Source organism: Physcomitrium patens, chromosome 24 (assembly GCF_059467195.1).
Source record: "Physcomitrium patens ecotype Gransden chromosome 24, ASM5946719v1, whole genome shotgun sequence".
NCBI classification, from domain to species: Eukaryota; Viridiplantae; Streptophyta; class Bryopsida; order Funariales; family Funariaceae; genus Physcomitrium; species Physcomitrium patens.
Window position 1 is genome coordinate 8,504,384 of NC_143433.1, and position 139,599 is coordinate 8,643,982.

A 139,599-nucleotide genomic window follows, 5' to 3' on the forward strand; every position below is an offset into this window, starting at 1 on the left:
ATAAGCTTAATACATCCAAATCCTTACTAATAAGTACAAGAGTTTTTATGCATGCGGCAAAAGAAAGGTCAACTTTTGCTATATATACCACATTCATTTTTTATGATAAAAAGAAGTTAAGTCATATTTCTAGCTAGTATCAAGATTTCTAAGTTGTTTTTTTTAAAAAAAATATAGATTATCTTTCAAAACATCGATCTTATGATTGTTCAATTAATCTACAAGAAAGAACTCAACCACCACTTGAACCAATCTAAAACTTATTATAAAATGAATTGGTTATATTAAAAGAGTACATTGATAAGAATTTGGCTAAGAACTTCATATGACATTCAAAATCTCTAGCAAGAGCTCTTATCTAATTTGTGAAGAAAAAAGATGGATCTCTGCATATATGCATAGACTATCAAGGACTTAACAAGATTATCATCAAGAATAGATGTCTTCTATTTCTGATTTTAGGACTTCTTGACCAATTTAATCAAGCAAAGATCTATAAAAAATAAATATACAAAGAGCATACAACCTAGTCCACATCAGACAAGGAGATGAGAGAAAGACTACTTTGTGAACTAGGTATGGACATTTTGAATATAATTTCATGCCTTTTGGACTCACAAATACACTTATTGCTTTTCAACATCTCATAAATGATGTCTTTTGTGAGTTTTTTTATGATTTTTTTACCTAGTATTAAAACAACATTCTCATCTATTCTAAAAATATATAAACTTATAAAAACTTAAAAATATAGGATAATATGCCAAAATAAAAAAGTATTTATTTTATACTACTTAAATTAATTTTTTAAAACACATCATTTCTAATAAATGATTAATAATAGATCTTAAGAAGGTCTAGACTATCATGGATTAGAAGGTTCTAAAAATAATCAAAGATGTGTAATATTTTTTGAAATTTGCTAATTATTATTGAATATTCATAAAAAAAAATCTTCAAGTTGTGGCTCTTTTTACACATCTAGTATATAAAGACAAATTTCAATGGAGTGAAAAAGCTAAAATATCTTTTGAAGCCTAAAAGATAACATTTATTTTTGTATTAATTTTATATTACATCAATTTTTTTAGAACATTCTTCATGGAAATAGATGCATCAAACTTTACTATAGGTGCTATTTTATCACAAATGGGAGCAAATAATAAGTTCCATTTAGTAGCTTTTCAATCCAAGAAATTTTCAACAACTGAGATTAATTACAAGATCCACAACAAAGATCTTCTTTTAATTATGGCTTTATTTCAAGAAAGGCATCATTATCTAAAAGGTACTTCTAATTCAATTATTGTGTATAAAAATTACAAGAACCTCAAATATTTTATGTCGGTGTCGTATTATAATTGTTTATAGTATGTAAAAATTAGTTAGGATATATAATATATTCATAAGTCTTGATGTATGTTAGAATGATAAATAGATTAATTTAAAGAAAGAAGATATAGAAAAAACTTTATTTTGAATTTTATCTATTTTGATTATAGCATTTAAAAAAATTATAGGGCTTAAATGTTTAATATGAAGCCTTGAGAAGAGATTAGAGCCTAAAGTAGAAACTTTTAACTAATTGGAAGCTTATTGGGAGGGATGAAAGTAAGACATGGTTGGATGAAGGCAAGGAATGGCAATCTTCATTCCTATTAGTCGAAGGTCATATCCAATGGACTTCAAGGAGGCTGCCTAAAGCCTTATTATGGATTAGGGTTTTTTTTTTTGAAGTCATTTGAGCTTTGGAGGCTAAGATCAGCAAGTTTAGATTTTTGGATATGGATTGGGTGCAAAATTTGTATGATTTGGAGTTTTTATGAAGGCGTTATTGGCACTCAAAGTTAAGGTGTCAATTTCATACCTACTGTCATTCTTTGGGGCATAACATACGTTTATAGAAAGCAACGAAAGATCGGTGATTAGAATTGGAGAGAGAACTTTTTTAACTAGACTTTTCATATACTATCTAATGAATTTGAAGTTTAAATGAAGAAGTTATAGACGGTTGAAGTCAGTGAATCCAAATCAAAGGCAGTAAGTAAGTGTTTTAGTTCATAGTAATAATTGGAGCCATATCTTGAGTTTTTGAAAGAATTTTTAGCTCAAATTTTTTGAAAAAAATAGATTATTGTGTAAAAAAACTATACATACAAACTTTATTGCATTTGGATGTTTATTTTGTGAGATATGAAGAAAATTTCACACAAGTGTATAAAAACTAGGATTTGAAGCTACTGTTAGGGTTTTGGTGATATCTTAAGATCCGCAATGAATTTGTAGTTGAAATTTTTTTTAAAATTAGATAAGAATACATTAGTACTTTATGTAAAATTTGAGTAATTTTGGACGGTCGGATCAAGAGATATGAATTATTAAAATTCAAGAAAATTTCCATTTAAGGATATATAAGGTTTTAGAAGATTTTATCATATTTTGGGTGTTGTTGGTTACTTGAGGCTTGTGTATTTGGAATAATTGCTTGAAAAAGAAAAATTTTATATATAAACTTAGGTCTTTTCTTATTTTGAAGCTTGATTGAGTAATTAGTGACAACTAGGAGCCTAATGCTTTCTTAAGGCAAATTCTCTCTATCTTGATACCAGCATGTATTTTAAATTATTTCCAAGCATGTTGGAATATGTCTTTATTAAGATTTGATTTCAAAATCACTTAAAGATCCAAAAAACAATAAGATTTATCAAATTCCTATTTTAGACGTTCTTACTTTTTACCAAAAGAAGAGATACAACCTTTAATCAATAAAGAACAATTTTCTTGAAGTTGGAACATTTTCATCTTTGAGTAATAAAATCAACATTATCTATTGATTCAACCTTTTATAAAAAATTCAATCAAATATGTCTTTTGATTCTCTTATTCTTAATATTAAAAATAATTCTTGTAAGTCTCATGATACTTTGAAGTTCAAGTTCAAGAATAATCTACTCTATTTCAAATGACAATTATACATTTTAGTAGGCAAAGTACAATTACATATTTTTTAAGCTTATCATGATTTTTCAACAATTAGATATTTTGGATATAATAAGACTTTGGAGCTAATATCTTTTTGATAGCCTCAAATATAGAAGGTAGTTAAAGACTTTGTATAATTATGTGATATTTGTTTAAGATCCAAAACTCCTTGTCATCAATCTTATGGATTTTTTCAGCTATTATCAATTCCGAAATAACCTTGATATTCTATTTCTATGGATTTTATCATGGATTTTCCAATCTTATATTTATATGATTCTATATTCATTATAGTAGATTATTTCATGAAGATGGCATATTTTGTATTGTATATAAAATCTATTATAGATGAAGAAATGACTAAATTTTTTCATGAGAATATCTATTCCTATCATGAATTTTCTAAGGATATTATATCAAATAGGGAGACTTAATTTATTTCAAGATTTTAAAGAATTCATTTCAAAATTTTGAAGGTGGATATAAAGCTCTCTTTGGCTTTTTATCCTCAAATTGATGGATAAACAAAATGGATGAATCAAGTTCTAAAACAATATTTTAAGTATAACATCATCACCAAAGTGATTGGAGATTTTTTTGCCTTTAGGAGAGTTTGCGTATAATAATTCAATATATTCTTCTACTCAATAAACTCCTTTCTTTGCCAATTATGGTTATTATCTATAACTTGATACTTTTAACTTTTTAAAAATTGATAATCCTGCATTAGAAGATTTGGCAAATTATTTATTAGAGCTATATGTAACAAAAAAGGTGTAGTTAAAGAGAGATAAAGAACGACAAAAGTTCAATACAAATACCTATCACAAGAGACAATAACAATTCAACATGGGTAACAAGGTATGATTACTTTGTTATAACATCAAGACTACTTGTTATAACATCAAGACTACTTGTTATAATAATAAGTTAGACTATTATAGACTTAGACCTTTTTTTATTCATGAATAAGAAAAAAAAATTACCTATCGATTACATCTATTGGGATCTATGAAGATTCATCTTATATTCTACATTTTTTTTGAGTCATGTAAAAAAGTGAATATCTTAAGAAGAAAATAATTTCCACTTCTTTTTATAAAAATTCAAATAATAAAAAATTTGAGATAAAAGAAGTCTTAGATTCAAATTAGTGCCAAGATAGGTTGAAATATCCTATTAATTGGTGCAGTGTCAAGAATAGAGAGAATTTGCTTTAAAAAAGTGTTGGACTTGTGATTGTTACTAATTGCTCAATCAAACCTTAAGAATAAAAAAATACCAAGTTTATGTATAAAACTATTCCAATAAGGGCAATCACATCAATATATAAGCCCTAAGTATGAAAGATCATAAAAAATTTGATAAAAATAATATAAATCTTTATATATCCTTAGGATGAATTTTTTTCAAACCTCAACAGTTATATCTCATAATTGGATTGTCCAAACAAATAAAAATTTATATAAAGTATTGATATACTTTTAACAACTATCACAACAAATTTCAAGTGCAAATTTATTATGGATCTTTGGATATTGTCAAAATCCTAATAGTGGCTTCAAACCCTTACTTACATATACATGAGTGCAATTTTCTTCATATCTCACACACTAAGTATTCAAATACCATAAATTTTTTATATATAGCTTTTTAATCTAATAATACATACTTTTAGAGATTTTGAGCCAAAAAATCATCCAAAAAATTAAGATATGGTTTCAACCATTACTATCAATAAATTGACTCACTTAGTGTTTTTATATTACATGTGTTATCTTCAACATTCTATAGTTTCTTAATATAAATTCTAAATATAAAAATTCTATAGCAAAAAATATAGAGCTTAAAATCACCCTTGTGGTTACAACTCCCAATCTCCAAAATCTATCATAAAACTCTTTATATTTTCAAAAGAGCAATGGTATGTCTTAAAAAGACATCTTAACTTCAAATAGCTATAACTTCATCATTTTCATTCCAAATCCTCTAAAATTTATATACAAATTTTAGACTAAATCCTCAACCTTGCAAACTTTGCTTTTGATTCTTAAATACTTTTCTGAAGTTGCAAAAATTCTTGTTACAATTATAGACAACCTGTTGAATACCTATTGGATATAGCCTTTGATCAATAGCAATGAAGATTTTTATCTTTTGCCTTCATCCATCCATACCTTACTTTCATTCATCTAAATAAGTTTCTTAGAGGTTTGAATCTTTAACTTTGAGTTCCAATCTTTTCCATAAATTTTTTACTAAATATCTAAATCCTATATAATTGAAATATTAGAATCAACATAAGTTGTAAGAAGATATAGATAAGATATTTATATTGTTGACATATAATGGTAGATAGTTTGATCCATGTTTGGAAAGTAATAGAAGTTTTTAGAATTGGAGCTAGGTTAGTAGACTATGTAGAAATCATTATAAAACATTCTAAAAAGAGATTAGGGTGATTATGTAGGTGAAACCTACCATAGAACTTTCTAGAAAGAATTTAGGATAATTATCTTAGTAGGATCTATTATCTAAAAATACATTAGAAAGTCCATGCTAATAGAATAAAATATAAATAAGATAAGCTAGAGCTATTTAAAGCATCAGGTCAGGTGTCACTTTAGATTTTTTTTTTTAATAAAATTTGATTTTTCATCTTCTTGTTTAATTTAATTCTATTATATTCTATTTTTATTTACTTAGTTTTGATCTTTTATATATTATTTTGTTTATTTTTGTTTAGTTTTGGTCTATTAAAGTCCTACTTATTTAATTCTGTTTTGTTTTATTTTGGTCCATTTTATCTTACTTTATGATGAGGTTTTATATTATTGTGAATTAAAAAGAACTTAAACTCTCAAAATAGACCAGTCTTATTTCAATGATATCAAAGCAAGTGTTAGATTGTTCTTGGATAGTGTATCAATAGTCATCATCTAATTCAAGGTCAATTGTTATCATCACATTAGATATTACATTAAGGCTACCACAAGTTATTCTTAAAAAGCCAACCAGGAGGTAAAAAAGCATTACAATAGTAGAATCTAGTAGAAAAATTATAACATAGGAGATATGGCAGAACAATCCCAAATAGAGGCTCAAATATAATACTTCTTAGACCAAATAGCTACTTAAGAAGGACAAATAAAAGCCTTTAGGACAAGACAATTGACATTTGTTAGGCTGAAATTAAGTAAGCCTAGTACATAATTTCAAACTTTAAGACAAGAAGAGGTATATCAATGGTTCTTAATATACAAAAATATCTCCAACTATTTGAAACAAATACCATAGAAAGAATTAAGTATGCATCCAACTATTTGAAAGATGCCGCAGCCATTTGGTGGTGACATCGAGTTCAAAGCTATGGAACTCGAAGTGAATTTTGTGATTGAAAGGAGTTCGGCTTTAAATTTAAGAATCAATTTTGGCCAATCAATGTTGAAAAGATAACATACAATCAATTGATAAATCTTACACAATCTAGATTGGTACAAGATTATGTATTCTAATTCAAGTTCTTATATTTCCAAATTGATAATATTTTAGAGGCAAAGATGATGGATCAATTCCTACAAGATTTGAAATCTAGGATCTATCGAGAGATAGAAGTAAGAGATCCACAAATATTTGAAAAAGAAATTAGGATTGTAAAGAATGTCAATACTATAGATTTTAGAAATTATAGAACACAACTTATAGCACAAAGTTTCATGTTGCTATCTAATATTATGGTATAATAATCAATTTCAATGGAGATTGATGTCCTATAAGGATCATTGACACTACAAGGATGAAAAATATTGGTGTAAAAGGAATTGTATTTCTATTATTAAAAGCGAGGCCATCAGATTGGAGGTTGTTCAAAACATCAAAATTCAAGCACCATTAAGAAAAGATAGGTTTTTAGTCTTAAAACTCACTAAGTCAATAATGAGATAGAGCAAAAAAAAATGGACTCTTTAGTAAAGGCATTCAGGACTAGTACTAGAGATAGCTATTATTTCTTACACACAAATGACATGGCTTTAGATAACTATAAAAAGAGTCAATTGGTGCATCTAATAGGACTACTAAGAAGACAATCTTATCGAGTGTTTATAAATTGTGGCTCTCTGGAAAATTGCATCTCAACTAAAATTGTCAACCATATTAGAATTTAAATCAAGGAAATCAAGGAAGGAAGTATATACCTTGCAGATGACGGAGAGAATATATTAAGTGAAACATGTAAAGAAGAAATTTTGAAGTTGACTGATACTTACATCTTAAGAAAGAAGTTCAAGGTGATAAAGCTAAGATGTGATATTATCTTTGATATTCCATGGATAGAGGTAGAAAATAAGTAAGTTGATTGGATAGCAAGGACGATCTCTTATAAAAATGGTAAATGTAAGATAAATATTTGGACCTTCATATCAAATGAAGATGAAAGACAATCTACAACTAAAGAATTATTCTTAAAAATAATCTTTATGAAGAAGAAAATATAGAATAAGTAATTAGTATATATGGTGGTTCTAAACCTTACATCAATGGTGGACAAGACAACTGAAGGAAAAAAATAGACAATTCAATTTATACATGAATATAGAGATGTCTTTCCAATCAATCTATCTAGTGGCATGCCTCTTGATTGAAGTGCCTCCTTTCAAATAGAACTATTATCTGGAGCCAAACCAATAAGTCGACCAATTTATTGCCTAGTACCAAAAGAACTTAAAGAGTAGTAGAAGACATTAGATGAACTCTTCGAGATAAGCTTCATTTGAAAAAGCACATCATCATAGAGAGCACTTATGCTTGTTGTATCCAAAAAGGATAGTAGACTTTGCCTTTGCATTTACTATCAAAGCCTCAATAAGCAAATTATTACGAATGCATATTCACTTTCACGCTGTTGGCATAGAGAGAGTTTACTTTAAGAAAGCGTTGGACTTTTGGCTGCCATTAAATAGTCAATCAAGTCTAAGATAAAAAATACCAAGTTTATATATATATGATATTTTTCCTATTTTGAACAATTACATCAATGCATAAGCCCAAGTATTAAAAAAAATATCCAAATATATGATAAAGTATCTTAAAACCTTACATATCCTTATGAAAAATGTTTTCTAAACTTCAATAGCTCATAACTCATGATCAAACCGTCCAAACAATCCTAAATTTCATATGAAGTATTGATATACTTTCAAACACTACCACAAAAAAATTCAACTACAAATTCATTATGGATCTTGAGATATCACCAAAACCCTAACAATAGCTTTAAACCCTAGCTTAAATACACCTGTATGCTATTTTCTTCATATTTCACAAAATAAGTATTTAAATACCATGAAACTTTGATCTATAACTTTTTAATCTAATAACGTATAATTACTAAAAATTTGAGCCAAAAATTTGTCCAAAACTCAAGATATGGCTCCAACTATTACTATCAACAAAATAACTCACTTATTGCCTTTGAATTACATGTATTGTCTTCAATGACCTATAACTTCTTTATCTAGACTTAGAATTTCTCAAATAATATATGTTAAGTGCAGTTAAGAAAGTGTTCTCCCAAATTCTAGTCATCGAACTTTCATTGCTCTTTGTACGCATATGTTATGCTTCAAAGAAATATAGTAGGTACATATTTGAATACTTATATCACCTTCATAAAAACTTGAAATTACACAAATTCTTCATCCAAATTATACCTAAAATATTGAAATTTCTAATCTTAGCCTCTAAAGCTCAAAAATCCCTCAATAAAAAATCCTAATCCCTAATAAAGCCTTGGGCAGCTTCCTTGAAGTCCATTGGGTATGGCTTTCAACCAATAGGAATAAAGATTGCCATTCTTTGCCTTCATCCAACCATGACCTTATTTACATCCCTCCCAATAAGCCTCTTATTAGTTAAGATTTTTATCTTTAGGCTCTAATCTCCTCTCAAGACTTCACACTAAATATTCACGTCCTATAATTTTTTTAAATGCTATAATCAAAATAGTTAAAACTTAAAATAAATCTTTTTATATCCACTCTCTTTAAATTAATCTATTAACTATTCTAACATATACCAAGACTTATGAACATATTATATGTTCTAACTAATTTTTACATATTATAAGCAATTAGAGTATGAGAACGCATAGATGATCTTCTTGACCAACTTTAAGATGCATCCATATTTAGTAAATTAGATCTTTTGAGTGGCTATTGGCAAATATCCATTCCAAGAAAAGATGAAGTAAAGACAACATTTCATACGTGCTATGGATATTTCAATTGGTTGGTTTTACTTTTTGGCCTCACCAATGCTTCAGCTTCTTTCATAAGTCATATGAATATAATGTTTCCGGATCTTTTGGATTAGCATGAAGTTGTCTTTATTAATAATATCCTTGCATATAGTGAATCCCTTGAGGAGCATGAGCAACACCTACAAGAAATACTTCATCGACTATAAGATAATTACTTCTATTGCAAACAATCAAAATGTGAACTTTAGAAGTTGGAAGTTATCTTTTGGAAGCATGTGATATCTTCTATAGACATGTGCATGGAGCAGAGTAAGGTGAAAGCACTAGAAGATTGATCAACCTCCAAGGATGCTTCTGAAGTTTCTTCATTTTTAGGCCTTAGTGAATATTCTCATTCTTTTATTCAGTAATTTTTTCACATTGTTGCCTAATTGACAAACCTATTGGAGAAAGATGCCTCATTTGAATGTAAATTGGAATAGCAAAGCACTTTGATAAGTTGACGAAGGCACTCGTTATTACTCCTATATAGCAACCATATGATCCTAACCTTCTTTGCATGCTTAACATGGATGCTTTCAACTTTGCTATTAGAGCTGTCTTTTAATAAGACTTAGGTAGGGGCCTTCAACTTATGGCATATGAATCACATTAGCTCAGAAAGATAGAATACAGTTACTTTGTATGTGGTCAAGAGCAATTAGCGATTGTATATGCCATAAAGATGTGGTGATACTATTTGTTGGAGAAGCCAATGGTTGTTCGAATTAACAATCAACCCTTGCTACACAATTTGTATTTAGAAAATATGAAATCATGACATCATCATTCAGAAGAATAGTTTTATCTTTTTGATAGCTAACTTGAGTATAAGCAAGTACAATAAAAAATTATACTAGACAGCTTATTATAGAGATTAGAATTGAAGGTCAAATTGGAATGACAAGGCTTAAGTTGCAACCATTAATAGTGTCATTTCAAACTTAATCAAAGAGAAAAAATGGAAAGAAGCTACTCATTAGTATATTTATTTTAATATGATTAGCTCAAGGTGGGAAATATACAATATTAAGATTACAATCTTAAAAATGGCTTATTTTATTTGAAGAAGCGGATTTATATATCTGACAATGCTATACTCTAGATGTGAATATTTCAAGAGAAACATGACATCTCAATATCTAGACATCTAAGGCAAGAAAAGACTCTAGAATAGATCTCAAAAATATAGTTTTAGATATATTTAGATTATAATGTTCAAGCTTTTTTGTGGTCTTGTAAGTCATGTCAATACAATAAAGCATGTAATACAACATTTCTTAGACTATTACAGCTAATTCTACTACCTATGGTATGTTAGGAGTAGGTGATTATTGATTTCATTATATATTTGCCACAGATGCTATCATAGCAAGAGTTTGCTTTGGATAGATATAGGGTCCCTCTTTACATTCAAGTTGGGTCCAATATGAATAAAAACTTCTTAAATTTCTTTTTAAATATTTACAAAACTATGTTTGTAATAAACAAACAAATTTGAAGCTTGAAAATTCATAATCCAAGATCTAGCCATTCAAATAAGTTTAAAATTTAGAAGTACAAAATTTATACCTCTGATCATTATCATACAAATTCTTGGCTGCAAATTTGTTACTAATCGTCTAATATCACCAAAACCTTAGAAGGAACTTTTGAAAGTCAAAACCAAACTGGAAACTTAAAAATTCATATCCTAAGATCTAACCATTCAAATAAGCTCAAAATTTGGAAGTACAAAACTTACCCCGTTGAACATCATTATACAAATTTTTAGCTACAAATTTATTACCGATCATCTAATATAACCAAAACTATAGCAGGTATCTTTAAAAGTCAAAATCCTTGATACTTGAGAATAAATTTCACTATTTCTCTCAAGTGAGAGTTTCAATTGATATGAGATTTTAGACACACATTCTTTATATTATAAGTGATATATATACTAAAAATGAGCTTCAAATTTGTTTTGAAGCTCAAGTTCTAGCTTAAAATCAAAACCCTCTATTTCTCTAATTTCTTCAAAATCCTAGTTTTAGTTTGCTAGATTTAACCAACCATATCTCACTCATTCTAGATTCAATTCTATTGATAATTGGACATAAAAAATTTAACTTAAAGTTTAGTTTTTAATCCAATTTCTTGATTTCTTGCTAGTATCTTAAAACTCCTAATATGCTTGGAAAAGTGATAGTAGATATCAAATTAATAGCCTAAGTTTAAACAAGCATAACTCTCTCATCCAAGCTCTAATTCATGTATTTTTTCTACCTAAACTCATACCAAGAAGCTTCTCTCTCTCAATACTTCTTCCCTACTTGTCAAAAAAGAACTCTTCCTTGCTTCCAAGCTCGCCAAAGAAGTCACAGCCAAGGTCTTCAAAGTCCAAGTTAAAATCTAATAGTTTAAAATTAAATAAATATGAAATTTAATCTTTCAAGTAAGGAATATTAATGGCAACCAAATAATTCTATTCAAACATCCATTTATCTTTAATAAAAATCTAAATACAATCTCAAAGTCAAAACATTTCTTCTATTTATAAATATAACTTTGAATCTATTAAAATCAAAGATTAGAAAGAAAGTAAAAAGAATAAAATAAAGTTTCAAGGCTAAACCAAAGATAAATTTAAGATTAAAAATAAAATAAAATTTAGTAAAATTTTCAGAAAAGAAAAAAAAAGAAAGTGGTAAAATTTCTGTAAAACTATAGAAAAACTAGATTGATAAGAAGAAAAAAGAATTTAATAAAAGTTCAAAGAAAGATAAGTCAAGCATTGTTTCTATACATGAATGTATTTATATTATAACAATGCCTCATAATCATATTATAAATGTTGTCTTTGTAGATCAACTTTTGAAGCAACTTCACTATGTCACGGTATGCTCGGATATTGATGCCTGAAATCTGATACAATTCTTCTTCAATACTCTCTTTTGTCATGATGGATTATCTTATATCATTTTTTTAAACATGATCCATGATTCATGAGAAGTTTTTGGCAATCTTTGTTCAAGCTACTAGGTACATAATTTATCATGTCTACAGTCTTTTATTCCTAAATAGATAGACAAATAGAGTGTATAAATTGGACCTTGGAAGATATGTTGTGGACATTTGTGGTAGTTCATCATAATGACTAGCATAAATATTTGACGTCCTTAGAGATTGCTTACAATGATAGTATTCAAGCAAGTACGAGTCATTCACCAATTTTTCTTAGTAGCAATCAATATTCAATTATGCCAACAACTCTCTATTGTTTTGTTGACACCAACAACTCAACAATAAAGAATTTATACAATGGCTTATAACGGCCTTACAAGAAGCATGGCATTATTTTTTTATTACACAAAATTGATAGAAGTAGTATGGAAATAACCATTGGCAACACAAGACCTTTCGAAAGAGTGATCAAGTATTATTCTCTAATTCCAACTTACTACTTATTACATCAATCCAAATCTATAAACTAATACCTTAATAGCTTGGACTTTTTTCCATTTTTACAATGATTTTTGATGTTGCATACCACCTCAAGCTTCTACCACATATTTAGGTCCATCATCTTTTTGATGTTATACAACTCAAGGAATTTCATACTAAGCCAAAGTGCTTATCGAATCAACACCAACCAATACTACCACTAGTTGTAATTGATAACCAATAGGAATATGAAATAGATAGCATTTTAGAGCATCGCTACTTTTGTCATGGCAGTTGATATGGTTGTATTATATGTCATTTTGTTTGAGAATACACTAGGCATTTGGCTGTACAAGGTAGAATTTTGTTTTATAAATATCCAAAAATCCTAATATGTTTCACTCTTATAAGAAGAATGTAATTTGAATTTTAATTAAAAAGTCTTAAATCTAATTCAAAGTACTCAAAAATACTCTTTTTAATAATCTCAACTATACATAAACTCCAATTTTCTTGTTACTTTAATAATTAGGCAATTTTGAATTTTCTTTACAAACCTTGATTCTAATTAGCAAGCTTTAGTGAATTGTAGCTCTTAATTTAATCATCTACTTAGACAAAAATTTTGTATATAAATGCCATTATAAGTCTTCTATATATTAAAAAAGAATTCATTCCAATCCAACTTACAAATCGTGAAAAAGTACCCAAAAACTACATTGATGTTACTTAGTTGCCAACTTGAAAGTTGATTCAAATGTTCCAATAATGATTTCTTCTTCTTCAACTATTAACTTCAACTCAAAATTGATTTATAGCTTAATCTTTAAGTCTTCTAATACCATGCCAAATTTCACCTTGATCCAAGTGATAAAACTTCAGATAGTATAGAAATTCTACCTCCTTCCTTCTAAACTGCCAACTTCCAATACCTTTTTGTATAAAAACCCAGATATTTGGCAATTATACTATTATATTTTTACAAATTTTCATACACACTAAGAATGTCTAATAAATTAAGCATTATCAAATTTTAAACTATAGATGTGACACAAATTTTATAAATTGGCTAAAAAAAGTAGCTCTAGTTGTATTTCATAAATCTCAAGTTGCCAATACAAACCTTGACTTTGAACAACAACTGTTAAGTCCAAACAAATCCTACAAAAACAAATATTACATCTCTAAAATAAGTTCCAAGCTAGATCTTGAATCCTAATATCCGATCTTTGAATTTAATCCTATTTTTTTCAAGATCATAGTTTTAGTGGATAGAGGTCTGATTTCAACTATGTTTCACAATCGATCGACCTCCGAGTATGAATCTAACCTATCCTAGGGATTTTTTAGCCCAATCTTATCCTCAAGTTATTAATAGTATCAATCATATTAATTATTAATCTCTTCTAACTTGATTTAATTTATGATCTTTTTAAGGCAATAAAAGAGTCCCTATAGTCTAGAAGATAAAATTATTAACCAACCTTTAACCTACTAACTATTAAAATAAGAAAATAAACTAAGAAGCTTTTATAAAAGCTATTTTTAAATATCTTGAATTATTATTGAATTAAGATAATTAGATATTAATTAGAAATTTATTTTTGATTATATTTTTACCATATAGTCATATTATATCACGACAACGTCCATAACTTCATTACAAAGTTCTTTGAAAAGGTTATTTCATCCATGATATAATGTGGAAACCTGCACAAAACCTCACTAGTTACCAAGAGTCAATTTAGAGATATATTTTGATATTGTATATTGTCTCAAGCTGTGGAAGAAGATTGAGGCAATATACAATATCAGAAATCACTATAGAAATGTACAAAGTTCCAAGCCACTAAGGTACTAGTTTATGGATTTAGGTTGATGTAGCAAGAAGTAAATTGGCGTTGGAAAGTAATACTTGATCACCCTCCCAAAAGGTCTTGTATTGCCGATGATTTTTTGCATATTGCTTCTATTGATTTTGTATAGAAAAGAGGTGGTGTCGTACTTCTTATAAGGCTGTTGTAAGTCATTGTATAAATTCTTCTATTGTCAGATTGTTGATGTCGATGGAACAATGAAGAGTTGCTGACAAAATTGGATACTAATCAATGTTAAAGAAGAATGGTGAATGATGGTTACTTGCTTGAATACTATCATTGTAAGTAAATTCTAAGGTTGTTAAATATTCATCCTACTCATTATGATGAATTACCACAAATGTCCCTAGCATATCTTTCAAGGTCTAATTTGCAAGCTCTGTTTGTCCATTTGTTTAGAGATGGAAGGCCATAAACATAGCAACTTATGTACTTAGTAGCTTGAATAAGGCTTGCCAAAAACTTCCTCTAAAGCATAGATCTTGATCTGAAATAGTGACATGAGGTAATCCATGGTGACAAAAGATGGTATCAAAGAAGACTCATGCAAGTATTGGAGCATCAATATTCGAGTGCATCATGACCAAGTGAAGTTGTTTCGAGAGTCGATCCACAAAGACGGCAACCATAATATGATAATGAAGCATCTACAAAAAATATGTATTGAAATCCAAAGTCACCTCCTTCCAATGTATCATAGGTAACGAAATTGGCTACAATAATTTAAGAGATGCTGCATTGTATACTTTATTATGTTGACATGACTTGTAAGAGCTTACAAAGGCTCAAACATCATAATCCAAACTTGCCCAAAATCATCTCTTTGAGATCTATTTTAAAATCTTTTTTCATTCTAGATGTCTAGATATCAAGATGTCATGTCTCTCTTAAAATACACGTATCTGTAATATAGCATTGTCAGATACATAAATTTTCTCCTTAAAATAGAAAAATCCATCATTAAGATTGTAATATTGATATTATATATTACTTATCTTCAGCCAATTACTAACTATCTTGAAATAAGCAGCAAGATGTATAGCTTCTATCCATTGTGCATCATTGGTTAGATTTGAAATGGCATTATTAATGGTAGCAACTACTACCTTGTCTCTTAATTCATCTTTCAAGTCTAGTTTCCATGATAAGTTGTCAAGTATAGTATATTGTCATCCTTGCTTGTACTGAAGTTAGATATAAAAAAATTGAAACTATTCTTGTGAATGATGATGCCATGATTTCATATTTTTCAAATACAAATTCTACAGCAACCATTGATTGTCAATCCGAACAACCACTGGCTTTCCCAATAAATAATATGGCCACATCTTTATAGCATATGCAATTGCTCATTGCTCTTGATTACATACAAAATAACTGTATTCTATCTTTCTGAGCTAGCGTGATTCATATGCCATAAGTTGAAGGCCCCTACCTAAGTCTTATTAAAAGACAGCTCTAATAGCAAAATTAGAAGCATCCATGTTAAGCATGCAAAGAAGGTTATGATCATAGGGTTGCTATATTGGAATAATAACGAGTGCCTTCATCAACTTATCAAAGCACTTTACTACTTCAATTTATATTCAAATGAGGCATCCTTCTCCAATAGGTTTGTCAATTAGGCAACAATGTGAAAAAATTACTGAATAAAATAATGAGAATATTCACTAAGGCCTAAAAATGAAGAAACTTCAGAAGCATCTTTGGGGGTTGACCAATCTTCTAATGCTTTTACCTTACTCTGCTCCATACACATGTCTGTAGAAGATATCACATGCCTCCAAAAGGTAACTTCCAACTTCTAAAGTTCATATTTTGATTGCTTGCAATTGAAGAGATTATCTTATAGTCGATAAAGTATTTCTTGTAGGTATTGTTTATGCTCTTCAAGGAATTCACTACATACAAGGATATTATCAATAAAAACAACTTTATACTAATTGAAAAGATTTTAAAATATTCTATTTATATAATCCATAAAAGAGGCTGAAGCATTAATGAGGCCAAAAAGTAAAACGAACCAATTGAAATATCCATTGTATATTTTTGTGTTGTGATTTGGCTACTATATAAAAATAATATAACTATGTACTTAATATATAATTTACTAAGTAACATAGTGAAAGCCATGTTAGTAGATTTTAGTTGGCTGTAGAATATAATTCAATTATTACCTTGAAAAGAGGTTGATTAAAAAGATTACTATAGAATTTGTATAACTTTAATTTCTTTTGATAGTGACATTTAAGATTGGTTTTGGTTGATAATAACTTCTAAATATTAAGAATTACCTTATTAGACATTGGTGACCTTTGAAAGAAGGGTTTTGGTAGCAAAAAGAGAATTTAGGACATCCATATAGATGAATGGAAATGGATGATGAAAATCTCTATTCCTATCGGTCAAAAATCATGACCAATGGGCTTCAAAGAGGTTGTCCGAGGCCATATTAGAGATTAGGATTAGATTTTTGTGACCATTCGAGCTTTAAAGTCTAATTTCAGCAAGTTTAGGTTTTTGGCTATGGTTTTGGTGCAAATCTTATATGATTTGGAGTTTATATAAAGGAGATATAGGTGCTCAAAATTAAGGTGTTGATTTGGGAGCTACAATCTTTAGTTTTGACATAACCCACGCACACAGAAGGCAATTGAGGATCGACGACTATAACTAAAGAGAGCACTTTTGTGGCTATACTTTATGCACATTGTTTGCTGGATTTCAAGTTGGAATAAAGGAGTTATTAGATTTTGAAGTCAGCACATGCAATCTAAAGGTAGTAAGTGACCCGATTTACTTGTGGTTATATCTTGAGCAATTTGACAAGGTTTTAGCTCAAAATTTCAAAGAATGCATATATTCATGTTAGTAAACTTTGTACATAATATTGATGAAATTTGAGTATTGGATTCTTGAAATATTAAGAAAATAGTGCTCAGATGCTTATAAATTAGGGTTTAGAATATCTGCTAGGATTTCTTAGATACTAGAAGATCGAGATTGAATCTGCAGTTGGTTTTATTTGTGATAAAATTTAAGGATAAATTCTACTTATCTTATAAATTTGAGACAAACTGAATAGTTAGATCAAGAGGTTTGAATTTTTAAAGTTTAGAAAGATAAAATCCTTTGCGGGAAAAATATGTTTTGAAGAGATTTTGCTATATTTTGAATTTTCTGTAAAATAAAGGAATTTTAGAACCTAAGATAAGATACATATAAAAGTTTAAGCTAAACTCTCTATAGCTAGATATCTAATGTATTCTCAAATAGCAAATCATGCTTTATGATAGCGTATGAAATTGTGTCTTTATTACATCTTTTTTTGCAATGGATGTTTGTCAGTAGCTACTCCAAAGATCTAATTTACTAAAGATGGTCGCACCTCAAAGTTGGTCAAGAAGATCATCCATACATGACAGTGAATATGCATTCTTAACAGTCTGCTTATTGAAGCCTTGATAGTGGATGCAAAAGCAAAGTCTACTATTGTTTTTGGATATAGAGAACACAAGTATTTTCTACGATGATGTGTTTTTTCAAATGAGGCTTATCTCCAAGACTTCATCCAATATCTTCTACAACTTTTTAAGTTCTTTTGGTGCTAGGCAATAAATTCGTTGACTTATTGATTTGGCTTCAGATAATAGTTCTATTTGAAAGCAAGTACTTCAATAAAGAGGCATGCGATTAGATAGATCAATTAGAAAGACATCTCCATATTCATATATGAGCTAATCTGTCTGTTTTGTTCTTTCAATTGTCTTGTCTACCATTGATGTAAGATTTGGAATCACCATATATACTAGTTTCTTATACTGTATTTGCTTCTTTATAAAGGTCATTCCTACAAATAAGTCTTTAGTTGCAGATTGTCTTTCTTCTTCACTTGATATGAAGGTAGAAAGATTTACCTTGCATCTACCATTTTTATAGGAGATTGTTCTTGCTACTCAATCAACTTGCTTATTTTCCACCTCTAGCCATGGCATACCAAAGATAATATCATATCTTAGCTTTGTCACCTTGAACCTCTTTCTTAAGATATTGTCATGATATAAAACGACTAATAAGTGAAAAAATGAAGAAAATATTATATTTTTGAAGATATTATTTCAAATATATTGTAACAAATTATCTTGGAAAAATAGATAATAGTCAAGGGATGGATAAATTAAAGGTGCTGATATTATTTTTTTACAAAATAGGCTTCTACTCGCTTTGTAGGACCACAAATAGAGTAAAATAAGATAGATTAGAAATATAAACAATATAAGTACCTTCCAAAAGAATTTAAGAGTAGTTTTTAGTAAAATTTATTTAAAAGAATTATATTTTAATACCCGAAGAGGACTAGTTATGAACCAAGGTCAAAATCAGATCCCAAGGCACAAAATCGAGCTTTGACAATGATTTTGGGATTCTTTGATAAATTAAAGAATAAGATTAGAGAGCAGACTTGATAGAGTATCAAAAGGCATTGATTTGAGGTGATTTAGATTTGTGTTGACTTTGTAAGAGCTTTGCAAAGTTAAGGTTTGTTTTTGGTAACCCTACATTTGTGAAATAAAAAAGAAATTACTTTTTGAAAAATTTTGTAAGTTTGGCAATAGATCCATAGATGAAATTTTGAAGGTTTGTGGATTTACATGTGTTCAATATATGCTATGAATTTGAGCTTGATTAAAGAATTGGATTGAAGAAAATTGAGGTTTAAATAGATCAGGGTTTTAAAAAGTAGAATTTTAGGTTGAGTGAGGATTTTTAAGATTTCTTGCAATCTATTAGTTTGATTGGAATAAAAATTATGTAAATAGATAGTAGACTTATTTTTCTATGTATTTGAGAAATTTGAAATCAATTAAATAATTCAATAAGGAGATATTGGTGCTGGAAATTTAACATTTAGATTGGAGAAAGAAGTGACTAATATCCCAGCAAATATTAGAATTTATCTTCTTTTTTGTGAGTTCGATCTTCTTCAAAAAAAAAATTATTTGTTATCAACTTAATTTTTAAGAGGTGTACAAATTTTGAGTTAAAATCAAAATTTCATTCATTAATAATTGAGGTTTAAATCCACTGCAGCAATTACTTGAGATTATTTAGAATTTGGTTAGGATATATTTAAGAATTGATTAGGATTTGGTTAAAATTTATTTAGGATTTGATTAGAATTTAGTTAATATGTGTTTAGAATTTGATTCAGATTTATTTAAGGTTTGGTTAGGATTTGTTTAGGATTTATTTAGTATTTGGTTAGGATTTTTTAGGATTTGGTTAGGATTTGTTTAGGATTTATTTAAGATTTAGTTAGGATATGTTCAGGGATCAATCAGGATTTGATTAAGGTTTGTTTAGGTTTTGTTTAGATTTTGTTTAGAATTTGGTTAGGATTCGGTTAGGATTTGACTAGAGTTTGGTTAAGGTTTATTTAGGGTTTGATTAGGATTTGACTAGAATTTGGTTAAGGTTTGTTCAAGATTTGATTAAGATTTGGTTAGGATTTTTTTAAGATATGGTTAAGGTTTTTTAAGGATTTGGTTAGGATTTGTTTAGGATTTAGTTAGGATTTATTTAAGATTTGTTAAAGAATTATTTAGGATTTGTTTGGAATTTGTTTAAGATTTTTTTAGGATTTGATTAGGATTTTTTTAGAGTTTGACTAAGATTTTGTTAAAATTTGTTTAGGATTTATTTAGTATTTAATAAAAATTTGATTAGGATTTGATTAGAATTTGATTAGATTTTGATTAGGATTTAATTGAGATTTCTATTTTAATATTTTATTAAGGTTTTTATTTTAATATATTTTTAAATTATTATATTATTTATTTATGATTATTTAAAAAATCTTTAGGAATACTTTGTATTTCTTATATAATTCCTTTAAAATTTTGATTAAATTTGATCAATATTTGATCATATTTGCTAATCTTTAATTATAATTTATTTAAGAATATCTTAAATTTGTTAGAACTTATTGTTGCAATTTTCTTTTAATCTTCCACACCTAGGTGCGCAGTGTATTTTTAAGCCAAATGCCATGTAATACGACAATGTAAGTATCAGCCAACTTCAAAATTTCTTCTTCACATGTCTCACTTAATACATTCTTTTGGTCATCTGCAAGGTATATAATTCCTCCCTTGATTGCTTTAATTTTAATTCCAATTTGATTGGCAATTTTAGTTGAGATGCAATTTTTCATAGAACTACAATCTATAAACACTCAACATAGTTGTTCTCTTAATAGTCTTGTTAGATGCACCAATTGACTCTTTTTATAGTTATCTGAAGCCATGTCATTTGTATCTCAAAGATAATAGCTATTCCCAATACTAGCCCTAAACGCCTTTACTAAGAAGTCCATTTTTTTTGTTCTATCTTATTATTGCCTTAGTGAGTTTCAAGACTAAAAACCTACCTTGTCTTAATGGTGCTTGAATTTTGATGTTTTGAACAACCTCCAATCTGATGGCTTGGCTCTCAATAATATAAATATAATTCTTTTTACATCAATATTTGTCATCCTTGTAGTGTCAATGATTCCTATAGGGCATCGATCTCCATTGAAATTGATTACTATGCCATAATATTAGATAGCAACATGAAACTTTGTGTTATAAGTTGTGCTCCACAATTTCTAAAATCTATAGTATTGACCTTCTTTACAATCCTAATTCCTTCTTCAAATGTTTGTGGATCTCTTATTTCTATCTCTTGCTAGATCCTAGATTTCAAACCTTATAGGAATTGATCCATCATCTTTGCCTCTAAAATATTATCAATTTGGAGATATAAGATCTTGAATTGGAAGACATAATCTAAATTTTGTGAGATTTACCAATTGATTGCATGCTATCTTTTTAACATTGATGGGCCAAAATTGATTCTTAAATTCAGAGCCAAACTCCTCTCAATCACAAAATTCACCTCGAGTTCCATAGCTTTGAATTCGATGTCACCACCAAATGGCTGCGGCATCTCTTAAATAGTTAGATGCATACTTAATTCTTTCCATGGTATTTGTTCCAAATAGTTGGAGATATTGTTGCATATTGAAGAGCTATTGACATACTTTTTCTTGCCTTAAAGTTTGAAAATATGTACTAAGCTTACTCAATTTCAGCCTAATAGATGTCAATTGTCTTGTCCTAGAGGCTTTTATTTGTCCTTCTTAAGTAGCTATTTGGCCTCAAAGGTATTGTAATTGAGCCTCCATTTGGAATTGTTCTACTATTTTTCTTATGTTGTAATTTCTCTGTTGGATTCTACTATTGTAATGCTTTCTTATCTCTTGAATGGCTTTTTAAAAATAACTTGTTGTAGCCTCACTAAAATGTCCCATGTGACCACAATAATTGACCTTGGATTAGATGATGACTATTCACACAGTACGAGAAGTAAATAGTCTAAGACTTACTTTGATAATAAATGAAATAAGACCAATCTATCTCCAGTGTCCAAGATGCTTCCAATCTATAGCAACATAAAACCTCAACACAAGGTAGGACAAATTGCACCAGAATAAAACTAAATATAATTAAAGAGAATAGAATATAGAAGATAAAACTAAGTAACTAGAATTAAGACTAAAAAAAATGAAATAAGAAGATAAAAAATCCAATTGTATTAAGAAAAAGAGTCTAAAGCTATACTTGACTAGATGCTCTAAAAGACCTTGGCTACTCCTATTTATACTTTATTCTACTACCCTTGATTTTCTAGAATGTTTTTAGATTGTAGATCCCATTTAGATAACCACCTTAAATTACTCTAGAAGGTTTTTTGATAGATCCTATTTAAATAACTATCCTAAATTCTTTCTAGAATGTTCTACAGTGGATTCTACTTGATCCACTAACTTGTCCTAATTCTAAAAACTTCTATAGTTCTAACTATCTATCCCTGCACAAATATCTTATCTATACCATGTTACATCTTCTGAACCTATACATCCTCCAATATGTGCTACATACTACTCCTTCTCATCTTCTTGATGTTTCTTTGAATGACTTATAGATTCTTCTGCTTCATAATCTTTATCCAAATATTAAAGTAAGAATTTTTTAAGATCTATTTTTAACCACCTATCTTTTAGATCCTCAAAGGAGTCTTCATGGTATTTAAATCCCAACTTTCTTTAATCAATTGAAATTGGTTATATCTAGAATATAAGTCTCCAATAAAACAAATAGCAAATCCATATTCAATAAGCATTTTTCAAAATATATTTTCTTCCATTGATATTAAGAAATCATCCCTTCCAATCTTCAACTTAAATAATGATTTTTGAATAAATTGATGTCCAATTCTATGCTTCTTTCTTAAACTTTTTTCATTCACTACTTGCTCAATATATTCTAATGTATCAATTTTTAAGTAACTAGCTACATGTTTTACCTTTCGTATCAGAATTTTATATTTAATTTAAACTTTCGCCTCATGTTTCAATCCATAACTTGTAGCAAATCCACCATTTTCTACCATCTCTTTTAACTCTACATAAGTCCTTCTTAAGTATATTTCTATTATAGCATCTCCATCCATGCTTAAAGCTAAATTATCCAAAAAAATTATCAAAACATTCTTTGAACCTACTTCTATTATTTCAATTATGGCTTCAATATTTGAAATTAAATCCAATATTTTTAGGTTTTTTTCTTATTTTGTAACTCTTTTTTTTGTTTATAGAATCTAAATCTTTAATCCTTTGAATATTCAAAAATCTATTATTAGTTACGTTTAAAAATCCAAAATTCATGTTATCTACATTGAAATTTGCAGATGATTCATTTGCATCCAGGTGTCCCTATCCTACAAGAGTGCTCTTTAAAAATCCACAAAATTATTTTTTGACTCAAAAGACATCCTTGTTAATTGTTCTTTGTATCTCTCATGGATAGGATTCACAGTAATAAATTGTATAGCTTTTCTTCTATCCCAACTACAAATCATGATATTATGTGATCCATCATCCAAGACTTTAATCTCCATTTTAGTAGCTATAATATAGGATTAACCAAGTATTACAAGATATATAGCAAAGTTTTGCACAAAAAAATTTTGTTCTACTTCCACATCTCCAATCTTTGTCTTTATAGTTAGAGAAGTTCTATATAAATCACTTTTTTGGTTATTTATAACTCTAATTATCCAACCATGGTTGATATCAATTAGTCATTTATTTTTTTCATATATTTGTCTTAACATGATATTGATTTCAGATCTATGATTAATTAAGGCCAAAATTGGGCCTTTAAAGTCTCTCAATCTTATATACATCTCTGTAGTAGTTCTTGCCTAATAAAGAACTAAATAGCTATTACTTCTTATTCTATCATTATCACATTTAAAGCAAGTGTTTACACATGCTTCTTATGCAATCTTCTTTATTTCTTTAAATTCCAATGATGTGCATTTCATTTGATGTTTTTTATAACCTCAACATATTAAATGAAGCCTTATCTCTAATATCATCTTTATTCCTAATTTTTCGCATTACAAACTATGTAAATACCTATCTTATTTCTTCTTCCTCATCTATAATTATCCATGTATTTAATACCTCTATTATAATAGCTTTAACTATCATTTATGTCTTTCTCTTTATCACATTGATAATTAACTCATGAAAATCTTTTTTGATTATATCAAGAACATCTCTTAAAATGAATTCAATTTTGGCATCTAAGATCTTTTTTTTTAAAATACTTTTCATATTTATAGATGTTTCAATGTCAGATTGAAGCTTGTAAGAAAGATTCTTATCTTTAAATAAGCTTGTGTCATCTTTATCCTCCTCTTTGTCCTTCTCCCACCACTCTTTTGGTAATGATGCACCACCACAATGAATAGAAGAAAGCATCTTCTTTGTTCCTTGGAAACCTCCTCTAATTTTTAGGTTCAACAACATCTTCCTAATAAATAGTTCTACTTCTTTTTTCTTCAACTATAGCATCATGTAAATCATCATCATATTTTTTTCTTCATAAAAATGCTTTAATTCTAATAACATCAATTAAATTATTTCATTCAGATATTTTTTTTTTTGATAGCTTCAGCTCCTCTGATCATAGCTTTTGTAGTTGGCAGGGAATTAGCCTTAGTTGCTTTATGCTCAATTGTAATAGAATAAGATTTAGATCTTTCTTCTTGTATAGTATTATTCTTTTGTGTTGGCTCTTCCACCAATTTTTTGATGTCATCTTTTTTCAAAATTAGTCTTTAAAGGCTCATTTGATCCTTCGAGTCTTATCCTACTTGTGAGCTCTCAATTATACTCTAAAATTTAAAATTTTGTTATTTTCCTATTTTATGATAATTAAACATGTTAGATTAGGATTTATATAAGTGGAATTTAGTTTTATAGAATTTTTAGGATTACAACCCTTGATGGTATAAATCATAGCCCAATTCCTTGAATTAGGTTAATTAGGACTTAAGAGATAAGAGTTAGAAAATTAGAATAGCAACTTAGTTAGTTTAATAATTTAGAGGTTGTTAGTCATTACTATAAGGGTTGACTGAAAGCCTATGAATGTATCTATTATTATTCACATGATTTAGGAGTTGGAATTATAATTCTCTAAAACATTTAGGAAAATTAGCAATGATAATTTTGGATTTTCCTCCAAATTCGACAAATTTAAGCGGCATGGTGGTTCTTCTACTTAATGGGAGTCATTTTAATGCAATGGTGGCACCGGATTGACCTCGTGGAGTGAAGAAAACAAGATCAGCAACCTCTCCTTCAAATTATAAGAGAAGCAATGAAATTCTCATTTTGAAGAATTTCACAAAAATTGCGAAGATCCTTGTAAGTAAAAACTTCTATGAAAATTATAATTGAGCATGGATTGAGGCATGTGAGTAGTCGATCTTAGCTTAAAAAGGTGTTTTGAACACAATTGTGAAGTTAAATTTATAAAAAAAATCTTTCTTGACCACTTACAAGAGCCATCAGCCTTGGTAACGAGATTGGCTCTTAGATGAATGAAGGCCATAGATCTAGATTAGGGATCTTAAAAATAAAAGGTGGAGATGTAGCCACCCTTCTACGAGCCTCCACTCAATTGTATTAGAGAGGCTTAGTTTTCCAAGCCCTCTCTCTCTTCTTTTGGATGAAGGGCGGAGCCATACCAAAATTTAGTCGAAACTCTAATCTTAATTTTATTTAGATTTTAATTCTCATTGTGAACCTTTTGATTGTGTATGTATGGATTTTGCATTGTGAAGGATGGTCATTAAGTTTTAAAATATGTTTCATTGAGATAGATATCTCCTCGGCCTTTCAAACATCCCAAGGGTTTCAAGGGCCTCAGATTTTCTTCAATAAGTCACTCAATTTATGTTTTTTTAATTTGATATTCTGAAAAGTTGTATATTTTTTTGTTGTTTTTCCAACAAGATAAGACTTGCATGATTTGGAGTAAGAAGGAATTTTTGGTGAATTTCTGAGTTTGAGAGAGTCGACTGCCTTTGCAGTTTGAATCAAACGAGTTTGGAAAGGCATTTCTCAGTGCCTAGTGATTGGATTTATTTAAAATTTTGAGAGCATCAAGCTTTATAAGCTAAGCTCTTGAAAGCACAAATTTTGTTGAATTTGAAGACAATCTGGATTTTTAGTGAATTTCTAAGTGAAGAGGGTTGGTCGCCATGGCAGTTTGGATCACTCACGATTTGATTATTAGATTGCAACAAGGATTGTTGGATCAAAAGCGCCTTTAAGTCAGCCTTGCAACAAGCTACGAATCATTCAAATTGAAGCTGGCTAAAAATTTTGGCAAATTTTGGAGTAGAAGGGGGTCGCTGCCTTCAATCCTGACGTGTTGTCAAGGTACCTTCGCTTTTATATCTCTCACTTTATTTTTACTATCGTCTTCACAGTGACTTGTAAGCTCCACATTTCACTTTTTGACTAATAAATTTTAAATTTTAAATTTTAATCTTTAACATTCTCACTTTTAACTTTTAACTTTAACTTATAATTTTAACTTATTTCTTAATCTTTAATTTTAACTTTTCACTTAATCTTTAATTTTAACTTTTAACTTTTAACTTAACCTTTTTTAACTTTAACTTTTAACTTAGCTTTTTAATCTTAATTTTTAACTTTTTTTAACTTAACTTTTAACTTTGCTTTTAATTCAAACTTAAGTTTTTATGCTTATGGTCAATTAATAGTAATAACTTAATTAATTATTTTTATTGTGGTTGCATAGTAAATTTTATTTAACATGTTAATTTAATGTTGGTAACCATTGCTTGGAAGGCCTAAAAATAATTGAATTTTTAATATAAAGATTTAAATTAATTTAAAAATTACACAATTGTGAGTTCTCCAATTCCACCTCTTGGACTTGTTATGTGGCATAGATTTCATCAAGTGGTGAAATTTGGCCTTATACTACTCTCGTTAAAAAATACAATTCCATCTTTGATTGCAACCTTATAACTTTTACACTTACCACATTTATAATTTAAATTGTCATTATCTCTGAGACTTCCTAAAAAATTTATTTTTTAAGAGTTCTTCAAATTTCTTCCATGATATAGCCTCAATATGCAACTCTTGCATCATCTCTCTGATTTTTGGTATCACTGCCAAATCAAAGGTGGTAATCATCTTGATTTTTGAAACTTGATGCACTTCCATTTCACTTATATAAATCTTTAGGAACTTAGTAATATTCTTTCCATCAAATCTTCCAATCTTATCCACTACTACTTGTAAAGCTTTGGTGGTGTTCCTATTCTTTTTATACACAACTTGTTTTTCTTCAATAAATTGAGCAAATACCTTAAATAAATCATGGGCATTAATTCCACCTGATAATGCAAATCCTAAAAATTGATCCCCTATCTTGACTTGTTGAGAAATTTATATCCTTAAGGCTCTCTCATTGGAAGCGTCAATATGTTGGGATAGAAAAAATTTGCTTTAAAAAAGTGCTAGGCTTTTGTTTCCACTAATTGCTTAACCAAGCCTCAAAATTAAAAAAAAAATACCAAGTTTACATATAAAATTGTTCCTAAAAAGAAAATCACATTAATGTATAAGTCCTAAGTATCAAAGATCACTAAAAATATAATAAAAATATTATAAATACTTGTATATCCTTAAAGTGAATTTTTTCCAAACTTCAACAGCTTATAGCTCACAATCAGACCATCCAAACAAACCAAAATTTTACATGAAGAATTGATGTACTTTTAACAACTACTACAAAAAATTTCAAGTATAAATTTATTATGAATCTTGAGATGTTGTCAAAACCCTAATAGTAGCTTCAAACCCTTGCTTATATATATTTGAGTATAATTTTCTTCATATCTCACAAACTAAGTATTCAAATACCATAAACTTTTGATACATAGCTTTTTAACCTAATAACACACACTTTTAGGAATTTTGAGCCAAAATTTCATCTAAAAATTCAAGATTTGGTATCAACTATTACTATCAACAAAAAAAACTCACGTATTCCTTTCATATTGCATGTGCTATCTTCAACACTCTATAACTTCTTCATACAAACTCTAAGTGTAAAAATTCTTTCATAAAAGATATAGAATTTAATATCACCCTCGTAATTGCAACACTCAATTTCCAAAATCTGTCATAAAATTATTTATATTTTCAATTTTATACTAAATATCAAAATTCTATATAATTTAAATACTATAATCAACATAAGTAAATTTTAAAATAAATTTTCTTATGTCAACTCTCTTTAAATTAATCTACTAATGACTCTAATACACATCAACACTCATAAATATATTATATGCTATAAAAAAAACAAGTTCCAAAGAAGATAGCATTCTACCTTCTACTCTTGTTTCTAACTTTTGTGTATTTGTGATCCTAAAAAGATAGAGAATCAACAACTAATAGATTTAACTCAAGAACTATCAATTGCTGATTTATTGGACAAGATATTATAATTGTCACAATCTTGAAGATGAAGATCCTTGAGAACAATATATCCTTCTTCAAATAGATGGCAAGATACAACATGTTTGGAATCTCGACTTTAGAAGAGATTTCCAATATTTGGTGATTTTATTAAAAATAGGAACAACTTCTGATGGTGCTCTAAATGTTTTATTTGAAAGAAGTTTTAAAGGTCTTAACAACAATCAAATAATAAGGTAGTCTTTCCACCCTGGTATAAGATACTATTGATAGTTGAAATGACCTATAATCCATTTTTAAAGAAAATAAAGATCAAAGTATGTAGCAAATATAATTTGTAGCATTTTTAATTTTTTTCAATATATGATGACCACTCTTGGTAGAACTTGTCTCTATAAGAAAGGATAATATCACACATATATATTTATTCTAATATTTACTTATATGATTAAGTAGAAGTAAATAAAAGTAGATTTATTTTGTAATATACTTTAGAAATGCTTCCTAAAAGCTTCATAGATCCTGCTTTGACTTTACATGTATTTGTAATTGATTAGAAGGTTAGAAGCTTAATCAACAAATTAATCATTTGTTGATATCTTGCAGAATTAGTTAATTATATGGCATACATATAGAAAACTTGTCTCGTAAGTTAAAATATGAGTCTTGCAAAGTCAACAAGTTTTAGAGGTCTTATATGATATGGCCATATAGTTTTTAGTAAAAATTATATATGGAAGCAAGGATAAAGCCTTCTTCACTCTTATCAACGCCTTTCTTGTTCTTAGTCTTATTTTAAGACTTCCTAGTCATCTTATTTTTAGCAATAGCCATTTTAATTCAATATAATACCCTCTTTAATAATTTTTTAGTCTTTTTGAGTGATACAAGAATGTATTGAGGATTTCTTTCTTTGAGACTCATATCCTTAACAACAAGTTTTGACTTTTGTATTTGAAAACATTTATGAAGTTTAAAAAATTCTCATCTGAAAAGCAAGTTGATGCTCCTAAATCTAATCAGGCATTTGTTTGAAGCCTTTCTAGGCCAAAAAATAAAGATGTAATAAAACTACAAGTAAGTTGGGCTAAAACAAAAGAACTTTAATAAATTTCAGGTGTTGAAATGTCTAACCACATGATTCCTATTATGGCAATTGTACTTCTAGTCATGGTTGTTTCTTTGAATAATTTTCAGATTTGTGACCTTCTTCACCACAATATAAATATAGGCTTCATTGAAATTGACATTTCTTCTCTTTTTTTGTAAAAGGTTTGAATCATATTATATCAATTTATATATCCTCAATTCTAAAATATAGAAGTAATATATTTGTTGAAGAAATAGAGAAGAAATTTCTAATGCATTGCTTTGTCAAAGTCTATAAGCATTAATATTAACAATATTGAAATAATTGATTATTGTACTTCACAGCATGGCTAATAGCTTCATTGAGTATTTCAGGATCATATCATGATAGTAATAGATCTTTCATATCATTTTTTAGTCTCCAATAGAATTTGCTCATAAGAACTTGTTCATTCTAGTTAATGTAACTAGACGATTGCCTAAAATTAGATGTAGAAACTCATGCAGAGCATTATCCTTGATGTAATAAGCAAATCTTTGTTGTTAACTATTAAGCCTTGTCATGTTCTCCAAATGCCTCAGCAAATACTTCTAAGAAAGCTTCAAAGTTGTTCAAGATTAGAAATTTCTTTTCAAATAATAGAACAAACTTAAATAAGACTTATCATATGAACAAGGTTCAAACTAATCTAACTCGTGGATCTTTTGTTAGATAGTGCTTAGTTTATAAAAAAATTATCAATTAAATTTGGTTATCAAACTCTTGGAACTTTGACCATGTACCATCAAACTTTTCTAAAAGACTTATCTAAGACTCTTTATATTATTGAATAGGTAAAATTTTTAATTGAAGTACAAGTGCCACCACCTCTTTGGATGTAAAAGCTTGAGAAAGTGGTTTTATGATAGGCTGATCTGCTCCAAGTCTTGCATCACCATAAAATCTTGCAAAACATTCTTCAATTTTAGTAGTTCTTTGAGCTAAAGCATTCAATATGTTCATATTAACATCTAACTTGGACTTGAGAGACTCAATTATATTAACATCTTCACTTCTAGCTATCTTCAAGAAAAAAAAATCTAAAACAATACCAATTTAGAAGAAGGTACTTTGCAACCTCTAAAGCGCCTAGATACTTTCAAGAAGAAGAGTAATCTACTCTTTATCAAGAAGCATCAAGCTTTAGTATTGATAAGAAGGTAGTCTTGACAAACTGTCATGGATACACTATATATGGAACCAAACAAGAAGTTGAACAAAAGAGTTTCAATAAAAAAGCTAACAAATATTTGATTAAACTAGATGAATATAAGATTAGCATCAAAAAAAGTAAGCTAAAACTCCAAAAGATATGTTGTCGAGACCGAGGATCTCCTAAACCTCAACTCCAATATATATAAGATATTGTGAAGCTTCTTAAGAAGTTTTCATATTACTTAAAGATGAAGCAATCTTAGGAAACTTCTTGAACAACTTCTTTAATCTTCTTAAAAATTTTTAGAACTTATTAAAATATTTTTAAAACTTTTAAGAATCTTCTAAAAAACTTTTAGAATCTTCTAGAACCTAATAGAATATTCTTAGAATCTTCTTGTTGGATGTTTGTAACACACATTTCCATTCACAAAATCTCATTTTATTTTTCGTAAGGAACTTCGACCACGAGACATGGACTCAAAACCGTGGAGTCAAGCCCGCGACAACGGAAACGGTGATAGGGGTCGAAGAAAGTTCGTCCCCGGTCTCCGTGGCTCTCGCGCTGCGGCAGAGCGAGACTGAACTACAGTGCGTGCGAGCTCACCGCGACCAGACCCGCCGCTCGGAATCAGCAGCCGCTCAATTGTGATGGAGTGACTCGCAATCTTCTGAGGCGGTGAAGGAATTTCAGTTCTTGGACGGTCAGCTGATCGTGCTCTTTCGTTTGCGTTTTCTATTTGCAGCCAAGTTGGATTTAACCAGGACCTAAAGTGCTTCAAATCCGTTTAATTTTGAGGTTATTGTTAGAATTCATGTTCAGGGATATGTTTTTGCGCTGCATAGTCCGGTGCAGTTGTTCCCCAGAGGTGAGCCTGGGGTATGCGATTGTAGCTTGGTGATATTTTCTCAGCTGTTTTCTCAGCGACAATTATTTACGCGCGCAGTCAGCGAAAGAGGGAGTTTCGGAAGAGTTTGTTTGCGGTTTTTGATTAGGTTTTAGGGCTTGAATACTGGGGGTCTTGTGTTTGTGGCAATTGAGGGGAGCTTGTTCGGCTGGTGAATCGGGATTGTGGATTGAAGTTTTCACTGTTTTTGAATTTTTGCTGTGGCAGTTTAATATAAGGCCATCATGCATTTTTTCATACGGAATTTCGCGGGGAGGACAGTTTGCGTGTCGTTGCCTGAAGGGGCTGCGACTGTGCAGCTTCTGAAGGAGTCGATTGAAGCGCGAGAGCGCATTCCTGCGCGTCATTTCGGTATTGCATTTTGTAACAAGCAGCTTATTGAGGATGATTCTCTGCTTGAAAGCTATGGAATTAGGGATGGTTGCACCCTGCACCTCACAGGAAAACTTCTGGGAGGAATGCAGGCGCCGGTTGCCCCCAAACCTCGTTTGGATTTTTTGAATTCCAGGCCACCAGCCAATTATGTTGCTGGATTGGGACGTGGTGCGACTGGGTTCACTACCAGGTCTGATATTGGGCCCGCAAGAGCAGCACCTGATTTGCCGGACAGGACCGCGACTACAATCGGAGGAGCTGCAGCAGCGCCAGCAGGTGCCGGGCGTGGGCGAGGTAAAGGAGGAAACGAGGAGGAGGAGGAGGAAGCAGAGGAGAAAGGGTATGATGAAAATCAGAAGTTTGATGAGTTTGAAGGAAATGATGTGGGATTATTTGCCTCTGGCGAATATGATGAAGATGACAAGGAGGCTGATGCCGTGTGGGAGGATATTGATAAGCGTATGGACTCTAGGCGGAAGGATCGCCGAGAAGCTCGTCTGAAGCAAGAAATCGAGAAGTATCGTGCTTCAAACCCCAAAATTACGGAACAATTTGCTGATTTGAAGCGGAAGTTGGTTACATTATCGGCTACGGAATGGGAAAGTATACCAGAAATTGGAGACTATTCGCTGAGGAACAAGAAGAAAAGGTTTGAAAGTTTTGTTCCCCCACCGGACACTCTTTTTGAACGTGCCAAGCAGGAGCATGAGCACGCAACTGCGCTTGACCCTCGGTCCAGAGCTGCGGGCGTGGAGACCCCGTATGGGCAGACTCCTGTTACAGATCTTACAGCCGTTGGAGAAGGAAGAGGCACAGTGTTGTCCCTAAAGCTGGATCGTCTTTCTGACTCTGTGAGTGGATTGACCGTCGTAGATCCGAAGGGTTACCTCACTGATCTAAAGAGCATGAAAATCAACAGTGATGCCGAGATTTCTGATATAAAAAAGGCAAGGTTGTTGCTTAAATCTGTTATTCAAACGAATCCAAAGCACGCCCCCGGTTGGATTGCAGCTGCTCGTTTGGAAGAAGTTGCTGGAAAAATTCAAGCAGCCAGGAATTTCATACAGCAGGGATGCGAGGAATGTCCCCAGAACGAGGATATTTGGCTTGAGGCCTGCCGATTAGCGACTCCCCAGAACGCGAAAGCTGTATTAGCTCAGGGTGTTAAAGCTATCCCTAATTCTGTGAAGTTGTGGATGCAAGCGTCGAAGCTTGAGAGCGATGACATCAGCAAGTCACGGGTATTGCGAAAAGCTCTTGAACATATACCAGACTCTGTGAGGATTTGGAAAGCCGTTGTTGAACTCGCCAAGGAAGATGATGCAAGAATCCTTCTCTCACGAGCTGTTGAATGCTGCCCTCTTCACGTGGAGCTTTGGTTGGCTTTGGCTCGTCTTGAGACTTACGATAACGCAAAGCGTGTTCTTAACAAAGCACGTGAAATGTTACCAACGGAGACAAGTATATGGATTACTGCAGCTAAGCTGGAAGAAGCTAACAGAAACACTGCTATGGTGGGGAAGATCATTGACAGAGCTATTCGTACGCTTCAACGTGACGGAGTTTCTATTGATCGGGAAGCGTGGATGAAGGAGGCAGAAGCAGCAGAGCGTGCCGGCTCAGTGGCAACTTGCCAAGCTATTATTACCTCAACTATCGGCATTGGAGTAGAAGAGGAAGATAGGAAGAGAACATGGGTGGCAGATGCTGATGAATGCAAGAAACGTGGCTCTGTGGAAACAGCTCGAGCAATCTATGCTCATGCATTGACTTTCTTTCCGGGCAAGAAGAGTGTTTGGTTGCGGGCTGCACAATTGGAGAAGAGTCACGGAACTCGGGAATCGCTTGACGCTATGTTGAAGAAGGCCGTAGGCTATTGTCCTCAGGCTGAAGTGTTGTGGCTCATGGGCGCGAAGGAGAAGTGGTTAGCAGGGGATGTTCCATCAGCGCGTGCCATTCTTCAAGAGGCTTATGCCGCTATTCCTAACTCTGAGGAGATTTGGTTAGCTGCCTTCAAGTTAGAGTTTGAGAATCATGAACCAGAGAGAGCTCGGATGCTGTTAGCCAAGGCCAGAGAGAGGGGAGGCACTGAGCGGGTCTGGATGAAGTCAGCGATAGTGGAGCGTGAGATTGGAAATGTGGACAAGGAGAGAGAATTGTTGGAAGAAAGTCTAGAGAGGTTTCCACAGTTCCACAAGCTTTGGCTCATGCTCGGGCAGCTCAAGGACCGTATTGGCCAGCCGGAAGCAGCGCGGGATACGTATGAGAGAGCATTGCGTAATTGTCCTCACAGTATTCCACTTTGGTTATCTGCAGCTGCTTTAGAAGAGAGGCTGGGCGGTTTGACTAAGGCAAGAGCGGTTCTCACGAAGGCTAGGCTCAAGAATACACACAACCCTGAGCTTTGGCTAGCTGCCATCCGCGTCGAGGCTCATGCTGGAAACAAGAAGGAAGCAGAATCGCTCATGGCCAAGGCACTTCAAGATTGTCCTTCCAGTGGACGTCTATGGGCAGAAGCTATCGATATGGCTCCACGACCTCAACGCAAGTCTAAGAGTGTCGATGCATTGAAACGCTGCGATCAGGACCCATATGTCATTGCAGCCGTTGCGAAGTTGTTTTGGCAGGATCGTAAGGTTGATAAGGCAAGAAGTTGGTTGAACCGAGCTGTGACTTTGGCTCCTGATATTGGGGACTTCTGGGCACAGCTGTACAAGTTTGAGCTGCAGCATTCAGGCGAGGATTTACAACAGGATGTAATTCAGAGATGTACAGCTGCCGAGCCTCGGCATGGTGAGAAGTGGACAAAATTTTCGAAGGCGGTTGAGAATGCGCATTTCTCAACAAAGGAGATTTTGAAGAAAATTGTTTTGGCAGCCAAGGACGAGGAAACGGTGTGAGACTGCCTGTAGATGCATGCATCATCTAAATCAGAAGTTCCCAATTTCACTTATGGTAATGCCTCTCACACAGTTTGTGAATTTGGCTTTTGGCATTAGGGACTTCTGGGATAGTGATGTAAATATCTATATTAAAAGAGATTCTTACAGGAATTGCACATTTCAATTACGGTTTGGAGGATCTAACGTCTCTTATGTAAAATTCTGGCGGAATTATCAAAGATTTAAGCCAGGATGTTTCACAATCCGAGGCTGAGCATTTGATTTTGTATAATAGGCCGGGTATGTTGCAGACCTTGATCTTGAAGTTTTGTGTTAGTTTGTGCTGGCTCTTGACATGTTGAAGCCCAATCTTAGCAGTTAAGTTCTTAAGCGTTTTAGGCCGGAGTACGTATCCGAAACGTTTTTGGTTACTCGTAAATATCTTACAAGATTTGTCTCGGAACCTTCTATTATATAGGTCAACAAATTGCAGGGCAATCCCTTATCACTTTTATCTTCTGGGTATATCTGTGTTTTTAATGCTTATAGGAGGTTGCATGTTGAGCTATGTTTTTGTTAGTTACATTAGTTGTAGTAAATTCTAGATGCATTCTATAAATTTAGATCAATTTATAGCTTTGTTGACATTTAGAATCGTTCATGAAGTGAGCTTGCCGGTGAACAAAATAGGAAAAAAAAAAGGTTAGGGTAGGTTAAAATAGAAACTTAGTTAGAATGAAGACTTAGATTTGTTAAAGGTGTATTTCTTAAAAGTAAAAATACAGAGGTAAAGCATTATTGTGTGTGTTAATGTTTGTGCAATTTGTTAGTTTTATAATTCGAGAATATTTGGATTCACATGTTTTTGTGGGTTTGTAATACAAAGAAGTGATTGTAATATTACTGTAGAGAAGAACAGATGTATGTTGAATTTTGATTCTAGTATTTGTTGTTCGATATAATTCAATGTGGACAGGATTGGAAAGAGTTCATAGGACAGGATATTACTTTTGAAGTTTAAATTTTTGTCATATTTAATTAGTAATTGGTTAAAAAATCTAAACATCTCTACCAATTAAACGTGTTTCATTTTTATTTTTAAATCATTTGAAGTTTAAAATGTAATTAGGTATAACTAAAATAACAAGAAATAATAATGAGGGATCTACTAAAGAGATATAAACTATTAATTAAATGAGATATATTATTATTATTATCATTACTATTATTATGTTAACAAGATCTTAGTCAATTATTAGAGCCTTTTGCACTCTAAGTCGCATCCCATATGTCATGAAATCTGAAGACCCCAATTAATCTCACAAGAAAAGCATAAACAGAAACTGTTCATTGTGTGGTTTTTGTAGTTGATTATTAATATTATTAATATATTATTTTTTCGACTTGTTCTTTTCGATCAATTTCGCAGAGTTAAAATTTAGCTCTGCGACCTCTAGATCACTGGGTGGATTGTAGTCACTGCCGGTTGTCTCTGTTTCTATGGAACATTGGGTTTGTAACCTGGTTAGCTTGGCTGTCGACGAGTTGGCAAATTTTGGCCGTCTCAGAGCAAAACAGTGGCCAGGTTTGTAAACAACTGGGGCGGGGGTTGGGAATGCGTGAATGAAGCTTCATGTCAAAGTATGATTTTGAGGGCATTGCATTGAATGGTGGTGTTTGTAGAAGTCGAGTTTGGCTCACTCAGCTTCAAGACGTCGGTTTCATGTCACACTGCATGTCTCCTTTATGTGCTTGATTTCGTTGTGCATTTCCAAGCGGGATCTTCGATTTTCTTCCAGAAGTTGGAGATGTACCTCGGGTTGTTTTATCAGGTCGGTGACCATTGATGCTTGACACATGCTTGTGGTTCTGCAGAATGATTCGACTGAATTGAACCTCCTGGTGACTTTAACAAAGCGTAACTATCTGTGCACGCTGGAGTTTGTCAATGCTTGATGTCCTTGTTGGTTTTTGACATTTTCTATTTTCTGTTTTTTTTCCCTTAGTCCCTTAAAATTTTTATCTGCTCTGAAGCCCTCAGTACGCACTGCTGCTCTTCTTATACTGCTAATCACGTGCCTCACGTTACCAAGATTGTCTAGTATTTTTCGCTTTTGGGGCTGACAGTTCTGAGTAAAAAAAATTTGGTACAGCATGAGGACGATTCTGCATACCTCGATTTGCACCGTAAGGAAAAGCAGTGCTTCAAGGGAGATGACTTCAAGCGGCGAGTACACCGCGGAAGGGATGGTCTGTGAAGCATTCTACGCTTCAAGGAGACTGGAATGCATGGATTCAACTGCGTCTTTAAGTTTTCACTTAGAAGTTGAACAAAAGAATTGCAACATCTGTTCATACAACTTTGTATGACCAGTGTTTCCTGTTTCCAAGCGCAACCAGAATAGGTAACACAGCACATACTGATGAAATGAATGTCAGTTATATAAACACAGGTTGTGGTTCAGTCATGAATGCATTAATTGCAGGTGGGACTGGATTATGAGAGAGAATAAAAGTGGAAAGACAAAGAGATAACCAACATACTGTTCCAAGAGTAAAACAGAATCAGTAAACCATCTCAGGTTAGCGAACATGCAACTCCACAAAGGGAAGTTTTTGCATCATATACTCAACAATGTCGAAAATTCCAACTCGCCCAGACATTGAAGTCGAACTATGACGTGGAATCATAAAATAAGAGATCAACTTCAAAAAATCTAGCCTATAACTGCTGCTACTGGTTTCCTGCTTTGTGTCACAACTACACTAAGATGTAATTATGCAGGAGTAGGAGTTGGATCCGCTGAACCATTCGCAGCAGGTAGAGGCCTAAGAGCTTTGAGAGGGTTGGAGATAACGGCATCAATTAGACCATATTCCTGAGCTTCCTTGGCACTCATAAAGAAATCGCGGTCTGTGTCTTGGACAATTTTCTCGTAAGGCTGTCCTGTGTGATATGCTAGATAACCGTTCAAGTTGGCCTTGTGGTGAAGAATCTCGTTAGCCTGCATGTGCAAATGAGAGTCCTTGATAAGGCAATATGTAGTATAGCGGAATTCATCAGATTGAAAAAACTAAGAACGTATCCAAAGTGAAGTTTGTATAAATACATCATCCGATAGTGATGGAACACATGTTGGTAATAGGTGTGAACAATGGAGGAAGACTTTTAATATGCACCTGAATTTCAATGTCAGTCTGTTGCCCTTGAGCACCTCCCAAAGGTTGATGAATCATTATTCGTGAATTAGGTAGACTGTACCTTTTACCTGTGAGAGAAAAGAACCAAAAGTGTTGAGGATTAAATAAGCATTGTAAATGATACACATCAGAACTAAGATCACTAGTATAACAGAATAAACAGGTAAGCGTGCGAACAAACCTTTAGTACCACCACTAAGAAGAAAAGCTCCCATGCTGCAGAACATCGACAAAGAACAGATAAATTTAGTACTCTACAATTCATGTTTCTCACGGTGGTTTCTTACCAAGCATAAAAAATACGCGTAGCATTTTCCACCTTTTCTACATTGATTGCCTCCAGCTAGCCATGGGGGAGCTGACCTAAAAGAAGATTAAAATCCTTATTTACCTCAAACCACCTTCTGTACAAGAATATTTCTCAGCTACGTCTTAGTAACATTAAACGCTTTAGGCTCCGAACTGATAATATAATAAATTATATGTAGCAGTGTGTCTTAGCAGGTTTTAGCAACAAGAGTACATAATATTGCATAGCGTAAAACTCAATGAAAAAGATTTATATAGAGCGATCACATCTGATTTGACATCAAGTGCTTGAATATGAAAAACGGAACCCTTACCTAGCAGCAAGTCCAACACAAACTGTGCTGACATCCGGCCGAATGTGTCTCATGGTGTCAAAAATAGCCATTCCTGTCAAAAATAATTACAATAAAGTATAAGATAAACACATGACATATTACAAAAAAGTGAAATAAAAGCCCATGTTGATCGCATCAATTACTGCAGTACACTCAGAACTAGCGCGGAGAAGAGAAAATAGGTTTTGACAAATTATACTCCACCTGCTGTCACAGAACCTCCAGGTGAGTTGACGTACATGACAATATCCTGCCAAAAACACAGAAACAAATAAAAAGAAATCCATGATTAATTAGCAACATAGGTCAAACCAGTCTCGCAAGAACTACTACCTTTCTCTAAAAACTACATAACTACAAATTTCCTCAGATAATAATGGAACCATAGCCAAATAGGAGCAGTCTCAAAATAAGAGATGTTGTGCCCAAAAATCTTATAACGGAACCCACAATGAACACTGAAGCAGTTTGAAGAAGAAAGTTTTTGGAAACATACTCTGTTCGGGTCAGCAGCATCCAGGTATAGCAGTTGAGCGACGATCAAGTTCGCCATATCATCGTCCACGGCACCTCCACATCGAATAATCCGCTGTTTTTCAATCGAAGAAAAACTCCTTTTTAATCAAAGCTACAGTTGGACCTCCGAGGCAACCATCTAAACCATCGACTAACTCAATACTTGTACTTGGTAGTTCGAGTGAAATTTATGATTTCCGTTCCTACAAGACCCCGCTAAGACAGGGTAGTAAGAATTCACAGTAAGGAAACTGAACCTGCTGAAAAAGCTGAGTTATGACGCTCTGAAATCTTTCGGCAAGCATGGGAGGGGGGCCCTGCCCACCCTGAGCTCTGGCACCCTCCCCAAGAAATCCTGAAGATGGTACCTCTAAATCATTCCTGCACAAGTAAAAACACAATTCCTTATTCAGGTTGTAAAACATAACTCACACGACAAATGTAAATGATAAACACCGCACAATCAACACAATCCCGGATGGACATTGACATGGTGCTGTAAAACCACATGATTTCCCAAAGCATCTTCTTCTGAGTCCTACATGAGAACCCACCAAGCTTTGTGTTCTGAAAAATACGTTAAGGTTGAAAAGCCCCACATTTACCTGATAGACCAGAAGTCGTAATTGGGAACAGAAGCCTCAGGCGTCCAGAAACCACTCGAGTTGATAGCTGCCCGCGCCACAAGTCCCTTGCTGCGGCGCACGAAATTCAAACACAGACCCTAGAAACAGTCACTTTCCCAATCCCATGAAATTCACTCTCCCAACCGTGCATAAACCTCGAGATTCCCAATACCAAAGTGTACCCAACACCGCCCTCTAAATCCAAATCCCAAAACCAGAAGCTCCAAAATCACCCAACAACAAACTTGGGCCCCTCAAAGCCCAACCACCGCAACCGCACCACCACTCTCAACCTCCAGCAAGAGACAAAACGATCGGCTCTTACACGGACGCCCTTCTCGCAGTGGCAGGCACAAAGAGGGTGCAACTGCTGCTGCTGCTGCTCTGCAGCTGGTGGTGCACGTTCAAAGCTCTGCACGGCATAGCGGCCGTCACAGTGGGCTTCACCAGCACCGCATTCGCCATCGCGCAGGCTATCTCAGTTTGCAAACCTGAAGTGCGACAAATTTCACGCTCCAATGCTGCCCCAACACACTCTGCAACCAACCCCAACACTGTGCACCCAAGTGCGGCTAAACCCCGTTGCGCTGCAATTGTAAGATGGGCAGAAGCAGCAACAACAACAATGTGAGTGAAGTGAGTGAAGGATGGGATTGCGAGCGAAGGAATTGGGAACAGTGAGTGAGTGGGGTTGTGGATTGGGTGACGCCGCATCCGCAGCACCAAAGGAAGAAGGGCCGCATCCACAGCGACGCCTTCTCTTTCCGCACATCGCTCCCTGCCTACGTGTCTGCCATGTCAGCTATGTTGGTTGTTTGCCTACGTGTCTGCCACGTGTGGTTTTTGCGAGAAACTTAATAAATAAAATATTTTTGTTATAAGTATTTAAAAACTATAGTATTCACATATATTGTAACATAAAATGTGGTTGTTAATTTGTGTTAAAAAAAAAGTATAAACCACATGGTCTATTAAATTAACGGTTGTTAATTTAGAAATAATTTGAATGGGATGTTGTGACGATGTTGTTAGAAACTCTTTCTGCAAGAATACAAATGTTCCAGACAAAAATTGAGGATTTTGAAAGACTTCCTGGCGGAAATCTTGATATTCAGACGTTTCCAGATGTTCTCCATTGGGTTTTAACATGTGGCAATTACACCCCAAGGATTACTGTCTGCATCAACAGTGTGGTAGTCATCGGGTTACAAATACCCCAGCAAATCACTTTGTTGGTCTAGAATTTGAGTACCACTAGAGCAGAGAAAAGCAAGCCTCACATAGGACGAGATCTCATAAACAAATATAATTAAAACCATCCAGAGAATATCTAGATTTCACTTGAGACAGTAAACGAGAATTACAGTCACTCCATTTTCCTTTCAAAAAAAACCTAAAAGCTATAACTACCAGTGTGCTTGTACAGGTGCACTGTTATACGATATTCCACTGCGTCTCTAGTGCGTTGCAAATACGTGCGATGGCCCACATCGCACTGAGAGGGTAAGCTGACACTGCGACAAGATCATCTATATAATCCACTTCAATCTTCCCATGAGACATTGCCCCCACCTACATTCACAGACAATTAAAATGTCAAAGGCAGCACCTACATTTGTACCCCAGAAAAGAAACACAGAAAGTGTACAGAAATGCATCTGATCAATGCATAACAAACAGGAAATTACAAAACTCGATCCCAAATCTGGTGGTGATAGGAGCGGAAACCCAAACTCACCACAAAGACGAGAGGAGTATCTTCTTTGGTAGTCAAAATGTAATCTTTCAATTGTACAACTTTAGGAGCACTGTATGACATTCCTGTTCCACGATCAATAAAAACCAATAAGTCAACTGCAATGTGCACGGAATCAATCTGCACAAAAGGAAACTTTCAAAAATGACGCATATCTTAAAGAGCTGTATGTAACATCCCAGTGAGATTGTTAACGAATTAAGTAGCATACCTATCCGCCGGGCACCAATGGGCAAATGTCGAGTTACAGGTTGCTTTACAACTTTCATCAACTTATCAGGCCCATTAGTAGCTCGGATAACAAGTTTTTGAAGCAGTTGCACTGTAATAAACAAGCAAAGAACTGTGGTTACGAAGGTCTTTGAAAAATCAAGTGATGCTGCACAAATCGTCATATAATACGAATGCCATAATATGTAAACTGCTCATTAGGCCCAGCAACTTCAACATGCACGAACTGGAACAATCAAGCTGCCTGCGGAGACTTCTGAAGACACCGTATTTGTAAAATAGAATGAAGAACTTGGCACTAACCCATCAGTCCGCAAAATCTCTTAAAAGTTCTTGGTATGCGAATGTGTGGATTGATCTGAATGAGCACATTCTTCTCTGTATGTACATAGAGTCCTTTCAACTTTCCAGCCTTGTTCATCGGACTATCAAGAATTGCCAGCAACGCCTATTCAAAAGCGATCAAGAGTCAAGACTAGTATCAAATGTGACCTATCTGGTCATAACGAAGGACAGCGCAAGAATTAAATGACACGTATTCTATAAGCTGAATGGAAAATGACGTAGCTGATACGGGGAAATCAAACATAACAATTGCAGCAAAAGAACCTGGTGTAAAATATCGGGGCGGTACTGTGCAGGATCTCGTTTATGTTTGCGCAAAAAATTAGCATGGTCGTCACAGTTAAGCAGCTGATAATTCTGCACATATGCATGCACAAGCGAGGCTAGATAAGCACAAATACCTCCAAGTTGAGCAAATTGTAGTAAACCAATAAACAATACATTAAATTTCTCTACTATTGCTATTTACCAGAGGTGAGTCTAATGTTGGTAAGCACGATTTGCGGAAACGGATAAACTACGTGCTCACACGAGCACCAGAAAATATTGACTTAATACTAAGCAGGTTCTGCATCACCTAGTTAGCAACCCTACAGTATGACCATAATATGAAGCAGAGCACTGTGACTGAAGACAAAGCCAGAAAAAACAAAAACTACTCGACACGACTCAGAAATCATGCTTCACACTCCACCACGCATAGTACACAACCCAACGAAACGATTGCACTTTCTTAAGTCGTCCTGAGTTGCATTCAGGTCAAGGTTTCAAAAATCACAGCTACACAACAAACTTAGCAATTCAAAACCGTCAACCTAAACCCTGAGGTCGCCGACCTGTTGCTTAGAGCCCTACAGTGATCATAAAACCCAAAACCCAGACAGCATACTCTTCATCGCACAAATCATCCCCCATGTTATTCCAACTCAATTGCAAGCAAACCCAAAATGACCCTCTCAGTGAGCTCTTCGATTCTGCTGCACCTTTCCCACTTTGGCGACCTCCAAAGACGCTTTCTCGAGCACAAACCAGACGCCGCCATCAGGCGCTGTAAGGCTCTTCACGGGAGCAGGATCAGCGCTCGCCTCTGCAATTTCCTCGTCGGAACTTTCTGCCATCTCTGGATCACGATCCTCCTCCTTCCCACCCATCGTTGCAGCGACGAGAGAAATCACGAGAGCTCGAGGTTTGGCAATTAGGGCTTAGGGGCTCCGGGGTTTAGTGCATTCCCACCGATGACCGGAAACCTGCGATTTCCAGTCGCTCCCGGTCGATGGCCACCCTCGTCAACGTTTCATCGTCACTTCCAACGTTTTTCGTCACAATCTGAACGAAAATTGACGAAAATTTGGTGAAATTCGTGAACAATCCAGTGCCAAGTGGCATCTGTTCTTCACAAATTTATTTTTAATTTCTTGAATTTTAACATATTATTTTTTTTGAAATTTTTTTTTTGATGAATTATGTATATATTTTTTAATCTGGTTTTTCCTTCAAAGGTTAAGATAAGTATCTTCTTCATAAAACTATAAATATTTTTTTACATGAATAAACTGTTAACAGATTTCTTCCTTAAAAAAAAATCCTTTTAGAGGGTTTCTTTTTATTAATTACTTGAATCATGACTAAAGCATTTAAGAACAAGCACTAACTATCCATGTAATTAATGTAAATGTACATACTGTTAATTAAATCATGCAAATTTTGTTGTTGAACCTATTATTATTTAAATGTTATTCTAATAAGAACCCATGGTACATATATATATATATATATATAAGCAAAAACCCATGTCATTGGGCATAACAAAATCATTTTAAAATAGTACATTGGAAGTCTTTGTGCAAGTTGTGCAAGGTTTTTTTGTAGGATAAAACTTTCTTTGATTTTTGCCAATGAGAAGGCTTCTTTGCTCTATGTAATAAAGTACACAGCAATGAAGCTTATACCTAAGCTTTCTAATTATATAGATTGTCATATAGATGAACCCATGCCATTGTCATGGAAATTATGCAAAAAAAATAATTAATTTTGTTCAAGGAACTACTCCTAAAGTTTAACCATAAGAAAGCAAAGATTGTGCTAAGTCATTTAATCATGTGTTTTATATAAAGTTTTGTATAGAGATGGTTGTTGCCCACAAATCAACACTTGCCTAAAAATCAACAAAGTGCAAGTTACAAAGCCATAAAGAGTCGGAGTAAGGAAAACATTATAATTAATATACACATTGTAAACAAAATCACCAAGAGAGAGAATGGAAAAAAGCTTCATTGCTGTGTACTTTATTACAAGACCCCCTCTCTAATAGCAACTAGTTTGCTGCATTGTGTACCTGCTTATTAGGGCTGCCAATCAAAGGGCTAATTTGTCTCCTTTGATTTATCTCATTGATTTAAATTATTGATATTGAAAAAAAATGAGATAAATTACTTTAATTTATATATATATATATATATATATACACACACAAATGAACTTTGACATATTACTAATTTTTCTATTAATTCAAAACGTTTGAGATATGAATATTTTTGACACAATTAAACTTCTTGAGTAACACTTCAACATGTGATAATGCATCACTTAAACAAATTCGCCAATTAATATTAGGAGCTACGAGTTTCAAAACACAGTGTTCATATTTTTCTAAATTTGTTCATTCCCGAAGGAATTTTAGAATAGAATTAAGGATTAGATATTATAAAACAATGCAAGAAGTTGGGATGGTATATACAAAGCTACTAGTCATCAAAGTAAGCAATAAAATAATAACAATAATAACTAAAAAAACCAATTCGAATTTGAATTAGTTAACATGTTTCAAGATTTTATTTAACATAATTAACGTTAGCCTTGGTTGGACATCATCGTTACCCTACGGAATGGAACACAATACAATTTATAAGTGGGAAATTATTCCAATTCAAAATTAGAAAAAGATCTAATCAGGGAAACGTGGGAACATAGTTGCGAACGTCCCCAATCCCATGGGAGCAGATACGAACAAGAATGGGAACAGTCATTAGAACCGCGCGGCGCCGGGAACGAAGTGGAAAGAAATAACGAGAACGCGGAAAGAAATAACTGGGTCGCGGAAAGGAAATGGCGGGGGGGAGAAAAAGACGGGGTGTGGAAAGAAATCCGGCCCTGGTCTTTATTCCCTCGGATGCGTCTTTTCAGGGAAGAGGGGCTTTTGCCCATTTATAACGGAATCCTGGAGCTCACTCACACTTGCACTACTACTTTTCCCGCAGTTGTTGTTGTTCGTTGTTGTTGCTCATGAGCATCTCGCCGCGCACGTCGTAAGTTCGTCTGTTAGGGGTTGCGCCACTTGTGCTGCAACACTGGTTACCGTTTCATGCTGCAGGGGAATCAATCTGTCGGCAATTGTAGTTGGGAGAGATTGGTGGTGGAGTTACACAGCGTAGACAGTAATTGTGGGGATTGCCTGGTGATTGTTTTTTCCTACTTGGGGTGGAGCATTTGTTGTTTTTCGAAGAATTATATCGATAGGTGTTGTTGTGGGTGTGATCCTGGTCGTACGTGGGTGGAATTGCTGGGATTTGACGGTGGAAGGAAGACGATACTTGGGTTTTAGGGTTAAGGGAGGAAGCGTTTGGATTTGGAGGTTTTGTTTCCTGTACGTGAGAGGACGCTGAATGTTGCGCTGTGGGGGTTTTAAGGTGGAAGAATGGGAGTAACTTTTTTTCGGAGGAGGTCATGTGTTTCCGTTGGGAGTGTATGAGTCTGGGAGAAGAGGGATACATGCTTCCCCAACAGGGGAAATCATGCGCTTTCGGTAGAGGGTTAAATTGCAATGGAGCAGCTCGTGGATATGGGATTTCCGCAGGACCTGGCAGCTAAAGTATGGCGTAAGCTGGCTGATCGGCCCAGTTTATATCCATTTTTTCAGTTGGTAGCACAGGTGAATGGCGTTTGGATTTCTTCATAGTGGCGACGCATGTTTGGATCCATAATCAAGCTCATCTCTCTTTGTTTGGGTATTGCCGTGCAGGCATTAGCAGCGACGGGAGGAAAATCTACTCTGACTGCAACAGAGTGGATCCTTGGTCAGATGGATTCTAGAAATTCTTCCATTCCGAAACATCAACTCCCACAGGTGTGGCTTCAGTTACACCTTTCAGATTCATTCATTGAGCGCTACTTTGAAACCATGCCTTACCTTCCTTCTTAGAAATGGTGGACAAAGTGAAGAATGTACACAGCAGCATAGCAGAGAGTGGATCGTTACAAGCTGTAACCCCACCTGGATATGCCAACTAGTTAAGTGGCTTTTATTTTGAACTGATTGAACATGATTAACTGAGAATAATTAACGTCTGCACGGGCATCTAATTCAGACTTGTCCCAAGCAGTAAAGGAACTTGAGACCACTATTGTATTTTGCGTCTTATAAGAGCTTGTATGTTGGAATTATGTAGATGCAGGGGCGTGTCGACCAGTATTTTGCATCTAGTTCCGGTAGGAGGGTGGTTCATCAGTTAGGGGCAGGTAGCTCTAATTTTATGTTCCAGTCAGAGGAAGAAAGCAATGTACATTGGAGAACTAGACCTTCGTCAAGTGTATCTCCATCCCCTGTCATTGAGAGTGCGGCTGACTTTGAGAAGAAGGGGTTTATGGCATCTCCCTCAACTGGGAAAACTCAAGAGGAAGATTTTCGTTTAAGCATGTTCCGAAATGGCATTCAAGCACTTGGGAATCAGGTAATTTATGGTGCATCCGTCGTTTGGATCTGGAGCCCTTCCATGCTTGGTTTTTTAAATCAGTGCTTGTGGGTAATTGTGGCTCTTCCGTGTTACTTTTGTGTCCCAGAGTGGCAGAGAACATTCTGGCTTTACTCCTCCTGCTACAAGTAAACCTCGGCCTGCAGACGGAAATGAAACTGTGGCTTCTACCACTCTGAAGTGTTCAGTCCATTCTCACCCACCAGTCCTGGAACCCTCTTTAAGCAAGAGGCAAAAACCGAATGAGCCTGTTGAGCAGCAAGATGACGCCCCTGTTTCAGTTTTTCCTCGGGTTCAGTCCACTCCTGCACCAATTTTTGGTACAAAGACTTCCGTTGGTAGTAGGAAAAGCTTGGCACCCCTCGCAGAGCGAATGCGGCCTGCTTCAGTGGATCTCGTAGTGGGCCAGGACCACTTACTAAGACCAGGTTGTATACTGCGCAGTTTGATTGATAACAATACTCTCTCGTCCATCATTTTCTGGGGACCTCCTGGTACTGGGAAAACTTCGCTTGTGCGAGCCATCGCACGCGCTGTATCGTACAGATTCATTGCCCTCTCAGCAGTATCCTGTGGGTTGAAGGAGGTGCGAGAGATTTTGGAAGAGGCCAAGAGGGTTCGGAAATTTGGGGAACGCACTCTCTTGTTTCTTGACGAGATACATAGGTTAGTTCAGATTTTCTGTGCATTTATTTTCTGCTCCCCCTCTCCCCCTTCGGATTTACATCTTCTCTTAATTAGTTTCAACTACGATGGTATGTTTTACCAAGTAGTTCTAATTTTGCTGAGTGTAATCTGTACCCAGGTTCAACAAATCTCAGCAGGATGCATTTCTTCCTTACGTGGAGGCTGGTCATATAGTGTTTATAGGAGCAACCACAGAAAACCCTTCCTTCGAGATCAATGCTGCGCTGTTGTCTCGATGCCGAGTACTAACTCTCAATAAGTTGCAGCCTGAGCATATACGAAGTCTGCTGGACAGAGCAATTTATGACAAAGAAAAGGGCCTTTTGTTGTCTTTAGTTGGATGTGCTCCCGAGGACGTTGTCAGGGTTGAGGAGGATGCTCTACAGTTTCTGACGGGAGCCGCCGATGGCGATGCTCGCGTTGCCTTGAACTCTTTAGAAATAGCCGGATTAGCTGCTTATCGAGTTTGGGAGAGCACTCCTCGAAAATCTAGTGCAGATGATAAGGCTGTTATTAGCGTGCGTGTTGATACTAATCTGAAAACTGACGTTGAAAAAGACGGACATGCAGAGCTTTCAAAACAAGAGTCAACATCAACTTTGATGTTGGTTCCTGCCACAAACCTGAAGCTGGACATATCTGGAACCAGTTTTGGAACAAAACGGATTGAAATACTTAAGGAAACTTTGAAGAAGGAAAATTCCCCTAATTCTCTCGACGATTACACGAAGCCATTTAAGAGGTTTGTAGGGGGCAAAGAGGTGGTGAAAGGGGTCAAAGAAGTGAAAGAACGTTCACCGAGTGTAGAGGCAGAACGGGATCCTGCGGGCCTGGAGAGGAATGGTAGTAATTCCTTCAGCTCCGAGAAAATAGAGAGGACAGGAGGCACCATGTACGACACCACTGGGGAGGTCGGTGGAAGTGTTGGAATAGGTGCTGAGATTAAAATAGAAAGGAGAAATATAGTGGTGACTCTTCAACAAGTAAGTGACGCTAGCCCTTCTTTCATCTAGTCTTCAATCCTGTTTATTTATACCCACATCTTTAAATTCACTGTTTTATTGGGATTGAATTAATAAGCACTCTTTACTCGCAAATCACTCAAACCATATTTTCTCCATCTGCGGAATAATCTCCAATAGTAAATTTCTTACAATTTGCCAGGTGCAAGAGGCCCTTCAACGGTCACATGTTCTGTACGATAAAACGGGTGAAGAACACTACAATATCATTAGTGCACTTCACAAGTCAATGAGAGGTGGAGATCCGGATGCAGCAATTTATTGGCTTGCACGGATGCTTGAAGGAGGAGAGGGCCCCTTGTACATAGCCCGCCGATTGATCCGTTTTGCCAGTGAGGACGTCGGCCTGGCGGACCCCCAGGCACTTGTTCAAGCCGTTGCTTGTTACCAAGCTTGTCATTTCACAGGCATGCCGGAATGCAACGTGAATTTGGCACAGTGCGTGGCTTATCTTGCACTCGCGCCAAAATCTGTTATGGTATACCATGCCATTGAGGCAGCGCAGCGGCTGGTGAAAGGAACCAAGCAAAATGAACCTGTTCCTATGCATTTGAGAAATGCTCCCACGCATCTTATGAAGGAGCTTGGGTATGGTCGCCAGCCAGCTGAGCCACCTGCTGATTTCCTTCCTCCGTCTCTTAGAGGGCATAAGTTCCTCAATGGTCTCACGCCAGGGTCCTGAATCAGAACGATTTTTCATTTTGAGAGAATCCAGGATATCCACGAAATTTAATGACCCGAGAACTAATTTGAGGATCAGCACAGCAGTGTACAGTGTTATCTTTGGAAGCCAGGACTTCTTTGAAACGAAGGCCGTTGGGCATTCGTCAGACTTTGATCGAATGTTGCAGAAGTAGATGGTTATGTAGAACAGTTTATGTCGTACACGCCTGTTTAGTTGTAAGAGCTGAACTAGATGGTAAGGTGGACGTGCTAAATCTCGTTCAATTACTGAAATTCAGAAGCTCTGCATGAGGTATGGATTTTGTTTACAAAATGACTCCTTTGTAAATATTCGGTGGTAATTTGTACATCTACGGGAATTGGCACCCCTACCCTAAACTTGGAGGTGACTCCTATTCATGCAAATTGTATCAGGATTGGGTAGAGGCAAGGATACGTATATGTGAGCCTCTCGGAATTGACGGTTTAGTTTAATACGCTCCTGGAGTGTTTAAAAACGTATTTTACGGATGCTCTTTCCATTCTCTACCAGAGATGGGTGATCAGGTCATCTTTTCGACAGCGATTGTTTTTGTGGATGATTTTTCTGAATCTCTGCTTTCGATAGTCTACCGGTTCAGGTATCAGCCTCACCTTTGTAGCGAGTGAATTAGGGACTCTCAAGGCTTCCATATTCCTCCCCCCGTTTTTTTTTTCACGGGCAATATATTATTGAAATTTCTATCGTCCAGACATCCGTCATCGAGCGTTGAATCTGGCAGGTTCCAAGTGGCAAGGCCTGAACCCGGACGCAAGAAATCGCACAAGCAACGATTGGCTTCTATTTCACTGGAACACCTCGAGCCAAGTTGAGGCCGCAATTTGCTGCATTCCCTGCACGACACATTCGCTCGGGGGATCCCGAATTCCTTTTAAGATCTTGGTTTCTATGGTCAGGATCGAAAGTGTCCAGGATGGTACTAGAGCAGTTCGACTGTGCGCCGTCGATATTGCCTTTGAAGAATTATAGTTGGATTTTCAGGAAAGTTCTGTACATCGCCAGCCCTCCATTTACCGATGGCTCTCCCATGACAGGCGTGTACATTCACCACTTAAAGCACTTGTGTGGTGGAGATGACGCAATGAATTTTTTGCGAACAATACGAGTCAGCTGGTGGCAAGTCTGTCTCTCGAACAATCACCCCACATCTCAAAACTCCTGCTGTGGAAATCCTAAGCTATCGGTGCTCAGAACTAATCACTCAGGTTGCTCGGGTCAGGCTTTCACTACTGCGCAAGCTGTTTGCAGGATTACTTGGTCACCGTTGTGGTTTCAAGAGCTTGAGTGGAGCACGCGGACTATTGGACTGGGAAGGATGGCAATCGCTAGGTTAGCCGTAGCGTCGATGCCTTCCGCAGAGCTTGTTCGAGTAAATTGGTCTTCTTCTGCTTTGAGTGGAGATGGCTCTAATAGGCAGCTGTATTATCCGGTGCACAGAGTATCATCTGCTAGCTTGCCGCGACCGGCACAGCCTAGGGCGATGGGGAACAAAAACGATGGCAAAGGGTTGTTTGCACCGATCGTAGTAATAGCGAGAAACGCCATAGGAAAGAAAGAGTTTAACCAACTTCGCGGCAAGGCTATTGCATTGCATTCGCAGGTATGTTTATGTTTACCTTCCTCAAGTTCTTGCACCGTGTCTTAAATGCCTTACGGATTGAGAATTTGATGCCTTACTTGATTTTGCTGCTGTGTTAGTGAGAGGGATATCTCTGGGTTTTGCATTCTAGAGCTCGTGTTTATATTTTGTGTGTGTTCTTTCATGACCTAGTTCTTCTTAGTCGTCCTCGGGGTTCACGATCTCGTGATACATGCCGAATGAGTTCGGGAAGAAGTTGTGCAAATTAATTGAAGGTCTTTGCTGTCTACTGCAGGTTATTGGAGAGTTTTGCAAGACCATAGGTGCAGATTCTAAGCAAAAGCAAGGACTGATCAGACTTGCGAAGAAGAACGGGGAGAAACTGGGATTTCTGGCCTAATTGGCACTGGGAAGATTCCACGACCACCCACTAGGATTAGGATAAGACGATTTTTTTAGAGGCTGTAAGCAATTGGCAGTGCACGTATCCCCAACTCTTTGTTTTTCCTCTTTCTCTAAGAAGGGTGTGTCTGGCCTGAGAAAAAAACTATCGTGTAGCAGTTCCATATTACGCAACTGTCAGCAGCCCCCCACCAAACTGAGGCAGGACGTATCTACGCTTATCTGCCCGTCGTCGGAGATGGGTACGATATGTATCTTTGGAGGAGAGGTTTACTTGTTTGCCCTTAGATTAGTTAACGCAGATATAATTCCCCCCCTGAAGACCCGACCATGGCTTCTCATTTTGTTAACCACTTAGCTGTAATCGAATTTGTATCAAATCAACCCGAAGCGTTTGTCCTCTTGATTTCACTCGAACTTGGTATTGGGGTCTTCGGCACTGCGAAATGGATAACCTTACTCAATTCTCGAAACTCACAAATTTCTGCGCTGCAAATTCATCCCCCATCAGCTTCCAATACTCCTCATATTAACTGTTTTCAGTCGTTACAGTCCTTACATGTTATGCACTTGAACCGGTACCTCTCATCTCGGAAGCATCTCTTTTTGATATATTTTTAATAATCATGTATGGGCCAAAAAGGGATGATACAGGAATGTTATCCTTTTGAATTCTCCCTTGAATTAAGAACCATGATTGAGATCGATATTTTAATGAGCGATAACAACTTCCAAATGCAATGTTGAAGTCGTCGGAGGTTGGGGAGCATTGTAGATTACAGTAAAGAGCTCGTCGTCCTGGTAGCAAATCAACTCAACACACACGACTTACAGAAGATATTACACAGAAATAATGGAATGGGATATCCGTCACAAAAATCATCATATACTGTTTCTGAATGCTCGTTTGGCATCCCCTTCGCCCCTACGCCTTGACCCATTAGCCCACTTCAAACTTGGCAATTCCACAACCTCAAGCTCAGATTTAGAACAAACTAAATTTAGGAGAAGATTTGGATTCTTGGGTACCTTTTTAAATGAGTCTCCACAGCTTTTCACTAGCAGGGTTTTACTTTTTTCAAGTCAGAAAATAGCCGGTAAGTGTCTTACCGAGAACTTCCATCGCTCACAAATAGAGAGGGTAAATGAATCTTCATCACCCACAATTCATCTCGCCATCGATAGCAGATACATTAGTCTAGATCCGTCGTTATGATCTGCCTAAGGGCGAAGCGAAGCAAATGACGCATATGCTTACAAGCGTAAAGCAGTCTTGCTGGTTGCACACCCAGAGCCTCCTCCTCATGTGGTGCATTTGATCGATAAGCCCCAGCCTCGGATGATGCGGTATTTTATCCCCCCTGCTCTCGCATTCTCGCATTTATTACGCTAAGTAATCGGAGGAAGGAACCTTGGGCCCAAAGTGTTACGCACAGATTTTGGAGGGATTTGAGGTCCTTGGGGGGTGTGATGTGAGGATTGCCAGGATCGCGAGAGGCTACGGCGTTGCTTTAGCCTTAGAATTGCAAGCATTTAGCTAGCGAGAGATAGCGAGAGAGAGAGAGAGAGAGAGCTTTCTTCATAGTTTGAAGGTTGAGATGTGCATGGGTGGTTGCTGCAGGCATCTGTGCAAGTGGCGAACACCAATCTGCCTCGTCCTGGAGTATGCGTATTCTCTCAACTGGGGTACCTAGTCCGGGGTGAGGCAGCCGAGGGTAAAGGTTTGCCTTGTTCGGGGTGTAGTTTTAGGGATTCTCCAGAGAAGCATGGTTTAGGGGAGTCGGAGGTGCGGAGTGGGCGCAGTGCATGGTGAGACTGATTTCAAGTAACGAGCTTGTTTCGGTTGCGGGGAGGCTTTGAAGGTGTTTGTTGGATAGCGAGAGAGAGAGGAAGAGAGAGAGTGAGGGCGAGAAAGAGTTATGGGGTCGCTGTGTTGCTGCCTTAGTCCAGATCACTTGGAGGACTATCTGCCCTACCAGAGCGCTACCATCATACGAGAATGCCCTTGCGTCCGTTGCTGCATGCGCTGGTTTTTCAGCACGGTACTCCGCCTCACCTCATCCTTTTTTTTTTTGTTTGTGGAAGCCTGATCGTGTCGTGGTCTTTCGGGTGTCCACTTTCCCTTGGTCTTTCAGCAGGGAGCTTCCAGCAGTACAGCTGAAGGTATTTCCATATCTTTTTACATAAGCATGCTTGCTGCAATCGTTTGCGTCAGGCATTGTTTGGACAAGCGGGACAATACCGTGCAATTGTCTGCTAGTCTTTGTAGAACTGCAGCTTCTAACAAGTTAAAATTGGTTTCTCTGTATCTAGCCGAAATTCCGTCCTTTGGAATTTTGGAATACAGACACATCAGCCAACAGTTAAAGCGAAGAAGTAGCAGAGAATTTTAGGTCTCGCTACAGTCCCATAGTTTTCCCCTTAGGGTATCATGATTCTGTATTCTAGCCTTCTTCGCTGGATCTGTTCTTTGAAGTCCTGGAATGTAACCACCACCTTCTCTGGTGGGATATCGTGTGTTTTGAAATGTTCGAATTATCATATTTCAGTTCGTAGACAGGCATGAACAGTCTCTAGGTTACGAGCTGGTGGTTATCATGTATTGATACATCTGTTTGTTAACGTAGAGGTCCACTTATCTTTTTATAATGTTTAGCTTCGGAGAAGCAGAAAGTATCACTCGTAGTATGAGCATTAATCTAAGCTTGGAGTCGCTGGAAGCATTGAAATCTCTGTTACAATCATTCCTCGAATTTCTAAAGCTTGTTGGCGGCGTTGATGACCCCCTCTGCAGCAGCATTACAGTACAAATTTTGATGAGTTAGACCACCAGGAGAACATATTCCCCAGTCAAGTGTCCTCAGCCAGCGGCGCAGGTTCCGTAGGTGGCAGCAGCAGCTTAGACACTTCCATACCCGAGGTCTTTCAGGCACCTCCAACGCCTCTGCCTTACGATTCCGATCCCCGGTACCTACGCTCCATTGGCCGTGATGGTCTCAATTACAGGCGAGACAAAAGTGGCATGAGCCAGATGAGTGGAGGGGAAGGGCAACCCTTGAGACACAGCAACTCGGATGGAGGCCTGGGTGGCACAGCTTTGCAAAGACGGTTTGGCAACAGCGGGGGGTTGGACCTTGAAGAGCAGACTCAAGGATTGAAACTAGAGAGGACTTCTCTCTCTTCAAAAGCCTTTCCTAGGGTTGAGTCTGCCCTTTCTATGCTAGACGATGAGGATGTCTGCCCCACTTGTCTTGATGGTACTGCTCTCACCCTCTTTTACGGTTATGCTTGGCTTTCGTAAGAGTGTTTCTTCAGTTGCTCATGTTGCAGCAGCTGCCGATGTGTGAGAATGGGCTTGGTTTGTTATTTTATTTTATTTACTTATTTATTTTTTCCTTAAGTCATTTTATTGCTTGTTTCATTTGCAGGGTACACTGTGGAGAATCCCAGGATAACCACTGAGTGTGGCCACTACTTCCACCTTTCTTGTATTTACGAGTGGATGGAGCGCAGCAATCACTGCCCTCTTTGCGACAAGGTATTCGCTTGAGCAATTTATCATGTGTGGTTTGATTCTTCGGGTGCAGAATGCTTCTGACGGCAAGGGGGTTGCCTAACATGATCATTTTAGCCACCACCTAATAGTCTTGTGCACCTCCTCTGTCCAGTACTGTAGCGACAGTTGTTGTTTATATATATATATATACATATATATATATTAGCTCTGGAAACTTGAAAGACGAGATGAGTCCAGGGATGTGTTTTGACTCTGCCCAGTGTACCGAACCATTGAGGAGTGGGGGGGTTGGTATAGGCTTAGTGCAGTATGAATCCGTGTGCTGAAGTCATAAGCGACGCTGCATCCACTCACCATACTGATGTGTGTTTGAACCAACCATACTGCAGGACATGGTTTTCGATGAGAACTTCTAGGTCGAAGTGGTGAGAATGAGGATTCTTCCCCTAAACCCAGGTCTAGTAATCAAATGAGGCAAGTGAGTTCCCCCTCAAACAAGTCCATTCCAAGTGTGCCCAATCGTCGGCACATTGTATTCGTTGCGAAGATGAGCAGGCAGCCAGGAAACCAGGACCAGTCTTGTGTGCATTCAATAATTGTATATATTCCCTGAATGTCTTTTGACCCTTTAATGCATACCAGAACAATTGTTCAGTGTACCTGAGAGCCCACCTTTCTGAATGCCGAGCTCTTTAGTCCTTGGTCTTGTTGTGTATATATATCCTCCTTGCACTGTCTCACTTCGACCCATGTTGTCTGATGCTGAATAGACTGTCTTCAGTTTTGAGCCTCTCTGAACTTGAATGCATGCTGAATTCACAATTGTTGTATATAATAACGGTTGTGCAAGTACTCAAGCTGTGTGATGTGTGTTGAAATACACTACATATATATATATATATACAGTTCATATCCGTCAGCAAAGACAAAATCTTGGAATGCATTGCCTTTGTGCCGCAGAACAACGTACTACAGAAACATTTCTATCAGCCTAAAAATTTATGAATGACTACGAGAATGGGAGAATGTGGACGAACGAATGAGGACAACTGTGGCCGGAGGATGAATGTAATTATAAACATAAAAATTAGGTCAGAAGGTGGTTTGAGGAGAAGTCATGGGATGGTGTGGGTGGATTTCAGCACGTAACGGAGCTTGCATTCTTCGACGCTTGGCTTGGAGATCCGAGACCCAGATGTTGCTGCAGCCTTTCTCATGTGAAGAGCTTCTTCATCTTCCTCGTCTCTTTTTCAGAAGTTTTTCTAACAGCCATGATAGGACTAGGCTAAGAATGGGCCCACACTGATTCTGTGAGGAGGAGTTGAAGGGGAGGGATCTGCAGTCTAAGGAACAAAGTCAAATCATCGACACCCCATGATACCATAGACGAGACCCTGTGGCTTTGATTTCATGAACTCCGCGTGAAGCATTTGAATCCCATATGGGTCCTCACCACTAACCTTGAAGCCCTAATTCCGTGATTTCGAAGCAAAAATACGATACGATCGGTGTGTGTGTGTTGGCCTTGGAACGCGTTCTGTGTGGTTTGGTGACTGCTATTCCCGAGCGTTGGGCACAAGCCAGACCCGAGGAATTTGGAGCAGGGTTGCGGAATTTGAGAGTCGCGAGGACGAGAGGGCTCTGGGTGGCGCAACATGGAAGGCGTGGGCGACGACGAAGGAGGGTTGGAGGAGTATATGTCGAAGCAGGATCGGGACATGCCAGGCACTTTCTTCGGCATGACGTCGATGGGCGACGATCAGTACCTGAAACACAATGCTCGGAAGCCAATCTCGAAAGAAGTGCATGAGTTTCCAGAGGAGAATTTCTGGAGGGCGTTCAACCAGATCGCAACCCTAAATGGGAACCCTGATTGCTGCAGGCGAGCCAATTTGCCGAAGATCTTCGCCCTTGCCATCGGGAGGGAGTTGGAAGAGTATGAGCTCCAGTTTGTTCTTCGGTAATTTTGCTTTTTTCTTCATCTTCCTCTTCGGCTTTTTTATTTTATTTTAATCTTTTCTTGGTAAAAAAAAAACATGGTGTGATTGATGCAGGTTTGTAGACTTTGGAAACCCTCACAGACCAGGGAGAATTGACATCAACGAGTTCACATGTGGAATAAAACACATGATCAGTAAGCCATTGCTATCACTGCTGCTTTTCAATAGCAATTTTTTCCCATACAGACAAATTAGTGTAAGTTTTATTATGTCTTTGTATCAATTTTTAGTATATATATATATATATATATATATATATATAGCAATTGATTGTAGTTGTCATTTTTCAAAGGTTTAACAAAATATGTTGCAATACGTAACATTACTCTTCTTATCACTCAAAGAGAAGAATTATGTTAATGCCAGGAATCTAAGTAAAAGTGTTATATGCTACAGATAAAATGCGAACAGAGTCTATCTAATTTCATTTTGTTATACAATGGTTCATTATATATACATATATATGCGTATTATGAAGAGTGAAACATACAGATTTTTTTTGTGCTTGATGTATTGATAACAAGTTAAACAAATAATTAAATTAGTGATCGTGAAAATTTGATTTGGGTAATTGTGTATATACAAACATATGACCTGAATTTGTAAATGTGATTTTTTTTTTGTTTGTAGACATGGCAAAGAATAACTGCGCAAAGCCTAACTCATCTTTTGTTGGAAACGGTACATTATGTTGCATTTCTTTCATTATAAAATATTAATACTTGTGTAAATATAAAAAAGGGGAGCAAATTATTTTATTTCGTAATTGTGTTCAGTTGCAATATTACATTTTTATGAGTTGTTGATACGCTACAGAGAACTTCGATAAGAATTTTAAAATAGACTCTTTGCATTTTTATCACTTTTTTGAATAAGTCAAGGTGATTGATTCAAAAAGGCACAATTGTGCATGGTATTAGATGTGAGGCTCTTATTGAAACGTCAAATATTGAACTTCAGCACATAATAATTTGATATAATAAATATGAGCACATACAAACATATTTTACAAGGATATGAGCTCCCTTGATGACATGAAAATTGCAGGAAAAGCACTGGCTCCATTACCACTTGAAAATTCTTTTGCAAATGTAATTTTTTTTTTTTGTTTTTTTGTTTTTATTTTTCTTAAACTAAAATTTTAAGATATTTGCAACTCATACTAATCTGAAATGGATTCTATGACATAATAATCTTTATTTTCAGTTTCTTCATTTAGTCTGTTTCACTATATTATAATTCAGCTGTTGAAATCCTCGTAACACATAATTTTTTTAATATAAAGCATCTAGTTGTGTAATTATAGTTATGCACAAATTAACTATAATTTATTTATTGACTTGTAGATGCAAAATAATTTAATAAAACATTCTCGCAAAGAAATGGGTCCCACTAAGGAATTTCAAAAACCTATGACTGAAAATCAAGAAATTGGATGGAAACAAGATTTGAATACTAAAGGAGCACAAATTAGATCAAAAGAATGGTTTGGTAGGAAACGAAGTGATGTCACATTTAATGAAGGAGTTTGTCTTGAGAATGCTTATGGAGTGATTTCGTGAAATTTAAAGCATTTAGAAGTTAAAATTTTCAATACATACTTAATAAATAAATACAATTGACAGTCTAATATCATTTATTAACATATGTAAATATTTAGTTATGTGTAACAATTTGAATTATGATTTTTATTATCTTTTATTTTGAATTTTCTGATTTATACATTCAAAATTGATATCATAAATCATGTAATTGAATTTATTTTATACAAGTAGAATTATCAAAACAAATCATTGAAATGTAAAATATCAAGTAGTTTGATTTGTATCATAACAAATAATGATAACAATTCTTTATCCAAAAACTAATCAAAAAGACTAGAATAATTAATCTATTTTTAGAAATATGAAAAGATTAATAGAAGGAGTCTTCTTGATTTTAATGTGATAAAGATATTGACCTTTGCATCAACAAAGAGATTAAAAAATGCATGCTTAAATTTTTTGCAAATTTCATCAACAATAAATATTTTCTTAAACATAAACATAGTTGAGAAAAACATACTTGCAAATAAACATGGCACAACTTAAATCAAAATGTAATCTGTTCAATAAGTTGTTCAAATAAACATGTTATTTATTTTAAATTCTTCAATTTAATATTGACCAAATTATATTCTGAAACAATATTTTTATCCACACCTTCATGCAAAATTAAAGATTAGTTTGTTATCTTATAATATAATAGTTTTTGTTGTAGTTTATCTTGGTAATTTTTAATATGTGAATTTTTATTCAATATTTTTTTTTGATCTTACAGTGTTTTCTTACAATGTATTTACCACAACCAAAATTTGTATGCATGTTTTATATATCTTTACTTTATTTATTTATTTATTTTGAAGTAATAGTTGTACATAAAGTTTATTTCTATCTTATATATATTTTTATTTACATTGATAGAGTTAATTGTACAGTTCATAAATTTTGAATCGTAATTCAAAGTACTGATTCATTTAATGACTAGTGAATATGTATTAAAGCTATTGTATATGACAGTAACATCTTAATAAACCACAAAGTTATGAATACCAATTTAAAACAAAGACTTCTTAATAATTTTTGTGCAGTGAAAAATAGAATTGTAATAATATTTATTATCATTCCTATTATTTTAACTTTATTTTTATAATGAAAACCCAAAAACTCAAGAAAAAAGTATAATATTTTGTAACAAACATGGTGTAACCACAATAGAAAGTTCGCATCTTCTTAAAAATTTGTGTCTCTCATTTGACACTATAATCAGCACTATTCCCATTATCATTCAAAAGGTGACATAACTAAATAATCAAATTAATTAATGAAGCTTATGGGAATTAATTTGGAACACAGGGGACTTCTTTAAAGTTTTAAAAGAATTAAACGAAGCCTAAAACCAGCCTTAAAGTGTGAAAAGCAAACTGGATTTACGTCCGGCGACGCTGTAGTAAAATTGCTTGTAAAGCTTCGAAGTTGGGATTGTGGGTCATCGAAGCCTTCGAATTAAGCCTTACTTAAAGAAAAAAAGATCTCACTTTTGTGAGCCTAACGAGATATTCTTCAGGAAATTCTGCAAGTTTGAAGACAGGCCACGATTTGTGCTGTGTGATGGAAACAGTCCTCGGTTATTACGCTCTTGGTTTGTTTGATTTTGTTGACAATGAGTTTTTGTAAAAGTTCGTTGCAGTTGTAGTTAGTCTTTCTGATGTGGTTGTGAATATATATATATATATATATATATATATATAGTTTTGTCATATTTACCTCCGTCCCTGTTGCGTTGCAACGGTTTTATAGTCCATCTCTTCACATATTTTATGTCCCAGAGTGATTTAGAAGGTTTTGGGTGATAATGAAGGGCAATACCGGGTTTCTGTTCTTGGTTCATTGGCGAAGGCTATTTTTTTTTTTTTTATTGGAGTTTAAAAGTTTAAATTGTGTTCGAAACAGGCAGACTTGGATGAGCAGCAAGAGCGTTATGAACTAATTTCGCAGCAGAATGTGGGTCGCACACAAGTAGAGCATCCCGCTACAGACAATGCTGTGTTTTTTTTTAAAAAAATTAATTAAATTTTATTGGCAACAGCATTGTCTGTAGCAAGTCTCCATGGTCTTTGCGGTATGCAAAACACTTCATGCGGAGTTCTCACTCTTCTTCCACTAAATGGATTTTCACGACCCATGTATCGGCATCTCTAACCAGTCGATCTTGTAGATGCCATTTGTGATTGGTGCCCTGGTTCCATTTCTGCTCCCCGCATGAGGGACAGGAAAGCTCTGCATAATGCTTGTTGTTATAATTTCTAGTTGTTGGTTGAGTCTTGCATTTAACTCTCGTGGCCCTCATTTTCTAACTGGTCTTTGTGCAAAAGAACCTTTGACACCATTTTCTGAAATCTGTTGACTGGCCTTGTTTTAGTATTAATAAAACCCTCACGGACAGGAATTAGGTCTCTCGACTAAACCAGATGATTCAGCTATGTTGGTTGCCGTCTATAAGGCGTGGGGAGTGCCGTGCTTAAGCAGGGTGCCTCACAGTGTGACCTACGCATGGGGACATATATATATATATATATATATGTATATGTTTGTGTGAAGCTTGCAACCTGTTTCTATATTTCTTAATATTTCGAAAAAACAATGGAGAATGGGTGGCATTAGAGTTAGTCTCATGTCGTGGTTTGTACTGTCCACCTCATACCTCCTAGGTTGCCATGTCTACCCCTCCTTTATTTGGCAGCTTCTGCAGCGATTAATTAACGGTTCTGAAGAAAAGATTTTCGGAATCATCGGGCATATTCTCAACAAATTACAACAATTTTCTTGATCTCGCATGGATAGGCCCAGATCAGAAAGAGAACGGAGGTACAAGGAAAAGCAGGATATGGAGGCTCCCAAGTGATTTAAGATTTTATCATCTGGTTGCAATAATTTTGGAGCATTCGGATGGTCCCATATCTGGCATATTGGCAGGGTTTGAAATTAGTTCTAACTAGGTGTCTGGATTTAAGCTGGAAGCGGGAATGCAGCTGGCATTCCAGGATTCGCACACTGTAATTGCAGATGTCCAGGCTTGCTTTTTTCTGCTTCAAAAGTCCCTACATCACGTGGCTCCAATCCTGAGGTAAAATCTGCATCACATTTTGCATCAACGTCTATTTGATCTCCGTCAACACCTGCACAAACTTTTGCATGCGAGTTTTGTCGTGTCGACCTGGGAGTTGATGTTGCTAGAGAGGGAACCACATAACTGTTGTCTTGAATTGGACTGCCACTCCTTCCGTGCATTAAACGTCAAGCTAGCTCAGTGATCTGGGTACAGGAGGTGCCTGAATCAGAAATATAGTCACAGGTTCATCATGGCAAGCGCCTTGATGACGGTTCCTGGCTGTGGGACTTGTAATACTTTAAGATTTTCTTCAGTTGTAGAAACATTGGTCGAGGATGGCGTTAAGGGTGAGAGTGGAGGTGGTGCACTAGGCTGCTGTAAGGTGTGCTTGGCTCCTACTGTTGTGGAAGTGGCCCAGCTGAGGATGAGGAGTGCAGGATGGCGCTTCTGGATCATCATAATTCCCTATTGATTTGGTCCGTCTTGACTGAGGCACACTATTCGTGTGTTGAGAAACGCATGGTTTGGTTATGGCAACCTCCTGCTGGAGTGAATCTGATCGCAACTAATGATTCTAATTAATTAGAGCACTCATTAACATCAGTTGCAATATCCATTACCACACCAAAGAGAACAACGTATCATCATCTGTAGCAGTTCGCCATCTGATGTGCACAGGACAATACAGCTTCGAACATGAAAGCCAATTCGGAGGCTGCTAGTTTTTGACAGCTTTGAGACTGCTTTGCAAGCCCACCAAAGATGGCTGGAATCTCAGACAGAAGGTTGCGTTGTTTGCAGCTGGAGAGGCTAATGGCGTTTGGCAGTTGCAAACTGTGTTTTTAGCAAGTAACCCAATTCTGCGATCTAAAAAGTCTCTGGACTTCCTCCAGGAATTCTCGCAGCATCTCCGATTATGTGGAGCTTTCTCAGAGCGGGGTTCAATTCCTGTCATCAGATTCACAGTTCTTATGCATGAACTTACTTCGACCCGATATCAGGATTTGGGGCGAAATATCTTTTGACGGCCTTGTTGCCTGTAATGTGAATTTCCAGGCTTAGACTGTGCGTGAGGTGGATTCTCTGCACCCTTTCTATCGCTATAATTGTGAGCGAATAAAGAATATACATGGTCAATTCCCAAAACTCCAGCGTAGTTTGTATGGCCCAGCACTACTGCGGGAGATGCCGATCCAAAGCAAGTACCGGATTGACAATGACTTTGTAGACGGCAATGGGGACAACAAATCAGAGCTGATCAACAAAGAGAGGCGGATCGAAGCACGAATGGGGTAACGTCAATGCTTGAATTAATTATGTGTATTTGAATTCCATGCTATACAATTGTCTGTTGCTCAAATCGAGTTTCAAATTTGAATAAACTGGCTTTCAAATGGTGACCTCCATCATCTGCAGATACCATTCCTCGACTTGGAGTATTTGGACTGTCTGGATGTAGTTCTCATGAGCTGTATTACATATCTTTCACTCAATCTGTGGTTGAGATTCTCAAACAAGCCTGATAAAACTTTCTTACTGTTGCTTCTTTCCTTCACGTCTTCATCGAACCCATTGATGAGGTAGGCAAAATGCGCCAATTATGTACCTGAATTTGATCCTGAGCTTATGTCTTTGAAGTACTTGTTGAATTTCACCATCTCGTGCGGCAGCAAGGTCACCAAGAGCAAAAGCCCACCATCTTCAGCAGGATCAGTCACAATTAGAACATATTCTGATGTGCCAGGGAAAGGCGGCCCGGAGTGAACGGGCTTTCCCCATCCATAGTCATGTTCGTAGAATGGGATTTTCCACCACGCCGAAACCAGACAATCTTTCGTGGTCCTAACAGCCGGCAAGCCTTTGTGGATCTGGAGCCAGTCAATCGCGGACCGCACGTAGCGTTCGTTAATTCTCGCAACAGCTTGTTGGATTTTATCAACGCAGAATGAAAGGGGCTCCTGCAGAATCTCACCGGCTGGGGCACTGACGTGAGCCGAGATAATGGAGTTGCCGCAGAAAGTTGGCGGGATGGGGGGCTGAATTCTGGTTCTAAAATCCACAGCAATTAGAATGTTGGATATCTCCTCGGGAGCGAAGTCGAGACAGCGAGTGCGGGATCGCCAGAAGTGAGCGATGACGGCCTCGAAGGAGGAGCATTTTGTGATATTCCCATCGGCCATTGTGATGGCCTTCAAGGTTTCGATCTCGATCTGGGACAAGGGGATGTGCTTGGTAGTGTACTCGGGGCCAAGTGCTGGCGTCTTGTGTGCAATCACACTCGGAAGCTCACTGAGTTTGAAGCACTCGGAGTGGGGGAATTCTGGCGTTGGGGGTTCTCGAGGGGCGAGAATCGTTCTGTCGGGGTCAGGGAATGTGGTGAGCGCTTCCCCGCGTGCTAACGCGCAGAATGAGCGAAAGAGTAGTGTCGTCGACACGCCGTCACACATCGCGTGGTTCATTCGGAATCCAACGGTGAAGCCTCCGCACCGGAACCTCGTCACCTGGACCCTGAGGAGGAATTCGTCATTCATGACACCTTGCACACCCTTCGGCGCCGGCATCAGTTTCCGAAAGTCAGGATTCATGACCCTTAAATCCCCGATGTCCGCCAGTGTCTGTGGCGAGCTTGCGGTGACGAATCCCGCTCCTGCCCGGTTGCACTTCAATTGCAACCGCCCCTCCTCACTCTCCTCAATCCTCCCCGCCATGAAGTGATACGGTACCAGGAGCTTCAGAAAGGCCTCCTCTAAAACCGCAAACAAGGATTCTGTGTCTCGCTCCTCGTTGGGCGCGTACACGAAGAAGGTGTCAATGGGCTGCACCAACAGGAGATCGATGTTGGACAGGTAGAGAGTGGCCTTCTCCGTGGGTTCGATGGGGTTCAACACCTTGACGTCGTGCACCTGCACTGTGAAAGGATTGTAGCAGTTGTCATTCTCGTTGTGTCTTTCGTCGACCTCGATTGCATCGGCGTAGGTCATGGTTCAATCTGCCTACCGTAGGTTGAAAGGAATTCTATCTCACTAGCCAAAAGTGATGATGGATTCGGATCAGTGTGCACATTTCCCCGATAAGGAACCAGCGCATGTGTGAGGGGTATTATAGAACCCAGCCCCGCTAGAGAGATATTCGCACAATCTTCTTCACCAGCTAATATTCTATATCCAGGCCATGCAAATGGTGCACACCAAGCCACCGGTTTGAGCCTCGGCGGTGGTTCGTCATCTGCACGAGCAGTCACTCACTGAAAGCATGAGTTTGGTGCTAATTACAGGTGCCTAATCATCGAACATTTTTCGTTAGTTTCACAGACCGAAGTGCATGTGAAGTTTAGCCATATACTTCGATTGTCAGATACAGACGTTTTAACCAACTCGTGAAAACTACTTCGTTCCTTACACAGCTCTCCCCACAAATTCAGTTTGTTGCCCTTCTGAATCCAGTTCTGGTTTGCTGTCAACGTTGACGTCGCGAAGTCGTCGCTCGGCAAGAGACGAGCCAAACGCGTGAGGGTAATCCTCGCCTGCCATGACCCACTCAACTGAAAGGCCTCAAGTCTGCAGAGACTGACAACCCTGTTGAGATTACTCTCACCATCGCTGGAGGTTGACTGCTCAGATACCCGATCTTCATCGATTCGGTAAAACCTCATCCTCATCGACACCGATCCAAAAAAAACCCATATACACTCCCGCACCGCAGATCGGGTCCACGGCAATTCACAACCACGAAACCGTAAGCCACCACCAGTCAGAGTTGCGAGCAGAGCGACCCATGAATTGTTTGTTGGAAGGGCGTGGACTCAGCCACAGCAGCAAATCCCTTGCGCATTGAAAACGCACCATCGACACAATCTCGACTTGTCTACGGCACACAGTGCACTAGGACCATCAAATTCACGAAGAAACAAGGAAAATCTTACCACGCTGGGAATAATTCCTTCTTCGTTTTTTTGGTGTTGCTCACAAGGATGGTGTTTGTGGGAGCAGCTGCGGCGTGAGAAGCGCAACAAATTGGGGGTTGGAAACTGGGTTATGTGCCTCACGATTCCGGTAACACCATGGGCTCGTTTCTATGATTCATTGTTTACTGTTTTTGCATCTGTTATTGTGCAAGTGTTGTTTTTCTGTGTTTTTGGATTCAATGTTGTTGCTATATGCATCCAGAGTTTTGTTGGTGTGGGTTCGAGCTTTTCATGGCTTGTGTGTTATGGAAATGTTTGTATTTGACAGCCTGAGACAGTATTTGTGTGGGTTTGCAGGAAGTATTGCATACTCTGACAAAGCTTTTGGTTTTCAACTTGTGTGTGTGTGTGTGTTTGTGAGTTTATTTGTTTTGATAGTCTTTTACAATTCTTTGAGTATTTCTTTTGAATGTACTACGTGGATAATTCCATGTAAGGATAACTTATATATAGTTTTTTTTTTTTTTTTTTTTTTTTTTTTTAAATTTCCTCCCCTCTTTCCCTTTATTAACAGCATAATTAATTCTGTTTGTTTGTGTGTTTTTTTGGTATAATTTTTTTAAAAATTTAACTTCTTTAGTTTATTAATAATTTTGGAGCCCACCCAGATTTAAATAAGTTATAGAAATATTTTTTTAAAAAAGTATTTAGTGAATCTCTTTTACAATGTAAGACACTTAAAAAATAGAGGGGTTATTTTAATTTATTATTATATATATATACGTGAAAAATTATCAATAGTATAAAATACATATATTATCAATCTCTTCAAATGAATAAAGTTAATGCTCAATAAGTAGTTTAAATTCAGTAAATAATAATCACTACGTGAATTGAAAATTTAATACTTTATTTTCTTGCCATTTGATATTTAATTTAATGACATCTTTATTTTTGAAGAGAATGATTAAATTTTAGCGTAATAATTTTATAATATTAATCCATAAACAGAATATAAAATTATTAACATTTTTTCACAAGATTTATATATATTATATTTTTGGTTCATTTGAAGATAAAAGAAAATTATTTATTTATATAAATTTGATACCTTTTAATGATTTATAAATACGATATTTTATTTTATATTCTTCAAAATAATATCAAATACAGTAATCACAGTAAAATTAATTTACTTATTCATTTAGAAAATTATTTGATTATTTATAGTTTGATATTTTTATGATGTATAATTACATAAATAAATAAATAAATGGTAATTTTAAAACCAATTATTTTTTTATAGCATAAATTGTATACAATAAAATTGCATTAGTCTTTGTTTTAACAAAAATTATAATCATACACCATCTTGATGTATACACCATACATATATACATCATTTTCGAATATATACATCATCTTGATTTATATATACATAAATTATAATCATACACCATCTAGGATTTAAAAAATAATATTTAAAAATAATTGTATATATAAAATGTATTAATTTTATTTTTTTTATCATTTTAAAAATATTAAAATTTAAATTATATAAATAAATTATGATTAAAAATATTTATTAAAATATATATATTTAAAATTATTAATAATTTCAAAAAATAAATATAAAAATAAAAAAATAAAAAGAAAATAAAATTGCATATGTTTTTGTCATTAAGAAAAATATAATAATTGTTCGTAAACTATAATATTTTTTGAAATATTTATAACCGCCGGATGAATTTTGGTAATAACTTGTCAATTTAACAAAACTATAACCGCTCCAATTCTTCCTTCTTCTCTTTGGTCCTTTTTTTTTAAACATTAGAAATTGTTTGCTTACATTCCTTAAAATATGCATCTTTTTTCTCTTGTCTTCTTATGCCTATAAATGTACTTTAATTAAATCTCTACTATACATAATTCACGTATACAAGCTATAAACTTCAACACAAAATCATTTTTTTAGGTTGAAAATACAATCAATTGACATACAATTCAATAGATATTTAAATCTATTCAAATCATCACATAAAATTTATAAATGTACAACAACTCATAAATTAGGTGAGCAATAGCTAAGCATCTCATTTAATATATTTAAAGCTTATGTGTAGTTATGCATAAATTGATTTACACATCAATTACATTTGTCAAATAACACAATTTGCAAATAGAGAAAAAAATCATTTTTTTTTTTTTTATTTTAAAGGAAATCCATTATTACAAATTCAACGAATGATTAAAAACGAAAATTCCAAACTAAAATCATCATTAGCAAATTTTGTGGATCACCAAATCACACATTTTCAAGTCCACACATCCAACAAAATTTCTCACAATTACCTCACAAAGAGTCAAAAACTGGGTATTGAAACAGCGATAATGGTGTTATCAATACAAAAACAGCACAAAAAACTTCATACATGCATCGAAAAAGAACGAACAAAAGAGTGAAAGCGGAGGAACATGCAAAGCAAAGTGGCTCAAAATGGCAAAAAAGAAAATGCAGAATGCTCAGATACATAAATAGAATAGGAAAAAAAAACACAGAAAAAAGAAAAAAACTGTAGAATAGAATACAAGGTCAGTTTGTGGCGGAATCGACCTCAGAGCTCACTTCGAAGCGCAGCTGAAGGCGGATTCGCCATCGCCAGATCCATCGAAGCTCTTCATGTTCTTGGTCGTATCCCTGCAGTGACGCTGCTGCCAATGCTGTGCTGCTACTGATCCTTGTTGTAATATCATCAGCATTGGCATCAGAAAGCAAGTTCAAGTGCAAGTGCAAGTCCTCTGCTTGTATTGTGTTGTGTGGTGTTGTGTTGAAGCATCACACTCACGGTGGCGATGTGAGATCGATGCCAGTTTCTGAGCAGCTCGGGAGCAGCTTTTTTTGTGTGTGTGTGGGTGTATGTTTTTATTTGTTGGCTTCGAGGCTGCACTGTTTTCTTGACGAAGAAGCCCCAGTTATTGTTATTAGCTCCGTGGTTGTTGCAGTATTGGTGTTGTGGAGAGGAGGGCCTTGCAACGACACCCATCTTGCTTCAACCCATGCAACGACGAATCCTGGCATTGTGTGTGATTAGCTTTTGGCTCTCTCTGAAGTGCTGTGTTTGTGTTTGTGTTTATTTTTCTGAGCGGAACCGTAATGTCGATCTCACGTCGCCACATGGGTTATTCTTCATGAGATTTTACATATATTGATGGAGCGAAATAATTACGATGCGATGCTGTTGTGTTAGGAATGATCTCAGCAGGCAGAGATCCACATTTTTGGTTTTGAGTTGAGCCAAGAAGATGACTGATTACCATGTTGAGAAACAGACGCTGTTGTTGAAAGACTCGTTTCAGTATTGGGCTCATAATTTGCACGTTGTATTTGCAGGTAACTGCAGTGTCATGAGATTGGCTTCTTGCAAATGAGATCGACAAAATTGAGTTCAATTTCTTGGAGCATTGCAGGCACTGGAGCACTTCGAGCAGGTTAGCCATCAATTACATGCACAAGTAATGTAATCTGAGGATCAGAGCAATGATGCAGCCAGAACAAAAAGAAATAGATACATAGAATAAAAGAAAATTAAATTTTCTGTGGCAACTGAAATTGTAACAAGATGGATGATGAACTGTGCTCTTTGCATTCGCATGAACATCTCACCGTTGATAACTGAAATGATGAAAAGAGAATCATTCATATGTGTGTGTGTGTGTGGATATATATATATATATATATATATATAGTCATACATACATCTGTGAGACCTGTTAATTTAATCATTTTACTTGGTTTCATATTATCATTTTCTTAATGGAATTAAGATCCAATTACTCTGATGCCGAGACGTAGAATGAACTAGCAGCAATTGCGCTGATCACGATATGCCAATGCAGCATTTTGGTGGGCCGAAGCTATACAAATTTTTTTAGGTTCATTTCCGTGGAAGAAGAGACTGGCAGGGAGCGGAGAAATGCAATTGGACTGCCAGAAGACGAGAACAATCTTCTTCACATTTTTATGAGGTCCAGTTCGCGACTGGCAGAGCACCGGATCGATGAGAACGATTCGAGACCAACAGCCGGGTGGGGAGCTGATTTCTTAGAATCAGCAATTCAATTGGTGGACAAGTGGCACATCCAGAGGTGGGGGAAGAGGGGGGGAGGGGCAGACAAAATGAGCGTAAAATCGGTCCAGAACGGAGACGAAGTGTTGAGGAAAGGCCCATGGATGCCGGAAGAAGACGAGATTTTGGTCGAGTATGTGAGACAGTTCGGAGCTCGAGACTGGAGTTCCATCAGAACCAAGGGATTGCTGCCCAGGACTGGAAAATCATGTCGATTGCGGTGGGTGAACAAGCTCAAACCCGATCTCAAACGGTAAACCCACCTGTCTGTTGCATTGAATCATTTGCCCTTGCAATGCCTTCCAATGACGTGGTAATACTCACGTCGTAGTTTAGGAGGTTGCTTCTCAGATCCTGTAGAGAGAATCTACACACAGGAGAGGAGAGTGCGAATGCATGCATGCACGGCTACTTCCTAACGTTTGAAAGGGAAGATGCTCTTTCTGAACTGTTTCTGAAAAGTAGTTGCAGAGGAGCCCTTACTGTGTCAGTAAATGTTGCATTTAGATGTAGGATGGCTTTGTTTTTTTATTTTATTTTGTTTTATATTAGACTTAATTGCACAGTTTCTTACCCTCAAGCGAAGAAAATTACCTCGGATGTGCATATCTGAGGGGTTGGGTTGATGGGTGTGATGGAGGCAATACTTAAATGAATTTCCTAAAACTCTTGCTCTATGGTTGAAGCTTGGCTCGATGATGTATACCTGCTGTAACATTAAACAAAAATAATCCAACAGAGCAAAAATATTAAGTCGGGGTGTAAGAAACACAGGAGTGGGTGCAAGTTTTCACCTGAAGAGGAGAAGCTGGTAGTGGAGATGCAAGCCAAGCTCGGCAACAAGTGGGCCAAGATTGCCAGTTGCTTACCTGGGCGCACCGACAATGATGTCAAGAACTTCTGGAGCACCAGGCAAAAACGGATCTTGAGAGCTCTGCAACGCCCCAAGATGGCCTCCGGCAGCACAGATGCTTCAGCGGACACGTCAGATCTGAGCAAGGAGCCGTCATTGACAGACTTCGGAGGATTTCAGGTTATTTCCTACCTTTCAAGTCGTTGAAGATAATCGTCAGGATGTTGGCCTTGGGAAACGCCCGGGTGTATTGAAGTAAGTCCTTGCAGAGCAGACAGAGTAGCAGCCTGAGCCTCTAATTCACGGCAGCACACAAGAATTTGGTCACACAAAGTAGAACAAACTGAATCACCTGGATACCACAGAATGAAAGAGGCGATGGGCAGTAGTTAAGAATACACGGCTTGTAGGACATCATATCTTCATGATTGTTTCATTACTAATCGCAGGTTCACAGCCCATCTGGAGCCGCCTCAGTAATTGGTAGCGGCATGGGTCACCAGTTCATCTTTGCGGAAGGTGACAGCGAATTCAGGGACTCCGCCATGGACACCAGCCGGTGCCACATGCGCCACCATCTCCACGCTTACAATGCCATGGAAGCTGATGATGTTTTAAGTAGCCATCACAAACTCTCCGAACCACTCCCTGCAGGCAAGTTCTCCCTCACCTTCACTCCATCCACACGCCAACAAAACTCCAACATAACCACATAGCCACAAACTCTATAACTCTGCAAAAATTCCCACCACAATAAGCACATCTTGTTTCAACGCCTCCATCCCTCCTTCAAAAAATCATCAAGATATTCGCAAGTTCTAAGGCTTAATTACCATAACAATGTGCACATTAACAGGGGAATTAGGGTTTCATGCCACCGAGAAGGACCTCACGACGAGCATGGCCAAGGAGCTGACCGATAGCAAATCCCAGACTTATCTCCACCAGCAGCTCTCAGTTGCCCTTCCCTGCGTCACAATTGCGTCCCGCACCACGCGCTCTATCAAACGGAGGCCGCGCTCGCGAAGGGACGCTCGCTCAACCATCCTGTCGTGTTTTGAGCAGCCGATCGTGGAGACCACCGATCTCTCCAACCCCCTGGCCATCTCCGAACTAGGTACCCCACCAAACATTAGCGACAACTTCCCCATCTCTCGACCATCGCACACCATCCCCACTCCCATTTCTCTCAACTCTCAGCTCTCTCTCACTGAATCCACCCTTCAGCCCAACAACCCCTCCAACACCACCAACAACTACCTGGAGTTTCTGCTGCAATCCGACGGCTCTTTGACACAGAACGTGCAGATCTTTTCAACGGAGTTCCCTCTGTTCCTCACTAACAGTCATCAATGGGAGAAGCTGCCGATGCTGTACAGCGAGAACTCGAATTTATACGGGGGGTGCAATACTAAAGACACCGATTCTTGTAGCCCTGATAGTGTGATCACCAACTTCACCGATGTGTTTGATTCCCTTGAGCCTTTGAACTCGACCCCATCAGAATGGTGGGTTGCGCAATAAGTTATAGGAATTAAGGTTACGGAGTTTAGGATGTAGAATTTGGGTGATTTGAGCCACTGTAATGCGCTCAGGAATGTGGGGCAAGGGATTCCAAGTTCGAGGTAGTCAGGAGAGCCGGAGTGGTGGGTGGAGAGTTGTGAGGCTTGATCATCAATCGACAGTGGAAACGGTAGACAAAAGAGGAGTAGATTTGTTTCAGACTGTGCCCGAGATGTGGAGCTTTGACCAACGAGAGTGTGTAAGTGTAGTTTGTATAACGGTATCTATTGTAATATATATATTTTTTTAATGTACTTTACTGATCCAGTATCACTGTATCTGTTCTGTTCAATTGAGGTATATACATATATATATATATATATATGTATCTGTGTGTACTTCATATGTAACATGATATTCACGAGCGTTGTATTCATGATGGTTATGAAGTAACTCCACCTTGTTTGAAAAGCTACAACCTTTTCAAACTGTCCCTCCGCTCGTGAAAGGTCGTCTATCTCTCCATCTTCCTAAGCAACCAAGAGAAAAAAAGATAATAATTAAAAAAAAGAAAGAAAAAAAAAAAACGGAACTCATCACTGTCTATTCACTGAGCATCAGAAAAGAATCGTTCGAGTTCTTCGATGCTACGTTGAAGTAACGTTGCAAAATCTTTTCCTCTTTCGTCTCATATGGTTCAGCTAGCTACGTGAACCACCGAAGGCGTGGCGAAAGACAAAAAAAAAAAGCAGTGAAGCCATCAGTGGAAGGCAAAAACCTCCTCCTGCGATGAGTGGCGAACTGAAAGGAAACACTGGAAGTAATCAAGTCGTAGAACGGAAACCCCTGCAGTGGGATCTACGCTCCAGCGTCGGAGACTGGGATCCTAAATGCACAAACGCAGGCCCATGTCGCGTCGCGAGCTATGGAACTCGGCAACCTCTATCCGCCCTCACGTTCGACCTCTCAATGCGCTTGGGTACATGGGACTCAGACCTTGGGAATCCTTGCCCACAGCTCGCGGGAGAGTGCGGCGGAACGTGGATAGCCTCGGGTCGGAAAGGAGGACCAGTTGGGCGAGGCCCAATCTTCACGTTGGATCTGGCGCCTTGCGATGATGCTGCTGCTGCTGCCCCCTCTCCTACATCTCCCACCCCGCCCAAGGTGAAGATCGTGCCGAGTGTGTCGAAGAAGCTTGTGTTAGCGTACCGCGACAAGGAGTCGCTCTCGGAGGAGATCATTGATCTGAAGCGGGCTGTGCAAGACCAGCAAAAGCATATCCGGCATCATAAGATACAAGCCTCTATTGTGGAGATGGAGAATAGGTCTCATTTCAGGGGGCCTTTCTTCGTCATATTTTGCAGCAGTGCCTATTGCTGCTTGCAACCTAGAAATCAGTTCACAGTACTAAAACTACCCGCTTGTGGCTCTTGTCTGCTTCAGAAAAATGCAACGAGACATTGAAGACATGGAGAAACCCAATTGTCAGTCCAGGTCTGCAAAACCACAAGGGACCGTGCGTCTACGGGCTAAAATACAAGGCAAGCTTCCACTACGAGAACTCCAGATTTTGAGTTGGTTAAATCTCATTCAGATTATACATACAAGTTGAAGGATGAAGTGAAAAGGAGACCCTCTACCGCAATCAGTAGACAACATCGTGGCTCCCGAACCTGTATTACGAAGTCAGCGGAGTGGAGAGAGACAATTGTTGTGGTTATCACAAAGTGAACCCAAAACATCTAATCTTCGTTGGCGGTGATGTAGCAGATTTGAAGCAAAAAATTGAAGGGTTGCAATCAAAGGCTGAAGCGCAAAGCGATGAGATTAATCGACTTCGAACGGACGCTCGCGTAACTCACACCAAGGTACATCTCCAGACCAGTCGTCTAGTATCAGAGCAGGTTTTGTTGTTCTTCTGAACAAAGCAGCAGCTCATGAAATTTCTGAGCTTATGCTCCGACAGATTCGTTTTGAGATGGGATCCTCAATGAAATGGGTACCTGGAACCGCAGGAAGTAGAGTTCGAACGAGATGTGTTCGCGGGAGAGATAGCAAGATTAACTTCGCTGGTGAATCGTCTGAAGCAACTATGCAACCATGCTGCAAGCTTGGAGAATAGGGACGACACTGACGCCATGAAAGAGAAAGCGAAGAAACTTGAGGATCAGAATAGGAAGCTGGAGGAGGAAGAGGAGGTACGTCGTCCCATCGTCAATCAATCAATCGGTCACAACAACATGCATTTGTGGTAGCATGTTTACTAGTTCGCTTGTGCTTTGACAGTTCCAGTGAGACAAGTGAGACTATGTTTGATAGAAACTGAGACAATTGTTGGCTAAAACGGAACACCTCCTGAGAGGGAGCCGTATCAAAGCTGGTGAGGATATGATGGCGGCTAGAAACGCAGAGAAGAAATGCAAAGATCTGGAGAATAAGAATATAAGGGTAGCAGCCGCGATTGAGAGGACCAAAAAGAGCAATGCACTTCTTGCAAAGAGATTGAAGAAGACCGAGAAGGCCTTCAGAAAAGCCAAGGGCAGCTTCTTTTGAAGCCTGTATGGGCCAGGTTTGTTGACATTTTGGGCCTGTACCAACTCTCCTGTAATTGTTTATACCACAACACAGTGGCATATTGGAAGTGGTTAATTAAACCGTGACCAGTGATTTGAACCCATCTGGGGTCCATCAACGTTGTGCGCTTCTCATTTACTTCAAAGACATGCCTTTACAACAACCCATTCGTCGCTATTTGCTACAATAAAATGAGCGTGTCAGTTTATTTGTGCATTTCTCCTGCTAAGTTGAGAAGACTTTTTTTTCATTCAGCTTGAGAGCTGATTTCCAACACCTCCTCAAGTACAAGAAAATTTCGTATTCCAGAAACTAGAATTGCCTTGGAATCACAAAGAAGCAGGTGGAATGCTCACTGTATAAGAACCCTGAAAAGGAGACTGAGATTGAGTTTTCCATGTTCAAAGATATAGCACCAAATCGGTGGCGTTTTAGAAAAAAATTCTGAACAAAGTAGTGTGACTGGATTTTTTTTTTTGGTTTTCTACAGAAGTGTTAGTGGGCAGCAGAGTGGGGGAAAAAGCAAAGAAGGATTTGAGATTAAAAGAAGGATGTGAGTGAATTTGTACATTAGCAACTGGGACGAGTTTGATGTAGTAGAAGGTTTAAGAAGGGTAGAGACCAGGCAGCTTTAGCAACTGGTTTTCTCATGTATGTTTTTCTGTATGCATTTTATTTATTTATTTTTGTCTTAGTTTTTTTGGTTTCTTTAGTGAATTGACAATTGTTCTTTCTCACCTTGTTGTCACTCTGCTATCCCTTGTTGAATGAAATTTTTTCAAAACCAAATTTATGTGATTTTGATTTTACTATGCAAATATTAATATTAAAAAAGAATAATGATGATGATTATTATTATTAATATTATTAACATATCAATACCATGTATAATGTTCAAATTTGATTTTGATGGTTTTATGATAATAAAACATAGCAAAAAATAATAACATTTTATTCTACAATTTATAGTTATAATAAATTATCTATTATACTTAAAATTGGAATCAAGTATATAATTATATTTTAATTTCTGAACTTACAATTTTAATAGTAGAAGTATATTGAAAAGAGACTTAGTTAAGATAAGAAAATGAAAAAGAGAAGATAGAATAAAAAAATATAAGTGGAAAGAAGTTGTGGTGCCATAGTTCAACAAAGGAGTTTTTGTAAAAGGTTAGGTCTACTATTGTTGTCTTATAAGAGTCCTTTAAGAGAAGAATTTCTTAAAGTGTAGCACCACATTACTAATAAGGTTCAATATTCATATGTAGGTCAAATAGCTTTGCAAGGTATCAAGCAAAGACTTAGGATCATTTTTTTAAATCTTAAAACCAACTAAAATGTACATATTTATGATTTAATATAAAGAGAATTTTTTCTAAATTCATAAAACTTTTTAATTTATTAATATATTAAATTAAAGTCTCATATGTAGTTATTTAAAAATTATATAAATCTTTATTTTTATCAATTAAAAAAAATATTAAAATTTTACAACCTATAATAAATAATCACAAGAAGAAAAAAGAAAAGAAGATAATTTGGTTTAATTATGTGACATCAAATTATATTAGTCAAAGATAGGAGTTGGTTGGCTGCCAAAATAATGGAACTAGTCTTTTTTGAGAAGACTAAATAACAACCATGTATCACAAATTTGAGCCAAATGTTTATTAAAGAGCATTATATCTTCTGAAGAGGATTTTAATATTATAAAAATAATAAAAGAAATATTTTTAACTACAAGTGGGAAAAAAAAATACATTGTACTAGTATTGGGGTTTTTTCTATCAACTTATAAAACAAGATAGTATTGAGTTTGATTTGGCTAAATAATCTTAGAAGCAACCAAAAATCAACATCTTTATGCAAAAAATAATCTATCTAATGGTATTAAGTTAAGGCAAAGATATTATAAATTAACAATAGTAATTAAATTAATGTTTAAATTCTATCCTTAATATTAAATATTTTTTATATAAATATAAATAATTAGATTCTAATACAAAATAGCAATACTATTATTTTACTTTGATGTGTCAAGTCTTTAATTACAAATTATAAATTTAAAAAATAAATAAAAAAAATCAAATATAATATAGAATTTAATATTATATATATTAAAATATGCCAAGGTATTCTTATTATACTTATCATATTTTTTCTTTTTAAAAATAAAATAAAAATGATATTGTACTTAAAAATATAAAGATTTTAGACACTGATATATTATAGATGTTAGAATTGAGAATTTTAACCCATATTTATAGAATCCAATTCTAATTTCAGTATAAAAACTTCTTAAGAAATCCATGTATTAACACTTTTATTTAGTAACTCTTGTTGAAAAATTGAATTTAGCTAATTTTTTTTAAAAAAAATCTACTAATCTAATTTATAAGTTTATTTTCCAACAACCAATGTAATTTCACTATGCACTTTGTGCACTATTTATGCCGGTTTTTAAAGCACTAATTTAATACATTTTAATTAATGAAAAAACCAAAAGATAATTTCACGTCTATAGCTTTTATCAAAGACCACTAATAATTAAGATATATTCAAATTGATGAATAAAATTAATAAGTACTTTGTCACTGCTTATAAGACTCAAAGATCAAAGTTTCTATGATACAATTGAAAAGATGATAATAATAATAATAATAATAATAATAAAATCCATAAAAAGTATCTTGTACTAATTAAATCAAGTTCAATGCTTATAATCAACATAATAAGTATTGTCTTGGATAAGAACTTTTTCTTGGATGAAAATATGGAAAAAAATTCTATAATCCAAAAATCTACAAACTATAAATAAAAAATCATTATTATTTTACATATATATATATATATATATATATATACATATTTTTGTAATATGACCTTTTTAAATATAAAACCCTCTTTTATAATAGATTTTTATATTCTTTATGTACTATAATAACTTCAAAAGAATGTTCATTGTACAAAATAAAAAAAAAACATATTAATTGCTATTGAAGTCATAGTATTGTTAGAGAATTTGGAGAGTTTTTCTTATTGAAATTGACTTTGTTTATATTTTGTACAATTATAGAAAAGTGAAGTAAGAAAAAAGTTTGCAAAGATTTGATATTTTTTATAGATTTATGCTTAATTGTATGATTTAGATTTTTCTAATTATTTAAAGATTTTTATTTATATTTTTTGTAATTTTCCTTGTAAACTCTTGAAAAAACTTGAAATTTTTTAACATGTTACAAAATGAAAATTGTCACATTTCTATATATTAGATAGCAAAAAAAATTTAATTGCAATGTTGAATAAAATACACCTCAACAACATTTTATAAATCACTACTTTGTGATGATGTGACACCAATCATTCATCCTATCAATGTCGCACAATGAGATGCAAACTAAAGTGTATATTTCTAAGCCACACTTATTGAACTAAAATTATTGATTTTTTATTTGGATCCATTCATCTTTTCAATGACTTGACAAATGATACTTAAACATAATATTTGACAATATTAAATAAGCTTATGACTTATATCTATAATCTCACTATGTAATACATGAGACAGATTTTAGTTATTACATACATCCTATTATCTTATTTTATCTATTTTGATTAGGAAATGCTAGAATAAGGAAAGAATTCATTTTCTATTCATATTTGCTACAAGTTCATCAAAAAATATAGGTTGCAGGTATAAATGTGCAAAAAATATACATGTTTGCCAAAAATAGACTCATGATATTGATGTTTTAGTGAAGGTATACAAATCTAGCAAACAAGTACAATACTATTGTTTATTTATTCTGAGATTGATAACTATGGAAGATACAAAGACTTCATTGGCAATAGTTGTAATGGATTTGAAAGTAATAAGAATGAGAAAGAAGGATCTAGTGAAAAAATAAACAAAAGAGATATAAATTATGGCAGACAATTCTCAAATAGTTCCATTCACCACCTTTATGTGATAAATTTGGTGTTAGTACAAGTGTATGCTCAACTCTCATATATTTGTCTAGAAGTTGATACCTTAATGAAAGTTAACACATTGTTTTTTTTTTTATTTTAATACATGTATTTAGATTAAGGTAGATTAAGACTTAACTTTGATGTGTATTATTTAGAATAGATATGTTGTCTTTATGAATAAAGAATTCTATTGCACTAATATTGTATCAGAGTAAAGAAGCGATAGATATCTACTACAGCAGATCTAGGAACAAGGCGATTGAGTGAGCAATATTCTTTAAGTTATTCACAAAGAGTCTATTATTGATTGAAGAACTTATAAACAATGAAAGAATAGTTGTTTTTGCAAAAATCAAGTATTGGCTAATATATAATTTGATGGATAGAAATATTATAGAAATAAAAAAAAATATAATTCAATTAATAGATTATATAAGTTTTTTTCACAATATGATGTAAGTAGTGTAGAGTTAAAAATAAATAAATAAATAAATAAATTGATTTCATCATCTATATTTTTGTAGCTTGTTACAGCTTTCTAGATTAGACAAAGTGATAGAATTTCCTCCTATATATTAATATAATGAAGTTTGTGAAAACTATTTAGTTAGAAAATAAACTAAAAAAGATTTATAAAAGAATTTGAGCTAATATATGATAATCTTATAGAACCACTACCATGTGCATCTTTAGGTGGCTCTAGCTATATCATGGTGTTAATAAAAAAAATATATTTAAAAAAAAATTGGCATTTTTTTTAAGATATGATTTGAAAGTCTTTTATAGTTTAAAATATTCAAGAAGACGGTATAATATGAAATAAGACAAAAGATCAAGGGTTTGAAAATAAATAGAGATGGAAGTTTTTTACCTAAATAATTCTCAAAATATCTCAAAATAAGTGGTATAAAGAGATATTTGACTTAAGTTAAAACACTACAATAGAACAATATGGCCGAGAGATAAAATAGATCTATTATTGAAAAAATAGTGAGGTTAACATACACTAGCAAAGTCTCAAGATATTTATAGATAAAGATAGAAAATATTATAATTTACTTAATTAAAAAATATTCAATGCATATAAATCAAAGAATCACATTTAAGTAAATATTTATAAGAAAGAAGTATGACATTATTCATCTAAGAATATGGAATTGCTTGACATATCTACACATTCTTAAAATAAATAATATATATATATATATATTAAAAGCTTATTTATAGGCTATGATTTAGAAACAAAGGTATAGTAAGTTTATCTGCAAAAGAGATGCAAGATTATTATCAATCAAGATATTACTTTTGATAAAAAAAAAAAAAAAAAAAAGATTATTACAAGTAGCTTTAAAGATATTACTTTTGATAAAAAAAAAAAAAAAAGAAGATTATTACAAGTAGCTTTAAAGATATTACTTTTGATAAAAAAAAAAAAAAAAAAAAGATTATTACAAGTAGCTTTAAAGAAATGTGATGATAGCATCTGGTTTGATTTTGAAAACTGGACTCATGGAATGAGTGAAGAGTCATTAGAGATGGATTTAAAAAACAACAAAGATAGGTACAAGCAAATTTAAGGTATATATGAATAAGAAGATTCTTAATCAAATGTATTTCAACTTGATGAAATATAAGAGTGACCTAGTGATATTTTATTTGAACAAAGGCTTGAGACTAGAAGAACGTCAAGAAGTCAAAAATAACTTAAATGAGGTCATAAAACTATTATTTATACTTTATAGAGAAAGAAAGTGGTGAGCCAAGTAATTATTTAGAAACAAGCTAATATAATAGGTGAATCAAAATAATGTCACTATAGATGAAATCCATCCAAAAGAATCATACTTAAGACTATGTTATTCCACCAAAACAAGAAGATATTATTACAGCCAAGTAGATTTATTGTACTAAAAAAGACTCTCTAAGAAATATATTAAAGACAAGAATTATAGCATAATGTTTTAAACAATTATGTGGTATAGATTTTTATCATAAGTTCACACCAACTCTTTACAAATCAATAATTATAACAATTTTGATACTATATACAAGCAAAAATTAGAGCATACAATAATTGGACGTTTAAATTGGCTTTTTGAATGGAATTTTAGACAAAAAAGTATACATAATTTTTTTTTCTAGATTCAAATTTTAAAAAATTAAATACAAAATTAAAAGTTAAAAAAATACTCTACAAATTAAACCCTGTACTAAAAGCATGATACTTGAGAATTGATGAAAATTGGAGAAAATTGTGGTTTATTAAAAAAAAAGGTAGATCCTAATATGTATCTATTTTTATATAAAAGAAAATATGTTATGCTATTGTTATATATTAATGATTTATTATTGATTGGAGATTGTTTGGAAAAAATTAATAGAATAATAATACAATTTATAAAAGAATTTAAAATAATCAACTTAGGTCTAACTCAACTTCATCTTAAAGCAAAGATTATGCAAAAAAATAAGGAACTATTGTTGCATCAACATCTTTAAATTTTGCAATTATTGAAGTATTTTGAAATAGAGGATTGTACAACAATTAAAATCCCTAAAAATTTAGGTTTAGTTCTATAAAAGAATACAAAAAATCCATATTGTGATGAAAACTTTACTAAAAAATGATAGGATATCATTTGCAAGCAACAAACACAAGATTTGACATTTCATTAATTGTTTGCAATATTACCTAATTCAATGCATAACTTCATAACATTCAACTTAAGCCAATCATACATGTTTTAAAATATTTGAAAAGAAATTTCATTCATGGTTTATATTTTTTTACAAAAAATAAGTTAAAAAAACCAAAATACTTAAACTATGTAATGTTGATTTTGCAAGAGATTTAGTTAGAAAGAAGTCCATATTTTGAATATTTTATAAGTTTGTAACTACCTTTATTATGTGATAATACAACTATATGATGAAAGAAGAAAGAAAAGATTATATTATAGAGGAGCTTAAATAAAAATACTTTAGAAAATTATTTTAGATATATAGATAATAGGTAAGGAGGTATTATAAATTAATAAATGCTATTATTTCTTTTTTGAAGAAAAAACTTCTATTAACTTTCTAAGGGCATAAATGAACCAAATAAAAGTAAATAAGATAAATAATTGATATAGGTATTTTTAAGAAGGAATTAAGAATAGGTTTTAGCAAAAAACACTTCGAAATATAAAGAATTGATGCCTCGAGAAGACCTATTATAAACCAAGGTAAAAATCAAACTCCAAGGCACAAAACCATGCACCTACGGTGACTCTGGGGTTCTATGGTTGATCAAAGAGTGAGTTTTGATAATAGACTTGTAAAAAGTTTTAAAAAAATTATTATATGATTTAAAAGCATATTGAGGTTTTGAAGGATTTTCAAAGTTAGAGATGTATTCAATGGATTTGGATTTTGAGAAATAAAAAGAAGTTCACAAATTTGAGGATTTTTTGAATTTCATAGAATATTTATATGCAAAATTTTTTTAGTCTATAATTATATTTTTCTTAAATGTTTTAAAAAATTTGATGTTAATTGAACAATTAGATTGATAGTTATGAGAATTTTTGTAGATAATGGACTTAGATAATTGAAATCTTAGATTTGTCGATTCTTGGTTTTTGTAATCTTTCAATATCCGCTAATTTGATTGAAACACAAATTTGTGAAAGCAATTTAGACTTAGAAATCTATACACCAGCGAATTTTTGAAGCAATTTAATAATTCAATAAGGAGAAAACACTATTGAAAGATCAACATTCAAATTGAAGAAGAAGGGCAGCCAATATTCAAGTGGATTTGGAAACTTTTCTTTCAATTGGTGAGTTTGATTGTCCTCAAATTTTATGTGCTTATTAATTGCTTGTAGATTGAAATATGAGTGAAATTTTAGTCAATATAAATAGATTGATTTTAACTTATTGATATTTTAAAATAACTTTAGGAAGTGATTAAGATTTATTTAGGATTTTTTTGGATTATTTAGAATTTGATTAGAATTTGGTCTAGGATTTAAATAGGATTTGGTTAGGACTTTATTAGGATTTATTTAAGATTATTAGAGTTTCATTAAAGTTTGATTAAGGCTACATCAAGATTTGGTTAGGATTTATATGGAATTTATTTATAATTTATATGTTTATTTATAGTTGTACAAGTAAGTAGAAGTTTTTTTATTTTTATTTTTATTTTTTATTTTAAAGATAGCATTAATACTATAAGTTTTTACTACCACCTTATCTTTTATTTATATTTTGCTATTATATTTTTTAATTAGACTCTTCTATGATAGGATCCATATTTTTATCTTTTATCATATAGTGGTATTACAATATAACAACAATGGATTAAATCCTAAGTCAAAAAACCCTGCACCTACAACAATTTATGGAATTATTTTTCACATTAGAGATTGAGATAACAGAGAAAATTTTATGAACTTTGTATAAATATTAATTTCAAGAGATTTGGATAGGTATTGAGTTTCTTAAGGCTTTTCAAAATAAGAGATTTTTTCAAAGATTTTGGATTTTGAGAAATAAAAAGATGCTTATATATTTAAGGAATGTGTGAGTATTAATTTAGGTATATGGATGAAATTTTTTGGATTTATAAATATGCTTTTTTCAAATATATCTAACAAATTTAGAATTAATTGAACAATTAGATTGAAGAATATAGAAATTTGATTGGATTAGAGTCTTAGATTTTAGAATTTTAGGATTAATGAGATTTTTTGTGATATTGAAAAATATGCTAGTTTGATTGAAGCAAAATTTTGTGAAACCATAGTAGACTTGGGTTTCTATATTCATGCCAATTTAGAGAGCAATTAAATATTTTACAAGAAATAATTGCGACTGAAAGATTAACATCTAGGTTGAAGAAAAAAGATGATAAACATCTAAGAGTATTGAAAGTTCTTTTTTTTCAATTGATAATTTTTAATTTTTAATTTTATTTTTTGTCCTTTCTTTTTGCTTAAAGATTGAAATATGAAAAATATTTTAGTTAAAATCAAAAATTCAATTATTAATTAGTAGAATTTTAAGACTACTTTAGGAATTTGATTAAGATTTATTTAAGATTAATTTAGGATTTATATAGGCTATTATTGGTATTTTATTAGAATTTATTTAATATTTAATTAGCATTTTCCTAAGACTATATTAAGATTTGATTAGGATTTATTTAAGATTTCTATTTTTGATAATTTTTAGGATTTTTTTAAATATTTTTAAAAATTATTTATGCTTTTTTAAAAATTCATTTAATTTCTTTTATAATTTCTTTATGATTCTTTTTTATAATTTCTTTTAGATTTATTTAATATTAATAAGATTTAATCAAGTTTTATTTAGGATTCTATTAGAATTATATGAATCTTTGTTGTTGTAATTTCTAATTTATGTTCCACATTAAAGTATGTGGTGCATTTTCATGTAAGATAACACGTAATATGACAATGACTAATAGGTGAAAGAGAAAAGAAAAGAAAATATTATATTATTAAAGATCTTGTTTTAAAATATAGTAAAAAATTACCTTAGAAATAAAGATAAAAGTTAATGAGGTAGTAAAACCAATCAGTGGTAATATTTCCTTATTGCAAAATGAATTTCTGATCGCTTTGTAGAGCCATAAACAAGACAAAAAAAAGATAGAATAGAAAAATTAGTATCATGGGCATCTTAAGATAAAAGATTCTAGAAAAACTTACCCCGAAAAAATAAATATTAATATTTTTAGAAGATTAGTTATGAGCCTAGGTCAAAATCAGATTCCAAGACACAAAATCATATCCTTGTGACAAATCTGGAGTTCTTTTGTTTATTGGAAAATGGAGTTTTAGAGTAGATAAGAAAGAGATTCTTTAGACATTGGTTTTGAGTGATTTAAGATTGTAATGATTTAGTAAGAGCTTTGCAAAATTAGGGTAGTTTTGGAATGACTCTAGTTTTTGTAAAACAAAAAAGATTTATATTTTAAAGCATTTCATGAGATTTGTATTGAATCTATGGATAAAAATTTGTAGATTTGTGATTATAATTGTGTTCAATATATGTTGTAAATTTGAGCTTAATCAAATAGTTAAAATAAAGTTAATTGAAATTGAAGTGGATTGGAATCTTGAAAATTGGAGTTTTAAGAGCTAGTGATGATTTCTAAGATTTATATCAATCCGCCAATTGGATTGAAGTAAAATTTGGGGCACAAGTAGTAAACTTGATTTCCAACAATTATGCATATTTTGATAGCAAATGAACAATGTGCAAATTTGAGTCAAGATCAATTGTTGCATTATTATTTATTGAAGTTTTGAATCTACTATAGGATTTGATTCAAGTTTTCTTATATTTTAATTAGAATTTAATTAAAATTCCTTTAGGATTTTATTAAGATTTCATTAGATTTCATTAGGATCTCTTTAGAATTTCATTAGGATTTGATTAGGATTCTTTTAGAATTTTATTAAGATTTGGTTAGGATTTGATTAGAATTTGATCAAGATTTGAATATGATATTATTAGGAATTAATAAGATTTAATTAGGATTTGATAAAAAATTGATTAAATTTTGTTGAGATTATTTTGGATTTATTTATAATTGATTAGAGTGTGATAAGATATAAGTTGGATTTTTCTAAGATTAATACAATGTATGTAGGATAATTGGAAACTTACTTAGGTTGTTTAAGGTTACCAAAGAGTGTTTCTAAATTCATTATGTATTATTTGGAGTTGTAAATCAAATTACAATGTAAAATCAAATCCTTCCACAATCAAATGCCTAGTGCATTCTTAGGATAGTTTTTACATAACACTATTGCATTCTTGACAATAGAGAATGAATATAGAATACTCAAAGGAGTTACAAAAGACATTATTTATCTTTGGCAACTAATGCAAGAGTCAAATATTTGTTCTACTAATCTAACACATATCTATAGCAATAATCAATTATGCCTTTGATTTGTTTACAACTTAGTATTACATGCTCAAACAAACCATATCATACTTCATTAATACTTTATTAGAAAAAGCAAAGAAATGAGCGCGTTGGATTAATCCGTCTGACTCGCATTCAATGCTCTCAGTAAGCATATTTCTTCGAAGAAATGGATCGTGTTTTTGAAGCAGACCATCCTGACCAAGTCCAAAAGACCTGGATCGGTAGCAACTCTCATCGATTCGTCGAGTCACCGCAGCATCATCTCAATTTTGAGAGGATTTGTCCATGTAGACCATGAGCTCCACAATTCCATGACTTCTAGGCTTCCTGGTCTCAGTTACGTACACTCTTTCGGGAGGTATTTGGGTCATGTATATCCCAATACGGCTGACTGAAATTCTTCACTCGTGCATTTGGAACAAGCGCGCATACTGGACGTATAATTGTTTGTTTTTTAGTTGTAGCACGTGGAAAAGTAACAAAGATTGAAAAATGAAGCTCGTCGGTGAAATACAGATTGTTGCGGATGTGTCGACACAGAAGGCAACCTAGTGCTGAAATACAATCTTTCGGGGCCAAACGGCTTAGATGAACTTCAGCGGTGTCACTCTACTTGTATCCTACATCTGGTTTCTAGGTCCATCTCCGGGTTGTGAGCTCTCGAACTGCTTGTGATGGAGGCTGTAGCTAGTTTAGAGGTTTTGAATAGAATAATCGCGTCCTTTATAGACCATATCAGGCTAAAAGTTTCAAATAAGGAAAGATTCCGATGGATAGTAATCCTGGCAGTGTATCAAGCAACTTTTACGTATAGTGTCGCTATTAACCAAGATTCCAATAACACAAATGACAGTTGGTTTTCAGTGAAGTAACAACTTCAAATCACTCCCTTTCTCCCAACGTTGAAACAAAATTGCATCGTCTACGAATTTAAGAATTCTGCTCAGATTGATCGTAAAGTTTTCATTCTTGACGAAGCCCTAAAACCTTGAAAGGTGTTCAGTAATGCCGAAGCATTGAGAACCTGTGCGTCAAGTGACCTGTGTTGTGGCGTGATAGACCGGACTACTGGTTTGCGTTGTGTACTTGTTGGCAAGGCTCACAATCAGGGTCGTGAAATCATCCACTCTTGCCCAGAAGTTGAAGTGACTTCCCTCAAGCTCTATTACCTCTTGAAAGGGCCCGTAATGGCTCACCATGTACTCTTGTGCTTGTGGAGGAAACGCGTTGTCTTGAGAGTACTTGATATATACAGCCGGCACCTGCCCATGCCTTTCTTGGGTGTATGTAATCGGCGTCGCCAACATTCGGTTCGGATACGGCCTCACCAGTTTTGAAGCCAACACAATATCCTGCAAGACGTCAGAATGTTGTGATTGTGTTCGCGGTTCTAAAAATTTCACGCATGGCGATATCGCTTTGCAGCGTCGCTGCGATAAATCCGTAGGAGATTGACGCCTTGTTCATCCGCTGAGACTACAATTTGAAGACTATCAAAGGCATTAGAAGCATGTGTCCAAATTCTGAGCTCAGTGCGCGCAGCAGAAAGTTGAAGGGAGTCCAAATTTACCTGTGAATCACAATCGCCATAAAATACATCTCTCAACTCAGAAGTTGGATAATAGAAAGACGTGGGAGCATTCTCGATTCCATTTTTGAAGTTAAACGTGATTCTTTTGCAAAACGGTGCAGGAGCCTTACTCATCTGCACGAGCATTCTTTTCCATTCAGGTAGAGAATGTTACTGCATCAAGAAGTTGTCTAAGTCTACAAGTTTTACGCCGCGTTCGTTGAATTGCATTCTCTCTTGAATTCTAATGAATTACAAAAATAAATCAATTAATTAATTAATTTTAAAAAAAATTGAACAAGACACACCAATTCCATAAGAATTGTATCTTCAGTCATCGGAACTCCGCTGGCCGCGGATCATTTGAACACTACGTCCACATTTTTGCAAAGTTGACGACATGCGTATACACAAAACAATCTCGCAGCTAAAGAAGAAATTTTAACCTTGTCAAGGTTGCCCTCAGGAACAGATTCAAAGAAAATTAGCGCAGGTTGGTGATACTCCTCGTACGTGGTAATGGAGTCAGGGTCGGCAGGGTGGATGCCAGCGCCGGTCATGTCTAGGGCTGTCACTTTGCAGCCCTTCCTCTGGAGACAATCTTCTAGCTTGCACCAGGCCCATGCACCATAGCAACCACCATGAATGAGCACAAAATGATGATGCGCCATCCGATCCTCAACCTCAACCTCAAGTCGAATTTCCAGTCCAACGCGGAGCCAACAACACCACGGCACCAACTCGGCAGACCAAAGACACGCGAAGCGCAGGTCCTCCACTCGTCTGGACACAAGAGGGAGAATCCGCAGAGGGTTGAGAACATGCATGAGGGCAGCCGAACTGTGACATTAGGAATATACATGAGACACACGAATCAAACGCAGCTGGGACGTGGGCTCGGATCCATCGTCAAAACGCTCAGGCGCATTGGTGAGTTTACAATGTTGGAGCATGCAGCGATGACAAGCAGCTTAGTGACTTTATCTCCAGTTGTCTCGTTGTCTTTGCACGAATCAACGGCACTTCCGAATGCTCAAAACAGCTGGCATCCGCATCGGTCTCCAACTAGAAGTCCGCATCGAAATCACCGGCGTTGTCTGCTCCGCAACGATTCCGGTTGAAGCAGGAATCCTCTGTGACCGCGAAGGGCTGACGCTCGTCGCCTTCGGCCGGGCAACGGTGCATGGAAGAAAACGTAGGTTTTTTGTCATTTTGTCAAAAAAGAAGGAAGTTTAATTATTTATGCAATACTAATCTCAGTACAGTGTTACCCCGATTATTAATCCCCTAAAACTAATAACCCTTCTAGTTAAATAATTTTTTTGGATCTGACTCTGTTATATAGGGTGGAAATGAGCAACCAAGATTGTGGGGCCTTGGCCAGAATAAGTCTCATCCAACTTTGAGTGCACCACTTTTAATAAATTAATATTATTTTCATGCAACAACAGATGATATCGATCAAAAAGGATTTTGATTGCATCATGCTTTGAAAAAGTATCATTATTTTAATACATTTCAATTATATACATACATACACACAATCACACATATATATATATATATATATATATGACTGGTGCGTCAAATATTATGTTAAGCATGCTTACACATGAATTGCAAACCAAATTATTATAAATATATTTTACATACAATTATAACGCCCAAGAAGTATTAAGAATAATCGAATTTATAACAAATCACAAAATCGACAGATAGAAGTGAGCCCAGAGAGTCAGTCAATCTACTGAGTGAGTCCGACGGATCCTTAGAAGATACCGCTGTGTTGCCCCCAGTGAGGATCCAACTCACAACTTTTCCCTTACGAAGGGAACGCTCTACCACTAAGCCATGGAGGCTAATGGAATGACAAGGTTGAATCATTTTTACTATTTATACCTACCCTGGACTGGCACTTAGTAAGAAGTCAATGTTACTGTGACTACGTCCTAATTCCTGTCAAGTGGTGGTACTCAAATGCTGCATGTCAGGGTCTAGACGCTTTGTATTTATGTTTGAGCGAGCAGAAGAGTTACTTCAAATGATATAATTTAAATTACAAGGGCTTCACCCATATCGTTTAAGGGCTAAATTCTATTACCACATTTTGGTTTTTTAAGATACTAGGACCAATTATTGTGTGCAGGTGATTGCGTCTTTGGTTTCTACATGCTACTTTTGAACAATTCTTATGTGAATATATACATATATACATAAATATAATTGATGAAAAGAAAGAATTAAATACATTGCAGCATCGGTGATTATTTTTGATTTCAAGGTATATAATAATTCTTATCACATTAAATTCTATGAATGAAAAGTACATATAAAAACATGTATTGCACAATTGTTTATATTTTCAAATTTTCAAAATTTCAATGGAGATAATATATTATATATAAATAAATAAATAAAAATTAATTCAATTTATTAAATATTTCATTTATTATAATATTATATTTTAGAAAAAAATTATTGAAAAATAAAAATAAAAAATAAAAGTGAAGCAAATGAGAATGATTTGAAATATGCTTTGAATGTTATTTTACAACATGTATGCAAAAATATTGTATCTTTTTTTGCTTAAGAATATAAATTTATAGATGAAATGTTTATGTATCCAAGATATTCAAAACCTGTACTTTTGTTGGACTCTAAGCCAGCCCTATTACCTTTCAAGAACAACATATACTATAACAATTACATTATTATAGGAATTTATTATAAAAAACATAAATATAAATACATCTATAATATATCAATAGATATTAATTTTTAAGTTATTTTAGTAAAATAAAATATTTTTGTACAAGTACATCAAGTAATATCAAACATTGCTTTTCTTTATATTATCTATATTGGAACTTGTTGTTTAATTCAAAACCTCTCAGTATTTTTTTTAGTAAGATTTATATCCTTTACATATATATATATATATACATATACATATACATAATTATTTATTTTTATAGATTTTTTTTTTGTGGTAACCATAATTTTTTTCTATCTTAAAATTAGAAATTAATTATAGATTTAAAAATAAGATTTATTTTTACAGTACCTTTTAAACACTATTACTTTGAATTAGCTTTTTATTTTTTCCTCACAACCTTAAATATATCCAATAATGCCAGCATCTATATATTTAATTAAACTTACTTCAATTGGTCAATTTTAATATTCTTGACATACCATTTCTTGTAAAATCATTATACCAAAGATTATGAAATGTGTCGAATCTACAAGATTTACTATCAAGTATATTTCATAGCTTATAATTTGTTATTACATCATTATTTCTACTAGTTTTTGTTAACACCATTGTATGCAAGATTTTAGAAACACAGAAATACGAAAATAAATTAAATTAAATTAAATTAAACCAATTATATATGATATTATGTAGTTTATTTATTTACATCTAAGATAAGATTGTAAAACCATTAAGGATAGCTAAGAACATATTATTGAAATTGTTATGTCATAGGAAAAACTTTAAGTCTGAAGGGCCACTTTGTAATTTATTGCATATAATAAAAATCAAACATTTATTACCCAAGTTTTTTAAGACCCCACAAATTTCATTTGATTAATGTAAAAATATATACATTTATACCAGAGTAAAAATAGCTTCTTTATAAATATTTTTTACATAAAAATCATGCCACATAAGTTTTAATAAAGAATAGATTTTATCAAAATATCCCTCTTTTTTGTTAAATTTATCCTAATATTAAAAAAATTATAAATTTAATGATGTTAGAATATCCAAATTAACATTTTTGAAGCAATAACTTTAAAAAATTGATATCAATTTTGTTAAGTTTTTTTATTCAAACCATCATGATGACCATGTTATATAATAAATTTACTGTTTTAGAAGCTAAATTCTGCTACTGTGCTACTGTGCTACATTAAAATAAAAAAAAAAAATTGTTAATAAATATCCATTGCTTCAAACTAGTATAAATCTCAATAGCCAGTATAGTAAAAAAGCATTCAAAAATTCAAAAAACTAATCTATAAAATTGCAACTCATGTACAATTGCATTCAAAATAAGTCAAAAGTATTTTTGAATGCATTGTTAACATTGTTGAAATATACGTTAAACTTATTATTGAATTTGAATTATAATTTCAATACCAAAACAAGATCTTCTGCATGTAGTCCAAACAAAAATGTAACTAGATTAAATTACTTAAACACTTATGTACAAAAAAGAATCCCACTAGCATTCAGCACACAACTGAAACTTTCTTTAAAAAACATCTAGTCTGGTCTTTTTTTTTTTTTTTTTTTTTTTTTTTTTTTTTATCAGCTTTTGGTAAAACTTTCTGAAGCAGATAATGACACTAGGTCTACAAAAAAAAAAAAAAAAAAAAAAAAAAAAAGTACAAAAAGATCCTTTTGGTTGCAATCAACACTTTTTATCATGCAAGAGTTTCCATGACTGCACATTAGTCTTTGTTTTATCGATTTTTTATTTTTATTTTTATTTTTTGATGATTGAACATATATTATTAAATCCACTTATAAACATTGGAAACATGATTTGTGCAGAACTCAATCTTCACAACATAAGAAAACCCACCCCTCAGAAAAGAAAAAAATATATAAAAGAAATTCACAATCTGTTTTGGACTGTTGCTAAAACAAAGCGTAGACTAAGATAACGCAACGTCCACCGAAGCAGCAAACCAGGGATCCAAGAGGAAGTCTTCGTAAACTTGGGATCCGAGAGAGGGCTTTCGTGGACTGAAGACGTGCTCGCGACAGGTCCCGTTGGAGACGACGAGTTTGAAGCCTTCAGGATTTTGTGATCGCATCATCGTCGGAGTCCTCCTCGTCTTCCCAGTCGTCGTCCGTCTCAGATCGGCAGCCATGGCCCGTGAAGAGTACAAGCGGTGTCAACATGGCCGGTGTGGACGTTGCAGAGCGATTCACGTTGATTCTACGGTGCGGAACCTTCACGTTCCACGAGCTTGTCGGTAGAATCAGTTCCACGTCTCTGTCGCTGTCTGCGCTTGACGCTGGCTCCCAGGCTTGAAAACTTATGTAGTTGGGTCTGTCCGTCTTCGACCCTGGGGTTGAAGTTCGAGAGCCCTGGTTATCTCCCCTGGGAGTTGAGGAAGCGGAGGAGGAGGAGTAGTTCGATGTCGAGAAGCTCAAGGATGTGTATCCACTCTCTGTTGTAGACACGGGACTCAGTGTTGTCGCAGAGGAAAAGCCTGGGATGTCGTCATGACTTGCTTCCTGCGTGGAGTGGTTGCTTGAGGGCGTAGAGTTCACGGATACATCTTGATGCGAAGGGCCGTGCTTTGAGGCTGCCACATCGACTGCATAGGTGTGACCTGACTGTGACAAAGTGTGGGTTGCGCTTGAATTAGGCAATTTGCTGTGGACCTCGTCGAGAATCCGTGGATCTCGTCTCCATCTCGAGCTTGAGGTCTCTAGTGACGTTTGAGGGGAACAGTGATACGAATAACCCTCCGCACCCATCTGCTGCAACCCAGAAGCTCGTGGCGTTTGTGATATTGATTTCTCCTTCGGCGAAGGATGGAACATCCCCGGCGTAGTTGAGGGGCTCAAGATCTTCCGCGGTTGAGCTCTGTTGTGGCCTTGTGCATGAGAACTTGATGACGAAGGTGGGAAAGGCTTCAATCGACTGGTCTCGAAGTCCTCATTGTAAATTGTGGCGTATTGTGGTGGCGTTGATGGATTGCTTCGTGCTTCATCCATTTGACGATTACAATGAAAGCGTCTGAGGATAGGTTTGAAGTTCTTTCCTGCCTGCTTCAGTCCTTGATACATATCCTGGCGATCGCCTTTCGCATGTAGTTGGCTTGATGTCGATATCATGGTTGGCATCGATAAATGACGGCTACGGTTTCGGACACAGCTGCTGAGGCACGATGTAGGAGGCTCAGGATAGAATCTGTCTCCATCATCTCTCTGCGGAGGAGTGGATCTCACGCCGTTATATGCTTCAGTCCTATCCAATCCAACCTGTTTTGGCACAACGCACGCGCTAGACTGGAACACAAATGGCCGAACATTCGATGGATCACCATATGCTGGAACCGTAGGACTGGTCCTCATCGTTGTCACGTTTAGCTTTGCCTTCGGGAATTCACGACATCTACCTCTGTTGGCTAAGGTCGAATCCGAATTGGTTTTTCCCGTGCCAGATGGACGCGGTTGACACAAGTTGAATATTGATCCAACCATCGAAGTGAAAGAATCTCCGTGGACATTGGAATTGATACAACCTAGTCCTGAAAAGAATCCTCTCTCTGATGTTACGTGCTTTGAGGGCTTGACTCGGAGTTCGCTGCGAGCGATCCCTTTGACTAGTCTCAGTGATGCTTTCCCTTCAGGTGCCTTGCTCGTGTGTTTTTCCTCAATCTCGAGGATAAGTGCTTTCCAGAACTTTTCGCATTCTGAGCAACCCACTGGCGCGGGTATGTACTTATGAGCTGGTGTTATGGTGTTTGACATCTGGTTGTATTCGTGTGATTCGGCTTGTGGTTTGACTATCGTACCCCATCGACCACCGCCGTACATTGGCAAACTTTTTGACCGCAGGTGCTCATACCCTCGGTCACTATTGTTAGGCTGCAGTGGGCGAAAAAGTCACGTTAATAATAAAAACATGAAAATGAAAATAAAATTTTTGACGTAGCGGATGATTCACTGGACTAGTCCAAGGCTAGCTATTTACTATCCATCAGGGCACCTTTCGCCGGAGAGTATCTGAGTCTCTTACACTGCGTTAGAGCTAGAGTGATGTTTCAGTGTGCAGGAAAATTAGATAACCAGAGTGCGAAATGCATACACCCTTGAAGCATTAAGAGCCTCTACAGACGTGTGGACCAATTCTATAAATCTGAGAGTTTGAAATAGCTGAGGTGAAGCTCTGGTTCCTTCATGCCCTTACAAACCTTCAGCATCTACAAGGCAATCAAATCGCCAGTACCTCGTTGGTACACTGCCCGCATATTGAAATTCAACTACGTAAGTGGATGCGGGCATAACAATTTTAAGATTTTCAGTTTTGTTGAAGTGCTTTATGATTCTCACCATTCTCGTTGCTGCCTGTGCCGTTGGCATGGTTGTAATCGAGACACTCTTTCCTGCTTTGCAATGACTCGTGCTCAGTTGCTCATTCTCAGCGATTTAAACTCCCTCCGCAAGCTCCACTCCCCACTGATCCAGTCTGGCGGTAAGGAATCGATTCCTAAGACTTGCAGATGTAAATCCTAGTCATGCAATATAACGAACAAGTTCTTTCTGACTTCTGAGTATGCGGACTAATAACAGAGAGGAGGAAACCATCACCCTCTATGTTTTACGGTTGACACTATGTTTTACAAGAAAGGCTCTAATCAGACCTACTTCCTGGTGCACCTGTGTTGAGAACCACTTCTTTAGAAAAGAGTATCAAACTTCACCAACATCACGATCGAGACTGCAAAGAAGCCACATGCATGAGCTATTCGGCTGTGCTTCTTAAACCTGACCCTCACATATTTGAGTACTTATACGCTGCAGTGATTTTCTGACATCGTAACAGAATGTAGAAAGGCTCCACACCACTGCACGTGGCGAGCTCAAGAATGCGTCACCAACTTGTTCGAACTTGAAACAGTTTGTCTGTTAGCGGGGACACACCAGAGCTGACACGCACGGATGCAAAACCCGATCTAACGCACTTTTTACAGCACTCGATCCAGTTGTGAGGCTGATATAGACCAAGAAAATCGGGACTCTGTTCTCCAGGTCAGTCCTACCCGTCTTCACAACGACCCAACACCAGAAGTTGTTTTCCAGCAGCCGCAGGTCTACAGGCACCGATCATGCAACGGTGCGAGCATAGTGAAGTCCACACTCAGTTATACGTCTGCATTATCTTGCCTTTACCTTGTCAGAGAACTCATCGATGATGGGGAAACTCGTCGGTGAACAGCAATGGTGCCCAGTTTCGGCAACACTAAGTGTTATGACAATGGGTGAGAATAGTTGTACTAAGTTGCTAACAAGGTGGGATTTTTACCGTAGACTGTCCACGAGTTGACAAAAAACAAAATTAAAACAAAATTAAAACAAAATTAAAATAAAATAAAAACAAAAGGGGGAAGAAGAAGAAGAAGAAATTACTCAAGACCAATAAAAGTAGTCTCCAAAACAATCGTCACGGTCCTCTTGAGCGTGTTGTGATTTGTACACAATGCACCACGTCTCTCTCAAAAACTCTGATCCGTCGTTCTTTGTAACCGTCGAGACGGCGCGCGGCCCTCGTGGCTGGTCAATAGCTTGCGAGACGGGCAACCATGGATGAATATGTATTATATATTATTGTGAAATCAGTACGTCAAAATTACAGTTACAGTTCAGTTCTTTGACCTCCATGGTTAGAAGACAAATTCTTATTTTGTGACAATTTTTTTTCTTCCTGAAGAAGATTCAACTTGATAATGCAATTATAGGAAAATTCTTGAGTGATAGATACATTGGAATGCAATTTATAGTTGTATTTCTATTTCTTTGAATTCCAATGTTTCCTTGACATGGATGACAAACTGGTTTCTGTGTTTTTTATTAGAGCATTTCTATGATAATATAATTTGAATACATTCCTCTGATATTTGTTCCTCAACTCCCTATCAGCCCTTAACAAGTGTGGGCCTGAATGTTATCCTCCAAACACTTTTGACTATGTGAACAGCTTGAATACAACATAGAACTTACAGAACATTTTGACATGCCCAAAAGATCAAGAGTCACAACACAGCAAGAACCTTTGTCAAACAGCTTTCATATTGTGATAGACACCACTCCATTTTGTATTAAAAAATGATCCAGCACCTTTGCAAAGGTTGGATAAGTGGCAATTACATGCTCTAGCCAATGAACTATCACATTCTGAGGTATTCCAGATTATGGGTGTACAATATTCATGTAAAATATTCACATAAATGGTTGAGTGCATAATCCCACATGTAGAATCTAAAGAGCTCACATAGAGTTTTCAAGGGATTTAGCCAACGAGCAACATGCCTGTTCTTCTTTACACTCTGGTGGTCACAAATAACATTTATGTCATTTCCATATGGTGAAACATGGACAAAAGTTTGCCACCAGAAGAAGCCTGATTTGATACACCAAGTCTGTCAAAGTTATGAAAGCATTCCTATTGATGTACTTTAGCTGCAGGTTAAAGTTGTAGGTTATGGGAGTTGGTTATGGAAGTTGGTTATGAGTTTGGAAGTTGGTTGAAATTAGGTTAGAGTGATGGTAGAGATAGTGAGAGTGATAGATAATGCTACAACAAGAAAATAAAAAGGTTAAAGATAATATGAAAACAGAGTACCATAGAATAGAAGGTTTGAGATATCAACTATGATGGAAGCTCCAATGCTGGTGTAGCTAATATGCATGATTACTAAGCTGATGCAAAAATGACATCCATCAAACGGATCAACTGTCAGCTTATAGCTTGCATTGATGAGACAGGGGCCTCAACACCCACATCTGTAAGATCTGTACTAAAACTCACTTCAACTAAATTTTAGCCTTGGCTAAAGAGTGTCTAAAGAGTTATCAAAATTCTCAGGAATTGTTCAAGGTCCTGGAGTCAAGACCCTAGATTGTTGTCGCCACTCTTGTGCTTCATTATATCCATTTCCTGTTCCCAATATTGGGTCATCGTCTTCATCTAAGTAATGCAACTAAAAATGAAAATGCTGACATTACTGAATTTTTTTATTGCTCGCGTATACTTTAGCTAAGACTCGAGGAACTGCCCTAGACTACGATCTATCAACCTTCCATGAACTGTTAGCTGGCATGGTTTCATAAGCTCAAAGGGTCAACTGTTGCATATTTTAGTCTGCATGCCATTCCTGTCCATAACGATTAACCTCTAAAACCAGCAATCTCCAATAATCCAGAACCTTTGTGACACCGCTTAAGAAATATGGGCATGTTATTTACATCGAAAAGTGCACCTGTTCGGAAGCCAAAAGCAGTGGCGGCCTTGTCACCAACACGAGCAAACGCTAGTGTAAATCATACATGGCAGGTAGCTCCTCTGATCACTCATCTTTTAGTAGTCTTTTTCTTCCCAGCAACGACCCTCTTCTTCCCTAAGACGGCCCTCTTCCTTGTTCGTGCGTTGCATTTGGTTCTTTGTCCTCTGACAGGTAACCCGGCACGGTGTCGTCGCCCTCGGTAGCATTGAATGTCAACCAATCGCTGTATATTTAATGCATTGAATCGTCGCTACAAGCATAGAAAGGATTGCACTGTATTTTAGGGCATGCAAAAAGAAGAAGAAGAAGAAGAAGAAGCGAAACTTGCAGGGAAGCACCGATAATCCAACCAATTTTTTCTTGAGATGAGAAATAATAAATAAAATAAAATAAATAGTGTTGAAGGACTGACCAATTTTCCCTCGATCATGTAGTTCGAAAGCTCCTCACGGATTTTTGTAAGCTCCAATTCAGACAGCTCCGATGTGACCTTATTCTCCAGTCCTATGGTTAGCAAGATTTGCCGCGCCGTTGTTTTCCCTACTCCGTGGATAGACTGCAGCGCTGTCTCAATGCGCTTCTTGTTTGGCAACTCAACTCCTTCAATTCGTGCACACCGTATGTTAAGCCTCTGAAAACCTGAACCCCACTGTTTTTCCAAAAAAATCAACCAAGCAACCATGAGATCTCAACTCCGAGCCTTCAAATGCTACGACTGCCTTAAACAAACTTACCCTCGACACACGATAATCGAAAACCTGTGGGTGTGGGTGTGGAAGAGGAAGAAACCTGTCGAGGGAAGCCCACTTTCAAAGTCTTCGAGGAAATGGTGCTGGATCCAGGCCACGCAGTGATAGAGCTCTTCCAAGCTCCATCCAAACTCATTTGACCTACTGTATGGAGAGCCATAGCGAGTCCTGAAACTTCACAGACAGAGTAGACCTTCTCTGATCAACATTTCCAAGCAATCAAGGAACAAAGAGCACGATAGGAGGCTCTCAACTGTAGCTAGAAAAACGATTGATACAATTGTGACCGAAATGAGAATCTTCTAGATCTAGAAGCTTCCTAATTAGGATTTTCGAACTGGGTATTTGCGATAAACTTGTACTGCAACTCCTGCGTCAAACAGGTAAATCCTCGCCCTCAGCTCGAAGGCAGAATATCCTGCTAAAACCTGTGCTAAAACCACATAGACATCATCGTCCAAAATTCAAGTGGCTCGTCAAAGAGGTTTGTCGCCTCCGTCCTCAAGTCACACCGTGTCCATCACATGCTTCACAAAACTGCCAAAAATAGCACACACACGACTCGTTTCAAGCATTACACACAGAATTCTGCAGGAAACAAGGGAGATACGCTGAAAATGGGAAAAAGTGATCTTTGGTAGGGAACACTATGCAACACCCTAAACCCTAACAGCACGTATACTGATACCAAGTTCGGCTGTAGCGATGAACGTTGCGGTGACTTTTGTGGGTTCTCATAAAAGTAATTTGTACTCTCATGCTTGTCTTTCAAATTCATATAGGTATTCTGCGGATTTTGGTGAGAAGACATTGCAGGAGCTCAAAAGGCAGTAATAGGGGAAAGATAGCAACGAGGGTAGCGACGAACTCCAAATTTCAAAAGCCGTTTTCCTTGGAAAGTCAAGGATGTGTAACGTTACGTACCCTAGAATCTATCTTCTTCTCTCGAACAGTTGCAGAGATGTAAGTGAAAGCACACATCATACAGCATCTACTCTTGCAGACCACAAAGCACGCAACCCTCTCGATCAAAATGCGTTGAGGACAGGCATCGAGCTCTTAGTTACTCTACCACATCTCCACCAAATGCTTCCACCTGCCAAAACAAGGTCATGATCTGCTGCCGACCGTTGAGCTCTTCATCTCTGCACACTTGCCTACTCCTTCACAGGATTTGCGAACAAAAAAAAAAAAAAAAAAAAAAAAAAAAAACTTATAAATGGTAAGAATCTTCATTTCAAACAGACCTATTCTAAAGATATTAGGAGTATGAGGTGCGGATTAAGATATTAAAGGTATAACGATGCATTTGGTGGAGGTTAATGAAGCAAGCAGATCAGGATTTGGAACTCTTTTGTCTCCCTGAGAGGAGAGTTTAGAAACATTTGCTTGATTTTTAGAGTTTGAGAATAATGTGCAATGTCGCTTCTAGTTGCTCATGTACATTCATTCGTCCTCGGCCCACGGACACCGCGTCATGGTGTGGCTACATACAATCATGAATCATCTCCATTCTCACACTCCAGATTCACAATGGTCGTGTATGTGCCTCCCCCATTCCAGCAGGGTTCAAGGAAAGTTTGCACGTGCACGATTTGCACATGCGGGACGCGCAACTGCCCAAGGTGGCCAGCATGGAAGCAACCAGATCGCCTCAAAATGTCAGTAATTCCGTTCTGCGAGGGCGGCAAGACTGGAACTACCGAATATGTAAATGAGTACGTGCCGAGGCCTATCCACCCACCTCCACCAGACCATGAGAAGCCATTCAGGTGATCGAACAATCCCTCTGATTCCCACAAGTCACAACTCCTTGTTCCATTCTCGCACAGAACATTTCAAGCGTTTGGATTCATTCCAATGAAGACGCATGCATGCTACCAACTAACAACAGACACGCACTCTCCGGATTTGTTGCAGATTTGCACATCCGGAACAAACCACATACATTCACCACTACCCGTGGAGGTGCCCGTCCGAGCACCCATACGAGTACAAGAGCTGTCCCCAGAAAACCTTATTCAAAGGCCTATCAATCTACACATCCAGCTACACACCTCCTACGAACTGCCCCATCTGCCCTGTCCCGCCATTCTTGTCGAAAAAGACGACCATCGACCATGCAGGCCACAGGATCTACGATTAACTGTAGACGGGGAAGTTTCCATTGAGCTTAAAGTCCCACCATGGAATACTATTGCAACTTTGCGAATCTTACACTATCTTCTACCACACGGCACCATCAGAAGGCAACTAAGATCTGTGTGGAAACCAGCTGGTTGCACTTAGATCCAAATCTGTGTTTCTTCAGCACTTCCCACTGAATGAGACTGCACGCTCACTGTCCCCACAGGCACAACCCGCCGCTCTACTCCCCCATAACTTGCAAGGTGGGGGTGAGATGTGAAAACCTTGATCTGTTGCGTTGCGACTGCTGGTAGCCCTAGTAGACTACAATCAACACTTCACCGATAACTATGTGAGGAAATAAACTCTGCCCAAGTTGATGAAACTGGCAACCATGTTGATAGAACCGGACCCTGTGAATCGAGATGCAGGATGGCAGCCAACTATGCCAATCCTCGTTGAGTCAGTGCGTGATGCTGACGAATTTCTCGGCGATATCGATGTGAAATTAGCAGGCGTGGTGAGAATCCATGTCGGGCTCCAGGGATAACAAAGAATCGCCGGGATGCGGCGGCGGCGTCCTAGCGTGGAGTTGCAGCACGCTTCGGAGACGCAGGTAGACGCGAGGTGCCCTGAGGAGCCGCACTGGGTGCCGCGAGGCACATTCATTTGTGAAGGAGTCCTGGTTCGCTCCTTTAGAGGGACATTTGCAATGGGAGTCAACTACTTTAGAAAACAGTCAGTTCAATTTTTCATTTTTTTTTACTAATAATTTTCGATATTATTACTAATTTTTCAAACAATATATTATTTAATTGAGAAAAGAGAAGCAGTTTATTTATTAAGAGTCTTATTAAGAGTTTATTAAGAGTCTTACATGGATGCCATTAGATATATGTTTTGATGTAATATGTGAATAATTGAACAATGTTTAAAAAAATAATGAGTGAATGTTTGATTTTTATATAGAATCACCACTTTTATTAGATTGAAAAATTATCAAAGATTGTGTGAAACATTTCATAAATTTTGGAATTCTGTAAAAACTTTTAAGAGATAAATTTAAATTGCAGTTGAATAAAATCGAATAGTGATCATTTTTTCATATATATTCAAAGAATATCTACAAACTTGGTAATAGATTCTTCAATTGCAAAGTGACCACTTGCCAAATGAAGAAATATGTGCAAAAATAGACCATTTCTTGGCAAATGAAGAATATTTATAGATATTTGTAAAAGAAATTTAGAGATACTTTGTGACGTGAATCATGCACCACACGACTCAAATAACCATTTTTAATCTTGCTAAAAAAAACCAAGTTATATATATATATATATATATATATATATATATTTTAATTTGATTTGAGTATATTAAATTTCAAAACACATTCTTTCAATTCTGGTCACAAACAATTTTTTGGAAGATACCATTGATTTTAAATTACAGAGAAATTTTTAATTTAAAATTATTTAAAACATTATTGCAAGGCCAACGTGTTTCCTTGCATTACAAGGTTTCTATGATTCTTTGTTTAGTTTTTGATGACATCTTACATACTTCTACCACACGGCACCATCAGAAAAAATCCAAAACTGATGCTATTCTCAGTTGTCAATTGATAATAATCATTCATTTCAATTCTGAATCCATGGATTCCAATTCAATGGAATTACAATCCAATGTGGCTTCATGGGTCATTCCATACCTCTATTAATATACAACTCTAGCTCATGTATTACATGAGTCTCAAAAAGCTAGTAACAGAAGTGCAAAAATGAGCTCCGCTATCTGCAAGTCACCAGAATCCAAACTTGAACTGGTCGCGGCATCGAAAATCTAGTCTTGTATAACAGATTGTGGAAACTAGACAAACAGGATCATGAATTCTAGTACCGCAGAATCGGATCGCCGAAACTTAAAAGACATGATCATGAACTTAGTGCGCTTCCCAGAGAAAACTGTAGCGCCGGAGCCCCAGCAAAGGTTCGCAGATTTATACGAAAGAATGAGTGTTGGTTTGTTGATAGAAAGAGGAAAGTTGTGGTGGATAATTCTGGGTGGTTTGGATCTCACGCGGACCCTTGCAGCAACTGGGGTTGCCATGACTGGTTCTCGTGATGATGCAGATGTGTGTGTGAGCGGGACTTATGAGTCCTGGATGCCTTGTATGCACTCCACTCCCGTGCCATGGCTCGCTGCCACTCCGCCCTCTCCTTTGCCTCCTGCTCTTTCCGCAACCTCTTCTCCGTAGCCGCCGTCTGTGTTTCCACGACGTGGTTTATACACTTGTCGTGTCGGGGGCGGCGCTCATGGCGAATCACCCGGTGCAGATTCAGAGCCAGGTCGGTTGTGACGAGAGCTATTTTCTCGCTTAGTCGAGCCCCGACCTTGGCCATCTTCTCCCTCGCCGCTACTCTCAGGTCTATGAGCTTCACGGCACCGCTGCTGGTTTCTCGAGGACTACCACCACTACTGCTCTCCTCCTCGTCCGATTCTGAGGAATTCGCCAATTCTCGCACTAATTCAATCAGTTTCAAATAGTTGCTCGATGTTGTAGGACTAACCCCTACACCATCAGTGGCTTTCGGTGATGAACCTGACATCTCGTCTGACCTCCCTCGACTTGACATGTTTTTCGAACGAGCAAAACTCTTCACTCCTCTCAAGAACGGGCAAATCCTTCACCGAACTCTCTACCGAACTCCCGGTGAACCAACTCTATCACCACCACCACCATACAATACCCTCGTGCTGAGAAAGTGTGAAACTCTTCTTCCCTGTCGAAGTCTACAGATCCTATCCAGACACCCCAACAGTACAGCTTTGTGAGCACATGCCAAATGAAAGGTCCACAACGCTATCTATACATACGTCCCAGCGAGGGTCCGACTGCGAAGCATCGCCCTACTTCGTGACGTCGCGCAAAGAACGTATATAAGAGCCATCTTTACATTTCTAAATTAAGAAAAGTCGGTATTTACGTCGGAAGCTGCAGGAGAGGGGACTAATGGACAAGAAATGGGCAATAAACTACACGAGATTCTGTTTCCTTCGAAAGTCAATCGACGGCACCTTCGCCATGGAAAATGTGAGAGTGGGATCACCCACACCCCAAAGGTCCCACTTTTACTTGTGTTTTTATTAGCACTGATATTGAGTCTTCGGTGTGGAAGAAGTCAGCCAAGGTGTTTGACCAAGGGGGGGGGAGGGGGCAAAGGGGGGGGAAGCTTCGTGGGTCGCAGGTATGGGGTTAAGAGATCCATGACCGTGCCCGGGGAGAGGGTAAGGGAGCAGATACCGCGCCCTGCCCTGGTGACCGCTTCCCTTTACTATTTATTATTGGGTTACATTTAACAACTGGTCGCGTGCTTATTGGCTTCCAGTAAATTATTATTACTATTATTACTAATATTTTTATTTTGGTTCATGCAGTTGATTATTGTCTCTTTTTACACTGTTTGTGATTTAATAATATGAATTGTGTCGAGAAGGTGGATGGTGACGGGAATTTTATCCACATCCAAAACGTAAAATTATATCGGAACTTTATACAAATTGATACAAGTAATTTATTGTTAAAATTTCAGTTTTATGATAAATTTTCTTGGTTATCTTCTTTAAGTTAAAATCTTCATTTTACTAATTTGATGTAATATTAGTTTATTAATTTTTAGTATAAAAATTACATGACTTTAAGATACTAAATAAATTAAGACTAATAATTCACATGTATAATGTTGTGATAAGTATATTAATAGAAACATTTGTGATGTAGTTATAAGGTATCAAAAGTAGTATAAGGTCCTTTATTTTTGTGCCACAAAACACATGAAAGACTTTGAAAAATCGTCTTTTAAAAACAACCAAACGATACAATTTTATATAATTCTACTGTTAAATATATTTTATATTTACAATCAATATTTATTGTTTATATTGTTTATATTTTTTTTACTTGTTTTTTTTTAGAATTTGTAACCTTAATTGGTTTTATTACTAAGTTAAAAGGAAAAGAAAAGAAGAAAACATGCATATTTATAAATAGATAACAAATGACTATATTCTATACAAACCAAAAACCCTGTTAATCTTTAATGTTTATTTAAATATCTTACAATTTTTTAATATTTAAATAATTTTATTATTTATTGATTAAACAAATTCTCTCTCTCTCTCTCTCTCTCTATATATATATATATATATATATATTCTTAATTCTTTTAATGTCATATATATATTTTTAATCTTGCATGCCTGGAATTTTAACACATCCTATTATACTTCTCAATCTTAATCATAGTAAAGCATTTCAATACCTATTTTTGATTCAAACAAGTCAATTTCATATCTGCTTGTACTAACCAAAATCTGAAAATTTTATAAGTAAATAAAAATTAAACTCACATATATTTTTCATATTTAATTTTTTATTTAAGGAAGGACAGGAAATAATCAGAATAAAAAAGTTTTATTAAAAAGTATATATAAGCTTTTTCTTTTAAATATTGATATTTACCACAAAAGTGTATAATGGAATATATTTTTGCACAATTCATTAATTTTCTAATTATTTTTCGGATAATAACCTTTATTTAGTAGTTTTATTTATTTTTATTTCTTTCACAAATTTATTAGCAGTACAAAGTCTAGGATGAGATCTACAAATTTGTTCATATCCATACAATTATTGCAATTACCTCAGTTATTATAAGTATTCTATTTCTATTGTATAAACTAATCTATAATCATTTATTTGTTTATTTGTTCATTTTTCTGTGAAATCTATGAATGCATGATCTGATGTTTAATGACACTTGAAATGAAAGAAAAAAGAAAAGAAATTATATATATTTCTCAATGGTAATTTATATTTAAAATAATACATGTTCTTAATGACACTACCTAATTACATACTAATAGTAATTTTTGAATGACAACCTTTTTTTTAGTTGAGTTAGCATAGAATTCATAAAAATTAAAAAGAATGCCATCCCATGTTTCTATACATATTATTAAAAATATTCCAAAATTCTAATATTGTAAGATATGTATATAGTTGAAGGAAGGTGTCTCTATGGTCCACATAATGTCTAAATATAACACTAGATACAATATACAAAAGACAAAATAAAAAGTTGAATATATAATATAATACGATATATGGGACTATATAAGGTATAACATCTTGTAGAATATAAATACGATATCTACATGGGGGCCATTGCACACTGGGTATATGACAACATATTGTATCCGAGTATTAAGCTCTCTTAGGTATCGAAGCATATATTATGTTAGTGGGAATTGATCCTTCAAATCCGGATGGATGAGACTAGATTCAAGGATCGACGTCTACAAGGGTCCGGCCCCTTAAACCCTAAACTCTAAACTTGATTTGCTCTCTTTTTGTTTTTGCATTGCTATAGAGATCTCTAGCAGCTTTGATATTCCTTTTACAGTTGTGTGTGCAGCTAAGATACAATATTCGTTTCTTTCTTTTTTTTTTCTTTCTTTGTATTGAGTTGAGGAGCTCCACGATTGGTAGTGTGTTGCAGCGGTGCTACATTCTTGGCATATGCATTCTCTCACTTTGAGAAGGATTGATTGTTTTTTTTTTATTTTAATTTTTTTGAAGTTGCTGGAAGACATCGTGATTGCGGCATTCTATTCTTTTCTCTTGTTAATTTTTTGAGCTACCAAGAGTTTTTCCTACCGTGGGTTTTGAACTTTGTAGAAAACGGAGCTGTTTTTTTTTTCATTGTGTATTTTCTTGTGAGTGTGTTGTAAATCACTAAATTGACTCACCTAGGTATTTAATATAAAAAAGTACTTATTATGCTTTAAATCACAAGTTTTGTAAGTTAGTAGAAGAATTCATAGGTAAAAATAGAAAATAGATTGCAAATAGCAGATATGCAGTTTAAGGTAGAATTTATTTAGATAAATCTCCAAGATGAATAGATTTTTTTCTTTAAGTTAGCTAAGATTGGATGATAGTCCGATGGGAATAGCCTAGGTTGTCGTGGATTCTTAAAAAAGATAGGAAGCTAAGGAAGAATGGTTGATTCAAATCAATATAAAAGAAAAAAGAAAAAATATTTTTTTTAGTAATATTATATATATCTAAAAATCGAAGGAGTAGAAAAAAGAATAAAATATGGACAAAAGAAGGAGAGAAAGAAAGAAGAAAAGATAAAGAGAGAAGAGGAGAAGGAAAAGGATAAGAGAAAAAGAAAAGAAAGGAGAAGGGATGATGAAGGCGAGAAGCTGCCAAGCATGGCGGCAACCTCTTCGTTGATAGGAGTCTGGATCTCTTCCTGTTGTTGTTGTTGTTGTTTTTTTTTTTTTTTTTTGTTTTCCATTATTATTATTTTTATTATTTTTTGTTTTGTTTGGCTTCAATCCGTACGGAGCTCTCTCTCATTTTTTTGGTTCCGATACTGAGTTCAGGAGCTCTGCATTTTTTTGTGGCGTGTGCTTTATGCATTAGACGGGGTTTGTTTTGGCATTTTTTTTTTTTTTTTTTTTTTTTTTTTTTCCTTCAGTGAGGGGAAGGATGCAATGAAGTTGGTGCTAGTGGCGGCGGATCGGTAAAGTGCAACTGGGGCGCTACCGCCTTTGTGATTTCTCTTGATCGAAGGTGTTCCAACTGATCGAAGGGCGAGCGACATGGTTGGAGCTGTTTTCTGGCTTGTTGTTTCAACGATTTGAGTTGTTGCCTTGGATTTGGTTCTCTATGAGGCGATATTGTTGGACTCCACTTCGGCTGCATTTTATTACTAGGACCAAGATTGTTACGTTCCTCTTGCGGTTGTTGACAGTGAGGTCCGGCGGTGCCTTCTGCATCGATCTTATTCTTTCTTGAGTGTTGTTTTTGTTTTTTTGTTTTGTTTTGTTTTGTTTTTTTTTTTTTTTTTTTTTTTTTTCTTTCGTCGCGGTGTTTTCTTTTCTACGGTGGTCTTGGAATTACAGCAGTCAAGCCTTGGTTTGGAGAAGAAACACTCCCGAGACCAACACGCAAACAACGAAGAAGAAGAAGAAGAAGAAGAAGCAATAAGCAATAGCCAGCCAAGGAATGAGCATTTCTTACAGCCTCCGCAATCTCCGCTTGGATGTTCATGTTGTCCTTCTAATCGCGGTGTATTGGTTTGTCTATACCTTCTTCAAATTAGTCATCATCCTGTGTGGAGTACAGAGAAGGGAGTAGCAATTCCTGTTGTTCTTTTCGTGTCAGGGTTTCCTTAATGGACTGAAGGAGCTGTGTTGACAAAGTGAGTGCGTGGTTGCATGTATTAGGGAGAGAGAAAGAGAGAGGTGAGGGAGCTAATATAAAAAAATGTATTTTTATTTGAGAATATAAATGAAAATCTAGCCAGTAGTACTAGCTGACAAGCATTCTACGGATCTGAGAAACTGGACGTGAGGTTTGGGAGCTGCTGCGTTGATGCCACATAGGTGTTGATGAGGACTTAAAACCCCACCCCCGTTGCAAATCTGATTGTGGAATTGGACAGATTTGGTTGTTCATTGGAGCACTTTTTTTTTTGTTTTTTGTTTTTTGTTTTGTTTTGTTTTGTTTTTTTTTTTTTTTTTTTTTTGCCTTGGTGTGGTTCTTTTTTCATCTTCAAGTTGGCTGTGGTTTCTGCGAAGAAAAGAAAAGAGAATATGTTGCTCGAGCTGGTGATTCAGTGCAACTGAAGTCAATTACTGCTAGTCTGCTGAGAAGCTACGGCAGATCTAAACAGTTCTACAACCACACCAACTACTAGAAATGCGAGTCTAGCTCCATTCAAGCAGTATCATCCACTCGGTAATTTGAGCAAATCGGTGGCGTTCCAATTTGAAGGCTGGTGATGATCGCTGTTGTGAATCTTCTTCGAACTGCCATCTACTTCGAAGGGCGTCTAGGAGGAAATTTAGCAAAGATGTTGGTGTGGTTCATCGACAAGGCTGACTGTTATTTCTGCAGGAAAAACATAAGAGTACTTTGCTCGACCAGTCATCATTGCTGCTGGAGGACCTTCTTCGAACTGCCATCTACTTCCAAGGGGTGAACTCCCCGGATTGGATGATCAGTTAGACAAATAGATTAGGATTAGGATTGAATTAAGTTAGTTGGATGAATGATTGAATTTGGATGATAAATTTAATCAAGGATGCATTTTAAAGTATGGATGAAGTATACAGATGGAATATTATTCAAAGATGAAAATTTGAAAATGGATGAATTTTAATTAAATAAATATATAAATACATATTTAAAATAGAATTAATTAATTATATTATATTATATTATATTATATAATCACCATATTAAAAAAATATTATTGCATGGAATTTATTGAGTGATCTACTAAGGTGATCATGAGTTGGAATTAGAGACTTGCTTAATAACATTGGATTTGATTAAAAGAAGGAAAAAAACAATTTAAGTAAGATTTAAATAAGAATTAAACATTATAGGGTTTCTATAATTAATTCACTTGTTGTGAAATTGCTCTCAATTGAGGCAATTGGTGTTGCTAGAGCAATATTAGATCAAGCTTGGTTTTGGGTCTGTAACTGATACAATGCGCTTCTATGGATGGAATTAGTTATTGATCTAGTGGCATGTTGTGGGATTGACATCATCATTTTTCTTTTTTGTCGTTAAGGTTTTTAAGGGCCAAGTTTGTAACGTGATGACTTCTTTATTATCTTAGTTTTTGTTGCACATGCCTTTATAGTGGTACTGAAGCTTTTCATTGAGGTTCTCTCATTCTCTATAAAAGATTTTGCTCAGTGCATTTTGTTGCTTTGGAATTTGGTGTTTTCCTTGCTTAAGGAGTTAAAGTGGTTCTAATGATCATGTTTTGCTTGATCATTATTCATGGTATCTTTTTGTGACCAATTGGAATTTGAGATTGCCTAGTATATCATTGACTCTGACCAAATCTGTGCCAAGGGTCCTACATTTTGGTTCTTGTGTTATTATAATTGTTGGTGTGAACTTCAATTTTGTTTTGACACTATTTCTTCAATACCTTTTATCTTTTGCTGATGTAGAGAAATCTTAGGCTTGCAATGGCTATATCTACTCGTTGCAACATCATTTAGAAATAATTGTGGAATGTTGAAGAGAGGGTGAACTTGCTTCTTAGTACATATTGTTGACATACTTTCTTTAGCCATTGAAGTTGTGAGTTTAAATGGAATCCAAGAAGGAGTGAATTTTTCTTCTATTGCACTTTGTGCTATTAAATGTTGAATTGGTGTGCATTTCAATACAATCTTGCACAATAGTATGGCTCAAGTTCAATTTCTAGTCTGTAGTAGTAGAGGAATTAGGAAAGCAAGAGGAGGCTTCATCAATAGCTTCGAGCTTATCTTTGACATGCTATACACTTGTGAATGAACAAAGGATACAACCTGAATTACATGTAGTTTGGGTTTTGCAATGGCTATGGAGAATGCAAAGCATTTGAAGTAGCAATCAAAGCAACAACGGTGACTACTTCGTCTCTAATGTTGTATGTAGTTACTTTTGATCATAAGCTTTTGCAATTAAGAGTTCCCTTATTATATCTATTAGTCATTTTGGAGCATATTGTGCATGCCTAGAGACTAGATTTGGTTAATAAGTTGCATGTCAAACTATACAAACTTACCAAGTATAGAAAGAATAGGATGTCAACTTCAATCTGAGGTTAGGTAGTCATTGGAATGGGGATTGTATTCAAGCTACTATTAGCTTCCAAGGAGGTCGGTCTATTGCAACATTGAAGTATTGTTGAGTCACTCAACAAACAATGATCACCAGCAAGCTATACATGTAGACTCATGACATTGTGTGCAAGCTTAAAAGAGCTAGTGGAGTTGTAAAGACTGTGCAGTGGTAATCGTCAACCATGGCTATATAAGAGGAGTAGCAAGTACAGTAAGCAAGTCACTTCTCTTTACAAATTGAAATTCAGAGTTTAGAATCCATTAATTCTAATATATATATATATATATATATATATTTTTATTTTAAATTCTTATTAGGATTTCGAGACTTATGCAAGGCATACAATCATAATAAAAAGAAATGGTTATTAAACAATTGAATTTTCTTGAGTTAAGTTACGGCATATGTTGAATGAATTAGGATTATATGGATGAATTCTAAAATAAATGGATGATGAATTATAGATGAAATTTGAATGAATTTAGATGATTTTTTATTTGTGGACAAAAACTCATTTATGGATGAAAAATCTAAAATTTAATGATAATTAATATTAAACAAAATTTTAAATAAAAATCTAATAAAAGCCAAAATAAAATCATGTAATTTTTTTTAATTGTGGTATTTTTTTTGAGTTGTTAAAGGAACTTATACTATTTTTAGGATTTTATAAATATAAATTTAGCTACATAGAGAATTTAAATACTTTTTAGTAAGAAGTAAAAAGGAATTTGGTTAATCATTTTATAATTTAATTAGTAATTGAGAGCTAGAGTAAAACACATACTAGAAGTTTTATCTAGCTTCCAATTGGATTGTTATTGGAAGTATTGGACATAAATCAAATGCGAATAGGAATTCTTAGAAAACTTAGTTAATTAAAATCATTATGAATTGGATTAGATTTTCAACTAATGAGAGTTTATTTTGGTTCATAAGATAGATGAATAGGGAATGAAGGACATGAGATGGAAGCACAATTTGGGACATGAGATTAGTAAAATTTGAATCATTTAGTGGAAAGAAAGATGTGGCTTGAATAAAATTAGAGTGTGATTTTAAAAAGTTTATATATATATATATATATATATATATATAATTTTATATCATCTTTCAATACTTTACTATTCTAATATAATCATGAATTGTTGATATTGAAAATTTGTAGCATCATTTATTGCTTGAGGATTTAGTACATTCTATTCTTCAAAAGTACACCAATTATTTTATTCAAGTTTCTACAAAGCTCAATTTTATAATTCCAAAAAAATCTATTTTATTCTTTCTACAAATTTTATTTTTGCATTCCTTGCTTTAATATTGAGTTGTGATATCTTTTTTAGATTAATATGAAATTAAGTATTATCCAAATTAATTCAACTAATGTTTTTGAATTTTGTTTTTAAAAATATACATACAACGTATTTATTTTTTTACAAATTTCAAAGAATAAAATAATGGCTTTTTTTCAAAAAATAAGATTCCAAAAACTAATTTTCAAAAGAAAAAGAAAAAGAAAAAGAAAAAAAAGATTTGTAAACTAATCTATTATATAATGTTTGGATATAAGACAAAGAGACAAAGAAGTCTTCTAGTATGCATAAAGAATGGATGAATAAGGAAATGGATGGATGGCATTGCCAAAGATTGCAATGGTATGGGTGTCTACTAGTATGTAAATTGATTAAATTTATGAATCTGCAAGTCAACTTGTGATTCATGTTCACAGTTTTAAAATATATGATTAAAAGATCAAAGGTATGCATCAACTTACAAATCAACTCAAATATAGTTAAGCAAAAAGTAAACAAAAGTCTATTGAATTGTGAACAATGTTCCAGTCATTGGAGTGGCCCGAACTCCTCGGTGTGGTCACTATCCAATGACTGAAACATCCAATGAAACAGAACAGTAAACTGGGTTGTTAATGCAGATACTCATTTTTTTTATTGCCCCGAAATAGAAAAAAATATACAAAATAAAAATTGCAGAAGAACTCAGAGCGAGAAGTATAGAATGTTTTTTCTTTTTTTTTCTATCACAAAAATGGGACACAAGTGGAAGAGGGTCTTAGTGAAGGATCATCGAGATATTCCCCACAACTCATTGTTTTCTTTTCTCCACATTGACTGTTAAAAGGTGCCAAGGATTCTACACTTTTTCGAGTTTCCAGATGCACGATCCAGGCCCAAAAAAAACCACACACCCAAATAAAAAGGGTAAAGAAAACTAAAGTGATCGATGCCAAAGCCACTTGGACCATTGAAACTCAATGTCATCACCCCACTCCTGCTCCCAAACCTCACACACTATTCAACCCCAACTAAAAACATGAACATAGAAAAAGGACAAGAATAATCAGACGTAATGTATTAACAAAAAAAACAGCCATGAGATGGGTCGTTGGGATGCGCAAAGACTCACGAATCCATCGTTGTAGCAGATCCAGCCTTTTTCCAGCTCTGGGGGGGGGAGGGGGGGATGCGCATACACTGGAGCCATTCACGCGACGGCTTGCGACTAAAACGAAACGAAACGACACGAAACGAGACGAAGAAACACGACAAGCCAAAGATTCATGAAGAACTGAATTAGGATTTTGCGCCGAGTAACGAAAAAGAGTAGAGATCGAGGGCGAGAAAGGTCACTATGGCCCCGGAAATCCTCCCCATCAACGAAACGATACTGATGAGGGGCCCCGAGAGGGCCTCGTCAAACGGGAGACGCAGCCATCGTCGCAACACACGCGTCTTGCAATCCCACACCCTCACATTCTCCTCCGTCGCGGTGTTGGGTTCCCAAATGAGGAACAGCGCGAGTCCACGAAGTCGCCGGAACCTCCGCCACGGCCACCGAGGTGAATAATAGGCGCGCTGGTGGTGGGGAGATCGAAGCATCCGACAGATGTCTTGAGTAGATTCCCGTCATTAGAATAATTATAATATAAAAATAACAATTAATATATTAAGAATACGAAGGGGGAGACACTGGTGGTGGTGTTGGTGCAGCTGAGATGAAAGGAGCGGCGAGGCGGAGGAGAACAATGAATATGCACACGAGCAGACAGGACGACATATACAGACACAGCCGGGGTGGAGACAGCCGCGCTGGGTGGTGTGACGACGGAGTGCAGCTTGCTCGTGACTGGATGATGGCCGAGACCGGATCCGTAGCGTTTGGGCTGGGTCGGTGTTGGGCGTGAGACGCGGCTGCATGTATGTTTGTTCGGGACCTGTTCACCATGACGTGACGAGTTGGGTGGGGGGTGGAGTTCTGTTATGTTATGTTTTATACCTTTTGTCGTTTATTTTTTTTGGTTATTCTTCTTTTCTGGATTGATTGTGGGAGGAAGAAGTTTTTGCGGCGAAGGCGGTGGTTTGCCAGGCTGCCCGTCGCCGTTGCGATAGTCTGTGTCTGATCCAAAAGCGAATTGTTTGTGTGTTCGTGAGTGGGTTCCGAGGTGTTTCGTTGAGTATGTTCCGGAATCTTGTAGAGGTGTGATCGGGATCTGTTGGCTGTTGAAGTCGATGTTGAGATGTTCAGTGAGCGGTTGGTTGGTTGCTTGCTTGCTTCAACGTCGCTGGTCGAGAGTGAATTGGTGTTGCGTGTGAGTCGAGACTGTGGAGTTTGCTATCATCTTAGTTTTCAGCTTCTGGGTTGACGACGAGGATATTATCCGACGACGTTGCGGAATATTTTGTCGAATCTGAAGGGAATCTCTTTATTTCAGCTCTCAAGTGCTGGTTTTGTTGAATGGTAGTCGGGCGTTGATGGGATATATTTAGCTTCCTGAGCGGCCACTGTTGAGGGAGAACTTCCGTTGTTGGACCATCAGAATTGCCGGTGTGATAAGGTCAATAGAGTGAACTTGGTGGGAGCGTATTGTGAATTTATGGCCAAGGGATAGCCCTCGACTCTAACTGATCTGAATGAGCTCGACTTGAAATTTGGTTCGTCCAGGTGCTCGTATGATCTGTGACAATTTAAGAACAGGTATCGTCAGCTTTCGTCGGAAACGGTTAATTGTAGCTTTCATAATTGTAGTCTTTCCAGAGTTGAGCAGCTGTAGCAAGTGCGACTGTCTGAGGAGGAGACTTTTGTCTTCTTAGAATTAAGAAAAAATTATATATATATATATATATATATATATATTGAATTAGTTTCAGTAGCAGCTGTCAACAGTAGGCATGGACGGCACATTCTGTTTCCGACGTCACGCCTTGTTGCCGGCTCTGCGCGGACACCCGTCCGCTACTAGACGTCGTACCCAGTTAGAGCTGGAGAACATGTGATACGAAGATCACTGCGCAGGAAATTCTGTGTTGTCCTCAACTTCAGGTTCGCGCACAGCTGCGTCATTTCTGCCCAAGCGTATCAACTGCCAGCTGCATAATTCTCCTGCTCGACTGGCGTCATGGACCTAGAGTCTGGATCGAGTTGCCGGGTACATCATCCTCTCGCTCCACACTCCCATTGTCCTGGTGTTAAATACCCGATTCTAGGTTAGATAAGTGGACTTGAATACTGTAATCTTACCTTTGGTTTCTCACCATCCAACAATATTTGTTCCACATTTTTTCTCGCATGTGTTACTGGAAAATATGAACATTTTGGTTGCGAAAGGTTGATGCAGTTCCGAAGGAAGTGGACTCACAGTCAAGTTCGTTACGCTCAGGGTCTGGACTGTCGCATCTTCATAAATCTTCATGTCTAAAAAGGAAGTCTGAGAACACTTCTCGCTCTACGGATGGCAAGAGTCTGCGCATGATTCGATGTCCGTGGTCTCAGATTCTAATGCAGCACAATGTTCATGCTCCTGTCGGAACTTGCAGACGCCGCTGCTTCAGCCGTCGATTGCGGTGGTCCTAACACTGGCATACCAAAGCTTGGGTGTTGTTTATGGAGATCTCAGCGTGTCACCTCTTTACGTCTTTCAGAGTACATTTTTAGGAGACCTCCGAAACTCAGTTACAGATGAATATATCTACGGCGTGCTGTCTCTCATCTTCTGGACGCTCACCTTGATACCTCTCATCAAATATGTGATAATCGTTCTCAGCGCAGACGACAATGGAGAAGGTACTCATCCCTGCTTTAAAGCTTTTTCCCGGTCCACCTTTGATCAAGTGTTCTGCATGCATATGAATCATTTTAAAAAGTTTTGTCGCAGGTGGTACATTTGCGCTATATTCGTTGCTTTGCCGGCATGCAAAATTGAGCTCGATCCTCAACCAGCAATCTGCGGACATGGAACTTTCAATCTACAGGCTCGTAGAGCCGCCGGAGACACCGCGGGGTAGGACAGTGCGGAAGCTCCTGGAGAAGCACAGAATACTCAGAACTGGGCTTCTGATCATTGTGCTGCTGGGAACTTGCATGGTGATCGGAGATGGCGTCCTAACCCCTTCTATATCAGGTGTGGTTATAAGCCTCTTCCATATTCATAGAGTGGATTCATTATCTCGTTCGAATCGACTCTTGTAGAAGGATTGAATGCTCAAGTGAAACTTTTCTTTGTGACAGTTTTATCAGCAATTTCGGGTATTTCGGTGGCGGCTCCTCAATTGCACCAGAGTGAGTAGCTCATCTCCTTCACAAAGCCAATTGCGTAAGACCAAGATTGGGGATGCACTGATGTCAACCTTGTGGATGTTGGCACGGCCACGTCCGCATCCCAAAGGAACTATCAGTGACATTTTCCATATCGACAGAGGAAGCTCAGGTTTGTTGTGGATTATCGGGGAGTGTGCCATAGCCATCTTTGCTTCGCAATGGTAGAAGGTGCTATGGTTGCAGGGGGTTAGCGAATGATAAACGATTCCATGAACTCAGAATTATGAGTCTCAACTTTTAAAGCCTGAGACACGATTAAATTGCTGCGCAAATGTAGTCGCTTTGTTTATTGTTGAGACTCACGGATACTTGGATCGAATGTTTAATGCAGACATAGTGATATTAGTATCGTGTATCATTCTGGTGCTCCTCTTCTCACTACAGCACATCGGCACACGCCGCATCTCCTTCTTGTTCGCACCCATAGTGCTCACCTGGCTCTTCTGTAATGGCGGCATCGGGCTCTACAACCTCATCGCCTATAATCCCAGCATTGTTCGCGCTTTATCACCCTATTACACATTCAAGTTCTTCAAGGTGTCGGGCAGGGATGGTTGGATTTCTCTTGGTGGTGTTCTCCTCTGCGTCACAGGTCGGCCACAAGCTCTCACTTTCATTCTGGGAGTCCTGATTTCACATTGCTTTTGTAAAAATAGCTTCCAAGCCATTGTATACAAATTTCTGACGTGGTTGTGATTTGCTCAGGGTCGGAGGCGATGTACGCCGACTTGGGTCACTTTTGTCGAAGATCTATTAAGGTTAAACTTGGACTACCACTAAACTCCTATCAAAAGTGTCGCATGTAATTCCTTGTGGCTATGAGATTCCGCATGAATGCTTAAGCGGGTCTCTGAAAATTGGTGACGATGCAGGCTGTCTTCATTTTGATCGTCTACCCTAGTCTATTGCTGGGATACATGGGACAAGCTGCGTACCTGTCGAAGAACCTCGACGATCTTGATTCCGCATTTTTTCGCTCAGTCCCAAGTAAGCTCGACAACCGTGTGCCAGAAATATCCAACCCCTAGTCAGGTCTTACAGTTTTATGAGTGGCCAGTTCACGAGTCTCCGTCTGGCCGAAGTTAAGGATTTGAAGCTTAAACTAAGCCGACGAGTTTGTTGTTTTGCAGAGCCTGTATTCTGGCCTGTCTTCATTACAGGTAAGCAGTCCATCTCGCCTTCCTAGATTTACTTCTAAAATGAAAGTATTATGCTCTTGCTTTGCATGTTTAGTCGTTTTGTTCCTGTTAACATTTTTTATTCGTTTTTTTGTCAACCGCAGCGACTTTAGCTTCAGTAGTGGGAAGCCAAGCCGTCATCTCTGCTACATTCTCGATCGTCAGGCAGTGTCAAGCACTCGGGTGCTTCCCTTGGGTGAAAGTGGTACACACATCAAACAGCATATATGGACAGGTTTACATTCCAGAGGTAAATTGGATAATGCTCATCCTGAGCTTGAGCATCACGGTCGGATTCAAAAGCACAATCGAAATCGGCAACGCATATGGTGAGTTTATCCATGTTGATGAGAGCTCATGTATTGTAATGCTTCAAACAAGTGACTGAGTATTAGCCTTACTGAAAAAAATATGGCGACTGACAAAGGTTTACCTGAGGTTGTGCCGCAGGTATTGCAGTGATCGTGGTGATGCTGGTGACAACATTCTTAACATCCCTTGTCATAGTGGTCGTGTGGCAACGGAGTATCTTTGTGGCTTGTATCTTCCTCCTCATTTACGGCTCGGTAGAATCTCTCTACTTGTCATCTGCGCTGTTTAAAGTTCCACAGGGTGGGTGGGTCCCACTTGTGCTTGTTGGAATACTGATGTGCATAATGTACATGTGGCACTACGGCACGACCAAGAAATACAAATTCGATCTCCAAAATAAGGTGTCTATGAAATGGTTGCTCACCCTTGGTCCAAGCCTCGGAGTTGTCCGTGTGCCTGGAATTGGGCTGATCTTCACAGAACTGGTTACAGGCGTACCCGCCATCTTCTCCCACTTCGTCACCAATCTACCAGCTTTCCACCAAGTCCTGGTTTTCGTCTGTATGAAATCGGTAGCTGTCCCGTTTGTCCCACCGAACGAGCGGTACCTTGTTGGGCGTGTTGGTCCCCGAGATTACCGCATGTACAGGTGAGCCCCCTTTCTCTTATTTCAAGGTCACTGTTTCTGCCATATTTCTATGTTTCTTTACCCCTCGATGTGATTGTTTCCCGATGGTTGATAGATTCAGCACTGCGTGTGCAGATGTGTAGTTAGATATGGGTACAAGGATTCAACTGGAAACGACGACAGCGAATTCGAAAACCAGCTCGTATTCAACCTCGCCGAGTTCATTCAAACTGAGAATTCAGCACCATGGATACCTTCCAGCAGTGAGATGTCGCTCGACGGTCGCATGACAGTCATGGGCACCGTGACTGGTAGCACTGCATCGAAGGCATCCCTTTCTTTCCCCGTTTCAGAGACTCGCAGTGAGAGAGTCACTAGGATAATGCAAACCTTCTGCGGAGATAGCTTTCAGGTGAGAGCATTTCCCAGGCCTGATCAAGACTTCCTTGAAAGACTTGTCCTCATTGAAAATCCAGCACAATCGTCTCGCTTCTTGTCCACCACCCATGTGCTTCTAAAACATACTGTTCGCTGTTTAGCAGTCATTCAAAACAGTCTCCTCGCCCTGCGCAACGCTCGACTGGCAAGCGAATTTTGAGATTCCCCTATTTGTGGAACATGAGAATGAGATCGACAGTGAGATGCGGAAGGAACTGATCGACCTGATCGAGGCGAAAGAAGCTGGCGTTGCGTACCTGATGGGCCACTCCTTCGTAAAAGCGAAGAAATCTTCATCCTGGTTGAAAAAATTTGCAATAAATTTTGTCTACACGTTTCTGCGAAGAAACTGTCGGGAGCCTGCGATGGCTTTTCACATACCACACATCAGTCTCCTTGAAGTGGGCATGGTATATTATGTGTAGAGTACCGACCTGTCCAGCACCATCAACAACTTCAATTAGAATAATGGTAGAGCATCAAGCATTGTGTCGGGGCTGCATTTGTTGTTAGTAATACAATCACGATCTTTATGATCTATATGTATAGTATGAAAGGAAGAGCCTAGTATTTCAGTTGTGACCATGCTGATTGCGAGTAGAAGAGCCTCCTCGGTGAGCAGCACTCAAATTGTATCGTAATTATTACTGAAATACACAAACCTCAGAGTTCGTAGATTCGCTCCGCGACCACTTTGTTATATTTCAACCATTTTGTTATAGATCGCTGAACAATCATAAACTACAGGATTGTGGATTGTGTAGCACTCGCAAATGGTCTCAAGTTTACTTCGTTCTCAGAATCTTGAACCTAGTTAACTTGAGTTGCAGAATGCACAAGTACTTGTTGTAAAATGCACTGGGAGACCAAGATCATCTGGGTTGTGGGTAATGTACAAAGAGAAATGACTCTTGATGTTGGAGTTTGTATGAACTTTCTACTTACATACTACAACACCTTTGTGTTAAATAAGTCTTACAAGTATTGCCTCTTTCCAAGTTCTAGGAGTAAACTAGGTATCTCATTATTGACCTAAATTTTTGAGTCAAGAATTGTGTTCTATTTAGATAATAAGTCCTAAAGTGGTTGATTCTTCTAATCATATTTGTCAAGGTTTGCATTAAACTAATAAGTTCTAAAGTTGTTGATTCTTCTAATTTTATTATTATTATTATTATTATTATTTTGTTAAGGTTTGCAAAATAAGACAATAAATCCACTTTAAAGGAGTAATGGTATAACTTAGATCAAATATTAAATCAACTATATGTTAATAATAAAAACCAAAATAATTCTCTTTTTTGATTGATTATTGTCATTTAAGCTATCTAAGCAACTTTAACAAAATCTTTTAGTAAGTTGGTACTGTTTGCAGGATTAATTGGGCTATTATTTTCTTGTAGCTTGGATAGATTTGTATTATAGTAAAACATGTATGATAACTTACCAATTTGGTATAGCTTTATTTCTATTGGTTTTGGCAAAATAAATTTTATGTTTTCACATATACCAACCAATCTTATGAATTGTGTTATTTTTATAAAAAGATATTTTTTCTCATATTTTTATTTAATTTAAATAGAATGGACTGGATCTTAGACCTTTAAATGTATTACATATATATTTTTTACTCTAATAATATTTTAGATATAACTAAATAAATATTTTAGATAAATTTAGATATAACTAAATAAATATTACTTACTACAAGTTGATTACACTAGACTACAAATTTCATATTCCAATATATATTCTTCATGAAAAAATTATAACCTAAATAGATTTATTGATATCAAGACAAATTCTGATTTTTTTTTCCAATCTATGAAAATTTTACATTTTTAATAGCTTTAAAAGAATTTATGATTAAAATTGAGATTTAAAAGAAAAATCAAAAGTTTTCTTTATCTTTATTAAATATTCTCATATAATACTTAGATTTATTCTATAATAATCTATTATATTTTATATCTTAAAAATTATCTATTGAATATTTTTGGTTATTATATTTTTTAAATCTATCTATAATTAATATATTTTTAGAATTTATTTGAAGCATTAAAAAATATTAGATTCAAATACTTCTATAGTATATTTTTAAGTGCGGTTTAAAAGAATCTATTTATCACAAGATACTTTATATTCAAAAGAATGATCAAAAAATAAACTTTACTTATTCCTTCTTCATTTGAGTTCATAAGATACTCTAAAACTATGATGAGGATACAAATCCAATATTGTTCTATAATAATTATTTAATTTCTTTTGTTCTTATACTAAAAATAATATTTTATATCTTAAAGATATATTTTACAAATATTTTATTAATTTAAATGTTTTTAGATGATCAAATAGCTTATAAATTTTTAAATTCTTTGAAAAGTGTGCATAAACATAAATAAACCTTGTATCTTTTCTAAAGTTATTTCTAAAAAATCTAATTTTTTTTTTTATTTTTGTATATTATTTTAAAGCTTTTAAAATCTCTTGTATATATTGATGGATTACTTGTTGATAAAATAATTATTCTTTTTACTACTTAAATCAATTTCTTCTACACCATCTAATATATTGTTGTTTAAATCAAAAGTTAAAGTATAATAATTATTATTTTTTGTTAAAGTAAAATTAATTATTATTGGTATAAAATTTCATTACATCCTCGGTCTATGTTTGGGTTGATTTTACCAATTTTACCCTTAAAATAACAACAACACTTTTGGTTCCTTTAAAAAAATTATTCACAATATTCTATTTATCTATGTACCTTAAAACATTAATGTAATTATAAAGACCTATGTAAGAATTAATAAATATCTATTTTATAATTAATTATTATTATCTTATGCTTGAAATAAAAAAAGAAGAATATTTTATACCATTTTTTGTTGTATAATTAGGTCTTATTTGTTCTTGAGGTTTATACATAAATAAATAAAATTTATTCAATAACTATCTTGTGGTTCTTCAACTACAACATTTATCTTACTATTATTATGAATTATATGATCATTTTGGTCTTATAACCATTGTTTTATTCTAACAGGACTTTTAGGCTATCAATCCATGGTTTTTATTTTGTGGTAGTCTAAGATAATGGTTATGTTAATCTCTGGTTATTTTTAATCTAATATGTCTATTATTTATTGCCATTATCTTTAGAAAGTAATATTATTATGAAATATTGAGTCATGATATAATATTATGGTATTTTACTATTTATAGTTATTACTACAAAAAATTAGCAAGATTATCATCTTGTATTAATAATGAATTATATACAATATCTATGATAAAAAATAATTATGTGATTGATCTTAGAAAGATAGATAATTGCATTATAAAATAATTTTATTTTTTATATTAACAATATGATATAATAATATATCATTTATACTTTAAAAACCAAAATCTTTATTTTATATTAGAATCTTGTCAAAAAATTGTATTGATATTTTATTCAAAAAAACATTTAGAGCTACTTGTGGTTTCTAGATTATTGCAACTTCATAGAGATATGGAGTTGTAATACTTATAAGGTAAATTTAAGATAAGAGATCTTTATATGTGTTAATTTTTGTGATAGTCAATATTGATGGTTGTCTTATTGCAGTAATATATTACTTAATAATATTGCACTATATATATATATATATATTTAAATAAGATAAAATAAAATTTATTATTTTATTATTTTATTATTTTTTATATTTTTCTTACAATTAGTAATTTTTTAAGTCTCTAGTTTCTTCTTTTTTAATTTTTAAAAAAATTTCCAAAATTTAAACCATTAAATTTAGGGAGCTATTAAAGCCACATCTTGCATTACCATCTCATGTTTGATTCCATCCATCCATATCTCCATCCCTTATTCCATGTCCCCCAAAATTAATCATGATATGGTTTGGGATATAGTTTTGATAACTTCCTAAATTTAATAAGTTTACATTATTAACCACCAATTATTTTTTTCAATGGGTTTTAAACTTTTTATGCCCATTAGACTTCAAGTTTGTATTTTAAATCAATTTGTTACTATTAGAGATTTTATTATTTTTAAATTTAAATATATATATACCTACTTTTTTTTTCTTCTTATTTTCTTTATTATTTCTATCATCATTTTTTAGTCTTTAATGCTGTAGCAATTTGTTAAATAAAACCAACCTTTGATTTGAAGTTTGATATATTTGATAATGACTACTATTATTTTATTTATAGTTAAATTAGTAATATATACTTTTAATTTTTAATTCTTTCTTAAACTAGATAAAATTAGGATTTTTTTGTTCTATCATTATCTATACAAAAGTATTTGATTTGATTTAAATTAATAATTATCTTTAACACCACAATAAAAAATAAAAATAAGAAATTGATAATCTATGCCAATATTATGATAGTTCTAATTTTTTCTATTTTTTTGAAATTCTAAATAGTCTTAGAATCAAAAGTAGAATCTTAAGCTTAAAAGGTATAAAGTCTAAAAGATGTATAATAAAAAAATTAAACAATAATTATTTTTATGGATTCATTTAATATTTTAAAAATATAAATATTATATTTTTAAAATTTCTATCAACAAAATAAAACCATTAATATTTTTTTCTATTTGGTAGGAATTTTTTTAAAATTATTCATAAAAAAGTTTTTTTTTACAAAAAAAACTATGATTATGTACCAAATACCTAAATTACCTAAGTAAATAGAAAGAAATAGAAGTAAGTAGAAGTAAGTAGAAATATGTTAGGTAGATAATATCTTCTATAAAACAATTTGTAGAAGTCTCATAGATTCAAATTAGAAATATGCCACATATCTATTGAAACTTGTCCCACATGTTTCATACTTTTAGAAAGCTGCATTAGAAGCTACTTACAATTTCAGACTTAGAGCTCAAGCTTTATAGTCTTAAAGAAGTTTTCACAAAAACTTTGTGATAACTAGTATAGATTGAGATAAGACTAAGACAATCCTTAGTCTTAGTAATGCCATTCCTGTATTTGAGTCTTAGTTTAAAATTTTCTAGTTCTTTAATAATTAGTAATATATATATATATATATATATATATATATTTATACTATACTTCTTAAATTTTTTTCTTTCAATGCCATAAAAATATGTTTTATTATTAAACTTTTATCTAGATTTATATTCTTGATATTTTTATGTGTCTTGTTAATAATTCCACTTTTTATTTTTAATTTTATTTATTTTTTACAACTTCATATTCAACTTCTATCACCTTTGATTTGGTAATTATATTAATCATACATTGTTTAAATAAAAACTAAGAAAGTAAAAACGTCTTCCTTTGAATAAGTTTTTTTGGGATATATTGGGCTAATAAATCCAGTATATCCAAATATTCAATACAATTATATCAAAGTAATTCTTTAATAAATCCTATACAATTCTATCTATTCTAATTTGTCGCTCCTATTCATTTTTGCAATCACTTTCTTGTTTATTCTAAAATTTATAGTCAATGTGTAATCCTAAATCTATAGTTGTACGTAGTTTTGATTATAGCCATAAAATATTTACAGGCAATTGTTTTCTCCTTAAAAGACTTACAATCCTAAATGTTATATTTGTCATTAGTATGCTTTTGTAATAATCCTTACAATCTCATGTTTTCGTGTGCACATGACCGTTGCAAATTGTAGAATAGGCTTTGTAACCGTCAGCGTGCACCGCCAACGCGTCAACACCAAAACAAAAGTCAGAGAGGTCATTGTGGAGTGCATATAAAGCATATTCTTACATCTAGAAACAAGTATTTAATTAAATCTGACGGTGACGAAAGAATTCAGTGACCGTCCTCTTCAATAAACTGCAAAAAGTGGTAGGTAGTGAAAGTTTTACCTGAAGTAGAGGCAGATCACAGTGCAAAAGATTTCCATTAATGCGCCAGAGCTGCCCCAACAATTGCATTTGATGCTTGTGTCAATGTTGGAGACGATGTATAACGTTGAACACAAAATGAATGGACGAAATCTGAGAATCGTTGAATACCCTCAAACAGAGCTCTCATGAATGTCTTCAGAAAAAATTCAAGTTATTATTAAATAACATTCGAAAGGAATGTGTACGGCAAATGGGTTGGAAGCACTAACTAGATTTGAAATTACAATTGTGGATTGAAAGTCCACTGTCATAAGCATTTAGCGACGGCTACAGCGGTGAAGTTTTCAGCAATAACTTCTTGACATATTTATTGTGAGAAAAATCCTGACCAAAACGGCACCAATCCTTGCGTAGTTTGATATCATTGAGCTAGGACCGCAGGACTGTGGATTTGAAATTCTAATACAAATGTGTCCATGTAGAATGGGGGCAGCTACGCAATGGCTTCCGTTGAAAGGTGCAGATTCCTTCACCATTGTTGGCAGTTCCAAGCTGGTTACATGCTCTGATCGAGGATGTGTCAACGTAGTGGGTGATTTTGTTAAAGAGTGCCCACTTCAAATTACGACAGACTAGAGCCGCTGTTCTGATACCATATGAACCATACGCAAGTCAGATATTCTCTCTGGATGCGCACCTAACTTACTGCTGCTGTAGCAGCAGCATAAACGCATTCTGTAATCAACAGGCGTAATTTTGCTGAGATCCAATTTAGTCTCTTTCACAGTTGTCAGCCGAAGAATTAAGCAGAATCCGAACTTCCAGATAGCACAAATTGAATATTCGATTTTCTTCAAGGCTGCTACAGGCATCGCCAACAAATGGCAAATTGTTCAATACATGCTGGGCCGTTGCGGGGATGGTGAATCAAGGGAAATGCATCATTTGACAGTCTCCTAAGGTTGCGAACAGCTGTGAACATCAAAGTCGGGATCTGTTTTGACGTAATGCCTGGTAACTTATAGAGGCCATGGGGGGCTTGCTCTGAGGCCCAATTCCAAAATACCTGCATACGTGTTCTTAATTGGTGGTTGCAGTGCATCTGAGTTGACACTTAGCTGAAACTGATTTAGGAGAGCCACTTTTGCATTTAACGTACGTTATTGCCAGATCTTTTGGCGGAGGAGGCACCGTGCACGAGAGAAAAGGTTTTTGCATCAGAAGCGAAATGTGATTCTTTTGTTCAGTATGAGTAACTGGGGGACAGAAAGCTAGCTAACAGAAATTGGCACGTAGAACCCTCGATACACAGTAAAATGGTACAGCTACAACATTGTGTAAACTGACCAGGTCCCTGACCACAGAACAGATGCTGTATACTCTCCTCCACTGTTAGCTTCTCATCTAAATCTCATGGTTTCTGCAGAACCAGTAACGGTGGGTGAACACCTCTGCAACATACTCGCAATCTCCACAGCGGATGAGGATCGCGAGGCACTATGTGTTCGCCTAATCACCCAAAGTCTTTCCTACATCAACGGGTGCTAAATCTTGTCGGAAACTCGTATCTCCCGATTAGTCAATGGTGGTAATAGCTGCGAAGGCTTCGCAACGAGCATCATGCCTGCCCTCAAGGATCTCACAGTTTCAGCCCCAGAAGCCAGTAGAGGAAGGCAATAGCCCACCGAATGTCAACACATTCCAAATCTCTCTACCAAAGAGGTCCATGTCTGGGTCCAACGTGGAGACCGGTGCGAGCAACTCCTGACCTACTAATCTCATTACCGGGAAAAGAAAGGTGAAAATAAGTAAGTAAATAACAGGCCTGCGGCACTGCCGTCGTTCTTGGTGATCTATCTAGTCCCAATAACAAGTTTGCTGGCAAGTTGTGTGTGGGCGACAACAGTGCGAGGTCAAACGGAGCGCATGCGGAACATCGAGGCGGATGACGGAGGCTGAGCGAGTCGGGCATCGCATCGAATCGAATCAGTGCAAAATTAGCCGACGATGATGATGCATGGGGGCGCTCGTGTGCAGAGCTCATCGCCCAGAGTCGCCGCCTCCGGATGCATGGTGGCCCTCGCGACGTCGCCGTGGCGGCGCCTCCACTGCCAAACTAGGTTTCGAGGTTCTCATTTGATCAAGTGCAGAGGATTCACATGACTTTTATAGGTTGTGAAGCCTTTCTTGTGAACTTGGATAAATATGTTTCCAATAAAATTAGAATTCACAATTAGAAAAAGATATTCAATCCATTTTATTCTAGAAGTTCATGGTGATTGTTGTGGTATAAAGTTGAATGCAAGTGAGTATATGATAGTTTTGTAGTAGATAATTTGGTATAAAGGTTTGGATAGTGAATTTATGTACAAATAAATAAAATCTTACAAATATGATATTATTTGAATATATATATATATATATATATATATTTATGTTTGATATAAACAATATGTATTTGAAATATTTATTAGATATGGTAGTTAGCAATAAATTATCTAAAGCTCTAATATCTTTCAAGTATAGAAAGCATTGAAGCATAACATCCTAATTATCTACATCATATTAGTATTAGTGTGTTTCTATTTCTTTATAAGTAATCAAGCTACTTTACAATAATATATTATTATTATTATTATTATTATTATTATTTTGAGGCTATTTCCACACCTAATATCTTTGAAACACTCAATTTGTATTTTCATTAGAAAAAATTAATTAATTAAATAAATCTTATAATTATCTAATTATCTTGTAAATTTTATCCTAAGCGTATTAGTTGTCAGTCACCTATACTTGATATAGATAGACAAAATTAATTTCTTAGTTTTTAATTATGTCACATTTTTTTATTAAAAGAATTTGTATTTTATTTATCCACATTCTTTAAAGATAAGAACTTTGAAGTAATGATTATATAATTTTAATAGTTTTAGACTTAAATAGAATATCTTTAGAAAATAATTTATATTTTATTATATATATATATATATATATATATATATTGTTTGATCTTAGATCAAATTTATAAAATAAAAATGTTAATTAATTTCAAATTTGTCTTATTAGAAAAAAAATCTAAACTAGATATGTTATATATATATATATATATATATAGATAGATAGATAGACAGATAGATAGATAGATAGATAGATAGATATATAACAAACAAAACTAATACAATGCAAAAACATCATTGTTAGATTGCACCCTCTATATATTAATAACTTTACTATTATGATGTATGAGTTACATAAGCATGGCTTTATTACAAGCTCTTTATTTGAAGTACATATCTATTTAGTTGATATAAATTTGACACTATGCTTATTTTTCTAATTAAAAATTAATTAGGTTCCAAGAAATATGTTTCATTTATAGAAGCTTATGTCTTAAATAATAAATTAGTTTATAATATGAAATCCAAAAGACAAATGATATATATAAGAAAAAAATATTATAGCTTTAATATTTTAAAAAAATAACATGTTTTATTGATGTGTAAACATTATGACTATAAATTCATTTAAACTCTTTTAGAAAAAATTTACATCTTTTTTGAATAATATTTAAACTTATAAAGCATAAAAATAAAGATAAAAATATTTAAGTTATTATAAAATATTTTTATTGTTTTTTTTATAAAACTTTATTTTTAGATTATAAATGCATTTAAATTAATTTTACTTACTAACTTCTATACTAAGAATTTAATTTTAAACAATATATTTTGATAGATATTTTTTTATTATATTTTTTATTCATGTCTAATATTATGATTTAGATTGTTGCACACCTTCAAATAATATAATTTTTAAAAATATAGTTTAGTCTCATCATAAGATTGAATATAAGTATTAATAAGCAGAAGTTTGGTATTCTACTATAAGAACCAATTGTACATTTTAAAATATGATAAAAGGATTTTTATATAAAAATAAGAAGTTATAATAGATCATGCTTAATAATTGTGAAGTCAATTCTTTGAATCTTTTTATTTTTATTTTTAATTGATAAAAAAAATCTAAAAAAAAACTAAATCTTTTATTTTTCATGTTCTTTAGAAGAAGTCAACATAATTTTGTAACTTAAGAATGTCTAAGTATAAGACTGACTTGTATGTAAGATTTTAATCATCAAATTTATAAGTAATGTTATTAAAGTTATTTTAAGGCCAAATATTTAAAGTCTTTATATTCTTCAATAGACTTGCAACAAATTTTTTATGCCATATCATGTAATAAATGTCCATATTACTTAGATAAATAAAAGTAGGTAGATATTATCTTTCTTAGGAAACTTTAAGGATTTTTTTTCAGATGCAAATTAAATATTTAGATTTTTAGAAAATTATGTTGAAGCATCTTTCAACTTGATGCTTAAATTATAAGTTTAAAAAACTTAGAAAGCTTCTACAAGACCTTCATATTAGCTAGAATGTACAAAGGCAAGACTAAGACCATCCTCAATCTTGTCAACACCTTTCTTGTATTTTAGTTTTAGTCCAAGAATCTCTGGCTTCTTTAGAATTGGAAATTTTTATTTTAGTTTCTATTTATTTTTATCTATTTAGATTTTTCTATCTTTTTTCTAATGATACAAGGATATATATTTTTCTCAAACTTCTATCTTAATTCATATTTTTAATTATTTAATAAGACTATTAACTTGTTATATTTTTTTATTTAAGAAGTAAGTAGATTACTATTTTTTTAAAGTTTTTTTTAAGTTTTTTTTTTTTTTTTAAAGGTTGCAAATAAATTTTCTTTGAATTTATGTTTTATCTCTTAACATTGATTCGTTTTAAAAAGAAAATAGACTTCTATTTTTGCAAAAACATTAATATGATATCAAAAGTTATAGATTATCTTCTTCTAATTTGAAAATTGTACTTGTCCATGTTTTTTTATTCTAAATCCAAATCAACTAAAATAAAAAATATATATTCTATATTTAGATAAAATAAAAATAGATTTATAACTTTTGTATATTTTAATTAAATTATTAATACTCTTTTAGGACAAATTTTACTTATTAGCACTATCAACTATAGAAGTATTATTGTTAGGTCTATAGAAGAAGTTAATAATAAATTTTACAACAAGTTTAGCATTTCAAATAAATTTAATAGAATAAGTTTAAAATTTTGGAGATTTCTATAACAAGTTGAATTCATCTCATAATGATATCATTTTTATCACTTTTATGGTATCAATTAAGTAAGGTTTATAAGCACACTTCTAATTAGAAGTATTATTTTCTGGTTAATAGAAAAAAATTATGAATTTTGTATGATCTAAACTCATAATTTGGAGATATTTATGACTACATTTATAAAGAGTTATTAAAAAAATTCTAATCTTTACAATAGAAGTCATTTTAAACTTCTATCTATGTTACAAATTAATATGCTACTTATATAGATTAGAAAAATAAGGCTCTTATTAATTAATATCAATATAAATTATAGTAAAATTTCAAATAATTTAAAATAATCACTTACAAATAAAGATTTTATTGGAGATCAAACAATAGAAAATGTCTTCAACATTGTTTAATGCCCTTCAAATCTAGTTGTACTCAGTCTTTTTTAATATAAATTATATAATACTGATATTAATTGGATTTTTTTAAAAATATTTTAGATTTAATCTAAATATTGGAAAATCATTTGAATCTTTATTTATTAAAGGAAAAGCTTTATGAAAGTTGCTAAAGAAAGAGATCAATTTTTTTAATGTATGTGATATTAAAATTTAATTTACTCAAAAGTTTTAGTAGAATCTTAAAGCAATACAAATAATATTTGAATTTATTTAAAAGAATAATTCCAATATGATATTAAAATACTAGCTATATGATTATACAATTGATCTTTAAAGAAGAAACTAAACCACCAATTTAATTAGTTTATAATTTTTTGCAAAATAAATTTGCTTCTTTAAAAGAATGTGTCAATAAAAATCTTGCAAAGAATTTTATTCAATAATATTAATATCTTAAAAGTATACTAATTTTTTTTTGTGAAAAAAAAAAAAAAAAAAAAAAAAAAAAAAAAAAAAAAAACAAAGAAGGATCTTAAAAAATGAATTGAATACTATAGATTAAATAAATTTATCATAAAGAGTAGTTATCATTTGTCTTTGATATCCATCCTTCTTAATTAATTGAATAAAGCTAAGATATATATTAAAATAGATGTATAAATAACTTGCAATCTAATATATATATATATATATATATATATATATATATATATATATGTGTGTATCAAAGAAAAATAAGTAGAAGATTACATTCTAAACCAAGTATGGTTGTTTCAAACATAATGTCATATCTTTTTGACTTATAAATGTTCCAATTTCTTTCTAACATTTAATAATTGATTTATTTTGTAATTTTTTTTTTATGTTTTTAAACATTTTTTAAAATGATATTCTTATTTATTACAAAATATAAAAAAATATAAACAATATATTTGACTTGTATTATAAATTTTTTGAAATGTAGGATTATATGCCAAAATAAAAATATATACATTTAACACAGCTCAAATATAATTTTTGAGACATTTGAATTCAAATGATGGCTTGCAAATAGATTTTAAGAAAATATAAACTATCATGGATTAAAAACTCCAAAAATTAAATATATAGTCTAATATTTTTTAAATTATTAAACTATCATCAAATATTAATTTAAACTATATCATTGTTGTTATTTTATTTATGTAATTAACTTCTTAAGATAATAATATTAGAATAAAGATGTAGAAGTAATATTTTAAAATTTTAAAATATTACTCATTTTTTTTAATTTCTTGAAAATAGAATCATAAGTACAAATTTTTTTTTTAGATGGAATTTCATTACAAATGGATGTAGATGGTAAAATTCATTCTACAGCATTTTATTAAAAAAACATCTCAGAATCTGATATTAATTATAAGATCTACAACAAAAAAAATCATGCTATTTTAGATCTTGTTAAAATAATAATATTATATATAAGGTACTTCTAATCTAGTCACTATTTCTACTCACAACAATAACCTTAATTATTTTATATCAATACATATCTTTAATTATTACTAAGCTCATTAGAATATGATTTAATTGAAATTTATATTTAATATTATATATTAACTTGGTTTTTTAAAATATTAAAAACCTTATTTAGATATCCTTATCTTACATTAATAAAAAAAAGATGACACATATAATCAATGACAAACTATTCTTTTTCAATTAAAGCTTCTAAATCTATAAGTTATAAAATTAGTAATCCTAGTTGATTCTACTTTTTTTTTATGAATTTTCTTAAAATTTATTAACATATATTTTATTTTAGATATTTATAATAAATATCTTATTAATTCCATAAAATTTGGATTTATCAAAAACCTTTTATATTATAAAGGACATTTGTATATTTCAAAAGATCAAACAGAGTTACATGCATTCCAAACATGACATGATTTTCTACTAACATAGTATTTTAAACATAATAAAACTTTAGAGCTTATTTTAAGATATTCTTGGTGGCTTCAAGTATGAAAAGAGGTAAAAGAATTTTATTAATCCTATGACATTTGCTCTAGAGCAAAGACTCCATATCATTAATTCTATAGAATTATTCAATTTCTATACATTCAAAATTAACCTTACTTATTTTTTTATAAAATTTTGTTAGAAATCATTCAATCTAAAATTTTCAAATCTCTATTTTATAATAGTGTATTTTTTAACTATAAAGAGATATTTGTAACTTGTATTTACTCATTTGAAGAAATAGCTAATTTTTTAAATAATATTTATTGATATCATAGACTTTTAAGTTATGTTATACTTAATCAATGATTATAATTTTCATAAAAATTTTAGAAAATATACTTCAACATATTAATTTTGACATTAATCATTCTTAAAAAAAATAAAAATAAAATAAAATAAAAATGAAATAAAATAATAAACTGGATACTGTTTTTTTTCAATAAACCATCAACTATTATTAAGGAAATTAGAAAACCTTCTTATCAATAGCTAAATAATTATATAATAATATAATAGATTCTTTTGCTCAAAAATATTATTTTATAGATAATTATGGTTATTATTTATAATTTAATACTCTTAACTTTTTAAAAGTCCAAAATCTGAAAGTAAAAGATTTAGTAAGTAGAATAACAAAGTTTCATACAACGAAAAAATTATTCAGAAAAAATTATAAATAAAAATAACTAATACTTTTAGAAGATAACAATATCTATTTAAAATTGATGATAAGATAAAGTTAATTCATTGCAATATTAAAAATAATTAACTTTACTAGAAGATAGATTATTGAAGATTTAAAAGTGCCACAAACATATATATTTATCTTAATATTTACTTATATGATTAAGTAGAAGTAGATAAAACTAAATTTATTTTAGTATTTTTTTTATAAAATCTTCCTAGAAGCTTCATAGATGCTACTTTGACTTTACAAGTATTTGTAGTTGGTTAATAGGTTAAAAACTTGGTCAACAAGTTAACTACGTATTCGTAGCTTGTGGAATAAGCTAACTATGTGACATACATTTTAATAATCTAACTATGTGGCATACATTTTAATGGAATACAGTTTAATGGAATGAAATAAAAATTTTGAAGATTTTTGAAACAAATGAAGCTCTATTTAAGGTTGTATTTCTTCCAATATCCTCATGGATTTACTCAAGTTGAATTTATAGATACAATTCTATCAAGAAGTGTTCTCTCTTGATTTGCATAGTTGATAGAAAAAGATTTATGATTCTTTTATGATTTGAATTCATTCCTAGAAGTGTTTACAACTACATTTAGAGATAGTCATTGAGTATAAGTAACAAAGATCAAGCTCTTATCTTTATGACAAGAATCATGATTAGCTACCATATATGCTATTGAATTCTAAAACCCTACTTATAACATAGATTAAAATGACAAAGCCTTCATCAATCAATTTCAATATGTATTGAAGGATAATATCAAAGATTTGTTATTGACAATGCTAAAAGTGAAATTTTTGAAACAATTTATAGCTTAAGCTATTACATGCAAAAATCGATTATTTGAAATACATCAAGAACAAAGATTTGGTTGGAAAAGAATAAGCCAAGTAACAATGATAGCTTTCGAGTTTTCAAAAATTTATATATTAAGGCCAAAATCAATGCAAATTGATACAATATATTTTAAATTCCTCACTAAGTAAGAAAGGATTCGATGTTGTTAAGAGAATTTGTGCTTATATTATCAAAAAGCTAAGCGCATTGCTCAACATTATCTAAAGAAGCAATACAATCACAAAATAAGGAGCACAATTGCCAAAAAAGACATTGTGTTGAAAAACAAATTTTTCCAATTAAAATAGGTATCATTCACTTTGAATCATGTACAACATCTAATAAAGGTCATATTCTCTTCTTAAATCTCTCATCTTGTTTTACAATAGATATGTAATTAGGACCTAAAAATCATAAAACCTTTGTATTATTAAATTTATGAGTCTCAATGTCATAGACATATATATTTATTATATTATTTATCAATATGATTAAGAAAAAATAAATAAAAGTAGATTAATTTTATAATATTTTTAAAATAGCTTTTTAAAAGCTTCATAAATACTGCTTTAACTTTACATATGTTTGTATTTGATTAGTAGGTTAGAAACTTGGTCAACTTATTAACTACATATTGATAGCTTATAGAATAAGCTAACTATATGGCGTACATATAAAAAACTTATCTTATAAGTTAAGATATGTATCTTCCACAGTCAATATATTTTAAAGGTCTTATAGGACATCACCATATAGTTCCTAGATAAGAATATATATGAAGGCAAGAGTGAAGCCTTATTTACTCTTGTCAATGGATTTCTAATCTTTAATCTTGTTTCAAGTCTTTTTAGTCTTTAGTCTTATTTCAAGATTTTCTAATCTTCTTGTCTATGATAATAGCTATTTAAATTTAATACCATACTATCTTTGACTAACTTTTTAATTCTTTTAAGTGACATAAAAGCATATAAAAGATTTTTTAAAAAAAATTCAAATCCTTAATAGTTTGACAAGAGTGCTAACTTATTATTTTTGTCTTGTTTTAGAAAAAAGAGTAGATTACTCTACTTCTTTTCATTTATTTTGAAGATTGCAGACCATCTACCTTTAAAAAAATAATCTTATTTTCTAATACTAATTTTTTTATAAATAAAATAGATTATCTTTCTTTGTGGAATCTTTCATTTGATATTAGAGGTTGCAGATTACCCTCTTGTAATTTAAGTTTTGAATTTATTTGAATTGTCTATGAAAGAAAAGATTATGGATGCTACTCTTAGTGGAAGTGAGAATAGATTTGCAACTATTTTAGATCTTCATGAGCTTATTAACACTCTAAGAATAGAAATCTCATATATTTTTAATATGAATCATAGAAGTACTATTCCTTCGCTAATAGAAGAAATTCAGAGTCTATGTTAAAAAATTATATAGTTGAAAGAAGTAAGTAGATTTACCTTACAGCCATATCTAAGAGGTTTTTCTTCTATAAATATGATGGAGACAAGGATTAATATTCTAAAGAAGTTTGATGAATCAAGATCAAAATTTTGAAGATTTTTGCAACAAATCAAGCTCTACTTAAGATTGCATCTCTTCCAATACTCTAATAGATTTAATCAAGTTGGATTCTTAGGCGCATTTTTATCGTAAAGTGCTTTGTCTTATTTTGTACCTTTCATAGAAAAAGATTTGTAAATCTTTTATAATTTGAATTCAATCTTAAAAGTGTTTATGGCCACATTTGAAAAAAGTGATTGAAAAAGAATAGCAATGACTAAGGTCTTATCTTTATGGCAAGGATCATGGTCAACCATCATATATGCTATTTAGTTCTAAAACTTCACTTGTAATGTGGATTAGAATGACAAAGCTTTTATCAATCAATTTTAATAAAAATTGAAGAATAATGTCAAAGATTTTTTATTGAAAATATCAAAGGTAGAATCTTTGGAACAATTTATTGCTTAAGCCATTGCATGTAACAATTGATTATTTGAAAGATGTCAAGAACAAAGACTTGTTTGAAGATGAACAAATCAAATAATGATGGCACCTCTCAAGTTTTTAGAAACTTATTCATAAAGGCTTTTGCTTATATTATAAAGAAGCTAAATACATTGCTCAACATTGTCCAAAAAAATAATGCAACCACAAAATGAGAAGCATAGTTACAAAAGAAGATGATGTATCAAAAAATGAGTTTCTTGAACTATAATAAGAATTGTGTGACTAGAATCTTACATAAATTCTAGTAAAGGTTCTATTATCTTTTTAGATCCTCCACCTTATTTTATAATAGAAGTTTATTTAAGACCAAAAAATCACAAAGTCTTAGCTTTGTTAGCATCAAGAATCTCAGCTTATTTTATAAAAAAATATTTTATCAAAAAATAAGAGATATTGTTTGTCAAGAAAACTAAATTTATATATGTAGAAATCATAGATGGTCATTTTTTATCTTTTATAGATGTTATGCATAAGATTAATCTTTTAGATTTAAGAATTAAAGATCATAATAGCATAGTAATAATTAATATGTGTGAATTATCAAACACTTAATAAGATCACGATCAAGAATAAGTATCTTCTATCTTTGATTGCACGACTTTTTGACAATTCAATCAAGCAAAGGTCTATACAAAAATAGATCTATAATGAGCATAAAATCTAATACACATTTAAAAAAAAGATGAATAAAAAATTATATTTTGAATTAGGTATGGACATTTTGAATATAATGTCACGTCTTTTAAATTCACAAATATATTAGCTGCTTAATAATATCTAATGAATGATTTCTTTTGTGAATTTTTTGATAATTTTTTTATCCGTTATTTAGCTCACATCTTAATGTACTTCAAGAATATAAAAAAAATATGAAATTTATATTTGTTGTGTATTATAAAAACTTAAAGATACAAGATTATATACCAACTTAAAATTTTTTGTATTCCACTCTATTCAAGTTGACTTCTTAGGATACATCATTTCTAATGAAGGGCTAATGATAGATCCAAAGAAGATCCAAACTATCATAGATTGAAAGATTTCAAGAATAATAAGAGATGTGCAATGCTTTTTGAACTTTGTTAATTACTATTAGATCTTTATCAAGAGCTTTTCTCAAGTTTTAGCTCTACTTACATGCTTGACTTGTTAAAACAAACTTAAGTAGAATAAAGAAGCCAAAGTATTGTTTGATGCTTTAAAATAAAAAAATTATTTTTGCACCAACCTTATATCGTGTTGACTTCTCCAAGGCATTTTCTATTTAAAAAAATACATCAAACTTTGTCTTGGGTGTAATATTATTAGAAATGGGAGTAGATAACAAATTCCATCTAGTAGCTTTTTATTCCAAATTTTTTTTGTAGTTGAGATTAATTATGTGATCCACAATAAAGAGCTCTTTGCAATTATAAATTTATTTTAAGAATGGCATCATTATTTAGAAGGTGCCTTGAGTCTAGTCACTATTGTCATGTAGTAATATGACTATATAATAAAAAATAAAAAACATGGATGTTGTTATAAAAGAATCTAATAAGGAGATATGATAGAAAATTAAGAATAAATAATAGGAAGGTAATAAAAAAAATTAGTCTTAATGCTATCTTTTAAAAAAAAGACTTCTATTTGCTTTGTAGGGACATAAATACCTCAAATCAAAGTAAATGAATTAAGTAATTGATATAGACATGTTTAAAAGAGAGCTATCAATAGGTTCAAGTAAAAATTACCTCAAATTATCAAGTATTGATATCTAAAGAAGACCAGTTATCAACCTAGATAGAAATCAAATCTCAAGGCACAAAACTGTATACCTATGACAACTTAGGGATTCTTTTGAAAATTAAAAAATAGAATTTGAAAATAGAATTGATAAAGTTTTTTTGAGCATTAATTTTAAACGATTTAAGTATTTAATGATTTTGTAAGAACTTTATAAAGTCACGATTATTTTGAATGACTCTAAAACTTGTGAAGTAAAAAAGATATTAGGTTTTGAAAAATTTTGAGAATTTAATAGTAGAACTATTATTCAAATATCAATGACTTATAAGAATATTTTTTGAAAGTATATGCTATAAATTTGAGCTTAATATAATGGTTGAATTGAAGGTTATTAAATTTCAAGTAAGTTGAGGTCTTGGAAATTAGACTTTGAGGGATAATTAGGATTTCTAAGATCTTTGGCAATCTACTAATTGGATTGGAGTAAAATTTATATATGAAGATAATAGACATTATTTTCTATACATAATTAAAATTTGAAAATAATGGAATAGTGTGAAAAGGAGATATTAGCACCACAAAACCAATATAAAGGTTGGAGAAGGATGTCAGCCAACACATGAGCGAATTTTGTTATTTTTCTTTTATTTGATAAGTTCAATTCTCTTCAAATTTTGTATGCTTGTTATCAACTTAACTATTAAAAAGTTTGTAAAATTTTAAGTAACATCAACAATTTAATCAATAAATATTAAGGTTCTAAACTATGTTAGGATTAGGTTGAGTTGGTTAGATTTTGGTTAGATTTTGATTTAGGATTAGGATTAGATTAAGATTTAGGATTTAATTAAAATTTAGGATTGAATTAAGATTTAGAATTTGGTTTAGGATTTAATATTTAAAGTTTGGTTTAGTATTTAGGATTTAGGATTTGATTTAATACTTAAGGTTTAAGATTTGGTTTAAAATTTAGGATTTAGAGTTTGTTTAGGATTTAGAGATTGGCCTAGAGTTTGATTGAATTCCATTAGAATTTCAACTAGGATTAAATTAAGACTTGATTGAGATTTATTTAAGATATATTTGTGATTTTTTTATTATTTCTTTAGGATTTCTTAAGAATTCTTTTAATATTTATTATAGATTTCTTTTGGACTCCTTTAAGATTTCTTATTGTTTCTTTTGTAATTTCTTTAATGTTTCTTTTAAATTTGATTAAATCTTCTTTAGTATTGTTAAGATTTAATTAGAATTATTTAATATTCTATTAAAGTTAGGATTTTGTTCTTGCAATTTTCATTCTACCTTCCACAGCTAGGTATCCAATGCATTGTCAAACAAGACCACGTAATACAACATTATGTATATAAATCACAAGAATCTCAAGTACTTTATATCGGCACGTATTTTGAATCATCTCTAAGTTTCTTATAACATATCATTATCAAGATTTGATTTCAAGATTACTTATCAATTCAAAAACAATAAGATTTATCAATCATTATTTTTAGAGGTTCTTATCTTATACCAAAAGAAAGAGATGCATCTTTCAATCAATAAAGAAAAATTTTCTTAAAGCCAGAGTATTTTTATCTTTAAGCAATAAAAACAACATTGATTGTTGATTCAACTTTTATTAAGCAAATTCAATTAACTATATCTTTTGATCATCTTATCTATAATATCAAGAATAATTCTTTTAAATCTCATGATATTTTTAATTTCGAGTTGAAGAATAACCTATTCTATTTCAAGAGATCATTATACATTTCAAGAAGCAGGATACAATTACGTGTTCTTCAAGCTCGTCATGACTTTTTAGGACTTGGATATTTTAGATATAATAAGACTTTGGAGCTAATATTGAAAGATTTTTGGTGGCATCAAATATAAAAGAGAGTCAAAAACTTTGTACAATCATGTGATATTTATTCAAGATCCAAAACTCTTCACTATCAACTTTATGGATTTTTTAGGCATTATTTATTCCAAAACAACTATGATCTTTTATTTCTATGGATTTTATTATGGATCTTTTAATTTTAAGTTTAAATGATTATATATTTGTGATAATAGATCTTTTTTTCAAGATGGCATATTTTATACCATATAAAAAATTTATCACAAATGAAGAAACAGCTAAGCTTTTTTTTAACAACATCTATTATTATTATAAATTATCTGAAGATATTATATCAAATAGAGAGATTTATTTTATATTAAGATTTTAAAAAATCCTTTTTAAGATTCTAAAGATGGATATAAAGCTCTCTTTAGCTTTTTATCTTCAAATTCATGAACAAAAAAAATAGATGAATCAAATTCTAGAGCAATATTTGAGGTGTATCATCAATTAACATGAAGATGATTTGACAACTTTTTTGCCATTAGCAAAGTGTATGTATAATAATTTAATATATTCTTTTATTCAATAAATATCTTTTTTACCAATTATGATTATCATCTATAACTTAATATTTTAAATTTTTAAAAGTTGATAATCTTGTGGCAGAAGATTTGATAAATTGTTTGTCAGTGTCACGGACACAAAAATACAGGCTCGAGATGTAACAAGAAGTTCAAGAAAAACTGGTAAGAATAAGATTAATCAGATGAATACAAGAATAACACCAGAGAGGTGAGCTAGAGCTCTAAGAGATGTGTTATCGAGACTGAAGAACTCTTTAGCCTCGATTCCAATATATATTCTTATTTACGAAGCTTCTCAAGCAACTTCCATCAACTAGGAAGCTTCTAAAAGGTTCCAGAGACATGCTTTTAGAAGGTTCTAGAAACTTATCTCTAGAAGGTTCTAAGGACTATGTCCCTAACATCACCCCCTCCTTTAGCTTCAAGGTCTCTGAGAAGCAATGTTGTTGATCAGTACTAATGCAAAAAAATGAAGATCTGTCGCATAACGTCTGTTATGAACTCCAACTGTTGTTCACGAAGCAAGTGGTTCATCGGCCCTTGAAGTCAACGGTAGTGGCCAACTCCTTCAACTTCTGACCAAGCATGAACTTCCGTGTCCTAATTATGAAATTGTCTTGCAAAAATGCCT

General features: G+C 34.3%; 15 protein-coding genes, 3 long non-coding RNA genes and 1 other non-coding gene across 40 annotated transcripts; 11 read left to right on the forward strand and 8 right to left on the reverse strand.

The window, feature by feature from the left end:
• The first annotated feature begins 31,359 nt into the window (after positions 1-31,359).
• LOC112276960 (protein STABILIZED1) lies at positions 31,360-35,770 on the forward strand. 2 transcript variants are annotated; one of them, XM_024508810.3, is made up of 2 exons: positions 31,360-31,498; positions 31,910-35,770. In XM_024508810.3, exon 2 carries the CDS (start codon positions 31,927-31,929, stop codon positions 34,975-34,977), a length of 3,051 nt encoding a protein of 1,016 aa, XP_024364578.1. In that variant the 5' UTR covers positions 31,360-31,498; positions 31,910-31,926; the 3' UTR covers positions 34,978-35,770. The 2 variants fall into 2 exon arrangements, with proteins under 2 accessions (XP_024364578.1, XP_024364579.1); XM_024508811.3 differs by having other exon boundaries at positions 31,399-31,663.
• A 1,744-nt stretch (positions 35,771-37,514) lies between these two features.
• LOC112276961 (ATP-dependent Clp protease proteolytic subunit 5, chloroplastic) lies at positions 37,515-40,676 on the reverse strand. Its single transcript, XM_024508812.3, has 9 exons — positions 40,272-40,676; positions 39,926-40,015; positions 39,578-39,701; positions 39,301-39,393; positions 39,009-39,054; positions 38,784-38,856; positions 38,342-38,376; positions 38,140-38,228; positions 37,515-37,964 (listed from the first exon to the last, which is right to left on the reverse strand). The coding sequence occupies exons 1-9, from the start codon at positions 40,658-40,660 to the stop codon at positions 37,737-37,739; spliced, it is 1,167 nt and encodes a 388-aa protein (XP_024364580.1). The 5' UTR covers positions 40,661-40,676; the 3' UTR covers positions 37,515-37,736.
• Positions 40,677-41,252: 576 nt separating this feature from the next.
• On the reverse strand, positions 41,253-43,459 carry LOC112276962 (uncharacterized). The gene is made up of 6 exons (XM_024508813.3): positions 43,262-43,459; positions 42,543-42,635; positions 42,237-42,381; positions 41,914-42,024; positions 41,685-41,767; positions 41,253-41,518 (listed from the first exon to the last, which is right to left on the reverse strand). The coding sequence occupies exons 1-6, from the start codon at positions 43,427-43,429 to the stop codon at positions 41,381-41,383; spliced, it is 738 nt and encodes a 245-aa protein (XP_024364581.1). The 5' UTR covers positions 43,430-43,459; the 3' UTR covers positions 41,253-41,380.
• Positions 43,460-45,505: 2,046 nt separating this feature from the next.
• On the forward strand, positions 45,506-49,797 carry LOC112276985 (uncharacterized). 5 transcript variants are annotated; one of them, XM_090247194.1, is made up of 7 exons: positions 45,506-45,583; positions 45,965-46,146; positions 46,297-46,401; positions 46,730-47,005; positions 47,115-47,692; positions 47,832-48,696; positions 48,878-49,797. In XM_090247194.1, exons 2-7 carry the CDS (start codon positions 46,099-46,101, stop codon positions 49,415-49,417), a joined length of 2,412 nt encoding a protein of 803 aa, XP_090103320.1. In that variant the 5' UTR covers positions 45,506-45,583; positions 45,965-46,098; the 3' UTR covers positions 49,418-49,797. The 5 variants fall into 5 exon arrangements, with proteins under 5 accessions (XP_090103320.1, XP_024364632.1, XP_024364631.1 ...); XM_024508864.3 differs by having other exon boundaries at positions 45,507-45,583; positions 46,724-47,005; XM_024508863.3 differs by having other exon boundaries at positions 45,510-45,732; positions 46,724-47,005.
• A 164-nt stretch (positions 49,798-49,961) lies between these two features.
• On the forward strand, positions 49,962-51,824 carry LOC112276988 (uncharacterized). Its single transcript, XM_024508871.3, has 3 exons — positions 49,962-50,039; positions 50,181-51,059; positions 51,334-51,824. Exons 2-3 carry the CDS (start codon positions 50,373-50,375, stop codon positions 51,436-51,438), a joined length of 792 nt encoding a protein of 263 aa, XP_024364639.1. The 5' UTR covers positions 49,962-50,039; positions 50,181-50,372; the 3' UTR covers positions 51,439-51,824.
• A 773-nt stretch (positions 51,825-52,597) lies between these two features.
• LOC112276986 (E3 ubiquitin-protein ligase At3g02290) lies at positions 52,598-55,616 on the forward strand. 4 transcript variants are annotated; one of them, XM_090247196.1, is made up of 5 exons: positions 52,598-52,787; positions 53,062-53,482; positions 54,238-54,697; positions 54,869-54,978; positions 55,347-55,616. In XM_090247196.1, the coding sequence occupies exons 2-5, from the start codon at positions 53,360-53,362 to the stop codon at positions 55,371-55,373; spliced, it is 720 nt and encodes a 239-aa protein (XP_090103322.1). In that variant the 5' UTR covers positions 52,598-52,787; positions 53,062-53,359; the 3' UTR covers positions 55,374-55,616. The 4 variants fall into 4 exon arrangements, with proteins under 4 accessions (XP_090103322.1, XP_024364636.1, XP_090103321.1 ...); XM_090247195.1 differs by having other exon boundaries at positions 52,605-52,787; positions 54,235-54,697; XM_024508868.2 differs by having other exon boundaries at positions 52,598-53,482.
• A 190-nt stretch (positions 55,617-55,806) lies between these two features.
• Positions 55,807-58,656, forward strand: LOC112276987 (uncharacterized). 2 transcript variants are annotated; one of them, XM_024508869.3, is made up of 5 exons: positions 55,814-56,917; positions 57,012-57,091; positions 57,588-57,638; positions 58,005-58,048; positions 58,304-58,656. In XM_024508869.3, exons 1-5 carry the CDS (start codon positions 56,613-56,615, stop codon positions 58,517-58,519), a joined length of 696 nt encoding a protein of 231 aa, XP_024364637.1. In that variant the 5' UTR covers positions 55,814-56,612; the 3' UTR covers positions 58,520-58,656. The 2 variants fall into 2 exon arrangements, with proteins under 2 accessions (XP_024364638.1, XP_024364637.1); XM_024508870.3 differs by lacking the exon at positions 58,005-58,048 and having other exon boundaries at positions 55,807-56,917; positions 58,304-58,499.
• Positions 58,657-59,410: 754 nt separating this feature from the next.
• On the forward strand, positions 59,411-63,163 carry LOC149986380 (uncharacterized). The gene is made up of 3 exons (XR_016500665.1): positions 59,411-61,622; positions 62,664-62,899; positions 63,024-63,163. It is a non-coding gene; the product is annotated as an uncharacterized LOC149986380 (long non-coding RNA).
• On the reverse strand, positions 62,896-64,789 carry LOC112276495 (acyltransferase GLAUCE). The gene has a single exon (XM_024507877.3). It carries the CDS (start codon positions 64,586-64,588, stop codon positions 63,206-63,208), a length of 1,383 nt encoding a protein of 460 aa, XP_024363645.1. The 5' UTR covers positions 64,589-64,789; the 3' UTR covers positions 62,896-63,205.
• Positions 64,790-67,218: 2,429 nt separating this feature from the next.
• On the forward strand, positions 67,219-72,308 carry LOC112276493 (uncharacterized). 3 transcript variants are annotated; one of them, XM_073530896.2, is made up of 6 exons: positions 67,219-67,584; positions 68,903-69,000; positions 69,409-69,891; positions 70,413-70,671; positions 70,941-71,145; positions 71,348-72,308. In XM_073530896.2, exons 3-6 carry the CDS (start codon positions 69,533-69,535, stop codon positions 72,013-72,015), a joined length of 1,491 nt encoding a protein of 496 aa, XP_073386997.1. In that variant the 5' UTR covers positions 67,219-67,584; positions 68,903-69,000; positions 69,409-69,532; the 3' UTR covers positions 72,016-72,308. The 3 variants fall into 3 exon arrangements, with proteins under 3 accessions (XP_073386997.1, XP_073386998.1, XP_024363644.1); XM_073530897.2 differs by having other exon boundaries at positions 67,229-68,591; positions 69,409-69,858; XM_024507876.3 differs by having other exon boundaries at positions 67,230-68,591.
• Positions 70,827-71,550, reverse strand: LOC141044880 (uncharacterized). Its single transcript, XR_012216629.2, has 2 exons — positions 71,409-71,550; positions 70,827-71,224 (listed from the first exon to the last, which is right to left on the reverse strand). It is a non-coding gene; the product is annotated as an uncharacterized LOC141044880 (long non-coding RNA).
• A 246-nt stretch (positions 72,309-72,554) lies between the features above and the next one.
• Positions 72,555-76,626, forward strand: LOC112276610 (uncharacterized). 4 transcript variants are annotated; one of them, XM_073530898.2, is made up of 6 exons: positions 72,555-73,319; positions 73,438-73,535; positions 73,765-73,862; positions 74,010-74,192; positions 74,314-74,563; positions 75,840-76,626. In XM_073530898.2, the coding sequence occupies exons 1-5, from the start codon at positions 72,784-72,786 to the stop codon at positions 74,545-74,547; spliced, it is 1,149 nt and encodes a 382-aa protein (XP_073386999.1). In that variant the 5' UTR covers positions 72,555-72,783; the 3' UTR covers positions 74,548-74,563; positions 75,840-76,626. The 4 variants fall into 4 exon arrangements, with proteins under 4 accessions (XP_073386999.1, XP_073387000.1, XP_073387001.1 ...); XM_073530899.2 differs by lacking the exon at positions 75,840-76,626 and adding an exon at positions 74,824-75,357; XM_073530900.2 differs by lacking the exon at positions 75,840-76,626 and having other exon boundaries at positions 74,281-74,457.
• A 970-nt stretch (positions 76,627-77,596) lies between these two features.
• LOC149986381 (uncharacterized) lies at positions 77,597-82,930 on the forward strand. Of its 2 annotated transcripts, XR_016500499.1 has the most exons (3): positions 77,597-78,564; positions 78,754-82,367; positions 82,824-82,930. It is a non-coding gene; the product is annotated as an uncharacterized LOC149986381 (long non-coding RNA). The 2 variants fall into 2 exon arrangements; XR_016500498.1 differs by having other exon boundaries at positions 77,597-82,367.
• A 3,053-nt stretch (positions 82,931-85,983) lies between these two features.
• Positions 85,984-88,208, reverse strand: LOC112276540 (methylesterase 10). The gene is made up of 3 exons (XM_024507948.3): positions 87,515-88,208; positions 87,069-87,203; positions 85,984-86,850 (listed from the first exon to the last, which is right to left on the reverse strand). The coding sequence occupies exons 1-3, from the start codon at positions 87,893-87,895 to the stop codon at positions 86,530-86,532; spliced, it is 837 nt and encodes a 278-aa protein (XP_024363716.1). The 5' UTR covers positions 87,896-88,208; the 3' UTR covers positions 85,984-86,529.
• Positions 88,209-88,855: 647 nt separating this feature from the next.
• On the reverse strand, positions 88,856-88,927 carry TRNAT-CGU (transfer RNA threonine (anticodon CGU)). The gene has a single exon. It is a non-coding gene; the product is annotated as a tRNA-Thr (tRNA).
• A 2,602-nt stretch (positions 88,928-91,529) lies between these two features.
• On the reverse strand, positions 91,530-95,176 carry LOC112276565 (uncharacterized). Its single transcript, XM_024507975.3, has 2 exons — positions 94,153-95,176; positions 91,530-93,687 (listed from the first exon to the last, which is right to left on the reverse strand). The coding sequence occupies exons 1-2, from the start codon at positions 94,180-94,182 to the stop codon at positions 91,879-91,881; spliced, it is 1,839 nt and encodes a 612-aa protein (XP_024363743.1). The 5' UTR covers positions 94,183-95,176; the 3' UTR covers positions 91,530-91,878.
• A 1,263-nt stretch (positions 95,177-96,439) lies between these two features.
• On the reverse strand, positions 96,440-98,917 carry LOC112276673 (uncharacterized). Of its 2 annotated transcripts, XM_024508203.3 has the most exons (4): positions 98,777-98,917; positions 97,893-98,389; positions 97,516-97,752; positions 96,440-97,353 (listed from the first exon to the last, which is right to left on the reverse strand). In XM_024508203.3, the coding sequence occupies exons 2-4, from the start codon at positions 98,010-98,012 to the stop codon at positions 97,171-97,173; spliced, it is 540 nt and encodes a 179-aa protein (XP_024363971.1). In that variant the 5' UTR covers positions 98,013-98,389; positions 98,777-98,917; the 3' UTR covers positions 96,440-97,170. The 2 variants fall into 2 exon arrangements, with proteins under 2 accessions (XP_024363971.1, XP_090103259.1); XM_090247133.1 differs by lacking the exon at positions 98,777-98,917 and having other exon boundaries at positions 97,893-98,665.
• Positions 98,918-98,936: 19 nt separating this feature from the next.
• Positions 98,937-100,820, forward strand: LOC141044899 (uncharacterized). 3 transcript variants are annotated; one of them, XM_073531047.2, is made up of 3 exons: positions 98,937-99,074; positions 99,416-99,624; positions 99,773-100,820. In XM_073531047.2, exons 1-3 carry the CDS (start codon positions 99,072-99,074, stop codon positions 99,996-99,998), a joined length of 438 nt encoding a protein of 145 aa, XP_073387148.1. In that variant the 5' UTR covers positions 98,937-99,071; the 3' UTR covers positions 99,999-100,820. The 3 variants fall into 3 exon arrangements, with proteins under 3 accessions (XP_073387148.1, XP_073387149.1, XP_073387151.2); XM_073531048.2 differs by having other exon boundaries at positions 98,959-99,074; positions 99,419-99,624; XM_073531050.2 differs by lacking the exon at positions 98,937-99,074 and having other exon boundaries at positions 99,272-99,624.
• An 11,927-nt stretch (positions 100,821-112,747) lies between these two features.
• On the forward strand, positions 112,748-118,546 carry LOC112276461 (potassium transporter 7). Of its 4 annotated transcripts, XM_090247077.1 has the most exons (13): positions 112,750-112,906; positions 113,652-114,135; positions 114,524-114,770; positions 114,862-115,107; positions 115,215-115,265; positions 115,636-115,896; positions 116,010-116,062; positions 116,177-116,291; positions 116,435-116,464; positions 116,587-116,811; positions 116,933-117,443; positions 117,558-117,834; positions 117,962-118,546. In XM_090247077.1, exons 2-13 carry the CDS (start codon positions 114,106-114,108, stop codon positions 118,283-118,285), a joined length of 2,370 nt encoding a protein of 789 aa, XP_090103203.1. In that variant the 5' UTR covers positions 112,750-112,906; positions 113,652-114,105; the 3' UTR covers positions 118,286-118,546. The 4 variants fall into 4 exon arrangements, with proteins under 4 accessions (XP_090103204.1, XP_090103203.1, XP_024363587.1 ...); XM_090247078.1 differs by having other exon boundaries at positions 112,748-114,135; positions 117,965-118,546; XM_024507819.3 differs by lacking the exons at positions 112,750-112,906; positions 113,652-114,135 and having other exon boundaries at positions 114,334-114,770.
• Positions 118,547-139,599: the final 21,053 nt, after the last annotated feature.

Excerpts from the sequence above, each read along its gene's own strand:
- LOC112276960 (XM_024508810.3), top strand. The coding sequence starts at position 31,927 with ATGCATTTTTTCATACGGAATTTCGCGGGGAGGACAGTTTGCGTGTCG.
- LOC112276961 (XM_024508812.3), bottom strand. The coding sequence starts at position 40,660 with ATGCGGCGTCACCCAATCCACAACCCCACTCACTCACTGTTCCCAATT. Across the intron at positions 39,055-39,300 it reads ATGCTGCTGACCCGAACAGA|GATATTGTCATGTACGTCAA; the intron begins GTATGTTTCCAA and ends TGTTTTTGGCAG. Across the intron at positions 38,229-38,341 it reads TCTTAGTGGTGGTACTAAAG|GTAAAAGGTACAGTCTACCT; the intron begins GTTTGTTCGCAC and ends TTTCTCTCACAG.
- LOC112276962 (XM_024508813.3), bottom strand. The coding sequence starts at position 43,429 with ATGGGTGGGAAGGAGGAGGATCGTGATCCAGAGATGGCAGAAAGTTCC. Across the intron at positions 42,636-43,261 it reads AGGTCGCCAAAGTGGGAAAG|AATTATCAGCTGCTTAACTG; the intron begins GTGCAGCAGAAT and ends GCATATGTGCAG. Across the intron at positions 42,025-42,236 it reads GAGATTTTGCGGACTGATGG|TGCAACTGCTTCAAAAACTT; the intron begins GTTAGTGCCAAG and ends TGTTTATTACAG.
- LOC112276985 (XM_024508864.3), top strand. The coding sequence starts at position 46,099 with ATGGAGCAGCTCGTGGATATGGGATTTCCGCAGGACCTGGCAGCTAAA. Across the intron at positions 46,147-46,296 it reads CGCAGGACCTGGCAGCTAAA|GCATTAGCAGCGACGGGAGG; the intron begins GTATGGCGTAAG and ends ATTGCCGTGCAG. Across the intron at positions 47,006-47,114 it reads TTCAAGCACTTGGGAATCAG|AGTGGCAGAGAACATTCTGG; the intron begins GTAATTTATGGT and ends TTTGTGTCCCAG.
- LOC112276988 (XM_024508871.3), top strand. The coding sequence starts at position 50,373 with ATGGTACTAGAGCAGTTCGACTGTGCGCCGTCGATATTGCCTTTGAAG. Across the intron at positions 51,060-51,333 it reads CTATTGCATTGCATTCGCAG|GTTATTGGAGAGTTTTGCAA; the intron begins GTATGTTTATGT and ends TGTCTACTGCAG.
- LOC112276986 (XM_024508867.3), top strand. The coding sequence starts at position 53,360 with ATGGGGTCGCTGTGTTGCTGCCTTAGTCCAGATCACTTGGAGGACTAT. Across the intron at positions 54,698-54,868 it reads CTGCCCCACTTGTCTTGATG|GGTACACTGTGGAGAATCCC; the intron begins GTACTGCTCTCA and ends TTTCATTTGCAG. Across the intron at positions 54,979-55,346 it reads ACTGCCCTCTTTGCGACAAG|GACATGGTTTTCGATGAGAA; the intron begins GTATTCGCTTGA and ends ACCATACTGCAG.
- LOC112276987 (XM_024508869.3), top strand. The coding sequence starts at position 56,613 with ATGGAAGGCGTGGGCGACGACGAAGGAGGGTTGGAGGAGTATATGTCG. Across the intron at positions 56,918-57,011 it reads GAGCTCCAGTTTGTTCTTCG|GTTTGTAGACTTTGGAAACC; the intron begins GTAATTTTGCTT and ends TGATTGATGCAG. Across the intron at positions 57,639-58,004 it reads CTCATCTTTTGTTGGAAACG|GAAAAGCACTGGCTCCATTA; the intron begins GTACATTATGTT and ends TGAAAATTGCAG.
- LOC112276495 (XM_024507877.3), bottom strand. The coding sequence starts at position 64,588 with ATGACCTACGCCGATGCAATCGAGGTCGACGAAAGACACAACGAGAAT.
- LOC112276493 (XM_073530896.2), top strand. The coding sequence starts at position 69,533 with ATGAGGTCCAGTTCGCGACTGGCAGAGCACCGGATCGATGAGAACGAT. Across the intron at positions 70,672-70,940 it reads CAGACTTCGGAGGATTTCAG|GTTCACAGCCCATCTGGAGC; the intron begins GTTATTTCCTAC and ends TACTAATCGCAG. Across the intron at positions 71,146-71,347 it reads CTCCGAACCACTCCCTGCAG|GGGAATTAGGGTTTCATGCC; the intron begins GCAAGTTCTCCC and ends GCACATTAACAG.
- LOC112276610 (XM_073530898.2), top strand. The coding sequence starts at position 72,784 with ATGAGTGGCGAACTGAAAGGAAACACTGGAAGTAATCAAGTCGTAGAA. Across the intron at positions 73,320-73,437 it reads ATTGTGGAGATGGAGAATAG|AAAAATGCAACGAGACATTG; the intron begins GTCTCATTTCAG and ends TGTCTGCTTCAG. Across the intron at positions 74,193-74,313 it reads AGCTGGAGGAGGAAGAGGAG|AAACTGAGACAATTGTTGGC; the intron begins GTACGTCGTCCC and ends TATGTTTGATAG.
- LOC112276540 (XM_024507948.3), bottom strand. The coding sequence starts at position 87,895 with ATGCATGTTCTCAACCCTCTGCGGATTCTCCCTCTTGTGTCCAGACGA. Across the intron at positions 87,204-87,514 it reads CTGAGGGCAACCTTGACAAG|ATGAGTAAGGCTCCTGCACC; the intron begins GTTAAAATTTCT and ends ATGCTCGTGCAG. Across the intron at positions 86,851-87,068 it reads ATGGCGATTGTGATTCACAG|GATATTGTGTTGGCTTCAAA; the intron begins GTAAATTTGGAC and ends GACGTCTTGCAG.
- LOC112276565 (XM_024507975.3), bottom strand. The coding sequence starts at position 94,182 with ATGCCAACGGCACAGGCAGCAACGAGAATG. Across the intron at positions 93,688-94,152 it reads CACAGGCAGCAACGAGAATG|CCTAACAATAGTGACCGAGG; the intron begins GTGAGAATCATA and ends CGCCCACTGCAG.
- LOC112276673 (XM_024508203.3), bottom strand. The coding sequence starts at position 98,012 with ATGGCTCTCCATACAGTAGGTCAAATGAGTTTGGATGGAGCTTGGAAG. Across the intron at positions 97,753-97,892 it reads AAGTGGGCTTCCCTCGACAG|TGGGGTTCAGGTTTTCAGAG; the intron begins GTTTCTTCCTCT and ends TTGGAAAAACAG. Across the intron at positions 97,354-97,515 it reads ACATGATCGAGGGAAAATTG|CGACGATTCAATGCATTAAA; the intron begins GTCAGTCCTTCA and ends CTATGCTTGTAG.
- LOC141044899 (XM_073531050.2), top strand. The coding sequence starts at position 99,272 with ATGTCGCTTCTAGTTGCTCATGTACATTCATTCGTCCTCGGCCCACGG. Across the intron at positions 99,625-99,772 it reads GACCATGAGAAGCCATTCAG|ATTTGCACATCCGGAACAAA; the intron begins GTGATCGAACAA and ends GATTTGTTGCAG.
- LOC112276461 (XM_024507819.3), top strand. The coding sequence starts at position 114,464 with ATGTCCGTGGTCTCAGATTCTAATGCAGCACAATGTTCATGCTCCTGT. Across the intron at positions 116,063-116,176 it reads TTTGTCGAAGATCTATTAAG|GCTGTCTTCATTTTGATCGT; the intron begins GTTAAACTTGGA and ends GTGACGATGCAG. Across the intron at positions 116,465-116,586 it reads CTGGCCTGTCTTCATTACAG|CGACTTTAGCTTCAGTAGTG; the intron begins GTAAGCAGTCCA and ends TGTCAACCGCAG.